Source organism: Cornus florida, unplaced genomic scaffold (genome assembly GCF_030987335.1).
Source record: "Cornus florida cultivar Cherokee Brave unplaced genomic scaffold, ASM3098733v1 CherokeeBrave_3.0.0_Hap2_Chr03, whole genome shotgun sequence".
Classification (NCBI taxonomy): Eukaryota; Viridiplantae; Streptophyta; class Magnoliopsida; order Cornales; family Cornaceae; genus Cornus; species Cornus florida.
The window spans coordinates 13,731,275-13,871,369 of record NW_026775573.1 but is presented as its reverse complement, the minus strand read 5'-3'; the positions used below and the strand labels follow the sequence as shown (position 1 = coordinate 13,871,369).

General features: G+C 34.1%; 19 protein-coding genes, 2 long non-coding RNA genes and 1 other non-coding gene across 32 annotated transcripts; 13 read left to right on the top strand and 9 right to left on the bottom strand.

Moving 5' to 3' along the window:
- Window positions 1-2,687: 2,687 nt before the first annotated feature.
- Window positions 2,688-19,668, top strand: LOC132299572 (intermediate cleaving peptidase 55, mitochondrial). The gene is made up of 14 exons (XM_059796286.1): window positions 2,688-2,887; window positions 3,489-3,563; window positions 3,682-3,945; window positions 4,219-4,311; window positions 5,100-5,306; window positions 5,738-5,841; window positions 6,130-6,196; window positions 6,282-6,389; window positions 14,430-14,522; window positions 15,244-15,334; window positions 15,535-15,605; window positions 16,959-17,014; window positions 18,230-18,290; window positions 19,333-19,668. The coding sequence occupies exons 1-14, from the start codon at window positions 2,840-2,842 to the stop codon at window positions 19,444-19,446; spliced, it is 1,452 nt and encodes a 483-aa protein (XP_059652269.1). The 5' UTR covers window positions 2,688-2,839; the 3' UTR covers window positions 19,447-19,668.
- A 3,112-nt stretch (window positions 19,669-22,780) lies between these two features.
- On the top strand, window positions 22,781-23,562 carry LOC132299570 (uncharacterized). Its single transcript, XM_059796284.1, has one exon. The coding sequence runs from the start codon at window positions 22,893-22,895 to the stop codon at window positions 23,415-23,417; it is 525 nt and encodes a 174-aa protein (XP_059652267.1). The 5' UTR covers window positions 22,781-22,892; the 3' UTR covers window positions 23,418-23,562.
- Window positions 23,563-24,079: 517 nt separating this feature from the next.
- LOC132299571 (uncharacterized) lies at window positions 24,080-24,932 on the top strand. Its single transcript, XM_059796285.1, has 2 exons — window positions 24,080-24,772; window positions 24,835-24,932. Exon 1 carries the CDS (start codon window positions 24,173-24,175, stop codon window positions 24,686-24,688), a length of 516 nt encoding a protein of 171 aa, XP_059652268.1. The 5' UTR covers window positions 24,080-24,172; the 3' UTR covers window positions 24,689-24,772; window positions 24,835-24,932.
- A 7,753-nt stretch (window positions 24,933-32,685) lies between these two features.
- LOC132299568 (pentatricopeptide repeat-containing protein At3g62890-like) lies at window positions 32,686-38,743 on the top strand. Of its 10 annotated transcripts, XM_059796281.1 has the most exons (8): window positions 32,686-33,012; window positions 33,192-33,371; window positions 34,641-37,350; window positions 37,460-37,551; window positions 37,732-37,954; window positions 38,041-38,072; window positions 38,161-38,328; window positions 38,458-38,743. In XM_059796281.1, the coding sequence occupies exon 3, from the start codon at window positions 34,764-34,766 to the stop codon at window positions 37,149-37,151; it is 2,388 nt and encodes a 795-aa protein (XP_059652264.1). In that variant the 5' UTR covers window positions 32,686-33,012; window positions 33,192-33,371; window positions 34,641-34,763; the 3' UTR covers window positions 37,152-37,350; window positions 37,460-37,551; window positions 37,732-37,954; window positions 38,041-38,072; window positions 38,161-38,328; window positions 38,458-38,743. The 10 variants fall into 10 exon arrangements, with proteins under 10 accessions (XP_059652264.1, XP_059652265.1, XP_059652261.1 ...); XM_059796282.1 differs by lacking the exon at window positions 38,041-38,072; XM_059796278.1 differs by having other exon boundaries at window positions 38,041-38,328.
- Window positions 38,744-39,415: 672 nt separating this feature from the next.
- Window positions 39,416-46,106, bottom strand: LOC132299569 (alkaline/neutral invertase A, mitochondrial). The gene is made up of 6 exons (XM_059796283.1): window positions 45,013-46,106; window positions 42,785-42,944; window positions 42,440-42,651; window positions 41,346-41,839; window positions 41,118-41,166; window positions 39,416-40,057 (listed from the first exon to the last, which is right to left on the bottom strand). The coding sequence occupies exons 1-6, from the start codon at window positions 45,802-45,804 to the stop codon at window positions 39,728-39,730; spliced, it is 2,037 nt and encodes a 678-aa protein (XP_059652266.1). The 5' UTR covers window positions 45,805-46,106; the 3' UTR covers window positions 39,416-39,727.
- Window positions 46,107-51,109: 5,003 nt separating this feature from the next.
- LOC132299567 (psbP domain-containing protein 1, chloroplastic) lies at window positions 51,110-53,329 on the top strand. Its single transcript, XM_059796271.1, has 3 exons — window positions 51,110-51,313; window positions 52,096-52,530; window positions 52,952-53,329. The coding sequence occupies exons 1-3, from the start codon at window positions 51,143-51,145 to the stop codon at window positions 53,171-53,173; spliced, it is 828 nt and encodes a 275-aa protein (XP_059652254.1). The 5' UTR covers window positions 51,110-51,142; the 3' UTR covers window positions 53,174-53,329.
- Window positions 53,330-54,214: 885 nt separating this feature from the next.
- LOC132299566 (AP-3 complex subunit mu) lies at window positions 54,215-62,113 on the bottom strand. The gene is made up of 8 exons (XM_059796269.1): window positions 62,005-62,113; window positions 61,461-61,560; window positions 61,094-61,204; window positions 58,263-58,352; window positions 57,889-58,136; window positions 55,569-55,778; window positions 55,101-55,308; window positions 54,215-54,866 (listed from the first exon to the last, which is right to left on the bottom strand). The coding sequence occupies exons 1-8, from the start codon at window positions 62,037-62,039 to the stop codon at window positions 54,621-54,623; spliced, it is 1,248 nt and encodes a 415-aa protein (XP_059652252.1). The 5' UTR covers window positions 62,040-62,113; the 3' UTR covers window positions 54,215-54,620.
- A 145-nt stretch (window positions 62,114-62,258) lies between these two features.
- LOC132299565 (putative F-box/FBD/LRR-repeat protein At5g22670) lies at window positions 62,259-65,412 on the top strand. Its single transcript, XM_059796268.1, has 4 exons — window positions 62,259-62,431; window positions 63,668-64,661; window positions 64,766-64,918; window positions 65,002-65,412. The coding sequence occupies exons 2-4, from the start codon at window positions 63,672-63,674 to the stop codon at window positions 65,263-65,265; spliced, it is 1,407 nt and encodes a 468-aa protein (XP_059652251.1). The 5' UTR covers window positions 62,259-62,431; window positions 63,668-63,671; the 3' UTR covers window positions 65,266-65,412.
- A 728-nt stretch (window positions 65,413-66,140) lies between these two features.
- On the bottom strand, window positions 66,141-66,299 carry LOC132301824 (U12 minor spliceosomal RNA). Its single transcript, XR_009480650.1, has one exon. It is a non-coding gene; the product is annotated as a U12 minor spliceosomal RNA (small nuclear RNA).
- A 3,884-nt stretch (window positions 66,300-70,183) lies between these two features.
- On the top strand, window positions 70,184-71,917 carry LOC132299564 (galactinol synthase 2-like). Its single transcript, XM_059796267.1, has 4 exons — window positions 70,184-70,626; window positions 70,737-71,057; window positions 71,171-71,305; window positions 71,410-71,917. Exons 1-4 carry the CDS (start codon window positions 70,306-70,308, stop codon window positions 71,620-71,622), a joined length of 990 nt encoding a protein of 329 aa, XP_059652250.1. The 5' UTR covers window positions 70,184-70,305; the 3' UTR covers window positions 71,623-71,917.
- An 8,745-nt stretch (window positions 71,918-80,662) lies between these two features.
- On the top strand, window positions 80,663-82,435 carry LOC132299562 (galactinol synthase 2-like). The gene is made up of 4 exons (XM_059796266.1): window positions 80,663-81,099; window positions 81,182-81,502; window positions 81,754-81,888; window positions 81,987-82,435. The coding sequence occupies exons 1-4, from the start codon at window positions 80,770-80,772 to the stop codon at window positions 82,191-82,193; spliced, it is 993 nt and encodes a 330-aa protein (XP_059652249.1). The 5' UTR covers window positions 80,663-80,769; the 3' UTR covers window positions 82,194-82,435.
- A 10,709-nt stretch (window positions 82,436-93,144) lies between these two features.
- Window positions 93,145-95,124, top strand: LOC132299561 (galactinol synthase 2-like). Its single transcript, XM_059796265.1, has 4 exons — window positions 93,145-93,596; window positions 93,861-94,181; window positions 94,411-94,545; window positions 94,642-95,124. Exons 1-4 carry the CDS (start codon window positions 93,264-93,266, stop codon window positions 94,852-94,854), a joined length of 1,002 nt encoding a protein of 333 aa, XP_059652248.1. The 5' UTR covers window positions 93,145-93,263; the 3' UTR covers window positions 94,855-95,124.
- Window positions 95,125-97,937: 2,813 nt separating this feature from the next.
- LOC132299560 (galactinol synthase 2-like) lies at window positions 97,938-99,694 on the top strand. Its single transcript, XM_059796264.1, has 4 exons — window positions 97,938-98,404; window positions 98,504-98,824; window positions 98,941-99,075; window positions 99,170-99,694. Exons 1-4 carry the CDS (start codon window positions 98,093-98,095, stop codon window positions 99,389-99,391), a joined length of 990 nt encoding a protein of 329 aa, XP_059652247.1. The 5' UTR covers window positions 97,938-98,092; the 3' UTR covers window positions 99,392-99,694.
- Window positions 99,695-103,626: 3,932 nt separating this feature from the next.
- LOC132301128 (galactinol synthase 2-like) lies at window positions 103,627-104,944 on the top strand. The gene is made up of 4 exons (XM_059798406.1): window positions 103,627-103,953; window positions 104,064-104,384; window positions 104,520-104,654; window positions 104,744-104,944. Exons 1-4 carry the CDS (start codon window positions 103,627-103,629, stop codon window positions 104,942-104,944), a joined length of 984 nt encoding a protein of 327 aa, XP_059654389.1.
- Window positions 104,945-106,059: 1,115 nt separating this feature from the next.
- LOC132299558 (uncharacterized) lies at window positions 106,060-109,085 on the bottom strand. Its single transcript, XM_059796261.1, has 2 exons — window positions 108,240-109,085; window positions 106,060-108,145 (listed from the first exon to the last, which is right to left on the bottom strand). Exons 1-2 carry the CDS (start codon window positions 108,519-108,521, stop codon window positions 107,975-107,977), a joined length of 453 nt encoding a protein of 150 aa, XP_059652244.1. The 5' UTR covers window positions 108,522-109,085; the 3' UTR covers window positions 106,060-107,974.
- A 125-nt stretch (window positions 109,086-109,210) lies between these two features.
- On the bottom strand, window positions 109,211-112,398 carry LOC132299559 (uncharacterized). 2 transcript variants are annotated; one of them, XM_059796263.1, is made up of 4 exons: window positions 112,182-112,398; window positions 111,859-112,027; window positions 109,455-109,700; window positions 109,211-109,377 (listed from the first exon to the last, which is right to left on the bottom strand). In XM_059796263.1, the coding sequence occupies exons 1-3, from the start codon at window positions 112,239-112,241 to the stop codon at window positions 109,504-109,506; spliced, it is 426 nt and encodes a 141-aa protein (XP_059652246.1). In that variant the 5' UTR covers window positions 112,242-112,398; the 3' UTR covers window positions 109,211-109,377; window positions 109,455-109,503. The 2 variants fall into 2 exon arrangements, with proteins under 2 accessions (XP_059652246.1, XP_059652245.1); XM_059796262.1 differs by having other exon boundaries at window positions 109,211-109,700.
- Window positions 112,399-113,900: 1,502 nt separating this feature from the next.
- Window positions 113,901-115,416, bottom strand: LOC132298660 (uncharacterized). The gene is made up of 2 exons (XR_009479919.1): window positions 114,701-115,416; window positions 113,901-114,574 (listed from the first exon to the last, which is right to left on the bottom strand). It is a non-coding gene; the product is annotated as an uncharacterized LOC132298660 (long non-coding RNA).
- A 2,197-nt stretch (window positions 115,417-117,613) lies between these two features.
- Window positions 117,614-118,522, bottom strand: LOC132298659 (uncharacterized). The gene is made up of 2 exons (XR_009479918.1): window positions 118,424-118,522; window positions 117,614-118,259 (listed from the first exon to the last, which is right to left on the bottom strand). It is a non-coding gene; the product is annotated as an uncharacterized LOC132298659 (long non-coding RNA).
- Window positions 118,523-123,297: 4,775 nt separating this feature from the next.
- On the top strand, window positions 123,298-127,775 carry LOC132299556 (GDSL esterase/lipase At1g09390-like). Its single transcript, XM_059796258.1, has 5 exons — window positions 123,298-123,598; window positions 124,969-125,154; window positions 125,853-126,013; window positions 126,301-126,571; window positions 127,455-127,775. The coding sequence occupies exons 1-5, from the start codon at window positions 123,334-123,336 to the stop codon at window positions 127,685-127,687; spliced, it is 1,116 nt and encodes a 371-aa protein (XP_059652241.1). The 5' UTR covers window positions 123,298-123,333; the 3' UTR covers window positions 127,688-127,775.
- A 1,767-nt stretch (window positions 127,776-129,542) lies between these two features.
- On the bottom strand, window positions 129,543-130,312 carry LOC132299557 (uncharacterized). Its single transcript, XM_059796260.1, has 2 exons — window positions 130,167-130,312; window positions 129,543-130,062 (listed from the first exon to the last, which is right to left on the bottom strand). Exons 1-2 carry the CDS (start codon window positions 130,295-130,297, stop codon window positions 129,675-129,677), a joined length of 519 nt encoding a protein of 172 aa, XP_059652243.1. The 5' UTR covers window positions 130,298-130,312; the 3' UTR covers window positions 129,543-129,674.
- A 1,878-nt stretch (window positions 130,313-132,190) lies between these two features.
- LOC132301127 (inactive glucose-6-phosphate 1-dehydrogenase 4, chloroplastic-like) lies at window positions 132,191-135,782 on the bottom strand. The gene is made up of 7 exons (XM_059798405.1): window positions 135,639-135,782; window positions 134,867-135,249; window positions 133,939-134,033; window positions 133,233-133,347; window positions 132,938-133,099; window positions 132,571-132,779; window positions 132,191-132,480 (listed from the first exon to the last, which is right to left on the bottom strand). The coding sequence occupies exons 1-7, from the start codon at window positions 135,655-135,657 to the stop codon at window positions 132,243-132,245; spliced, it is 1,221 nt and encodes a 406-aa protein (XP_059654388.1). The 5' UTR covers window positions 135,658-135,782; the 3' UTR covers window positions 132,191-132,242.
- Window positions 135,783-135,792: 10 nt separating this feature from the next.
- Window positions 135,793-138,101, top strand: LOC132301125 (GDSL esterase/lipase LIP-4-like). Its single transcript, XM_059798404.1, has 3 exons — window positions 135,793-135,858; window positions 136,619-136,889; window positions 137,781-138,101. The coding sequence occupies exons 1-3, from the start codon at window positions 135,793-135,795 to the stop codon at window positions 138,011-138,013; spliced, it is 570 nt and encodes a 189-aa protein (XP_059654387.1). The 3' UTR covers window positions 138,014-138,101.
- Window positions 138,102-140,095: the final 1,994 nt, after the last annotated feature.

Sequence of the window (140,095 nt, the reverse complement as noted above, 5' to 3'; positions counted from 1 at the left end):
AGCTTCACCCTACTCACTGGTGAGTAGCTAAGCATTATTCTTATTTAATACTAGTAAATATTTCAATTCAATAATTAAATAAAAAGAGTTTATGACTTTTGTTATCTTGATTGCATTACTCAATAAAAAAATTTCAACTAATGAAATTAGATTTTCTCTAATCATATAATAAAAATTATTGTATTCTATATTTTTATTCATCCAAAAGTAGGATAATTCCGAGTGATTTAGGCAAGCGGAGGCAAACATCATCATTAGAGCATCCGGCGTGTCCTTATTTCCATATTGGTTGTGTACTGTGGCGATGCAAATAGTTTGATATGAGGATTCCACACTGTGACTTTCACGAGATAATCTACACTCCATACTCCACATTTATGGATTAAAGTAGCGCCTGTCACATTTGAAAATGGTGAGTCTTGGGTTCAATTATACTTTAAAAATAAAAAAATGATGATGTGTGGTGGTTTGCAAAATAATTATTGTATATATTTGTTTAAGCTTTATTGTATATGCTTTTCTATAGTGTATTGTATCAATTGATTAATTTAAAAGGAGTCATAATTTAATTAATTAAAAAAAGTCATTTAATTTGCATAAGAATTCAATGATTAAAAAAAAAGGAAAAAAGAAGATTAGTACCTTTTGAGTTATCAATTTAATTAATTTATATATTGCATAATAATTTAATTAATTTGCATAATAATTTACAAATTACATTTTATTCGATTAGACAAAATATAAACATTTCATCACCAAATTGATTTCACAAAAATTCCATAGGATATCTCCTAAGATCAACATTATCCGCTCTTTTACGAATTTTTCTAATGCGACAAAAAATATGTGTCACCAATATTGTTGGGTTTCGGATGTATTGCAGGAGGTAGGGGCGGCTCAATCTAATTTGGGTCTTAGGCGAAAAATAAAAAAGTGACTTTTTCAACACTACAAATAAAATTAGACACAACTAAAAAACAAAATATACAAATATATATACACACAAATTTATAATAACAAAAGTTAATAAAATTAAAAAATAATTTAAGAAAAAGAACTATTGAACCTCATTTAGAAAATCCAAATCTAATACTTCTACAAAATTTTTAATAAAATAAAAATGCGTTCATAACAACTGTAAACTTGTAATGAGATGGGTAGGAGAAGACTTGTTGAAAAGAAGAAAATAAAATATATAAAAAAAAAAAGAAAAAGAAAGGAATATGGAAAGTTTTTGCAATTTTCCCAAACAACAACATTAAATAGATATTTAATATTTTAGTGTTGGTGTAACTTACCCAAATTTTTTTTTAGTGTTGGTGTAAAAAATGTGAATAAGAGAGAAAGAAAGAGAGGAAAAAAAAATTATATAATGATATAATATTTGAGGCCTAATATAAAATCGGAATGAATGGGAGAGAGAAAAAAGAAAAAAAGAAAAAGTTATTTTAGGTTATAATATTTGAGGCCAAATATAAAATTGAAACTGAGTGGGATAAAAAAAGAAGAAGCTATTTTAGGATATAAATCTTTGAGGCCTAATATAAATTTTTTATATTTATTAGAGTTTACAATATTAGGATATAAATCTTTGAGGCCTAATATAAATTTTTTATATTTATTAGAGTTTACAATATTAGGAAATAATTATAATATAACTTAATATAAGGAAATTTTAAAATTTTGGGGCTTTCCTATTGGTTGGAGCCTTAGTTGCCTAACGCCCGAGCCGGCCTTGGTAGGAGGGATATTGACTCATCAGGTGGATGTGTCTATTGCAAAACATTTAGCCTTTTGGAAAAGAAAAAAAAATCATTTATTTTTCTAATAAATAATTTTTATAACATAAATAGTGGAGATTAAAAAAAACAAGAAAAAAATAATACACACCAACAACTTGGAGTAAATCCAGACCGTTGTTGATATTTTTTTTTTTGTAATATATTAATACACTATTGTGGGCCTATTTCTTAATCAAAAAGTCTAAATTAAATTGGTTCACCAAGTGTTCATGGATCTAAACCATCTAATAATTTCTCCAAGTATAGAGTCACGCGTATTTCACTTTTTTTAAGATATAAAATATTCATTGGATGTTCTTTATGTCATTAATATTTCTGATTTCATGATAACATCAATCTCTAATTTCATAAAATTTACTTCTAATATTAATAATCAATTGAATTAGTTTTAGTGAGATGTTACCAATAAATTCGGCTATTAACTTTATTTTCTATTGAATAAATCATTCAACTTGCTACGTTTATTGCTTGTCAAGTGTGATGGGTCGAGTTCGAGAGTTGACATTTTATACAAAAATAATTTTTTTTACAAAATATAGAGAGTAAAATTATGAATAATTAGTACAAATTATTCCTAAAGAGAGAGAGTTAGATTATGAATAATTAATAGACAATATATAAAAATTGATATATACTCTCTTATATGATAATTAAAATGATTTTTTTGAAAATAAATTATAAATTATTAAGTATATAGATGTGTTAAGAATTATATGAAACATAATTGTTTGACTAGCTATGAATGGATTTTCACGAAGTTAACCCAAACAATTATTTCTCAAAAAAATATTTTCCACGCCAATATACGCCATTGTGGCGCAAATCAAATTACAATATTGGCTTTGTACCAGTGTGCAATATTTGACTAACAAATAAAAGGGGGCGATTCAGCAAATTCAAAAACCCAGTGGCCTAAACCCTAAACGAAGAATAGTTAGAGACTCCCACAAACAAATTGTAGATTCGAGGTTTATATACATCGTACATACATAACCATCAAAGTATACAACATCGTGCGGAAGAACGCGAAGCAAAGAATGCTGATTTTCCAAAGAAAACTTCTTCAAAGGATTTCTTTTAATCAAGTTCGTACTTCTCTCAACTATAATAACACGTGCTTATATAGATACATACGTATATTTTAATTTTATCGTATTTTTTTTTTAATTATTATTATTATTATTATTATTATTATTATTATTTTTGTGTTTTTTGGATTGAATTAGTAAATGGGTACTCCTCATTTTCGATTTTCCATGTAGCTTCTGGTCTTAATCCTGTATATGTTCACTAAAAGAGTAGAGGACTGCGCAACATGTTTATTGAATTTGATTGAAAAATTTATGATTTTGTATCTTCATTTTATATTATAGATGGAATTTGCTCAAAGTAATTTGTGGGCTTTGATCACTGATTAGTTTTTTCATGCCTCCAAGTTTGATGATTGTGTGTTTATATGCTTTCTTGTAGTAATGGAGTTGTTGTAGTTTAATTTTCAATGAAATGCTTTATGCTATTGTTCTTTTGCATAACTAGCATTTGATTACTCTAAGTGATGGGTCTTCATTTGTATGGTCCAATTTTGGGTTTAAATTTTCAATTATTGATTTGCAATTGTATAAATTACATTTGGCATGCTTATTTGATTCGATTTCATGTCAATGTTTGGTGAATTCGGTAATATAGGTAGCCAAAAGCCGTTCATATTCTAGCAAGAGGGTCGTTGATGTGGGGCAGCCAACTGCTGCTACTCACCCTCAGGTGATGCTTTTCAACATCTATTTCACTATTCTGATTAGTGTGTGTGTGTGTTTTTTTTATAATTTTTTTTTCTTGCCTTCTGTTAAACTATTTATAATTGTCATTTTTATGATTGTAGTTACTAAAAGAAGGGGAGATCACACCTGGCATAACTAGTGAAGAATATATCTCGAGAAGGAAGAAATTGTTGGAGCTTCTTCCGGAGAAGAGTTTAGCAATAATTGCTGCTGCACCAGTAAAGATGATGAATGATGTCGTGCCTTACACATTTCGACAGGATGCTGATTATTCTTACATTACAGGCTGCCAACAACCTGGGGGTATAGCAGTTTTAGGTCAAGAGTGTGGTTTATGCATGTTCATGCCAGAAGCAAGTCCTCATGTATGCCTAAACTCGTTTGATAGGATTTTCTTAATACCCGATTAATGCTGTTGAATTTTACATTTATGTGGTTTGGATAAATTAGACATGCAGTTTGCAGCACCATTTCAAACATAAAAGGATGTTTTTAAGCTGTATTTTTTGATGTACTATCTATTTAATATTATAGTATACATAAATATGCATATTTGCTGATGAAACTACCGATATAGATGCTGTACTGCACATAGAAAAACTTGATACATGACTAATTATCTATTAAATATATTTTAGGATGTTTCTTGGCAAGGACACATTGCCGGAGTTGATGCAGCTTTAGACACATTCAAGGCTGAACAATCATATCCAATGAAAAGATTGCGTGAGGTGAGTTGGTTATTTTGCTTTGATTATTCTGAGAACATGTAAAAAAGTAATTAAATCAAGCTGCAATTGTACTATATTGACAAAATATCTTCCATAGTTACAACCAGTGTGAGATAATGGAGGACTAGCATGAGATGGAAGCCTATTTGCTCCCTGTTAGTTAGTTGCATGATACAATAAAACACTTCCAATTTTAAACTGATGCTGTCTACAATCACTTAAAGAATTTTTAAGAATATAAAAGAAATGAGTACGAATAGCAGAGAAATAAGTATTAGTAGTATATGGAATAGGATTGCAAACCAGAAACAACCTCTCCATGCGAAGGCAAGACTGCATACATCTAACCCTCTCCGGACCTTGCAATGGCATGAGCCTCATGCAGTAGGCTAGCCCTTTATAATGTGTGTAAATGTGGAAATTAGTTGGAATGGGAATGGAAGCCCGAAGTATCCTAGATTATGACCAATTAAACATGGCCTAAGAATATACAAACCCTATAACAAAATGAATATTAATAGAAGTACCAGTTTCAGATAACCTTAATATTTCATATTACAAAATACTCCAATTGGGATTATTACTATTAAACAAAGAATATGCCAAGGAATCCTAGTCTTTGCGCCTTTGTATAACAAGGCTCTACATCATTTCAACTTTATTTCTCTTTCTTTTCCCCCATTAAAACATGCAATCTATTTTTCATGTTATCTTGGTTTGACTTACCCAACTGTAGTTGCTCACATTCCTTTTATTTTTATATTTATTTTTGTAACCGGTGGTTGAAGATCCTCCCAGACATGATAAGAAGTTCCTCCAAATTGTTCCATAATTTGAATACAGCTATACCGAGCTATATGGACTTGGAGGCCTTTCAGAAAGCTGATTCCAGTGGAAAAGTGAAAGATCTTTCTGTATACACCCACGAAGCACGGTGGATAAAATCACCAGCTGAGCTTAAATTAATGAGGGACTCTGCTTCAATAGGTAGCCAGGTACTCACTCATTCATTCAAAATTTTGCCGAATATTTTGATTGGACTTTAGTGGATGAGCCTAATACTTGGATGTTCCTTTTCCTCATGGTCATTAGTGATATTTCACGAGTCTCTGTTAGACCTTGTGATGTGGTGGTAATTAGTATGATAAAGGAGACCAAAATACAAGTGTACGTAAATGTTGGAGTTGTGTAAAGTCATGTTATAAAACTTTAGACCAACTCTTTATTTTATAATCACATCTGTTTAGATTTGAACCAATTTTACGATAACAAGGATGCGCTGGACCAATAAACTGTAATTGAATACTTAGCAATATGCCAATATATGTTAGGTCATTGATGTTTTTGATATGGTAGGTCTTTGTAATGATCAATATATCTGTACTACAACTGAATATTTAGAAATATGTGTTTTTGTCATGTATAGGCTCTTTTGCAGACAATGCTGCATTCAAAGACATTTCCTCATGAGGGTATGCTAGCAGCTAAGGTTGAATATGAATGCAAAATGAGAGGTGCCCAAAGAATGGCGTAAGCCTTTTCTTCCCTGACTGATTTTTTCTACACCCAACTCTTGTGCTTTATTCTTTTACTGGAAGACGTTGGGTTGAATGGAAGATGGTGTATTTAATTTCTGCTTTTCTGTGACACTCTAAGCAAGATTAAATCCAATGCTCTACAAACTTGATTTTCTCCCTCACTAGATTCAACCCCGTGGTTGGTGATGGGCCTTCTGGTAGTATTACAAGGACTTCTTCGCCATAATGCTTCTAGTCAAAGAGTGTGCTGATTATTTACAACTTTTTTCTCCTTTACTAGATTCAACCCTGTGGTTGGTGGTGGGCATAATGGTAGTGTTATACATTATTCTCGAAATGACCAGACGGTAAGTTAATTGAATGTAATGATTATATTCACTTTTCATGTATAGAAATACTCCATTTTGTAATTAAAATGAATTGCATTAACAGATCAAAGATGGGGACCTCGTGTTGATGGATGTTGGATGTGAACTGCACGGTTATGTTAGTGATCTAACTCGTACCTGGCCACCGTGCGGCAGCTTTTCTCCTGTTAATGTATGTATTCCATTTTGCTTCAAATCATCAACAGTCTTAGAATATATAATTTTATATATATATATATATATATATATATATATATATTATGAAATCTGGTTTATTTAAAATTAAGATGGAAAAACCAAAGTACATGACAAGGATGGAGGCCAAATAAGAACAATCGGAAATCACAGATGATAATGACTCTGAAGCAGTCTATTATAGAATAATGATTTCTCAAACAATCCCTGATAACTAAAAAAACAGAAGTTCCTCATTCTCAGAAGTCTTTTTTGTTTCATTCTCTAAACACAACACCAATTGCAAGGGGGGTTAATATGCAGAGAAGCTTGCCATTTTTTCTACATATATTGATTTACCGGTTACTTCCTTCATGTTATACCCAACAAATACCAAAGAGAGAAAAGAAAGCATGTCAAACATCTCAGTTACTGGGAGACATATGAAAAGGTAATCCATTGCATCAGCATCTTTCTTTCAATAATGAACCTGCTGGGAACAGACCGATTGTGCCTAACCGAGTAGTCCATTGTAGATGATTATCTTTGATTTAGTCCAAGAGAAGGTAACAACTTGGGGATGATGCCAAATAAGCTTAGCCCGCAAAAAAGCATAGCCTTGGGGCAAATAGGTGTGAGTAGACTGATCTAATGGAGAACAGGCTGTTATCAAATTACTTTACTTAGCATGTTCAAAATTTCTATTATCAACGTTCTGCAAGTTTCTTTAAGTATCCACAACATCCACAACATCTGAATTTGTAATAATTCCGTTTTAATTTTTTTTTTTGTTGTCTATGACTACTACTAGTAGCTTATTCATTGTTGCTTCTTCTTATTTACTTGGCAGTTTAAAAAATATTATTTCTCAATTTACAGTATTTTACTGGTTTTCTGCAACATGTGAAAATTTAGTGATTGGTGATGAAAATATTGTCCCAGCAACAAATCAAATTCCATGAAGAGGTCTCTTAGGCCTGAGAAATGCATTGGTTCTCACACCAAGATTTCATACTTTCTGTTCTTCTCTTCATTTTCTTTTTCTTCTATATGGACTGTTATCATGTCCAATTTTGGGTCTTGATTATCCTTTATTATTTGCTAGAACTTCTATAGTTTCATTGAAGATTGTGCAAGAGGCTTGAAACTGGTATACAACACCAATTGTGGTCCCTCGCTATTCGTCCCATGTCCTGCACACATGCTACTAACAGACATTTTTCAAAACTAAATGAGAAAAAGAAGAAAATTAGGGTGAACAGCGAATATTGACAATCAGGTAATTAGGAGTAACCATATTTGTTATTTGGATCAATTTATCCATTTGGAGCAGGATTCCAAGAGATCAGAAAAGACATGAAATAGAGGAAAATTTAGGAGATTGAGTTATTTTTATAAAAGAAAAGGGAAAAATTAGGAGACATCTATAAGGTTAAAGGACCTTTCAATTCAAAATGTTGGGTAGTCAAGAAACCGCGTGTCTTTTACTTTTTTTTTTTTTTTTTGATAAGTAAAATATATTAGAAAAGCGTTCAAAAGGGGAACGCGTCCCTGATACACAAGAACGAAAACCCTAAGGACCAATAGAGTCCAAAAGGTCAAAAAAATCAGCAATCAAGGAGCAAGCGCTTCTTCTTAAATAACAAAAAAGAGAACGGAGAATATGAGATTTTAAATTAGCTATAGTCGATTCTTTCCCTTCAAAATTTCTGTTATTTCTCTCTCTCCAAATACACCGCCAAACATAATGTGGATCAATCCTCCAAAAATCACGCGCATGACCTTTAACTGGGCATCTTCTCCATGCGTTGATGAATTGAAAAGAGTGCTCAGACATCACCCACTGAACACCAAAAATACTGAAGATAAGATTCCAACAATCATACGCCACAGGACAATGCATAAGAATGTGATCCACGGACTCACCATCTGTTTTGCATAAGCAACACCAGTTCACAATGGTATTACTCTTTTTCTCAAATTATCCAATGTCAAAATCTTTGCCCAGGTGGCAGTCCAAACAAAAAATGCAACTCTAAGAAAAGCTTTGGAGCGCCAAATAGACTTCCATGGGAAATCTTGGTTAGCGAAGTTGGACAAACACACGAACATGGATCGTACTCCATATTTACCATGAGAGGAAGGGACCCACAAAATATCATCACAACCTCTGCTAACATCCTTCTGTCTATACAACAAATCCAAAAGAGCGCACACTTCTGTCATCTCCCAATCTTTAAAAGAGCGCCTAAAACACACATCTCATGTAACCCCACTGCTATCAAGGTGATAACAATCAACTACGTAAGCATGCTTGTTTTCGACAATACTGAAGGGGCGAGGAAATGAAAGAGACAATAGCTGATCACCACACCACAAGTCTTCCCAAAAACGAATGTGCCTACCATTGCGAACTTTGAATCAAATATGGGTGGAAAACACATCCCAACCCTTCCGAATGAATTTCCACATGCTAACGCCTCTCGTGACAGAAACAGGACGAGAGGACCAACCCCCACTCTCCTCCCTTAATCGACACGAGACAACTCTTCTCCACTGATGATGACGCTCTTTATCGAACCTCCATAACCACTTACCCAAAAAAGCTCTGTTGAAAGGGACCAGCTTCCGAATGCCTAAACCGCTAAATTTCAAAGGTTTGCAAACTTGCTCCCAATTAACAAGATGATACTTGAACTCCTCTCCTCTTCCGCCCCAAAGAAAGTCACGTTAAATTTTTTCAATCCGTTCAGTGACAGAGCATGGAATTTGAAATAAAGATAAAAAATAAGTGGGAAGGGACGAGCGGTTACTCTTAATAAGAGTGACCTTCCCCCCTTTCGAGAGAGACTGTTTTTTTCATCTTGCCAATCTCTTTTCATACCTGTTGATCACCGGATCCCAACTCCCTACTCTCCTAGAGGAAACTCCCAAAGGCAGCCCCAAATAAGGAAGTGGAAAAGCGCCCACTCCACACCCAAGAACTGCAGCTACGGAGGAAATATCTGGAACATCCCCCACTGGGACAAGCACACTCTTTTAAACATTAATTTTAAGTCCGGACACCGCTTGGAAACAAGCAAGTATGCACCTCAAGTATGTGAGTTGGGAGACATCAGCATCACAAAAAACTAAGGTATCGTCCACGAACAACAAATAGGAAATCTCTATCTGATTGGCAGCATCTTTACCTACTTTGAACCCCCTGATAAAAACTCCGATCCTCAGGTCTTTTCATTAATCTGCTCAATCCCTCCATGACAATAAGGAATAAAAAAGACGATAGGGGGTTTCTTGTCTTAAGCCGCGCGAACTCGCAAAAAAATCAGTGGGAGATCCGTTCACAAGCACCAAGAACATAACGGACGAGATACAAGTTTCTATCCATTTAATCCACCTATATCCGAACCCCATCCTCCGAAGCAAGTAAAGAAGAAACTTCCAATTAACGTGATCATAGGCTTTCTCAAAATCAAGTATGCATAAGATGCCAGGAACACCATTCTTCAACCTAGAGTCAACACATTCCCTTGCAATAAGAACGGAATCCAAGATCTGCTGTCCCCCAACAAAAGCATTTTGTGACTCCAAAATAATTCCGTCCAATACATTCCGCATTTTGAGAACGAGAACTTTGGCAATAAGCTTGTACATGCAACCCATTAAGCTGATTGGCCTAAAGTCCTTACTATCAGAGGCGTTGCCCTTTTTAGGAATAAGGGCAATAAAAGATGCATTCAATGATTTCTCAAATGTGCCATGAGAATGAAAAACTTGAAAGGTGCCCATTACCTCATTGCGTACCACCTTCCAGCTCTCCTTAAGAAACCGCATGGTAAATCCATCTGGCTCTGGAGCTTTATCCCGATTACAGCTTGATAATGCCTTAAGAACTTCCTCTTTAGTGAAAGGAGCCTCAAGCCTGTCATTATCTAGCATAGAAATAGAATTGAACTGCAGACCATCAAGTTTAGGTCTCCATCCCAAGGACTCAGTGTAAAGCTATTGATAAAAAGAAACAATTCCCCCACGCACCTCGTCTTCTCTCCACAACTTTGTACCATTCACACGGATACGCCCGATGTGATTACAGCTTCTATGAGCGTTAGCAAGTTTGTGAAAGAATTTTGTATTGCGGTCACCTTCTTTAAGCCACAATGCCCAAGATCTCTGACGCCACGAAATCTCTTCCATAACAACAATATCCGCAAAAATCGCCTGATAAGACATTTTAGAGCGTAAAGACTCCACATCCTGCCCCAGCTCGTCAAGACGATCAACTTCAACAATATCAGCCAGGACTCTGTTCTTCTTCCATTCAAGATTCCCAAACACCTCTTTGTTCCACTTCTTAAGCTCAGATTTGAGAACCTGAAACTTCCTAGCTAAGACATAGCTAGCAGATTCTGTGAAAGATGCCTCCCCCCACTAAGACTGGACTTTCCCTTGAAAATCCTTAGATCTTAACCATATATTTTCAAAGCGGAAAGGTGTGCGTCTAGATCTCATCCCTCCACAATCGAGAACTAAGGGTACATAGTCGGACGTTACCCTAACCAAAGCCACCTGAGTAACATCCGGGAACTTTTCTTCCCAATCCCCAGAAATTAGGAACCGATCCAACCTTGAAAAAGTGACTGGATCTCTGCCATTAGACCAAGTAAAGACTGTCCCTTCCAATGACAGATCAATAAGGAAGTGGCCATCGATAAAATCAGAGAACTGGGTCATCTCCAAAGACCACCTACCCCCGGAGGATCTCTCAAACGGAGACCTAATAGAATTAAAGTCCCTGCCTAAACACTAAGGCAGTGACCGCAATTCCTTAACAAAGCTGAGTTCTTCCTAAAAGACTGGTCTATCACTATCAATAATAGGTCCATAAACTCCAGAAAAGACCCATTTAAAATTATCATCCTTCATCTGAAACGCACATGACAAAGAAAACCATCTTTGATCCCATATTATTAGAATTCTGCTCGATGTGCCGGAAGCGTTTAAAGTTTCTCATTCCACAAAACTTCCTCCCCAAAGACTCCTTACCACCTCATCAGAAATAGCGGCCATCTTGGTTTCTTGTAAGCATATAACATGAGCGTTCCACTGCCTCAGAGCAACCTTGACCACCCTTCTTTTATCCGTATCATTTAGACCACGGACGTTCCATGTAATAATTTGTAGCTTCATTAAGAACCAAAAATGATCATCTCCTTTCCTCCCCCCCCATTTCCCACTTCTGGTCCTTCCCCTTTCTTTAGTCACCCCATCCTTCCCCTCATAGTTGACATAGGAAATAAGGTTCTTCACCTCCTGTTCCCCTTTCCGATGTGAATTTTTTTTTCTATTTTTGCCAACTTTTGTGCTCTGATAGGTCTCTGTAATGTCGTTTCCTGTCACAATAGCATGAAGAATGGACTGAGTTCGATCATCATCACCCTCCGAAGAAACACCCAAAGCTTCACTAACCATGCCAATATTGTCACTCACCCAGTTCATACCCAAATCATCAGTCGTTCCTAAACAATCAGAGTGCACAACTGCCAGGGGTTCCATTATGTCTACATCAAAATGATCCATTTCCATCCAAGGGTGAAAACCATGAGGACAAACCTGTTGAGAAGGAACCTGAACATCATACTCTTCCCCTTCACTCTCTTCACTATTCCCAAACGCATTCAACTGTAAATCTATCTTTGTTCCAGACTCATATGTGACAGTCGTCATTAAGTCAAGAACATTATTCACTTTAGTTTCTGATGGTAAACAATTCAAGCCTTTCAGAGCAACAAAAAGCCTAAGTTCGTTAAGCAAAGACACAACTAAATCGTCTGTCAGCTTGAAATACAGGTCCTTTCCTACACATACAGTCACTCCATTAGAGCAATCTTCACTGCCCCAACAAGTTCTTTGATAGTGACCCTTCCATCCGTGGAACAATGTCTCCGGAACATTCCCTTTGTTGATCCGTACACTCTTCCACACCACTTCCCCCACTTCTTAACATCTCAGACGAAGAAGGAGAAGAGAAAAAACTCTGAGAAAAAGCAACAGAATTCAAACCTGGGAGATTAGAGGCAGGAGAGCGTGCTACCCACTTTTGTTTTTCATTACGGGTCCATCTAGAGCCCTGGCGACCGGCTGTTGCGTTCGTCGATTTCCGCTTTGCTTTATCTATCAACGACTAGCGAGGTGTACCACGCTGTGAAGAAGAAGAAGAGGATTGGGCCTGAACCTGAGCTTGGGCTTGTCCTTTTAAGTCTGCCCCAATGAAGATTTTGGGTTATTAAAAAAAGAAACAGATAAGGAGTTGGGTCCTTTTTTCATAACCCTTCGTTTGGTGTGGCCTGTCCGAGGCCCAAATCTATCCGAAGTCATATTTGGCTTAGGCTTAATAAGTCCGTGACTAACAGGCCCATGATGTCTTAAGGCCTTGCCCTTAGCCTGGCTTACCACCTTACGGCCCATATCAACCTTAGCCCAATCGGAGTTGCGGCCAATCCCAATCTCTTCACCAACCCTTAGAGATAAGGATAAAGAAGAATCTGGATGGGAGCCTGTACGACCGCCACGTGCAGCTTTCTGTTTGTCAGCACCAATGCGCATAACCGGCGCGTGTTTGCCACTTGATCATCCTCCCACAAACTTCATCGCTCTTTGTATTTCTCTGTCCTTCAGCCATTGCCGGATCTGCAACAACCCATCTTCCCCTTTGCTGAGAAGCATGTTCCATTCTTCCTTTGTCATAAGATGTGACCTGTCGCTACCTTCAAGACTCTTCGTCGAAGGAACCAACTCCGGCGAAACTTTTTCCCAAATCGTAACCTTATAACAGAAAGTGTCATCGTTAATAAACACAAACGGCGGAAAAGCTAATCCAATTCTCACTGTGATTCGGACACACTCGGCATCCCTCGTCTCGTCAGCAGCAACGTTCACGAATCCGCCAACACTAAGACAAATAAGGCGTGGCACCATAGATGAAGAGGAAGACCAAACAACCGGATCTGTTTGAGGCCTTTGTCTCTGAGAACCACACAACAACCAACACTTAAAGACCACACATCGATCCGCAAGGTTGCAGAACCCCATTGTTGCCAGCCTTCCTTCAACACCTGTTAAGCCTTTGCCGGAGAAGGGAACCTGAACAGAAGAAGTGAATCGGATAAGGGAGTAACCCCCACCCTACAGGAAGTAGACGTATTCCATGCCCGAGCTGCCCATTCTTCAATCCGATCAGACCCCCCAACTTCCTTTGTTGAAACAGCCAACCAAACAAGATGAGAGAACTGTATTTCTCTCTTCGACGGATCCCCCGTCGATGTACAGTGATGGCCCTCGATGAGGAGTTGCCGACTTCACATCCCCTCTGAGTGTAACTCTTGGAATCCTTGCAATTTCTAAAAAAGATTTCATCTTAGACGAAGAAACCACGATCGCCCTCAAATCGCCCCTAGTAGGGTGAAATCGCCCTCAAATCGCCCCTAGTAGGGTGAAATCGCCCCTAGTGATATCATTGAGAGCTTACCTTTTAGTGAGAAAACCGTGTGTCTTTTACTTATCATGTCAAATGAGGATTTGAGATTTATTAGCGGCAAAACAACATGGAAAAGGACAAGTCCTGGTTGAATCACAACAAAGAAGCACCCATACTCCAAGTTAAACATAATCCGTCTTTGAATGGTTGGAAGAGGTTTAAACACATAATGGGATATATATACATATATGTCTGATATATCCTAGTACTTATCTCGTCATTACTCTTCTATATTCATGTCTAGTTATATCTCTTTTTGCTACCCCCTAATCATAGTCTATCATGTTGTACAATGCAAAAGTGCCCTTTTATTGTCCACTTAATTGTTTGTTTGCGCACAGAACTTCCTAGCATAATTTATGTTGTTTTACAACTATCTGGGTTCCACAAACCACCCCTCCCCCCCTTCTTAAACCTTTATCTTAAATTTTATTTTATTTTATATTTTGCCTATGGCACATAGCATCATGAATGAGGCATACTATTGGGATGTGTATATTTCAGGAAGAACTTTATGATCTAATTTTAGAGACAAACAAGGAATGTGTGAAGCTTTGCAAACCTGGCGCAAGCATCAGTCAAATACACAACTACTCGGTATGTTTTAACTTTTAATGAATCCAAATTGGTTCTTTTTTTTTTTGCATCTCTTTTTGGCCATTATATTGAATTGGCTGTTGAGAAAAGATATCGGTAATGATTTCTTCTTCTTCAAATTTATTTATTTTCCCATTTCCAATTCTTTCTGTTTCATTCTCTTACCTTGCCCTTGAATCACCAACCCGGGATGACTCAGTAGTTGGCTTATTTTATTAAGACCTAAGTTATGTAAATTAAATTTTGCGCATTATTGATGGAAGTGAAATATAGATTGAATTTTGTGTTTTCTTTGGTGGAACACATTAAAAATTGGTCATATCAAGTGGGTGATCTCCACTTGTCAGACACTATACTGAGAAACATTTATAGAATGCCTAGCTATTTGATCTTATGCAAAATCTTTATTTTTTTTCTTATAACTCATAACTGACGTCACATAATTATTATATACAACACACTAATTAACAATTATTTTTTGGTGGATATTGATCTTGTGTTATCATGATTTATCTTTTTATATTTCTGGACAATATAGTCATACTAATTCCTTGGCATGGGAATTACCTGGTTGGGAAATCTTGATTTCCTTTGCTAATGGGAATATGCATTTGGTTAACTCTAAATTTTCATGTTCTAAGAAGCGGCTCGAACCATTTTAAGAAATGTATATCTGCACAGCAATGCAGATGTATTAATGTTGAGATGCTACATGGTATAGGTTGACAAGCTGCGAAAAGGATTGAAGGAGATTGGAGTATTGAAAGATGATCGCCATTTTCATTACCATCAGCTGAACCCCACTAACATAGGTTTCTCTTTACCATCTCTTAATCTTCCAGTTTGTTTCTGAGCCAATATGAGGAATAAAAAATGCAACATTACGGTAGCAATTTACTCTTAGTAAAAAAAAAATATCTCAGCATTAAGTCTTTTGTTTGATAAATAAATGATATTTGGTATTGGCTTGATGTGATTAATAACATTTGTTTTGGTTCTTTATGGCATGCAGGCCATTTTCTGGGAATGGACGTTCATGATTGTTCTACAATCTCCTGTGAACGTCCTTTGAAGCCAGGTGTTGTAAGTAGTTTTTCTGACTTGACTTTACTGTTTAAAACTCTTTTTGCCTCCCCCCTCCTCTGTGTTGGCAATTGAGAGAGAGTTTTGTTTAATTTATCTCTCCCGACTTTCTATTTTTCACTTGGTGTCTGAGTTATTGTTATTGTATAGATGATAAAATTAAGGTTTGTTAATTTTATCATGTATACTGATATTATTAGAATTCGGCAACATTTATAGTGCTATTTCTATCCAATTGATGTCTGAGAGCCAAAAATTGTCCGCACTTTTCTTTTTCTTCAGAAATCTTTCTTTCTGATTGATGCTTTGTTCTGCGTACAAGTATTGGGATCCAAAAATGGGTTTAGGATGTTGAATTTGGAACTCTAAAATATAGATGTCAAGGTGACATAATACACCTATGAATAATGTGGTGTATATTTAACGTATGAATTAAAATTTAAAAGTGCAAGCAAATCAAACTTATAATGGTAAATGTAATGCAAAACTGCGGCATAATTTCAAGAAAATCCACTACCCTGTGAGAAATCTGTTGATTCTACTATAGCAGGGCATTGGGTGTTCCAGGGGCAGTTTGGATCTGAAAGTATTCTTTGGCATGATTTACATAGAGGGACTACTTTCGTACTCGAACATTCACTCTCATGCATGGCAGACCATGCTTTTAGCATTACACCCCAATACTACATAATACTCAGTTGTATAAGTATAAAAATTTAATATTTCTACATTTGAAAAGGTTTCCTTGGGGACAGCATAAGCAACCAACTGCCGTGGGTGTTGGTAGTGTCGAGTGTGTCTGTTCAAATAAATCTGTGTCCACACACATGGACACTAACTTAAGCCACAGATTTTCCATTTGCATTTTGCTATTAATTGATTTAATGAAACTCAAAGGCAAGATTTTTGGTCACAAACCATAGTATTCGAATGCTTTTTTAAAAGTATTGACAGACTAATTTATGCATATGCTTTTGTATTTATATTTATACTAGGAGCCAAAGGAAAGAAGCAAATTAAACATAAAAAGTATACATTTCTTTAGAATACATCCTTTCTAAAACCCTGTTTTCAGTAGCATTAAGAAGGTTTTCTTTGGGGGACACATTAGTAGCCAAATTTGATTTTCTCGATTAAGATGTGCACATAGATCAATCTGTGTACTGTCTGGACATATAGAGACTACTTTTGGCTATGTTGGGCCTTGCATCTATCTAACACAAGTGTTCTTTATTTTCTTTACTATTTTCCTGCTTTTGGTGCATATAGAATTTTTTTTTTTGTTACATTATTATTATTATTATTATTTTACTTTTATTACTGACTCTTTTGCAAAAATAAATTTGTGCACAGGTGATAACAATTGAACCAGGAGTTTACATCCCATCTTCTTTCGATGGTCCAGAGAGGTATTTGTGGTGGTTCCTCATATTTTTATATTATTAACTTGCAAAATTGCAAATCAAACATTGCCACCAGATAGAACCTTGGCACAGCTTATCTCACTGCCCTATCGGACAAAAGTGTTGGTCCTGGCCAAATACAGAGTCCCATCATAGAACCACCTACACAATTGGACGGTATATTTTAACTTGTTGCATTTAATGCTCTAACAAATTAAGGTTAGGTCTCAAATGGGAAAATGCAAAATTTACAATCATTCACAAGCACACAACAAATATGTGGTTCGGCTTAAAGCCCACATAAGAATAGAAAATGGACATTCCTTAAATTTCAAACTCCAATCCTATTTTACAACAATGAGTTTTCTCTCAAAGCTCCCAAAGTTGGCCTTTTGACATTTTTGTCAGTATTTTTTTTTTTTTTGAAAGATCAAGCAAATGCACACACACCCACAATATTACTCCTAGCAGGGCTAAAACACTCAACTTCCCCTATTCGTATTAGGGTGTCAGGTCCAATTACAGGAGGATGCTCATTTGAGAAATTCAAAACCATAGAATTTGGTTGGCCCATAAATATTGGTCAGGTCACCCAATGAAGCAGATTAAAAACTTACTAGAGGACACACAAGAAACTTCTAGCTTGGACCACCAAATTTTGTTTGTTAGCACCAGTCAAATTCTTTTTCCAGGTTCTTGTCTGTGCATAAAACCCTTAAAACCTATTTGGCAGTCCAGCTTTGAACAACAAGCCTGGTAACTGGATCCTGAATTTTAAAAAGTCCCAAGAATAGTTTTCAGTTAGTCACGAGTTTTAGTAAATTTGTTGGGAGTATTAGATCTTCCAAACCAAGACTCATCTTTATGACACTTTTTTATTTCCAAAGAAAATTAGATCATTAAATTAGAGGGAGTTTTCTCCCCCCCATTTTGGTAATTAATTTTCAAGAGGGTTTCCATATGATTCAACAATAGAAAAATATACTTTCTACCGATACTCCGAGGATAAAGGTACATATTTCATCTTCTTTACTATATTTAAATTTTTACACCCCTCAACAATTCCAGACTAACAATAAAAAGATTTTAACTTTATGAAAATTTCTTCGAGTTAATTTCCTCTTTTGAATTATTATTCTCTGTGCCACGATTCTGCTACATCTCCTTGTGTGGGTATGGTGACAGTAAAGCATCTGATTATATTGAGGATACTTATTGCAGGTATCGAGGCATTGGGATAAGGATTGAGGATGAAGTTCTTATAACGGAATCGGGTTATGAGGTATATCTGAAAACTGAATTCATATGTTCCTGTTATAGCGTGACAAATAAAGAAGACAAGATTACCAAAGGGCCTTTGGCCCAATGGTATAACCTCCCTATCCTCAAAGAGGAGGGGAGGGGTTTGAGCTCGGGTGTCCAGTTCCTTTGAGCCTTCCAGGGCTAAACAATATGAGTCTCGGTCATTACTATTGGGTCTTAGATGACAAATCAAGGTATGAGAGTGAGAGTGAAAGTGGTAATGAGACTGAGAACGTTAATTCTATAAAAAACCTCAAGAGGATCCCTATAGAGGGCCTATATTTGAACTTGTATTAGATACATAAATTAAAAATTATCTGAACGAATGCAGAAATATGAAAGCAATTAATGGTGTGTACACATGCAAATCATATAATTAGATATAAGAATGCATTGCTGGAATTATAGACAATCATGAAATAATGAAAGATGAAAATGGGACAAAGTAACTATAATAAAAGAATACAACTCAAACTAGATATTGCCTGGTGGTTAGATTTCAGTATGGACTATATGCAGTTTTGTCGTTCCAACTCTCTTGCACTTCCATTTTACTCTGAAGATGCTTCTGCAAGACTCTGACTGAAGGTATAGCCTCAGTGGATACTCAGAGGGGAATCCCTTCCATTCATGCTCCAACACAGCATGACCAAGTGTGTGTATCAATGTTTAGGCAAATTAGGTTGCCTAGGTTTGGTCTCTTTCTCTTAGGCTTATAACTCTTATAACGGCTTCAAACATTTGCTCTTTCTTTACGTATCTTCATATTACACCATAATGTTTCTTCAAATGTTTACAAATAATATAAAAAAATACAATATCAAGCATTTTTAAAAACATTATAACTGGTTAAATTACAGAAACGTGAGAGTTGAATTGGTTGTTCTTCCTAATAACAGGAATCATGTTTTTAACAGTACAGTTATTTCTCGTCACAACTGTTTGGCTTTATGGTAGGTTTTTTCTTTTTGGCCATGTATATAGGTCTAAATTTCTAATGATCTATCTGCTCCTACAAACAGGTCCTTACTGGGTCGATACCGAAAGAAGTTAAACATATTGAGTCCTTGATAAACAACTACAGCCATGGAATGGGGACTGAGACTCAAAATATCATGAGAGCTGCATCCAGTTAGTGATCCCCTCGGAATTCTCAAGATTCAAGAAATTGATTAATTGAATGAGAAAACTGAGATGATTTTGTGTATCTTCATTCTATTTCAGGAAGCACCTCATTTTTCATCCTGTTTTTGGTGTTTTTCTGCATTGATTGTACGTCATATAAGATCAGTCCGTATCCTAGTTCTTGTATAACAGAAATTTTGAATATCCACCATTATGGCCATTTGTTTTTTTCATTTCCATTGCTTCATTTGTTCTGTGATAGCTTTGATAAACAGTGAATGTGAAGAAAATGGATAAGGGCCTGTTTGCTAAGTGGTGGTGTTTCGTGTTGCGGTTGGTCACATGTAGCGAAGCAAAACCACGCAACACATTTGATAACCGGTTGTTGCCATTTGAATATTATCCAATTCGTTGCCGAAAAGAGGCCCAAATAAAAAAACACCAATACCAAATTGATGTTTCCCAATGTTTTTGCATTGTAGCACAAATACTTAGCAGTGAACAATACCAAAAAAACACTGTATCGGGCCCTTTTAACAAGTCATTTTATTACTCAATCATGCAACACTATTTTACCGAACATGTTTTATATCTTTTTGCATCCGAAAAGCTTGTAGTAAATTTTATATTACCAAACATACTTTCAATCACAAATGAACAAAAATCACAACAAAATCGTTGTTTTTGTTTTGAATGAAAATGGAAACACAAAACATGCGGTTGCCAAACGAGACCTAGGGTTTAGTTATTTGTTGTTGCCATCCATTTCTTGCAGTCTGTAAATGTCTAAGCTGCTTCATTATTAGCTGCCTCATTATCATTTTATTAACGTACTGTATGGTAGCTACCACTACTAATTTTGTTAGTGAGAAACTAGAAACACTCTCTGGATCATTATCCATTGTGGTCCAGATATGTATCTAGGTCAAGTGCACCAACTCTACACAGTCTTATATCCTTCATGTCACAATAAAACAACTTTATCATTGTGCTAAGTTACACAATCATTCTTAGTGGGTGTCGCTTTCATGCTCCGCGCGTACTCTCGCTCAATTTCTCACTACTTATGACTTAATTCTGTCGTTCTCATGTTCCCGCTCTCAAATTCGCTCTCGTTCCGCTTTATATGACTTAGGTCCATCCTTTTTATATACATGTGTGTGTGTTAGACATCATTTTAGTCCTAGGGTTGCTCCTTTGGGTGATGGTCTCACATCAGCCTGAAGCATTGAAGTCACATACGTTCACGTTTCAACCTTTAGCATTTTTGTGGCAAAAAGCATTTAAGACCTAGAATGAATGGATTTGAACTGTCAAGCTACCAAAGTCCAATAACATTGGGAACAGTTGTTAGCCTAACCAGTACCATTTGTCACTACCATTCAACTTTAAAAGCTCTGTGGACAGGTTGGTTTTGTTATAAAGAGGTCGTTGTGTGGTGCATTAATGTTTTTTATCCTATATTTACTAGGTAGATCGCGTACAAGTTACCTGGTATTTAGAGTTTGAAAGTCGGATATATAACTAATCATTTTTTATATATAGAAAAATAATAATAAATTACATTTCGAGTGTGAAATAGTTTGATCCTAGAAGATATTATATGTCTAATTTCTTACATTGATCTAATGATGGAGAAATTATTAGATAGTCTCAGATGGAAGACACTTGAGATATGATTCAATTCAAACTTTTTGATTAAAAAAATCTTAAACATTAATTTTAATTAAATTGAAGATGATTTCACATTATAAGAATTTATATTAATAAAGCTTACACATTTTTTATTTAGATTGTCTGAAATCATCTAAAATTTTCTTTTCGCTTGTCCATTTACTTAAAAACTTAAACTGTTGGATAGTACTGTATACCTACCCATTTATACCCATGTTACTTTCTATAGATCCGATGTGGGATAAGTCTCCCCTTATAACATTCTCCTCCACCCGAATCCAACGCTCTCGTTGCGGTCGAATCACTTTGTGTTGTTCGGGGTGAAAACCCGGACACCCTCCGGCGTGATATTGGATCAATGACTGAATCTGATTCTAATACCAATTGAAACGAATAAGCACTTACCCATTTATTAAAAACTTAAACTATTGAATAATATTACATATCCGTTCATTTATATCCATATTAATTTGTGTCCATATGCAGGTCTCTCTCTTGTAATACTTGTTTGTTATAACCCTTTGTGGTTCCATTTGTTGTTTTTTTGTTAAAGTTTGTTCATTTATATCCATATTAATTCCTATCCATGTGCATTTTTTGTTAAAGTTCGATTTGTTGTTAGTTTCATGAATTCATTGTTTAGGGATTGTAGGTAGGGTTTCAACTACCAGACTAATTTTGCCTTGCATTCACTGCACACGTCACCTCACTAAATAGATTAAACTCCCAACTACACCAGTATTCGTGTCGCGTGCTTATTGGCTAATCTTTCCACCGCTGTTTCAGCTTCAGTGTGGCACCTTGGCTTTAAATGTTCCAACCGTTCTACTATTACTCATGTTCCGGATGCCCCAATATACCCCCAATATTAATCTCAATTACAGTTTTGCCTCTCATTGTCCACTTACCATTATGCCCCCTTACTTTATCCAAAATATATATATATATATATATATATATAATATTTTGTCTCCTTAACCCATATCTATGCGCCACAAGACCTCAACAATTTTACCTTCTGCATAAACTTCACATTATTTAAATAATAAATTACTTTAAGATGCTTAAGCAATAGTTTTACATCTTGTAAGCTATTAATTGTGTTACAGTACATGACACAATTACTGAATTCCAACCCGCAAAAACGATCACAATTACTGAATTCTAACACCACAAAAATGATACATAAAGAAAAATTCCCCATTGCTGACATTAGAAAATAAATAAGAACAGATAAATTACTTATATTGAGGTGGATAAAATTAATGACAAATGTAGCATTATAATTCAACCATATCACAAAACCTAAGTTATAACATACCCATAAAGAGGTAAGTATTATTCTTTATAACTTTTACCATGAGATTGTGATTAGATTAAAAAATATAGAGTTCCGAAATCAACATTGATTTTTATCTTCGGTCTTTGGGGAGTAGACATTGGGTGCGTGGTATACGAGAATATACTCATTTAATGACAATGCACCGTTTAGAAGAAAGTTGGTTCACCAACTTCTAAAATTGTTTGGGTGGAACAAAAGATGTATCCATGGATTTGTTTGTTTGAATTTTCAAAGAAAAAAAAAAATCCAGCTTGTGCCATTTTTGCAGTTTACTACAATTTTAAGGGCAAATGTATAGCTGCACAACTATATAATTAAACACCACCTTTCGCTTTCCATCCTACTACTCCCATTCCCATTCCCATTCCCATTCCCATCCATCAAAACACAGATCAAAATTAAGAGCAAATTCTCAGGAACCAAACAAAGGAAAAAGAAAAAATGTCTCTGGTCACAGAAGAGATCCGAGCCAAAGCAGAGATGTATCGTGGAAATGACATCTGCCAAGAGAAGGCAAAGTTTCTGCTCAATGAAATTTGCCTCCCCGCTGGCCTCCTGCCCCTGCAAGACATAGAAGAGAGTGGTTACGTGGAAGAGACCGGCTTTGTTTGGATCAAACAGAAGAAGAAAGTGGAGCACAAGTTCGAGAAAATAGGCAAGCTTGTGAGCTACGCCCCTGAAATCACTGCCTATGTTGAGAAACACAAGTTCAAGAAGGTCACTGGTGTCAAGACCAAGGAGCTACTGATGTGGATCACACTCAGTGACATCTATGTTGACGACCCGGCCACCGGGAAGATCACCTTCCAGACTCCGGCGGGGCTGTTCCGGACCTTTCCGCTGTCGGCTTTCGAGATCGAGGAAGGGAAGGAAGGAAAGGAGGGGAAGGGAGGGAAGGGAGGGAAGGGGGGGAAGGAAATCAAGGGAGTGAATGGTGGAGTGGTGAGTGAAGTGAAGGAGGTGTAAATGTAACACCAACTATGATCAAAGAGATCGATTAGCCTGAGTACTCAAAAATAGTGGTTAAGTGTCCATGTTTATGTATTTTGATGCTGATGTTTTCTACTGTTGGAGTTTATGATAATAAAAGTTAATATTTATATATTAGAAATTTGCTATGAATTATAGTTTAATTTACATCATTATCGTCATCTTTGTCTTAGTTTAATTTATATCATTAGCGTCATCTTTGCCTTTTGTGGATGTGGTTTATGCCACGTCATCAAGGGTCAAGTCAAGTTGAACCCATATCAGTATTAACTTGCCGATGAAATCCTAACCCAACAAAAGTTGATCGATGGACCTTGAACCTCAATCCAGCCACATCACAAACAGTCGAGCCACAAACAGTTGATTTATAGGCTTTGAACTTTGATATGACCCAACTATGAACTGTCAATCGACGGACCTTGAACCTCGATCCGACTAAGTCACAAACAGTTGATCGATCGACAGGCCTTGAATCTTGATTCGACTCGACCATAAACAGTCTACTGACGAGTCTTGAATCTACCAAGTTACAAAAAAAAAAAAAAGGAAAAAAAAAACCCAACCTGTGGCATTTTTGCAGTTTCCTACAACTTTAAGGGCAAATGTATAGCTTCATAACTATATAATTAAACACTACCTTTGGCTTTCCATCCTACTACTCCCAATCCCATCCATCAAAACACAGATCAAAAGAGCAAATTCTCAGAAACCAAACAAAGGAAAAAGAAAAAATGTCTCTGGTCACAGAAGAGATCCGAGCCAAAGCAGAGGTCTACCGTGGAAATGATATCTGCCAAGAGAGGGCAAAGTTTATGCTCAAAGAAATTTGCCTCCCCAATGGCCTCCTGCCCCTGCAAGACATGGAAGAGAGTGGTTACGTAGAAGAGACCGGCTTTGTTTGGCTCAAACAGAAGAAGAAAGTGGAGCACAAGTTCGAGAAAATAGGCAAGCTTGTGAGCTACGCCCCTGAAATCACTGCCTATGTTGAGAAAAACAAGTTCAAGAAGGTCACTGGTGTCAAGACCAAGGAGCTCCTGATGTGGATCACACTCAGTGACATCTATGTTGATGACCCGCCCACCGGAAAGATCACCTTCCAGACTCCGGCGGGGCTGTTCCGGACCTTTCCGGTGTCGGCTTTCCAGATCGAGGAAGGAAAGGAGGGGAAGGGAGGGAAGGAAGTGAAGGAGGGGAAGGAAATCAATGGAGTGAATGGTGGAGTGGTGAGTGAAGTGAAGGAGGTGTAAATGTAACAACAGCTCTATCAAAGAGTGGTTAGTGTCCCTGTTTATGTATTTTGATGCTCATGTTTTCTACTGTTGGAGTTTATGGTAATAAAAGTTAATTTACATTTTCATAAAGGTGTAAGTTTATATATATATATTCCAGAAAGATGTTATGAATTATGGTTTAATTTACATCATTAGTGTCATATTTGCCTTTCATTTCCATGAAGAATTTATATATGATAAAGTAAGTTCTTAAAAGCAACTTGTGAAGGAAGCAGATGTTGTTTGTCTTTTTAACATTCTCTTTTCTTGACATGATTTTTCATAAGATATTAATTAAAGATTTTTCTTAAAGGTAACTTATGATCGAGTGGAGGTTTGTCTTTATTTGATTCTCACGAATCTTCCTAAGATCTTTCAAAACTTAGCATTGTCGCTTCACATTCGGGATTTAGGGGACAGCTCATCTACTTATCCAGCGACCCATCTAATATAGGTGTAATTAGTGAGTACTTGCTCATGTATTCAAAAAATTAAATTATTAAGTTGTATTATATATTCACACATTTAAATTTATGTCATTTTTTATTTAGATTCGATGTGAGACAAGTCTCTCATTATAATATTCTCCCTCAATCGAACCAACGCAATGTCCTCGTTGCGGTCGAACTGCCTTGTCTACTCGAGGTGAAGACCCGAACACTTTTCGGATCGGGCGTTTGGCGTGACACCGGATCAAGAACTGAGTCTGGCTCTGATATCAACGGTAACGGATGGACGTTTACCTATTTACCCTAAAGCTCAAGTTGTTAGGTAATATTGCATATCCACCCATTTATACTGTCATTTCCTATCAGGATCCGATGTAGGATAAATTTCCCCTCATAACAATAGGAGTACAGGACTAGTGGGGCAAATGCCTACTGAATTTATGACACAACCTAAAAGTTCATTTTCTTATCTAATGTTTAAGATAATGAGTTCCTAATAACTTTTTAAATATTCAAATTTAAGATATTATTGAGTACTTAAACGTAGCATCGTCGCTTCACATTCGAGATTTAGGACAGAACCTAAAAGCTCATCTCCTTATCCAGGACGAATTCAATATAGGACCAATGGGGCAGATGCCCTATTGAATTTTTTATATTTTTATTTTATACCTTATTTTAAAAAAAATTTATGAAAATGCTCTCACTAAAATTATGTCCCCATTGAATTTTTTTTATATTTTCATTTTAAATTTTAGTTTTTTTAGAATTTATGAAGATGCCCCCGCTAAAATTACAATTCGTCCCATTGGATTTTTTTTTTTTTTTTTTTGCATTTTATACTTCAAATTTTTTAGAATTTATGAAGATGATCTCACTAAAATTACAATTCGCAACCACATTTTTTTTTTTTTTTTTTTTTTATGTATTTTATACTTTAATTTTTTAAAAATTTATGGAAAAAACCCCATTGAAATTATAAAAATGGATCCAGTATATAAGTTTGCCCCCACAAATTAAAAAGTTGCCCCCCACCCCTCACAAAATTTTATGAATCCGTCATTATCCTTAGCTAATGGTTAAGATTATGAGTTCCATCCTGATAACTTTTTAAATATTCAAATTTAGGACATTATTGAGTACTCAAAATAGTGGTTTCATGTTGATGTACTTTGATACTCTTATGTTTTTGTTTTTTATACCAATAGAGTTTATGGTAATAACAAAAGGTAATTCAATTTTTCATAAAAGTGTTAGTGTATATATATATTTGAGAAAGATACATAAATTATAGCTAAATTTATATCATTATTATCGCCTTTACCTTCATTCCATATACATAAAGTATATTTAAAGTTATTTCTTAAAAGCGACTTATGAAGGAATGGAGATTTGTCTTCCTTAGACACGAATTTTTCACAATTTTTTTTTTATTAAAGTTATTTTTTAAAATTAACTTATGAAGGAGCATAGGTTTGACTTTCTCCCTTTGATTAAAGTTATTTCTTTTAAATAACTTATCAAGGAATTTGAGGTTTCACTTTATTCTCTTCTCTTGACCTTACTTTTTACCAGATTTTTCAAACTTAACATTGAGACAACCTAAAAGTTTGCTTCGTGAGTTCGTGATAACTTCTAAATATCCAAATTGAAGACATTGAAATGTTTACTAATTAAATAACTTTTCGTCCATTGATTGTTTTATAAAGTAGACTTCTTTGAGTCCATGAACTACTCAACTTGATCGAGGAGATTACTTGAAAACTTTGAGGAGATTACTGGATTGAAATGACTGTTTTAACCAACGACACAAGTTCTTCAATTGCAAGAGTTGGGTATGTTAGGATTTTCCTTCTTCATGCACGGTTATTATATATATATCTATATATATATATATATATATTTCTCATTTGACTACACTTACTCTCACAACCATAATTTTATATGGACCATACCAAGAGTTTCGGACACTATTTAGGGCATGTTTGGCTGGTGAAATTTTTGAAAACGAATTTTTAAAAAGTCTCGTAGGTTTAGAAACTCAATTAATCAAAGCCGATAAACATGCTTTTTGATCGACTTTCCAAGCTGCACACTTTTTAAAGTAATAAATATAAAATTTCTATATTATCTATTATTTAAACTATTTCTATTTTCTGAATTCCATTGCAAACTTTTCCCTTTCTTTGTTCATTCTCTACCCAAAAAGAAAATTTTAAAACAATATTGAGCAAAATTTCACTTATTTTATTGAAAAAAATATTGTTAAAAAACGATTCAACAAAGAAAGAACGAAGAAACATGGTCAACTTCCCAAGCTGCACACTTTTTAAAGTAATAAATATAAAATTTCTATATTATCCATTATTTAACCTATTTCTATTTTCTGAATTCCACTGCAAACTTTTCTCTTTCTTTGTTCGTTCTCTACCCAAAAAGAAAATTTTAAAATAATATTGAGCAAAATTTCACTTATTTTTATTGAAAAAAATATTGTTAAAAAACGATTCAACAAAGAAAGAACGAAGACATTGAGGAGTTGCAGATAAAAAAACTACGATTAACTCACATTTGACTTCAAAGACTAAGGGGCAGAAGAGTTACAAGATTTATGAAACTCTAATCCAAAATTCAACCCTATGTAAAATTCTAAACAACTTTTCTTTATATATATATATATGTGGATAAAGTACAAGGACTTCTCCTATAATTTGCCATAATTACAGGAATCTCCTTAATAATTTGAGTAATTACTCATACCTCCTCTAAAAATGAACTATCTACATGGACCACCCTTCTTACTAATAACCCTGTCAAATGCACTAAGGAACAAAGGAGTCACAAGATTTATTTCTTTCTTTTTTGCCCATTTGACCTCACTTATTATCACAATCATAATTTTAAATGATCATAGGAAGGTGTCCTGACACTTTTTAATATTACTTTGAGAATGCAACATATATAACATTCATTATTTTAAGAATGTGACACACATTACTTCAGAAATATAAAACCTTTTATTTCGAACAATAAAACACTTGTTGCTTAAAGAATACAATTCTGAAATAAAACATGTCACGTTTCCTAAACTAGCAAGTGTATTGTATTCTCCAAGTGATCACTGACTGAGTGAGAAGTACAAATCAAGAGAAGGCGTGCAAGACAGAATTTGCTTTTCACAGGTTTCGTAGCCATTGCAATTTGGCATTATAAGCATCACACTAGACCCACAATAATTGGGTAACGTCTCACACCCATATAAATTGTGACCCATGTGGCTGTCACACCATCATAATTTGAAATCGTAAACCTCACTTGGGACCTTTAATGATTGATGATGATCACATGACAAATTGACAAGTCTCTGGCCTAACCCAAAATGAAATATGACCATTATTTTTCATAAAAAGTCGCCAAAGAGTCGGTGGGCTTTTAGTAAATAGTAAATACTAATAGTAATAGCCTAGGTTAAATACTCTTCAAACCAGCTTATTACTTTCCATCTAGGAAAGTTACACAAGATCCAAGATCCACAACCCAAAACTCCGACGATATGAATGTTAATATATATATTTTTTAAATATCATCCATTGCGAACTCGGTTTGGTTAACATGAAGTAACTAAAATTTAGAAAGGAAAATAAATGAAAAATATTTAAAATCTGAAGGAATTTGGTTAGATAAAAAATGAAAATTTTCGAAAAAGTATGTTCTTGCTTGAATCATTTTTTGAGTTACAAAAAATAAAAAAACTCAATTTGTGTTTACTTGAAAGTGCTTTTGAAAAAGAGTTTACAAGTAAAAAGTGTTCTCTGAGTTTTAGGAAGAGTTTTCAACGTTGAGAAAATAAAGCTACACAATCCACTTAAAAACTTACACTACTTTTACCGAGGTTTAAAACATTTACTAACCTCTTACACAGCCGAGTTAAAAACTTAGGGAACGATTTTCACGATTTCTCATTAAAGTTGTCCCTCTCTATTTAATTTTCCAATCATGTCACTTATTAATTGGTGATTTTATGTATTCGAATTGTTTATAAATTTTTAATCAATTTGTATAGGATAATAATTTAGACGACACGCTAAAGGAAATTGATCTCTTCAACCTAATTTGGTTATGTATATCTTAAATATAAACAATTTAAAAAATAGATATAAACAGATCTGGCTATATTCCGTTTTAAACATTCTAAGTGGAATATATACTGATAATTTTGTTTATTTATTTCATTTCACATCCTTTCATTTTCATTTTTACTTTCTGTCATAAATTTTGATTTAATTTGATACTATATTTTTCTTCTTATATTCCTTTCCAAAACCTCTCTTATCTTCCCTCCTTGAACTCGTCAATCATATTATTGAGGGTTTTATTATTTACTGGCGTTTGTACATACCCTCTTCCTTGTTACACTCACACATTCTGAAACTCTCTCACGCTATCTTCTGAAACAGTCTTTTTTTGGGACTTCTCACACCCTCTTTTTAAAACATCTCATCCTTACTTTCGATAGCCAAACTACCATTGGTGCTCGCCAAATCTAAAATCGACTTGAATTAGACGACTGCTGGAAGGCAAAGATGACCCCTTCCTTCATGTTCTTCAACGCCTCATTAAAGAGTACTTTCAACACTATAAGTAGAATGGATGAAGAGAGTAAAACAGAGGACTTTCAACACTATAAGTAGAATGGATGAAAAGAGTAAAACAAATTACACGAGCATTCATATATTCTAAGAGACTTAGAAAATAAAAGTAAAGGGAACTGAAGCCAAGCGTAGACTTTTATTTCATAAATAAAATTCCCATACATAGTACAAGAATTATAAATTTAACATTAGGCTACTCCTATGAACAGAAGTAAAGTACAAGTAAACGACTGTATGAAAATTGCGGAGAAAGAAAAATCCTAAGCAAGTGTAATACAATGAAATAAAAATACTTAAGTAAATTGTAAGAATGCGTTGTGTGGTCGGGATTTTTTTTAGTTCAAATATTATTTGAATTATAAAACATACTTTTGCCTTAATCTTATCCCATGTCTTAACCTTATCCAAATACCAATGTTTTGAAATAAAACAAACGTGACTTTAGACTCTAATTTTTAAATAAGAGTCCTATTTAATAACACGGTATATATTTTTTCCTCCAATCAAATAACACCATGTGTCTAAATAAAAAAATTAAATTTAGGATGCAAACAACTTGATACCGTGTTATATATAGGTATGATATACTTAATGTACATCTATATGCATTACAATCAACGGTTAATATTTAGTTTTCAAAATTATCTATCTAAATATCTACATATTTACGGTTTTTATTCTTCTACAATCTTCACCCATCTATTAATTTTTACAAATTCTTTAATATTCTAAAATCCTTCATTTCTCAACTACAATCCACATATTTTCAATCTTTTATATTATTCAAAATAAAAATAAAAATATTTATTTTTTAAAATTATCTATCAATAGATCTACTCATTTACAGAGTCTTTACTCTTCTACAATCTTCACCCATCTATTAATTTTTACAAATTCTTTAATATTCTAAAATCCTTCATTTCTTAACTACTATCCACATATTTTCAATCTTTTATATTATTGAAATAAAAACAATTTTTTTTCTCCAATCTATCAATTTCTACAAATTCTTTAATATTCTAAAATTCTTCATTTCTCAACTACTATCCACATATTTTCAATCTTTTATATTGTTGAAATAAAAATAAAATTTTCTACTTTTTAAAATTATCTATCTAATTATCTACATATCTACAAAGTCTTTACATTTCTACAATCTTTTCCCATCTATCAATATTTACATATTCTTTAATATTCTAAAATTCTTCATTTCTCAACTACTATCCACACATTTTTAAATTAGTGGGCTCTCAAACATGAATACAACCAACAGCCAACTAAAAACAATTAAAAGAAAAAATTAAATACAAGAAACAGATAGCAATTAAATGCTCACAAAAGAACCAACAGAGATAGATGAGACCATCATGCTACAACATAACTCCACTGACAAACAGTAAAATAGACCATACCAACTGTTCACTACTAAACAACAGAGAGATCATAAGAACAAAACTGATTATTCAATAGGAACAAAACTGATTATCCTCATAGTTATGCAAGACACATTGATCTTTAACATATCCAGGTTTCAAATAAAGTATTTTTAGCCACTGTAACAGCATTTCCCTTCTCTTCTCTTACCTTCACCCAAATTTGTGTATGGATTGGTGATACTTTGGGCTCCCTATGCCAATCCAAGCTTGACTATGACTTTCTTAGTTGGTTAAACTTTTTTTTTTTTTTTTAGGAAAAAAATATTATATTAGAAGTTAAAGTTAGAGATACGAAGGTTTAAAGTTGAGTTTCCAAGAACAAGGAGCAACTCAACCGTTTGGCTATGAAATAGTTAAACTTCAATAATTCTCTTAATAAGATAAATTTATAGCTGTTTATGGTTTCTTAGCTGGCTTTCGTAAATTTGTTAGTTTATGTATTCTCTCAGATTAGATGTTTGTTAGGTTCTTCCAAGTGTATTCAAGAAGTTTATTCCATATATCAATTTGATTTTGCTTCAAATTAAAAACAATCTTTAAAAAAACTCATAGAAATTCCAGATTGTTGGGTTATAATGACTGCACAACTAGCATATAATTCCAAATTCCCTATTCAAGGTAACATAGATATTCCATTGCCACCACAAGTTAAGACCTATATATAAAAAACTAGGAATTTTTAAAGACCAATCATTCAATGTCAACGACATAAATATTCAATTGCCACAAGTTTAAGACTTAAGCCCTCTATCTAAAATAAAAATAAAAATAAAAGTAGATTTTTTATTTTTATTTTTTAATTTTTGTCCTGATTAGTAATTAGTTGTAGGAGGAGGGAATCGAACCTAAGATCAATAAAGTGGGGGGCATTTTAGGCCTGATCCTTTTACCACTCGGACTTTATACCTAATTAATAAAAGGGTCAGACTTAAAGTGTCCCTCACCCTATTGATCCTAGGTTCGATTTTCACCTCACACAACTAATTACTAACCATTGTCAAGATAAAAAAAAGAAAAAGAAAAAGAATTTTCACATGATCCTAGTTAGTTAAAGTATTTGCGGGCAAAAAAAAAATACAAGAAAATGGAAAATGACCAAAATTAAGCTCACACATTTTTTCAGTGTAATGTGACAAGTTTGTGAACACACTCATTCCCAATTAAAATTAAGCCAATGACAGATACTCGCGAGCATTACTGCCTATGTTGCCTTTCAGCAAAAGTTTATGCTGGGACATTATGTTTTTACATTTTTCATAAACCAATATAGTCAAGGGCGGATCAGGGGTGGGCTTGAGCCCACCCAAACTATACTAATTTAGCCCAGCTCAAAAAAAAAATTAATAGTAGTAGCCCACCCCAAAATTAGCCCACCCATCAAGCCCAAGTCAATTCAGCCACCATACTAAAATAAAGGCCCAAGCCGAATAAGTCTCCATCTCTATTCTCGTTCTCAGCCCTGAACTTGCCTCTCTCTCTCTCTCTCTCTCTGCAACTGCAAACTACAAAATCTACAAGAATCAGGAGTTCAAAACCCATATATTTCAGTTTATCTATATGTCTGCAAGAATCAAAAGTTCAAAACCTATTACCTATATCAAAACCCATATCGGAAGATCATTTCAGATTGTTCAAAAAATCAAAACCCGTATCTTTCAGTTTGCATCGCCCGCTGTTCCAGTTCGGGTTCGCCGTTCGCAAGCTTCAGCCGCTGTCTCTCAACTCTCAAGCTTGCCCCCCTCTCTCTCTGCAACTGCTAACTTGTATGTATGGGTTTTGTTTTAATTTTTTTCTTCTAAATCAACTAATCAAGCTCTGTAATTCTTGTTTTGCAAACTAAATCCTATTTGGTGAAATTTTTTATGTAATTTTTTATTATTTTATGAATTTTAGTTATAAATATTTGTGAAGATAATGACTGAAACAGCACCCCCCTTTGCAGGATTTGAAAGACTAATTGGTAAATTTGGGTTGAACTTGAGTCTTGAACAAGCTGAAGGCCCTTAGCGTGGATTATAATTTTTACAATTACAGCATCCTACGGTCCTACCATCTTTTAGAGTGCTTTCATCACTTCAGACTAAGTATAAAGCACAACAAATTGGATCAATTGATATTCAAGGTAAGTCATTTCTTCAATTATTCAATATATATATATATATTTATTCCAGATTTTTTCATGCTAATAATAAATTGGATGTTAACAACATAAAGCATAAATCTGTCAATTAATATGGGCACCCAATTGTATATGAAACAAAGTACAATATAAAGTAACAAAATTTGTTAATATATAAACAACAAAATTACTTAATATAGGGTAAAGCTCTAAAGTTACTTCTTGAAAATTAAAATATTTATAAAAAGCATGCTTTTGAGTGAATTCGATAGTGTTGGAAGGGGCTTGCCATGAACTACCTCACACTCTTCTTCCACTCGTAGATTCTCAAATAGGATTAGTAAATTGGTTAAAAGAAGAGATAGGATACTGAGTGGTGAATTGGTCAGAAATAAATTGGTAATTTTTTTTTATTAATTACCCAAATAGGATTTTCTATGCCTTAATCAGTCAATTGTCTAAAGAAACATTGTTAATTAACTAAAATTGAATTAAACAACAGTTGGTTTTGGTTGATATATTTTGATTTAGGTATTTTTAATCTAACTCATTCTTTAATTTTATTAAGTTAAGAATAATAATGGCGCAACATCAACCTTCAAACAAGAAAGTGAAAAGTATGTCTATTCTCTCATTCTATCAAAAGAGGAGGCCAAATGAGTGATGATGGTCAATCGAAAAAGGATATACCTAGTGGTAGTGCATCTAGCATTGACGATGATCAATCGAAAAAGGATATAGCTAGTGATCTTGATTTGCAACCTCTTGCCCTACCTCAAGTTGTTGAACCCAATCAACTTCACTCCACTTCTATTGAAAGAGATCCAGGGTTACGTATTTAAATACGTGAATACCCGGTAAATCAAATGGATGAGGTTAGACGAGCTTCTTTTTTTTTTTTTTTTTTTTTTTTTTTTTTTTTTTTTTTTTGCTTAAAAAATTTTGTTATTAAATTTATGTTTAATATTAGCCCACCCCATTGAGAAATCCTGGATCCGCCCTTGGTTATGGTTAAGCTAAAAAAAAAAAATATTATAGTTATTTTATTTAAGTTATTTCAGATAACTCAACAAACATGGTTAAAAACAAAAAAAAAAAAGTTATTGTCAATCATTTAACATGATTATCAATTAAGCATAACTATTAGCATGGTATATCTCAACTAAATTTAGATTATTCAGGTGACAATTTTTTTTTTATTTTTGAAAAATAATATTCATGTGGCATTCATCATATAATATATGGTGAATTTTCATTGTCTTAATTTTGCAGAGATTCAATACTTATAACGGACAATTGAGGCAAGTCTCCTAAGAGAACTTTTTTCGACATCAATGGCTCAATTCCCATAACGACCCATTGCTCATAGCCTACTACTGAAAACACACACACTACATGAATTTGGCAAAGTTGAGTTTTTCTTCAGCAATCAAATCAACATTGAACCAAAAACCCACTTTGAGAACAACCCTAACTCTGTCAATCTTAGACACCCTCTTGCAGAAATGCCCAAATCCCAAGCAATTCAATCAAATTCTCTGTCAGATGATACTCACCGGATTCATCAAAGACACATATGCTTCGAGCAGACTCCTCAAGTTCTCAACTGATTCACCCTTCATTGACATTGATTACTCTCACAAAATTTTCAATCACATTGAAGACTCAAATGGGTTCATTTGGAATACCATGATGAGAGCTTATTTACAGAGGAACAATCCTCAGAAAGCTATATTTCTTTACAAATTGATGCTGGAGAACAATGTGGATCCTGACAATTATACATACCCAATTCTTGTTCAAGTTGCAGCTCTCCGATTCTCGGAATTCGAGGGCAATGAGTTGCATGATCATGTGCTGAAGATGGGTTTTGATTCAGATGTCTATGTTCAGAATACATTGATTAATATGTATGCAGTTTGTGGGAATATAAATGATGCAAGGAAGTTGTTTGATGAAAGTCCTGTGTTGGATTTGGTTTCCTGGAATTCTATGTTAGCTGGGTATGTTCAGATGGGGGATGTAGAAGAGGCAAAGTTGATATTTGATAGGATGCCTAAAAAGAATTTAATTGCTTCGAATTCTATGATTGTGTTATTTGGTCGGTCAGGCCACATGGGCGAGGCTTCTCGATTGTTTAATGCCATGGAGGAGAAAAATATGGTTACATGGACTGCATTGATTTCTTGTTATGAACAAAATGAGATGTATGAAGAGGCTCTGTTTATATTCATGCAAATGAAGGCCAATGGAGTTATGGTAGATGAGGTTGTGGTGGTCAGCCTTCTTTCTGCTTGTGCAAACTTGTCAATCATTAAGACTGGGAAATCTATTCACGGGTTAGTTCTAAGAATTGGAGTTGAATCTTATGTTAACCTTCAGAATGCTTTGATTCACATGTACTCGAATTGTGGAGATATAATGGCTGCTCAAGAATTGTTTAATATGAGTTACCACTTGGACCAGATATCTTGGAACTCTATGATCTCAGGTTACTTAAAATGTGGATCAGTTGAAAAGGCTAGGTCATTATTTGATTCCATGCCCGAGAAGGATATCGTGTCATGGTGTGCAATGATATCTGGTTATGCCCAACTTGATCAGTTCTCGGAGACTTTAGAATTGTTCCAAAAGATGCAGCTCGAAGACATTAAGCCTGATGAGATCACTTTGGTGAGTGTGATCTCAGCATGCACCCACTTGGCTGCCCTTGAGCAAGGGAAATGGATCCATGCTTATATAAGGAAGAATGGCTTAAAGGTTAATGTCATTCTTGGCACTACCCTTATAGACATGTATATGAAATGTGGGTGTGTGGAAAATGCGTTGGAAGTCTTTTATGGGATGGAGGAAAGGGGGGTTTCTTCTTGGAATGCTCTCATTGTTGGATTTGCAATGAACGGGTTGGTAGAAAGATCACTTGAGATGTTCTCAGAGATGAAGAATTCTGGTGTATTGCCTAATGAGATAACCTTTGTGGGAGTTCTCGGGGCTTGTCGGCACATGGGCTTAGTAGATGAGGGGCGTCACCACTTTGAGTCCATGATTTCAACACACATGGTTGAACCCAATGTTAAACATTATGGATGCATGGTTGATCTTCTTGGACGTGCAGGTTTGCTCAAAGAAGCAGAGGAACTAATTGACAGTATGCCTATGGCACCAGATGCTGCTACTTGGGGTGCCTTGCTCGGGGCTTGTAAGAAACACGGTGACAATGAAATGGGGGAAAGGATAGGAAGGAAGCTTGTTGAGCTTCAGCCTGACCATGATGGATTCCACGTGCTATTGTCCAATATATATGCTTCAAAAGGTAATTGGGATGATGTTCTGGAGATAAGAGAGACAATGATGCAACATAGAGTGATTAAAACCCCAGGTTGCAGCATGATTGAAGTCAATGGTGTCGTTCATGAATTCCTGGCAGGAGATAAGACACATCCCCAGATAAATGAGATTGAGGAGGTGCTGGATGAAGTGGCCAAGAGACTAAAGATGCTGGGTTATGCCCCGGACACAAATGAGGTTTTCCTTGACATCGATGAAGAGGAGAAGGAAACTAATCTCTTTAGACACAGTGAGAAGCTTGCGATTGCATTTGGGCTAATCACTACTAGTCCTCCAACACCAATAAGGATAATGAAAAACTTGCGAATATGTAATGATTGTCATGCAGCGGCAAAGCTCATCTCCCAAGCTTTTAATCGTGAGATTGTGTTGAGGGATCGACATCGATTTCACCACTTCAAGCAGGGTTTGTGTTCCTGCAAAGAGTATTGGTAGCGTAGTATGATACAGAGCAAGTTGGCTGTGTTATTGCTCCTTTTGTCAAGCTAGGTTGAGAGGGCAGCTCCATTTGCTCCTTGAGAAACTATTCTACTTGCTAGCCCCTTGTCTCTTTCTTTTGGCTTGGAATCAACAAAGGGAGATGGAAATTTAGGAAAAACAAATATGACCCTTCAAACAGAACCACATTCTAGAAGTAATTCTCTTCAACTGAGAGCTAACATTGAGCATCTTATTTGGGAGATGTTTTCAAACAAACGTTTTTCTGCTTGATGATTTGTCCATCATTACTCATTGTTTCTCAGATTGTTGGACTTGATACTTGTGCTGACACAGTGGTTGGAGATGCTATCGGAAGGGGAAACTTTGGTGGTCAATACAAAAAGATTGTCTTCAGGTAGATTTTATGACAATGTCGCCAGCTTTAGCAGATAATAGAACTCACCAACTTTAAAATATTTATTATTGTTGTTAGTGAATAAATTCATTACAAGTCAGTCATTCTCTCAACTTTGATGAATCAAACTGATTATTACTGATAGTTTCATTAAGAATCAGTTTTATTTGTTTTATGCAGGGTGATTATAGGTCCCAAAAGTTCTGGTTATGGATGGATATATCAAATGGTTCGGACAGTTCCACCGCATATCAGATAACATGCCACTACATATGCCATAAATACTGACGACACATTTCAGCCAGCACCAGAAACCTTTGATATCTTTGATGACGTTATATCTTAACGCAGAGTAGAATATCATCCATCATGGGCCTTCTTTGTTTTAGGATTTTCAGAATGGGTAGGATTCACTGAGTTCCTTCAGGGTGTGTAAGTCATCATGGCTGAAATTAATTTGCTTTTATGTTTTTTCTTCTTTTCTTCAAGGTGATATTACTTCCCTATTGGCTGCTTTGCAGGTAATATATCGATAAAAAAAAAAATCAATCATAGAACAGGCACTGGATTTAACAAACTCACAGTTCATGTTTCTAATGTGTTCTGTAGAAATTCAAGAAATCTCCTTTTGAGAAGAAGCTAGATGAGGAGCTGTCCAAGTCGTCCTAGAAACGCAAAGCCATACATTGTATTTCTAAATGTGCACTTAAAAGCTTGAATGCCCAGGGAATTCTTTAGAGGTGTAATGCTCTTGGTTACTTATTCAAATCAGTTCAGGTTCGGATCAGCACTTTCTCATATTTTCATCTATAGCTTGCTTCAATTTGCGGGGAAAAAAGAAAAAGAAAGATGCTGGGCCTAAAGCTTTGTGAATTTAACAAGTCCTGTAATTGTTTTACTTTGCAGATTGTAATCTTTACATCTATCACAATGGCTGGATTTTGTAAACTCGGATTGGCGTTGATGTTAATCATGCAAATTATTATCTGGGTGATTTTTACTACACTTTCATCGGTCTTCTAGTTATACTTTCAGACATTTGAGCATATGCATCCTAGCTTCATTCTTAAGGTTCCGCTTTTGTTGTTTGAAGCTGTAGTTTGAATTCTAAATCCTGAAGTACATTTGTGGGCTAGGAGATGGATGTAACATCAGGAGGCTTTAATGTTATTGTTGTTACATGTTTGGTTTATTTAATTTTTCTTCATTTATATATCTGATTGGAACAAGTTAAAAACTGTCTTGCCTTCGTAGACTATTCATTGCAGTAGTATGTTTCAATCATTAGTACCCTTGAAGATGGGTTGTCATCTTATACTAAAGCCTATGTACTTCACATGATTGTCCCATTTTAACATTTCAAAATCAAAAAAGCTAAGCAAATTCGTGATTGAACAAGCTGAGCCATTTGTTTTAGTGGGCCTCACCTGATTCAATGCCTGAGCTTGCACAATTACGACTGCGAGCTGAGCCATTTGATCAAGTGGAGTGGACCTCACCTGATCCAATACCTGAGTTTGTACAATCACGACTGTGCTTAGCAAAGCTCTTCAAATTTAGTTATTATTATTATTCTTTTTTTTTGCTGTTTGTACTATTTTGTACCAAACTTTCTGCTAATTGTGCTCTTTTTTCTACATTTTCTCAAAACCTTTCATTTCGATTCGTCTAAGCCCACCTCAAGTATATTCATTCACCTAAAAGACTCGATCGCAAACTACCGAAAAAACAACTAGCCAAAGAATATTTCATTCATCCTTCTAACTTTTACACACACACACACACACAGAAAGTTGGTCAATCCGTTCAGCAAAAAGAAGATAACAGGTTTTAATACAAAAACCGTATCACTTTCCTTCAGCACTTTTAAATGTAAAAACAAGTAAACATTGAATTATTGTTATATTATGCATACACATGATCGAGGATGGAGCCTCAGCTCTAAAATTAAGGCTCAGTGAACAAGTCAGTTATTTAGATTTCCAACTCCGATTAACATGTTCAATTAATCTTAATCGGACGGACGGCAAAGCAATGCAAAACATGTAAAAAAAAAAATAAATTTTTCTTTGAAATTACATTTTCAGGTTGAAAAAAGCCCGTAAAACTACTCTATACTATACTATAGTGCTTGTACTGTACAGAAGATTTTCAGCTGTGAAAGACTGGTTTCTCATTAAACGAGAATCTGAGACTTGGCGGCAACACGGGAGCATTTCTTCCGGTTAGATTTGCCACTAAGAGCACAAACACAGATCTCAAGAAGTTCATAGTCTTCCTCCCAAAATAACACAGATGCCATCTCTGGATTTTCCAAGAGCATTTTCGATGTCAGGAACCCAGCAATTGTCCATGTTTGATAAAGTCGGGCTTGCTTTCCTATAAATTTTCCATTACGGGTGTCATAATATTCAGGCCAATGATCCATCGGAAGCCTCTTTTCAGCCAAATCAACTGCCTTCCTGGCTAGTTCTGGTCTGCCCATTTTGATGCATGCCAGAGTGAACTGAAAATATACAATAAAAGAAAATTGAAAATTAGTTAATTTCAGAAAGCAAGCTAAGGTTTAACAAGGCTAAAGAACTTGCTAGTCATCCATAAAGAATATGCATGTTTCTAACTGAATATTTCATTACTACCTCTCCTAGGTCAAAATAATGCCGAGTATTTTACACTCTAATCATCAATAGTTTCCTTCTCAACCAGTTGGATATAATGGACAGTGATGTCTCATTTTTCTTTATGGACATTGAAAACAATATTCACATGCCCTTGTGGTGTTCCTCCACAATTTATATCTTCTTCCTAAGTGGGTAAAGTCCAAATAAGAGCAGTTGCCAGTATCGACAATCAAAAAGTGAGTAATCACAGCTTAGAAGATGCAGCTTATCTTGTTACTATGTGAAAAGGATAAGGTCCATTGAAAAGTTCACCATTCTAAGGTGCATCTAAGAATTCACCAGTCGTTTCACAGAAGGGAACCCAGCAAACCCTCAGCACCAAGACGTTTGGCCTACAATTGGAGGAAGATTACGGATTTCATTTATGGCAGACAATTCCAAAATCAAGTCCGACAAGCCAATTGAATTGTGGAAAACCCTGCTTCTTACTGGTTGCACCACTGTTTTGGGGGTCAAACGCAGAAAATTTATGACCTCTTTTGAAAACAGGTGGTCGATTCATTATTTCTTTTCTAACATGACCATCTCCTTCCTTCAACATTCTGTTCCTTGTTTTGATTGCATTTTCCACAGAGGAAATGAAAGAGTTAAAATGGATAGTTATACTACCGAACCAGAACATAATTAATTCATTTCAGTTCTGATAACAAAGGATCAAAGAGCAGTCAAACTCCCACATATAAGAACAACAGTGTCTTGAGCATGCATGTGCCATGGTGATTCCTGCTAATGGACCCTACAGGACTGATTCAATGGTTGTCTAGTTTATGCCAAGAAACCAACACTAGACTTGGAAATGTACTCTTTAGTCCCAATCTTAAAAAGGCGTTCAAAAGCATGCCTCATAAGTCATAACATATATAATAAAATCGAATCCAAGGTTACCTGCCAAAGAAGCGTTGGCCAAGATCCACCATTGTGATATGACCAAGGGCTGCGAGAATCAATCAAATACAATTCAGTATTCATAACAAAACCTCACTGAACCATCTATAAAGCTAGCTTTTGATTTAAATTCTACATAGGTGCACGCACGCGCGCGCGCGCGCACGTAATAGGGACAAAAACACAAACATACAGAGAGAGTTTGTTAAACTTGAATAGAAAACTCACGTATTTTTTGGGTCACTACCAGTGATTATATGCCACTCTTGAAACTCCAAGGCAGGATAACATATCTTAAGAGGCATATTCCCCACAAGGTCAGCCCATTTGGCTTCGATGAGGTTCAAAATAGCCTCATTTTGCCTTGGAGTACCCAAGGACGAAACGATGGACCAGAGATTGCCAAGTGTGAAGAACCTAAAATCCATGTGAGCTGGCTGAAGATTGCCAATAAGATAACCACCTTTCTCTGGAAACCAATCCATTAGCCAATGAGGAATTTGTTCAGGGTAGATATTGAACTTGTTTGTTGCATCTGTGGAGTATTCCTCCGTCTTATATCTGTAGATCTCATTGATTTTTTTCATATCGACCCAATAGTACTCTCTAATGTGAAATGACAATGCACTGAGTCTATTATTGATGGCCCTCACTAAATTCTTGGATCCCTCATCTACCGCAAGCATCTCACGGGAGCACCGTAGAGCTGAGTAGAATAAGGCCTGTGATATTAAAATTGTCAGACATAAGATAAACTGAGGATATATGAATTGAAGAAACTATAACATGCATTACAAAAAGTGAATAAGAGACAACATAAAAAACTATAAATGAGGAACACAAGGCATACGTATTGCTATGTCTTATCCGCCGATCTTAAGACCATTTAAATATCCTCAAAAGCAGTAAGATTAGACCAAAATTTTAAGAACTTCAAAACAAAATTCACAAACCCCATTTCTATTCTTCATCCAATCACTAGAAAGATGAAGGGATATTTGTTAGTTCATGTGATACAAGTGTATCACAAGCCAAATGTGGAATTGACCTCTCTCAGGAAAACCTTACGATTTTTTCAACTAACTAAATACATTCTGAATATAATTCAAGTTCGGAGAACAGAAATCTTAAATTCATGAAGAAAAAAGAACTAACCTCTTCTCGTAAGTGACTGTATGTAAGACAACATTAGTTAATAAAAAATACTGCTCCTTGGTTTTTTTATTGGAGAAACAAATGCAACAAGAAAATAAAGCCCTAGAATCCCTTCATATGCTATATATAAAAAGATAATTACAAAACAACTTAGAAAATCAACTCACTTGAATCTCAAGGGGGTGACCATGGATACCCATCCGCCGATCTATCATGCAGGAGCCGTCAGTGACTAACAAAGAAGGAAACATATCAAACCCATCAGACAAACACAAGTTTAGAATCAATTTTATGCCTGTCTGGACATCCACCCTTTCTTGTAATGTATAGTCACCAGTAATCTTCCCATAAGCTCTCAATAAGATAATCCACCACAATCCTATATACAAGTCAAATGCAGACAAACGGTTCAAAATTCACTTGATAAACAACAACAATGCACAATAAAACATCCTACTTAATTGCTAGTTGATTAATGGTGGATATCTATAAAGTGAAAACATACTACTAACCTGAGTCAACAGGTGCAACACGGCCAATGGCTGACTCGCCAAAATCTGGGTCTAATACTTCTTCAAACTTATTGCCATCAAGAGGGACAGTTCTAACTTTAAAACTTGCCGGCATCAACCCCTGCCCAGGGCTGTAGCAGTCCACTGTTTTCTCCCAACTCTGAGAAACAAAAAAGGAAAACATTAGAAATTATAAAAATGCTAATACTTGGCTAGTTGGCTAACTAATTATATGAAGGAGGTGTCTACTTGCCAACTTATAACAGTTAACTAAAATTCTAGAACTATGCAGCTCCTTATTTAAGGTAATATAAAACTCATAGTATACAATTTAAAACATGTTTCCCTCAACGGCATAGGCAATATACAATGACCACTTATTTAGGGGCGGACCTTACTGTAGACCAAGGGGCCATGCTGCCCCAATACAAATGAGAAACCCTAATACACAAAGATTTGACATTTGCCCCCATCCCTTCTTCCTCCTAAAATCCATGAAGAATCTCAATACGGACATGTTTAGGCATTCCTTTGGGACTTCTTCTGGCCATTAGTGCAAGCCGTGTTACCAAGTGCTAGTAATGCTATCCACATCACACTTCTCCCTTTAGCAAACCACTACAAGTTATTTGATCAAACAAGTCCTGTTATTTATTTATTTTATTCTTATTATCATTATTATTTTTTGTGTAAGATTAAGGAACCACTTTTGAACTTAATGCTAATTTAACTCCTTGATGTTGCCATCGATGAAAGCATTTGATGAAGTTTGAAAATTTTGCAATGATCTGACCAAAATGACAGGTCAAAGGGATGGCAACAGATTGGGTTTGGAAATGGACATCCCTTTCCAAACGCCGCCTCAAATAGAAAGATCCTTTTCCATACCCGTCCCAAACCCGTAATGGTTTGAGAAGAGAATCCCATCCTGTGTATCATCGGAATTGGAGAACCTATTTCCGTCCCGTCCTGTCCCGTCCCTCAATAAGAAGAAGAAATATTTTTCTTTCCCCTGCCTATGTTACAATCCACATATGTACACACACAACACATGCATATAATATAAAACATATTAACATGTATAATAAAATGAGATAAGGATTGACCAGTGAAGATTGTGGACATCATGAAAATCCACTAATTTCTGCCATTAGATCTGAACCATCCGGTGGCTTATTGGAGTAAGGGAAAATAAGTGTTTGTATCAGATTATCAATTTTATACTATTTTTTGTTGCATTGATTATCATACATTCCTAATTAAGGTGTTTAATTGATTAAAATTTACTTTAGTCAATAAAACTTTTCATCGGTTATTTGACTGATTTGTTAATGATTGAAAAAGTATATATATAGATATATAGATATATAGATATCTTGGCAAAATTAACTGATTCCGACTTTCCGAGTACACTTTGATGGATATTCTCAATAACATTACATTGCGGCTGTGATTAAAAACTATACTCATATCAACCTCCTCCACCTCATTTTACTCTTTTCACCTTGATTTTTTTAATTATTTTTGCATATCTTTACCATTTATGTGAACTTAATGTATTGTGCAATATTCTTCATTTATGAGTAATCTTAATTTTCTTTTTGGTATAATGAATTTATATTAAGATTTATATTAAACATAAAAATATTATAAATTTATACATTATATTAAAATTTTATTTTTCATATAATTAATTTTCCCCATTAAGACTTCTATTAAAATTAAAAAATATTATAAATTTATACATTTTTTTGAAAAAATATTTTTTATATAATTTATTACCTACACACACATCTAACTTCCTAGGTCCGCCCCTGCACTTACTGAATACAACCACTACAACTATCTAACAGCTCCACCCATTGACAATCCATCTTCATCATTGTATATGAGAGCAACATCTACTTTCACTGGGCACGAGTAAAGGGGGATGACTTATACCATGGATTGGCCCCGAAAGGAAAACAAAAAAAAGTTATTTCCTGGAATCTAAACCTAACATTTACTAGAGTTGAAGGAAAAGAATTAAAAAATCATTTCAATGGCTACAAATGCAAATAGAATGCATTAATTCAAGCTATGCTATAAATACTCATTTCTGAATGCAAACTCCAAACAATTGCAATTGATGAAAATTCACATAAAATTAGGAAAATTGCAACCAAAACTAGAGAGAAATACACATAATGAGATACAAGATTACAACAATCAGAAGAAATTTCAATTACCTGCAATTGCAAAGTATGGAGGAGGAAATTCCTCACCATCTCTCCTTCCCCTTTAAGCAAGAAAGCTAGTGCTGAAGGAACAAAATCACGAATAAAGACCTGATCATAATTCAGCGGTTGCTTGTCACCGGGGTCATTCGCCGCCATGGTTCCCACCGGACTCCCACAATACGACACCACGGCATCTTTCAACAACTTCCATGCCTCCCTCTCCACCTCCGACTCTTCTATACCGGCAGTTGACACCTCCACCGCCTCATTCAAACTCTCCGAATTTCGATCGATCGCATTCTCACCATCACCTTCTACTCTACCTTCTTCTTCACCCCTCCCTATATCCTCGTCTCTATCTATTCTCTCCACTACCAAAGGCTTCACATTTATACCACCCTGAACATATATCCTCTGAAAATTATCCTCATTCACACGAGTCTCGACCGAAGTTGTTGAATAATTCCTAACATGAGCACTAGCAATCACATACAAACTCCTACCCCTACCAACACCATCAACGTCATTGCAAGTGCTGGAAAAAACCCTAGATTGACCCCAACTCGAATTGGGGGGGACACAAATTTGTTTCTGGGTTGTGGTTCTATCGAATCGAAAACCCAAAATTCGTGGCGACCAGGTAGAGAACTTGCGTTGTTGATGGTCATTCAATGGGAAATTCGGCGAATTGTTAGTGAATGGTTGACATTTTGGAGACGATGGGAAACCTAGAAAAGATGAGTTTCGGCGAATTAGGATTCTACAACAGGGTTTCATGGCCATGAACGAGGTTGTACTCATAACAAGATTTGAGAAATTGGGTGTGTATAGTATGTGAATCTATGTGTGATTGCATACAAGTATATTTTGATAGGGAAAATTTTGTGAACAGGGATTGAATAACGTGTGATACAAGATATAGGAGGAGATATTTTGGAAGTTGAAGATAGAGAGAGAATATATTTGTGAAGGAAAAAATGGCGTCGGAAGAAGTTGGGAAAGTGGGGTGGTTGAACTTAGGGAGGGGAAATTGCCCTCTATATAGTCGGAGACCAGAGGGGCTGTCTTGGGAAGGAAGGATACAAATTTCAAATTTCAAATGTGTAATAAAACTTCCAATACCTAAATCTCACATTTATTAGTTTTTTTGGTTTAACCAGTAATTTATTGTTTTTAATGATCGATTTTTGCACTGCTTAATGTTATTATAATCTGAGCAATATTAACAACAACATGATAAATATTAATTCTGCTCACATAAATAACTGAGAGTTATCAGATTCCAAATTATTATTTAAATAAAACTAATAAAATATTATAACATTACTCATTTTATAAATCAAAAACAATTTTTTGGGGAATTAACAAAATTTCTTTTGGCTCCTATTGTTTTGAAAGGGATACTTAAAATGTATATGGTGCTCAAAATTAAGTTAAAATCTATTTAATTTACACCGTATTTCACCCCAAAGTACAGATCACGAGATAATCATGCCAAGAACATATTGTGGCTCATGTTACTCCGGATTAAATGAAATGTATCCCATTCCCTATATTGTTTTCAAGCACAACTAGGCAAAACTCATAAAATGTTAATGAACAAAAATAGATTTTTTTTTTTTTTTTTTGATAAGTAAGAATGAAAGCTCAACAAGAGAAATTTATTTTAAATCATTATTATATATACATATCCTAATGAAAAAGAAATAAAAACATGTGGGATCATTTTTCCTTTCAAGGGGAGGTTTAGTGTTAAAAAACCTATAAAACTACATTTTCTTTATACAAATTATTTCAATATTTATATGTTTAATGATAACTAAATATTTATTGAATGAAAATATGTCTTTAACGAAACATATATAAGATCTCAATTTAAGCAAGTTTATTTAAAAGGGAAAAAAATAAAAAGTATAAAATACCCTCATTGTTATAATTAAGCTGTTCTTTTTTCTTTTTTCCTTTTTTTTTAAAAAAAAAAAATTCAAATCAAGTCTAAATATAAAACTAATTTGTGTAAAAATAAAACCAAAAATTATTTTATTTTGTGGATTCCTCTCAATAATCCCACATAGATGAAACCTACAATAAACAAGTGGTCTATTTTTTTGAGTTAGTGGTCTCTTTCATCCGTTAAATGGTGATTCTAAATTTGTAATTTTACCTTTACGTGGAGAAAATTATGATACAAAAAGTAGATAAAAATGATTTTATGCATGTGAGTTGTAAAATTAGAATTAAAAGATACATGAACCATCCATTATTAACTAATTAAAGGACGAAAATCACGAACTTTTCCATATAATACGGTTATCCATTAATCTAATATGTTTTTAGGATCCACGTGCCTTATTGTTATTGGTTATAGTAAGGTTATTGAGGATTTTAATTGCAAAAATATTACTTAAGAATTTGTTTCGTTGAGGGCAGTGTTTGGTGGCGAGGGCAGTGTTTGGTGGCGCAAGGTTTCGCACGTGACCAAAAAAACGAGTGATCGAAGAAGTTGGATGAGTGTTGGTGACGTGTCGAAAAGATTTATATCTGCAACATGTTTTTTTTTTGGATTAATTACAATGACACCCCCGAAGTTTGTCGTATTGACAATCATATATAAGTTGGCCATTTTTTAAACACTCACACCCCCCTCAGAAATTTAAGCCAAATAAGCCCTTAAAATTTGTCAAAAGACAAGATTGCCCTTCAATAAAATATCAATTATAAATTTAAAATATCAAAAAAATTATATGACAGAATTACCCTTCTACTCCAAAAAACCCCAAAATTTTTTGCTCTTCACCAATCCTCCTCTGCGTAGTCCAAGCAATCTTGTCTATACACACACACCAATCCATCTTCGTCAAGCTCTTCACCAATCCTCCCGAATTGGTACACAATCGAATCCCGATGAATTGATCAGACTGGTTAGTGTTGCATTTGGGGAACTAAAACCCTAATTCGGCTAAGGCTTCCGCAAATTCGTAATCAATGATGGTAGTGGCTATGGTGGTACTATAAAGGTAAAGTTTGAGTCTTTGAAGTGCTGATGGGGTTGGGTGTGGCGGGGTTGTGGAGTGGGGATGGGGGTGGGTGTGGCGAGGCTGTGATGTGGTGATTGTGAGGTTATAAAGTGGTGGTGGCGGGGCTGTGATGTGGTGGTGGTGAGGTTGTAAAGTGGTGGCGGGGCTGTGATGTGGTGGTGGTGAGGTTGTAAAGTGGTGGCGGGGCTGTGATGTGGTAATAGCGGCGGGTGTGGCAAGGTTGTGGAGTGGTGGCGGCGGGTGTGGCAGGGTTGTGGAGTGGTGGCGGGGCTGTGATGTGGTGGTGGTGGTGGGGGGGTCGTGATGTGGTGATGGTGGTGGGGCTGTGATGTGGTGGGTGTGGGTGTAGGTGTGGCGGCACTGTGAAGATGAGAGGGTAGAGAGAGATGAATTGGTGGAGGTGGTGGTATGGTGATGGTGGCTATGGTGGTATGCCGCCAGTGGAGGGGCAACCAGCCAACCACCCTCTTCTTCTCTCATTCTCTCTCTAAATATATATATCTATATATACATCTTTACCAGATTCTATATTTATAGCATTGCTTCAGTGAAGAGGCTTTTCCATCAACAGGTGTCAATACCTTCTTTAGCTAATGTTAAAAGACCTACTTTCTTTCTCCTTAGACTTCAATCGACAACGAATCAGAAGCTTTCTCAAAGTGTTGAGCGAACTCCTTCGCCAGTCTCGCTCCATCAACCGCTCGGAAACGTAATGATAACGCGGAAGTTTCGAGATGATGACACAATTATCAGTCTCGGATTGATCATCTGGAAGTGTTTGGAATGGAACTATGAAAAATATGTCGGATTTATATATATATATATATATATATAAGAGGAGATGATATACACACACACACATGTATTCGGTGTATGTATACGGTTGCAGTGATGTGGCAAGTTAGGTTAATTAAAATTAGTTAGAAGGTTAACTTTGTAATTTCAAAATCTCAATGATTTAATTGACAAGTCAAAGGTTAAATTAGTCATTTTTTTTATATGTCAGGGTACATATGGTGTTTGAGGATGTTTTGTTAATTTTATCAAATTTTAGGGGTCTTGTTGTTCAAAAAAAAGGTTAATTTATATATGTCTGTGAATACGGTAAATTTCAGGAGGTGGTGTTGTTGTAATTAATTCTTTTTTTTTTTTCTTTTTCTTTTTTTTTTCATATGTCAATGTAATCTAAGGACATGTCTCTTGTTCCCCCTTTGAGATGTTGCCACGTGTCAAAAGAGCTGGCCTTCCACAATGAGAGGACAAGGTTTAAAGCTTATAATGTTTGCTAGTGCCATACTGCCATGTGGAAAAGTGCAGTAGACAACTCAGCATACCAATCTTTATTTAAGTCCTTATCCATGTAAAGAGTTGTACACTTGGATATATATATATATATCCAAATAATAGTTCATAAGAATTCTGCAATAACAGATGGAGATCTGTTTGATGTGCCATTCAGTAAATAGTTTTTAAGAATTCGTAAAATAAAAAAGTATTTTCTAGGAGAACTTTAAAAGACTATTATATGAAAATGTCTTTTTATAATTGAATTTTTATAAAATAATTTTGGAAAAATAGAACAAAGCAAAATTTTTGTAAATTTTTTTAATTTTTATTTTAAAATTGTTTTTATGTCTAAATTTTTTCGTAGGTTTTATTTATTATTGGACTAGTGTTACAAGGGGAAATTTGTCCCATATTGGATCCGGATGGAGAAGTGATTGGGTATAAATGGGTTGGTCTACAACATTACCAAATAGCTTAAGAATTTGGGTAAATAGACAAACGCTCACTTATTACAATTGATATCAGAGTCAAACCTAGTCCTTAATACATTATCACGCCAAGCGCCCGACCCAGAAGGCGTTCGGATGAGTCACCCGGTTAGACAGGGTGGCCCGACCCCAACGAGAGCTTTACAAGTTCAGGTGGGGGAGAATGTTACAATTACCACTAGCAAATAGATTGATTAACCACAATGTTTTATTCAAAAACATTTATATAATAGCATATGGATCAAAATCGACTTCAATTTTCTTAAACCCATCATCCCGTGGCCCATGCTAAGTTTAACCCAAAAAAAGATGGCCCAAAAGCCCCAAACCCACCATCTCATACAGGCCTTCCTTCTAAGCACACCCGTCCCTGAAAGGGCTTTCAAGAACAAGCCTCGCCTAGGGTTTTTGAGCAGCCCGTTAGACCTATTTCGCCAATAGAATATTGTTAAATAATATGAACCATTTACACTCTGGTAGAGATAGAAAATGATAATAAATAAATAAAACAACTTTTTCAGCAACATTTAATTAAAACTATCTCAGAAGAAATCCATATTTAAAATATATATGAAATAAAACCCAAATGTCATAATTTCTTGATAAAACTCTATTTGAATGAAGGAGAACGTAGTTTAGAGAATGCTTGCAAAATTCTTTACACAAATTTAAATTCAATTTTAAAAAGAAAAATGATAAACATCATAATATATATATATATACACTTTTTCTGTAAAGTTAAGCAAATATATATACCTATAATTTTTGGTCTGCTTAGTTTGTAACTCTAACAATAGTTCTCTGTTTTCAATCTTCTCAAAACGGAAAACTGTATAAAAATTCTGCTTGGTTCAATTTTTTAAAAATTCATTTATAAAAAGACAAGTTTTTAGAGATTTTCTATTATAGGTATATGAAAACAATTTTATATTTTCAGAGTTCTCGAAAATTGTTTTTAAAATTACAAACCAAGCAGCCTAACTATTTCACAACCATTGAACGTGTCCAATGATCCAATTAAGATAGATATCACAAGGTGTGTATCAATGCTCTTGAAATCTTCTTGTAGCTCAACCCAAAAAAACTCCCAACTCTACCTATACCAAGTTTTCCCCCAAAAAAATTGACCAAATGGGATTCCACTAAGCTCACATGATGCATTTCAATTCAATTGTCCAAGGCTTGATCTAAATCTAAATGGATAGACCGCTTTCTGACCTAAACCAATAGCTGTTGGACACTTGTCCCAGCGCAATACTCCTCCAAATTCAGCCCTATCTATCCTGTTGAGCTCCTCCTACCGAATCCTCTCTCTCTCTCTCTAAAATGTCTCTCTTGCTGGAACTCTTTCCGCTCTCTTCTCTCTCTTCATCATCTCAGCGTCCCACGGCCCCGGTGCTCTCGCCGGATATGGTCACACCGTCGCACCCACTCACTTCATTTGCAAATTCACCTGCTTCCAATCGTCGGCGCTCAATTTCTTGCAAATCACACACTGTAAGTCACGTTTAATTAAACAGTTTTTCTCGATTTATTTCAATGTCACACCAGCAATTTGTAACGTGAAGATCCATAGAGTAGATCAGTCTCTAACTTGGTTTCACACGTGCATATATATATATATATATATTTATATAGATAGATAATATAAAATTATAAGAGTACAAACTACCCATAGCAAGTTAGCAACTCCTTATCCCATCAATTTTTATCTCTAATAGTTGGAGTTAAGTGGCCCGGTAAAATTGCTCCATTGTGATGTCTGCATCCTCTCTAGCGTGCTTAAATCCTATTTTAACACATTATTTCAAGTTGGAAGTAATGATGTTGAAGTTAGATTGTGTTTTCTCAGCAGCGTGCTTAAAAAGTTTTTCTCACACATTATTTCAAGGTGGAAGTAATGGTGTTGAAACTAGATCATATTGAGGGCACCTACATCATGGTGTAGTGCACTACAGAGATCCTGACTCTAGAAATAGAAAACAGGTAGGCTGCGTTGGTGACCAATTCCAATGCTCCAATTTCATGCAGCCGAACATAGCCTATGTTTTTTGAAAACCAAATCCAAAAAGAAGTGACCGATAAATATTTGATGAGATGACAATATTTATAAGTTGACAAGCATTTGGTAGTAGTATTGTGTTTGGTTCTGAGGTCCCATTGTCCTAACATTCTGCCGTAAGCAGATTTGTGTTCTATAAACTAGCATCCTACATGCATCTGCATGAATATCCCATCTGCAATGGCTTCTTACAGTACATTTTCTATCATATAATCAGACTAAAGCTTTTGCAGTTCCGCGGAGGAATGCAATGGCCTTGATCTTTTCGAGTTATATCTTCTCACGAATTAATTTGCACGATGTTGCATCTGCTCAACAATCTGTGGAGTTCAGGGAATATATAGATACTTTTGATGGCTATTCGTTCAAGTACCCACGGAACTGGATTCAAGTTCGAGGTGCTAATGCAGACATATTCTTCAGGGATCCGTTCGTTCTTGATGAAAATATATCAGTTGAGGTATCCTCTCCTTCATCCTCTAGTTACAAAACCGTGGAAGATTTGGGTCTGCCACAAGAAGCAGGAGAGAAAGTACTTAGGCAGTATTTGACAGAGTTCATGTCTACTAGACTTGGTGTGAGGCGTGAATCGCACATTCTGTCTACATCTTCAAGAGTAGCTGATGATGGGAAGATATATTATCAAGTTGAGGTAAGGCATTTCTGATGTAGAAAATGTCAACTGTATCCAGTATAGGGTTTATCAAGGGTCGGGGTAGTCAACTAGTCATGTTGCATTTGGATCCTCTGTTGTAGCGTGCTGTAGAGATTCCAGCACAATTAGCACGTTACAAAAGAGGATCCAGATGCCAGATTTTTTATGCTGGATTCCTGATAGGGTCTTTAACATGGTTCGAAACATTTATTCATTCTGGTTTTGGGGATAGCTATATGGTGGGTGATATTATAAATTTAGCAGCATATATAATGAGATTTTGGGGTGTGTATGGTGAGCCTATCTGTTGACATAGCTTCCCACAATGAATCGAGATCTTTTTTTTGATGAATCGAGTTGAGAACTGTCTTTTGTGTAAAATTTTCTTCTAATTTTTATCGTTTTGTCTTGCAAGTAGGTAAACATAAAGTCATATGCAAGCAACAATGAGCTAGCTGTGATGCCACAAGACCGAGTAGTTCGTTTGGAATGGGACAGGCGATACCTTTCAGTTCTTGGAGTTGAAAACAACCAGTTGTATGAATTGAGACTACAGACACCGGAAAATGTATTTGCAGAGGAGGAGAATGATCTTCGACAAGTTATGGATTCCTTTAGAGTAAACAAGGTGGCCGTTTGATCAATTACGTGCATTGAATTTTTTCCCTAAAATTTTGTCATTCTTTGATTTCAATTTATGTATGTTGCATAACTTTACTACGGATTATTCTTCTAGCTGTTCTGTTTTATTATCTTGTACTGGTGATTAAATGTAATCATCCCTAAGTTACCTTCATCTTGTCTATCTTGAGTGTAAGTGCAGTCACTCCAGGTTAGAGAGCTAAATGATCAGCTTTGTGTCAAAGTTCTACAGGCTCAAGTCATCAGACTTTTCCTGGTGCAGTATAGAAACTTAGCTAATCATTCTGGCAAGTTGGAAATGGTTCAAAAGTCTGATTTGTGACAAATATATGGCTGAATGAAGAGCCTATCTTTATTTGAACGGGAGAACAGAGTTTACCGGAATTCAATTGGAGTCTCAAAATTTTATTAGTTAAATGGGGTGAGTGGAACTATGAGAAAGTATTATGATTGGCATTAAACTAGACATTTTTTTCCCTCTATTTGAAACTCACACACTCACTTTGTATCCGTGGGGACTTGAATTCTTGACCTTGAAGTACAACTAGGCTAATGCTTTTAGTAACTTAATATTATACTCAATTTACATTGCTATGGCACTTGGCAATATAAGAATTCTAGGGGAGCTTTATAGTTACCAGGAAAAAAATTATAGGGGAGCAGAGATCAAGAAGCGTAGGATACAATGGCCGGATGTATCTAATCAAGCAGCTTTGGAGGCGGCTCTATTTTGGAAACAGAATTACAAAGGCTCGAAAATGATATTACTATAAATCTAATGTTTTTTTTATCAAACTGCATATGGCTCATGTATTTCTATTTTTAGGTTAGTTTGGGTTGTGTATTTTCAGGGTAGTAGACTGCATGGCCCAAAATCAAGGACAATATGCAGATTTCGTCATGGGGTTCAATATGGTTGAAAAGAAACAAGATGAGAGCAAACAATATTTTATGGAACAAACCTCTTGATCACACTGAGAATTCAGAGAAAACTGAATAAAAACAAAAAGACAAGAACATAGAGAATACAGACATCTCATGACTTCACAATCATTATTTATTATTTATTTTTTATCTTTTTGATTAGTAAGATTGTAATAATGAGGAGTTCAAAAGGGGAACACATCCCTCACAATTAAATTTTGAGGTTCTCTCTTGACCAAATTTAGCTTACAGAACTTGAGGAAAAAAGACACAGACTGTTGTTCCCTTCCTAGATTTCCAAGATGCATTTGCTTCTATTCAGACTGTTCATCCCTTGTTCTCTTTCTTTGACAGGTAGGGAAATGAATTTGGGAAAGGATTTCTATGAAAAACAGCTAAAGCACTCCAAAGAATCAATGTCATCCAAATCACCTTTATGAATGAAAATATAACAGTAAATTGAACTGTAATAACACATATATTCACTCCTAGCCGAACCTGTCTCGACAAAAAGGTTGAGACTATGACCTTACTTCAAATTCCCCCGCTCGTGTGAGAGCCCGAAAACCTTTGTAATGGCGAGTAGGTAGACTCTTCAGGTCCAGTTTATCTATTTGCAGGCCAGAAAGAGCAACACCCATGATCCTGAAGCCCACTTGAAATGTAGGAAATACATGAAGGCGCTCTAAACCAGTCTCGAGCACTAATGTCCCAGACATTGAAGGGGCTTTATCTTTTGGGATGCATCCAATGGACCAAGAGCAAGTCTGTAAAAACATAACAAAAATCAGAATACCATCCAGAGAAGATACACCACATCCCCTGTTCTCAGTCTACAACTTCACAATCAAACCAGATACAGAAAGCCATCAAAAGCTGACAAAATGATTAAATAAGGCAAGAATGCAATTTTCCAATTTATTCAACCAAATGAGATTCTTATTATAGTTTACAATGGATACATAAAATATATGAACAATTACCAGCACCAAACTTAGTACCTTATTAGCAAGGATGTTTACTGTTCCATGATTTGAAGTTAGATCAGCTGATAAAATACAAGGAGGCAATTGGAATTGTACGGTTATTGAATCAATTTTCTTTCCAGGGTCACTTCGTATTCCAACTAACACGCTGACACGACATGTCCCAGAATCCGAGGTTAGCTGTGGCTTTACATATATTGGAGTATTTGTTAACTTTTTAACCCTGTAAAATGATGAATTCTTTTTTAGCTCATGTATTCAATAAAGCCACAGTCTAAAAACAATGGAAATCAAATTCTACTCTAAAAATTTTCCCCGTCAGTCTGTCACCTATCACATGTCCGACGGCACGTGTGCAAAAATATTTTGGTGCATATTATTGCCCATGATTAAAAACACTTAAATCTAATAAAACTATTGCCCCATTCAACTGAAAGATTGAAGACATAAATACGTAACAAAAGTCTCCTCAACCCCACTCACCTGTAACTCATGAGCTTAAACTGCCCATCGGGAGGCACAAAGGACAGAATTTGGTGTGATTCCCATGGACGAAACCGAACAGAAGGATGAAATCTCACATCGTTCAAAATTGAAGGATTTGCAAATGAAAGAGTCAGATCAGGAACACCTGAGAGATGGGAATTTACTTGAACTTCACCATATATCTCGCATTTCACCAGGGCCCCATCCCTGAGCAGCACAAGCAAAATGCATGTCAGCTAGCCTATAAGAACCAAATCTTGTTGTATAAGCAACCTGAACATATTACTGGAAATACTACACAAACAAGTTTCTAAGAGATGATCATCAAGAGTGACTATGTTATTGGAAGTCGCAAAATCAAATTCAACCATCAGATATAGATTACAGAATATAAATGTGAATACATCATCAAATCATTACTATCTCATTTGGAGTAGTGGAGGCAAAAGGAAGCAATATCATATTTCTCTTTATTTTTGGTCACTACCATTTACTAATATTCAGAGGGATATTGCTGTTAGTTTATTAATAATAAGACCCAAGAAATCTCGTTGAACTCGGTGCAGAAAAGGGGTTCAAGAGTCGTTTCCCTAAGATCTTTCAGATATTTGCCTGAAAATGACAAGGATCCGTGTTGAAGGATTTAAATATTAAAGTTACACCCTCTCTAACAGCTTAAGCTTTTGGAGTAGATGGTTATTAACAATCCGAAAGTTGATTTTTCAATCCCTTCTCCTAGTTAAAACTTCCTCTAATTCCGACATCTTAATCATAAAAATAAAATAATCAATGGGCTCCTTCACTAGGAGTCTCTCCCTGATGTTCTATCCTTGCATGCTCCCTTCATAAGTGACTCCTAATCCATACGCCAAACTTTGTTCCCCTAACTTGAGATGCAAATATGCTTGCTAAAGGTTTAGTTGGATCATTAGCATAGAAAGGTGACTACCAGTGAAATGCTCCAATCTTAAGACCCCCACGTTACCTGGACTAGTGTAAGTGTAATGGGTGTGGGTGCGGGTGCGGGTGTTGGACCCCTCGAATCCCAATTCTTAGGCTACAGGAATACAGGGTCCAAAAAGTTGGATACAGGTATGTGGAGATGGTACTCAATTGTTACTCAAATTAAATAGAATGATGGAAAAAGAAAAGGGTATCCATCTATCTCATAGATAGACAACTCCTCTGTACTTTTAAATTTTAGTTTTTTTTTTTTTTTTTTCATGCCACGTGAATGATCCAGGTGTCCAATTTGGGTTCATGTCTCGGAGACATATCCTGTACCCATATCCATGTGTCATGTCGACATGGGTATGTGAAGTGATAGGAGTCCATGTAACAAAGGATCCTAACAAGCTAAATCTCCTGGTAAACTAGGGAAAAAAAAATTCTCTTGGTGAGATGCACAACAAGAATTTGATCCGTTCTTCCATCTCCAATGCACTATGAATCAATTTGTCTGGAATAGCGAAAACTAGCATTCGAAATCATCTCCATGCTTGAGATTCTTCAAAGGCATACATGGGAGAATACAAAGTCTTCTGAAGGTACTCAATGGTAGTGATTTTGTGGCTCACTATTTCTTCTGAGAAAAGCTTCTCATGTTCTGATGTCAAACTTCACAGTTAAAATGATTCGTCTCCAGGGATTAACTGGATTAGAAAGAAATATGCTCACCTTTAAAAGTAGATTTCCAAAAACTCATCCTCTTTTGGTGCTTCCTTCTCTTGGGTCAACAGATTGCTAATTCATAAGTGAACTCACGTCTATAAGACAAGCAACTTCTGCATAAGATTTTTCTGGGAAACTAAAGCCACTAAGATTTACAGCAGTATTATCCATATTAAGTGTTTTCCCCTTCTAAATCAGGACATGTGAAAAAAATAAATAAATAAAAATGAGCTGTTTGTTATAAATGAATTGTTGATTTCGATATGTGGCTATTTTATGTTTCTTCATGTATCTCAAGTTATATTATTTGTACATTTAATTGCAACTTTGGCAGCTTGAAGGACTTGTTATAATTTATCTGCCTCTTGGTTCGCTCTTACCCTTATAAATTTTTCTTCTTCTTTTTTTCCTAGTTCTCTTAAAGTTTTCTTTCTTATTTTAATATATATTAAAAAAAGAAAGAAAGATAAACATTAAAAAGCTATCATTGGCATGTCATCCAAAATCCAGACCCTAAAAGAACAGCACCACAAACTGGATGATTTCCTATTACCACATCTTTAAACAATAAACACAGACTCACCAATGAGAATTACTGATGAAAAAGATTAAAATATATATATATATATAATATCTGATAACAGACCTGCTTATAATTGCATCCATTTCTTCAACAAGATCAACATAAACTTCATTGTTGGCATGCTTTAGGTCCGTTGTTCTCCATGGAACACAAGATGCTGTCGCACCGGGAAGGATGTTGCTCATGTTGGAACTGTTACCAGTGACAACACTCAGTACTTTGTTAACAATATTTGGAGGAGCTATCATCTCCCTCAGGATGTTAGGCTCTGTTGTGAGAGGGAACCCATTATCTATCATCTCATCCAGAAGCTGCAATTTACAAATACCAACAAAATTATAAGTTGTTCCTAATTCTAGGAAACTGAACATGTCGATATGATTATGATCTAACTGATTGTTATTGTACAGTCAGTGCCAAAGGTCTTGCATTAATACCTCATATACAATAACAAAGTTGTCCTTTATTACATCTTCATTCAATCCCCCTAGATAGTCTGAAAGGACATCAGCTACTCTGCAAAGGAACTAAGGATAAAAAAATTATTAGACATCAGAGAGTTCAACGTTTCTTTTAGCATATATAATGAATGTTGCTAGTATATACACGTCATGGATAGAGAAGCATACAAAATTCAAGCATGTCAAACAAAATAATATGAGCTAATTCTAGCACCTAGTTCTTGCTTGAGACACAAACTTGATGCTCTATCTTTAGCCAATTACAATTGGAGTAGCTTAGCTACTCCACGAAAACAATTTACTACGCCAAATGGAAGGACCATGAGCAGTGTGCCTCCAACTTTTACCAATGAAATATTGGAAGAAAAACATCTCTAATGACTAATAATAGCATAAAGTTGCACACTCATACAGTCCCAAGTTAGGGTTCCTGTTGCTGCCACACTTAAAAAATAAGGTCTAAACAATTTCTCAAGAATTTTGAAGTGAAAGTAAATCTCACATTGGAGTCGTTCCTTATCAACCCTATTGCTACATTCCCTTTTCACAATCAACAAAAAGGATATCGAAACTTGAGTCATTACCATCAAAATCTTATATATTCCAGATTCAAATAAACTTAACTTTTCTAAAAATCAGCAAATGGGTATTTAAACTTGAGTCATTACCATCAAAATCTCATATATTCCAGGTTCAAATAAATTTAATTTTTCTAGACCACTATTATTGTTCTATTTCTTATATCAAAAGGCAACTAGACATATCAGTACATGCTATTATAAAAATTCTATCTTTTACTGCCAATCTCATATTTATTTTACATATCTAACAGATCTCTCAAACATGTAACAAGAACAAAAGTATATTAAATTTCTTTGCACGTCAGCATTCAAAAGGTAAAATTGTTCACATTGGCCAAAGTGCAATGGAAAATCTAACTAGCTCAATTGAACCTTCTCCAACGACGGAAGAGCTTATCGATGCAAGAAAAGATTAAAATGCCATTTGTAGTGACCATTTGATTGAGGTAGCACAACCCAAGTAACTAAACGCTGCATTTCCCAATAACTCTATATAATGATAAATTAGATGGACATATTCTAATAAAATTCTTTCTAGATGCCACTAATTATACCAACTGAGAGCCAAAAGAAAATGGTCTTTTTTTTTTTTTTGATAGAACCAAAAGAAAGTAGTTTACTTGCTACTGTTACTATTATGACACTAAAAGTTCATTATTAAATATATGTCCCGCCTATGTGGGTGCAGGGAGGGGAAGACTGGAGATAGTCCTAATCTTTGGCAAAATTGCACAAAGTTGATGCTATGAGACTTGAACCCACGTGCTAATGCTTAGCAGCCCAAGTTTTTACCAGTACACCAAGTAATGACCCTTTTTAATGTGAAACTACAATGAAATATAAAATAAAATAAAATACTTCAACTAAACCAAAATCCTATTACCGAAAATTCAAAAAAGAAAACAGTCGGGATTGCATGAATCATACCCTTGAATGTGGATAAAATGATACAGTTCATTTCCGTTTTCCCATTTTCAGAAACGTTCATCACATGACTGCACGTGTGTTCGTTACATATTGCTAAAAATGGCACATTTAAAGCTTGCTAAAGCTCATTGTTTGTGTAAGAAACTGAGCTCAAGCCAATGTCTCAATCTCATTTAATAATGAACTGAGCTTCAACAAGACAGGATTTGGTTTGATTAAGCTCAGTTCGGTTATGAAAATTAAGATACACATGCCAAGTTCTTATATTTCACCTTTTCCACAAGGCTCTTTTGAGTACTAATACTGGAAGTATATGGAATAATTTAATTTTTCTTGTGAATGACAAATATAATTTCTTAGATTTATGTGTACAAAGCTTCTTGGAAAATGAAAAAATAAAGTATTTTTTTAAGTAAAAAATAAATAAAAGAAAGAAAGAAAAGATGGTGCACAAGAGAGAGAAAATGGGCCACGGCGGCGAGCCGTTCTTCTTTACCTGATGAGCAGGTTTAGATGCCTCCTGTAGAGATATGTCAATTGCATTCTCATTGACCACGTAATAAAGTTGAGTAAATGAGTTTTGAGCAGAGTTGAGCTTATGTTTTGTGAAACCTTGGGAATCCAAGCCCCGCTTGAGCTTGAGCTTGAGCTTTAGCCGAGCCTGAACAGTCTATCCTTATTTATCTGATACTGTATTTGGCTCAGTTCACCAGTAGTCCTATTTCACCAATTACTGCTTAAATAAATGCAACATGGCCCCAGTAGCATACATTTAAGTAGGATCCACTTATCAAAACAAAGTCTAATGTATATATGAATCCTCATATGCCACTAGAAGCAACTCTTTATGGTGTCGAAAATCTACGCCTTGTGAGAACAAAGATGAAATAAAGAAAAAGCTCGTTAGCTAGTACTGGCCCTGAGTAAGCGGGATGTTGGAAGATGATGATTAGAAGCAGACCTAAAATTTGTCATTCTTTTGCACAAAATAGCTGTTGTATCCTCAGATTTGTTAGTTTAAGCTTGCCAACGATGTTATTAAGTTAATATGGAGGGTTGGTGGGGAATTGGACCCAATTGCACATGAAACCCAGAGCTGAGCCCAGCAATGATATTAGATTAATACCTCTGAATAAGGAACAAATAAGAGAAAGAAAACGGCATCAATCTCAACAAGATGAGACCAAGTTCAAGTTCTTACAATTGAAAGATTTTCAAGTAATGCATCTCTCATTAATTAGATCAAGAAATAATCACTATTTAAAAAAGAATATATTAGGACAGGATGCAACAACTCACCTCAATTCCCATTAAAGGTGGCATTTCAACTTGGGTGCATGCTAAAAAAGTTATACCCTCGCGAACAATTTGGAAAAGGTAATGTGTCGGTGAAGCAATTACAGGTGCAACCTATTAATTAATAGCAGATAAGTTAAACTGACATGAGCTGATAATCAAACATAAATACATACTGCAGTATGATAAACATAATGCACTTTGTACTTACAGGAAAAATAAAATAATAATAATAATGCACTTGGAACTTGAATCCCTCAAAATTGAAATGAAATGAGACCCAAATGCTTAGTAAAATGTTAACTACAAGTTAATTCTATCAATATTCACATCGGCACCAAATTAAGAAAAAAAATATTCATATAGGTACCTTGAAGGGATCACCTTGAGAGATTGCTTGCTCCCAAAACCAATCACAAATGGCCCGATCAACCCGGTGCCCCTTTAACTGTTTTTCTAGCATTACCTCCCTGCAAATACATATTCAAATCACAAAACAAATTTTTTTTTTTTCCTCATTTTAATACCCGTTAATTGGAATCACTGTAAGCATATCCAAACAAAGCACATCTTCTTCTTTTTCCCCAATTCAGAAGACCAAAACTAGTAAATATCAGCTTGATTCCAAGTCTTATCAGAATCTTATATATAGAGGCATAAGTAGGAATGGTAATTGTAAGATTTCAAGTTTTCTTTTGTTTTCCAATTATTTCTCAGCAACCCAATATCTCATTATGCAAAATCCGGCAAACCAATAAACAATTCGATATATACAATATGGATAATATATACAGACAGATCAAGAGACTGAATTCGGGAAACGAAGCTGTTTAGGGTTCATATGATTCTAAGTATGAAGATATTAAGAGAAAACGAGTGCTAAAGACATGATGAATGAAGAATTTGAAACTTACCCAGAATCTGAAAGAAGAAATATACACTGCAACATCTCTCTCTGGGATCGATTAAAACTAGTAACTTTGTTCCTTTCTCTTTCAACTCGAAGAGTGTGTGTGGTGGTGCGTTTAAACCTGAGTGTTTTTTATTCTTTCTGTATGGACTGGGCTTTAATTACAGGGCCGGGCTTCTCTACCTGGGCCGGGCTGTTTAGGGTTAATGAGTATTTTAATACCATATAATTTACATAAAAAGTAAAATTAATAAAAAAATAAAAACAAAGGCACGATTAGGGTTTTGTTCATCTCTTCAACGATACATAGATAGTTTGAGACAGAAATTGGAGGAATGGAGTTCCAGTTCTCGATTTTCATTGCTCTTCAACACAGTCGCACAAAGACAAAAGAAGATTTATGACGATTTATGACGTCAAATTAATTGATGGTAAGAAAGACTAAAACACCTTCTTTGTTATGTTCTTCGGTGCCTACTAGGAGCTTGTTTTGTTAGAAATTAATGTTACTGTGTATCGCTGAATCCCATTTTCTCTATTTAATCAAAATTCAATTTATCTACCAAAACAAAAAATTATGTGTTCACATCTTCATAGTATGCCTTTTAAGTTTGTATAAAGTAATCATTGGTCTAATTTTTCTATAGATTTCGAATATTTTATGTCATTTGGATTATATTTTATGAGATTATCCATTGTATCAGTTTTCCAATTTGCTTTTACATACAAAATTCTCGAACACCAAGTGTTTGTCAAAAGTACTGTGTGGGGGGTCTATTTTCATACAAAGGCCAGTCACATTTAACTTCTATCTTCAGATGACTAGTAAAAAATTCTCAATAATCTCATATACTTTTTTTTTATTTTTATTTTATTTTTCGGTGCTCATGTATAACACATTCCCATTTTCAAAGCAAGACCTTAATTTTATACATAAAAATTAAATTCTCTAGTCACACTACTTTTAACACATTGATATACCATAAATTTTGCATTAAAGTATTCATTTTGATGTAGTAGAGTACCACTTCATTCTGTTGACTATTTGTCATTTGATAAAACTTAAAAATATACGTGGTAGGTTTTAAAAGTTGAATTTTAAATGTTAATGGTAAATCAAGTACTGATTTGATAATTGATTGAATTTTAAGTGTTTGTATTAAGTGATAAGTAAAATATATCTCCTTTCAAATTTTATTTCATTTTAAAGAAAACTTAATCTTGTAAGTGATACTCACATTGTGTTATCAAATACATTTAATTGAATAGCTACCTAATTTATTCGAAATTAAATATTAAATTGAGTTGTCAATGTTTTGAGTTACAGTATTTTTGGAGTGAGTTTGACTAGCACTTTTGGAGAAACAAGACTTTAGTAACATAGCCCAAGGAAATGTTGATTTTGTTTTCTTTTTTAATACGAGGTGGGGTATGGATTTGCTTAGAAGGTTATTGTAATTTCAACAATACGGTTGAGAAAATATCTTTTTGGATCATTATAAAACATCCCTATTTTCCTTGTATGCAAGACAGAGACCTGGCATAACTGAAATTTTCCACAAGAAATAGTTCCAAGAATTTGTGGGTGAATACAAGCTTTGGTGGTTCTCCCCGTCATATGCGTACTCTATAAATTTTTACCTATGCTATCGATTTTTGCATTACAGAACAATGGCTTCAATTTCAAACCACGAGGGATCTTCAAAGCAAGTGAAAAATTATTTCAGCAAGGGAGATAGGATCAGCAACTTGCCAGACTCCCTTATTGTTCACATTCTCTCTTTCCTTCCTACAAAATACGCTGTTCAAACCAGCATACTCTCATCAAGATGGAAGCATATTTGGGCTTCTGTTCCTGCCCTAGACTTTGATGTGAACTTGAGATTTTTTCCTGTTGAAATATCTAATTCAAGTAAGAGTTATTCCAACTTCATGAGCTTTGTTGACCGAGTACTTTTCAATCATGAATTGTCCTGCATTCAGAAGTTCCGTTTATCCTGTGTTGGGTACAAACGCATTGATTTATCAAGAATATATACATGGATAAGTATAGCCATCAAACGTGGTGTTGAAGAACTTGATATACAGATTGAATCACCCCAGGAACATTTAGACTTACCTTTAAGCCTCTTCACTTGCCCAACACTGGTGGTCTTGAAACTAGGAAAAGAAGTTAGATTCAATGTTCCTTGCTCAGCCCATTTCAGAAGTCTCAAAATCCTCCATCTTTCAATTGAATATCTATGCGATGACTTGGCTCAAAATCACTCGGCGCAAAATCTCTTTCGTAACTGCCCTGTTCTTGAAGATCTGTTCATGGAAGGAATTGTTCCGAATAATAATGAAGAACTAGTTTTTGACATCTCCACCCCCACTATGAAGAGATTAGGATTAAAATTTACTGCAGAAGATTTTTTGGAAAATGGTGGCACCAAAATTGTGGTCAATGCACCAACACTCGAGTATCTAACTCTCCAAGATGATTGCTTGCCTTGCTTTGTGCTAAGCAACCTAACCTCGTTGGTTAAAGCAGATTTTATTGATGTTGGGTACTACTGGATGAAAAGTATGCAAACCAGAAAACATGCTGATCGTGTACTTGTGAATCTCAGAGAAATTTTGCGTGTCAAATATCTATCTCTTGGCGCTAGTACCATGCGGGTAAGTTTGCACTTCTTGTCTTGATAGTACTTTCTGAGTGTCAATTTTGTGAATCTCTTATATATAGACACTGATTAGGCTATTATGTTTCATACCTTATGAAGGTTCTTGACCATGCTGATGGTGGCAAACCGCTCTTGTTCCCTAATTTGATTCGTTTGGAGCTGTTTCTTTACGATCGCTATGACTTGGGACGTGTACTAGACTTGCTCAAAGGCATGCCTAAACTAGTACATCTTGTCTTGGATAAATTTAAGGTGACTATTAATGTAAAGAACAATTTGAAGTATGTGTGTAATTTTTGATTCACTATTTCTGAATTTCTTATTTCTGTCAATAGAGGCTTCCACGTAAGGATTTCAAATTTGTTGAACCAGAAGTGGTGCCTTGTTGTCTGTCCATGCATCTTCAAAAAATTGAATTTAGTGGATTTGCTGGGCTGGGAGATGAGCTGGAGCTGATGGCGTATTTTCTGAGAAATGCCAAAGTATTGCGAAAGATGAAAATTCATTCCTGGAATTCACAATATAAGCAAGAGAGGGTGTTTCTGCAGGAACTGGCAAAGTTTCCGAGGGGTTCTACCTGTCAAATTTTATTTTGTTAGAAAGTTTTCTGGTGTGTTGTTTTTGCTACAATTAATCCTAACGAGGAGGTGGTGATTATTATTATTATTATTATTATTAAACCTATTTTCAATTCATTTATATTGAAAGATGGAAATATAAAATTTGGAGTATTTTTGTCTTAACAATTTCAATTTTTCTTGCTTTACTGTTTAAAAATGCGATTTATATTGAAATTGAACGAAATAGAATCCATTGTTTGTTCCAAGTTGATGGTTGTGACATGAGACAAACATTGTGTTTGAATCCTCTATTGATTTGGCCAAAAGAGAAAAAAGCCGTATTCTAACTTATTTCTTTTAAGGATAAATTTGGGTGGATTTCTGATATCAGTGTATAAATCAAATGATATATCAAATTTAGCATTGAGGAAAAGACAAAATAATGAAGTGTTTTTTTTTTCCCCCCCTGATTTCTAAGTAAATTTCAATTTATTAATTTCTATCAAAATTACGTTAAGCCACTGAGGGCTTTCTTTTTAACCATCCATACCAAATAATGCCCCCAAAGAGTTCTTTTTAACCATTCATAACTCTTTTAGTCCCCAAATAATGCCATCAAAAATTGTTTTAAAATTAAAACTTCCTTTCCCATTAATTATTTAGAGAGAGAAATTATTAGAGAGGGGGGGGGGGGGGTTGAATGTAATTTTGGTGCCCTCAATTTCTTCAGAAAAATCAATGATTAACAATTTGATCTCAAGAAGTTATGGTTACAGAAACAAATCAGAATGCCGTGAAATTGCATTTAGGTTAGGTTTTCATTCTGAAATTCCAAACCGAATGATACATACATATACATAACTATGTATACCAAGAGAGAGTATTAAAACTGTTGATTGGGGGGGTGGGGGGTGGAGGTTGGGAGGCCCGCGCGAGAGAGTTCTGCAAAGTAAGCAGCGTCAACACTCGGCCAGCCTATGACCCCTTCAAAAATTCTTGCGCACTACGTGTTTGGGCGCGGCGAGCAGTTCTCACCACTCGTTTTGTTTTCCTTACTCATTAGTTTAAGGCAATTTGAAACCTTCGCACTTCTTCGTTACTTATCCCGCTCAACTTGGAGGAGATGTTTTGCTGGATTTCGATGTGGGACGACTTTGCAATGACTATTTTTTTTTTTTTTCTTTGTTAATTTGTTTGATTGGAAGGAAGGAAATGACAGTTTTTATATATTTCTCACTAATATAGAGGAGATATTTTGCTGGATTTCGATGTGGGACACTTTGCGATGGCTATTTTTTTTTTTTTTCTTTTTTCTTTATTAATTTGTTTGATTGGAAGGAAGGAAAGAAGGAAATGATAGTTTTTATATATTTCTCACTAATATACCTTTGCTATACAAAGTTATAAAATTAATTAGTTTAAAATTATTTAAAATATTGAGCTCTACTAACAAGTTGTCTAAAATGAATGTTTTATACTTACATACGAAACGATTTTTTTTTTTTTTTTAAATGAATGTTTTTTTTTTTGGTACATACCAAACAATTAATTAATTTAAATTTATTTAATAATCACTATAGCTGTAAAACGCAATAGGGTTTTAACAAATTTTTAGGAAGGATAAAAATGAAAATTATAACAAATTTTGATAGTTATCCTTTTTTTTCTCCACTCTTTTTCCCAAATTTAGACGGAAAATGTATAGCAAGAGGGATGAAGCATCCCTCCTTGCTTCCTCCTCTCTTCCATTCCCTCCAACCAAACATAAAAACATTCATTCATCCCTTCTCCAATCCATCCCTCCAACCAAATTATAGCATTAGAGTTTATAGCTTAAAGAATGCATTATTACTAATTTATAGTCACCCAATCTACTCTCTAATACAAATATCATGATATATAGGTCTACATAATTCCCTGTTTTTTCTAATAATTTCTACATTATAAATTATTTACTATCTCTACAATATTCTAAAATCTTTTAACTCACCCTACAATATTAGAATCTTTCAACTCCCATAATAGTACACTATCTGTACAGAAATGTGGATGACCCTAAAAATAAACTCTACTCATGTCTCATGCCATGCAGAGAGAAAGACTTCCCTTGATATTTTGTTATTCTTGTCCTCAACTAATTATATATTATATAACATAAGCAAAACTGCTTTTAATTTAGTGGATGATATTACTATATGTCAATATTTAATTCGTTGATAATACCATATCATGAATACAACGGGAGGAATAAAGTATTTCTCCATACTCAGATGGCCTAATATAGTGTATCTACAAATGAAAAAATATTTTAATACTCCTAGATATATTTGATCCGACCCCAAAAAAAACTGCTTTTAGTTTGCTTCAATGATTTATTGATTATTAGTTCTAACAATTTTATTAGTAGCTTGTTTTTAGATTGAAATAGTTTATTTATTCCTTTTTTTCACTTTTTAGTAGATATATTTGATCCGACCCCAAAAAAAAAAAAAAAAAAATTCAGTGGGGGCGTCACTAAAAAAAATAAGACTAATTTATTTAAGTTGAATAATAATAAGACTATTTTTTTTTTGAACCATGATAATAAATATAAAAAACTTAATGTTGATTAATAGTATTTTCATTCAATAGATTTATAATTATTTTCGATGAGTTTTCACCTTTTAAAAATTTTGCATCACATCTTCGATGCGATTAAATATACTTCTCTTAATATATATATATATATATATATATATATATAAATAATATGCCTCTATGTTTTCTTTGTTTTTTAAAGAATACAAATAAGAAATAAAAGCTATTAGACATGATTCTTTCTCCTTTTTCTCCCATCTTTGTACTGAATTTTAAGACCAAAGATATTTTTATAATTTTGTAGGAGTATTTATACAATTATTAAAAGATAGACATACAAAACTAAAATAACAGAGAGTTGAGTTAACATAGACATGATTACTTATTCTTAATGACCTAAAATAGAATCTTATTCAGAAAATTTGAAAGAGGAGGGAGCATGTTGAAATGAAAGAGAAGGAAAAGGATGTGAGAGAAAGAAATAATGATAATAAAAAATATAACAAGAGGGAAATATGAAACTTTTTATAATTCCCACCTTATATAATGATAGAAAATGAATAAAAAACATGAAATGACAAGAGGAGGGAGAAGAAAAAAAAAATGAGATAAGTAATATATTGAAATAAAAATTTCTATTGGTCCACTTTTAAATTTCATTATTGAAAGGAATAAAAAATTTAGGAATTGTAATATATAGAAATAGAAAATTTTTGGTGCCTTTCTAAAATTGAGATAAGTATAAAATTTTTTGAGCCTATCATTAAATTTCTAAATTGAAAGAAAATAATAATTTTAGAAAAATTATAATATATAATTGAGGAATTACTATCGTTTGGGTAGACCGCTTGTCTAAGGAGGTCCCCCTTCCTATAAAGCCAAGTCTATATCCCTTACTGTTATTAGTCAAAAGGGTACCACACAAATAAACGAAATCGGTTCCAAATATTCTAAATTATCTTCTTAACTAATCTTGAATTACTCCACCAAAAAAGCAACTTAGAGAGACACTCAAAGATTGACCATGGTTAGGTGGTTCCACGAACATACGCTCTTTGCCACTCGTCACGAAAAGGTCCCTACTCCACTCTACTAGATGTTGACACTTGGAGTACCCGTACATGCCGGGATTGACACGCCGACAAAAAAAAGGCCCCACTATATCTTCATAAAACGGTGGACCCCATTCAAAAAGTAATGGGCATGCCACATGGCATCTAATTGCATACGTGGCAATTCCATAGCGATTTCTTAACAAGCAGTATATTTTCACGCTTTTGTTTTTCCTTGGTTGCCCTTGGTCGGTCAGAGTTGGCGACTCGCCTACGCGGTGGTGGTGAGAGAGATAAGTCTCAATCAGGCACTACTAAATGTCCACTTTACCCTTTCATGAATATACTATTTTCTTCTTTTGATTTCCTTCTTTATCTCTGTTCTCTTTTTTTTCTTTTTTTTGTCAATTTATTTTTATTATTATATGAGAAGGGAAGCTTCGTGAGACTGTGAGAGTGATCTATATTATATACATCAAGCATTTAATATTAAAATACCCCTTATGTGAAGCATGACCCACTCAAAAATTGTGTCAAGGCGCGTGATATCATTTCTACTTTCCTTAGTTTATGGATAGGGTGAACCAAAGAATCTTTTGGTATATTCGATGCTTACCATGTTCTAATTCATTTTCCTTGCACTGCCCAATTTTCCACGATTCTCTCCCGGAAACATCAACCACCCTCGTAACGGTCCCATATATTATTTATTACTATTATTATTATTATTATTATTATAATATACCGACTTTCCATAGATCTCTGCCCGTTTAGGAAGTTTCGCGAGAGTGTAGTATTAGCTACAGCCGAGGACACTGTATCTCTAATAATATCACGGATTATGCACCGTTGATCTGTTATTTAGCCCCAACTCAACATGATGGTTGCTGAGTGATTGCATGTATTTTGAATTTTAAGATTATTTTAGAGTTCAAAGTGACTACAAACTAGTTAATTTATTGTTCATTCTAACAAGATCACAGAGTTTGTAAGATAGAAAACTGTGTTGGGTTCACAGGCAATCAAATCCCTTTATTTAAGGATAACGTTTGACTAATACTTGATTTGTTATTAATTAATTTTGTTTCCGTTTTTTCGTGCACCGGCAAATTTTCTAGAATATTGTCTCGAGAAACAAACAACCACCATCGGATTATAATTGAGCCACATGTACGGTTAGATTTCTTTGAAAGACGAAGTAATGAAGAGAGGCGACGTCGTTTAGTAAAGATTTGATTCCATGCAAATATCAAGTTTCTTTATTTGTCCCTAACCAAAATTACATTTTCCTTATATGTCATTTTGCCTATATAAGCATGCCCACCCCAAACCTCAAACATCACCGAATTTCTTCATTCTCATCTTTGCTTCATAACAGTCTCTCAAAACTCTTTCTTTCTCTCTCTCTCTAAAAACATTCATTTTCTCTCACTTCTTTTTGTGAACCCAAATGGCTCATAATCTTGTTAATGGTACCACTACTCTGGCCAAGGCTGCCAGCATATCGAGCCGAGCCTACGTGACGTTCTTGGCCGGTAACGGTGACTACGTGAAGGGTGTGGTTGGTCTGGCCAAGGGACTCAGGAAGGTAAAAACTGCTTACCCATTAGTGGTGGCGGTTTTGCCTGACGTACCGGAGGAGCACCGCCGCATACTGGTGTCTCAGGGCTGCATCGTCCGGGAGATTGAGCCGGTGCACCCGCCGGAGAATCAGACCGAATTCGCCATGCCCTATTACGTCATCAACTACTCCAAGCTTCGCATTTGGGAGGTAATAATATTACCTTACCACAAGTCTTATTTCCTTTTTTGGTGGTTTGCATATATATATATATATATAAAACGGGTTTTTAATTGAGATATGTTGGTTTGAAATTACAGTTTGTGGAGTACAGTAAGATGATATACTTGGACGGAGACATACAAGTGTTTGAGAACATTGACCACCTCTTTGACTTACCAAATGGCTATTTCTATGCTGTGATGGACTGCTTCTGTGAGAAAACATGGAGTCACACCCCACAGTACAAGGTTAGGTACTGCCAACAGTGCCCTAACAAGGTCCAATGGCCTTCCGAGTTGGGCCCAAAGCCTCCTCTCTACTTCAACGCTGGCTTTTTTGTGTATGAGCCCAGCCTCTCCACCTATGATGACCTCTTGAAGGCACTCAAAGTTGCAACTCCTACCCCTTTTGCTGAGCAGGTAACTAGCCTCACCTCCAAGGCTATTTATGTCAATTTTCAACTGTGGATTTCATTTACCAAATATATATATATTATTTGGGGGTGTTTAATGTTCTTTATGTGTACTTGCAGGACTTCTTGAACATGTTCTTTAGGGACAAATATAGACCCATCTCTTCGGAGTACAACCTTGTTTTGGCGATGCTGTGGCGTCACCCAGAGAACATTGACCTCAACAACGTGAAAGTTGTTCACTATTGTGCTGCAGTAAGTTGATATCATTTTTTTATTTTTCATTCCAATTTCATAAATATATTAGTACTTAATTTGTCAAAATTCTGAGAGGGTAAATTTGTCATTTTGATTTGCAGGGTTCAAAGCCATGGAGGTACACTGGGGAAGAAGAGAACATGGAAAGGGAAGACATTAAAATGCTAGTGAAGATGTGGCAGGATATATATGATGATGAGACTTTGGATTACAAGCCTAATGGAACTGAAGCTGGTGGTGCTGTTGATTTGATGGCGGCGTTGTCCAAAGCCCGCGGTGGTTTCCACCACGTTTCCGCCCCATCTGCAGCCTAATTTATTTGTGAAAATATATACTTTTAAGTTGAACTGTCACTCGTCTTGAACCAATAGACGCAGTTGATATTCGACATGAAAAGCAAATACTCTTTATTTTGTTATTCTTTTGATTTTTATTTGTAGAGTTTTTGGATTAAGGTTGTGGTTGTCTAATTAGAAGTATTGTGTCTTTGTATTATTTTTTTTTTGGTTTTCCTAGAGTGGTGTTCTGTTGGGTATGTTAATTTTTTGACACATACCCTATATTATTATTACGAAAATGAATTCCTCCATTTCTTCTTTTTGACTGTAATTCATCTTTTTATATGCTTGTTTGATTGGTTCTTTCTCCATCTTAATCTTGTTTTCTATGAGAACATAAGCCAAAAACTGAATCGTAATTGAGCCATGTTTATGAACATAAGTTTCAATTACCATAATCAATATTGTTTTCCTAAACATTCAAGAACCTAACAACTTTGAATGATAAGTTGTTTAGAATTATTGATTCTAAAACTTCTAAATAATACCCTAGCAAATTGGGATACTTTGGAAAATGTAACTCACAATTTCATTCCTTAAAATCAATGGCAAAAAGTTTGCTCAAAGAATTAGGCTCAACAATAACAAAATTAGCAGAGCTAGGCTATCTTTGTACATGAAAATTAATAACATTAGTTATGAGAAAAATGTGAGAAATATTGAAATTATATTTTGATTAATAAATGAAAAAAAATGAAATGACAATAATGGTAGTGAAAACTATTTTAATGAACAAATAATAATTTGCAGACCTAACTACCATCAGCTGTCTTGAAGTTTATAAGTTGAAAATCATTTACGTTTAATGAATTTCCACCACATCCTTTTTCATATATTTTGACTTTCATAAAGACAAATTTAAAATTAACAAAGTTTATTAAAAATACTAGCATTTACTTCTCTTTCTTCCATTTACTCCCATTTTTAAAAGAACCACAAACTCATCAAAGCTTTAATAAATTCCTGGAACTCCTTCCACTCCCTTTCTTTTCCTATCAAAATTTTATACTACAAAAAAAATAATAAAAAAATAAAAAATACATATCGTTAATTATATCTTCTTTCATTTCTTAGTGGTCCAAATAGAAATCAATGAGTGATAGTTGCTCACTCCAAGTCCCTTCCATGTCTTGCCTTTCCATCCGTTAATTTTTCCTAAAATTTCTTTTGAATTAAGGACAAACTACTTAACTTTATTGATTACTGAATTAAGAATGTGTCCCATATTAATTCATTTTTAATAATTACTACAATTCCATTTTACTATTTTTAAACTCATTCCAATCATTTATTAAAATAGTCTATTCCCTCTCAATCCATGTTTGGATGAGTAATTTTTTTTTTTTCTTTATTAATTGATACTTATACACACGTACCTATACTAAGACACGAACCCCCTAATACTATTTACACGTTGGAGAGGAGTAGATACGAAAAGAACTGATCATCAGACTCTATTAATATGCCTATCAAAACACTTAAGTTTATTGAGGGCAATTTTTATGAATAAGTTAAACTAATTTTATCTTATGATGCATTTTTACTGAACAAACAATAAATTATTATTCTAAATTTGCCATTGGCACCATAATTCAAAGCAAGAAAAGAATATTTTCTAATCAAGAAAAGAATATTCTCTCCCTTCCAGAAAGCAAGTCTAAATCCCACATTATTAGTCAAAATGGTACCACACTCCCACATATTTGTGTTAAACAAAAAGTCGGTTCAAAACATTATCCTATCCTTCAATCACTCCGCCAAGAAAAGCAACTAACATAACGACCACGACTCGATTGAGCATGGGTTAGGTTTCTCTGAGAGATGGTGACACTTGGAAAGCGGTACACGAGCCGGGATTGATACGCCGACATTAAATGGGCCCACTTTATCTTCCCAAATCGGTGGGACCCCATTTCATCCACCGCTCATTTGAATAGTATACAATAAACGTATTGGACCTCCACGTGGCTATTTCTTTTCAAGTAGTAAATTACACCGCTTTTGTTTTTCCTAGGTTGCCCTTGGTCGGGGAGATTAGGCGCGTTGGTGACGTAATTCAATCACAAAAAAATGTTTTTATATATTTTGTATATTATAATATGCCCACTTTACCCTTTCATTAATATAATATATATTTTCCTTTTTTTAAGTCCCAAGGTGCATAAACGACTCATATATAAACTTCAAATAAATGCAAACATTCACAATTTATCTTTTGCAGAACTTAAAAAATAATATCATATGTATTAATGGTATGATAATTCTTTATGAATGAGACCAGACTACACTTCTTGGATAAGATTTGAGGTACGTGTTTTGAATGTGATGTGGCTTTAATTAAAAAATGAATATGTTTTCAATTTGAATAGACATTATATTTCTCTTTATATCGAAGTATTAACAAATTTAAGCTCTATTTACATTAAGAAAGTAAACTTAACAAAAAATTAAATTAAGAAAGCAGACAAATTCAAAGATGAGCAGATGATTCCGATCATATATTCTTTTTGTTTCAAAAAAAAAATTGTGACTTTCGTTTTGAGACAGAAGGAGTATATATATATATTCCACACACTTATATATGTATATGTATGTATTCGTCTGAATTATTCATTGAAGGAGAAGTAAGAACAAACATTAAATTAGGTTTCTCTCTTTAACTTTCTTTTATATGCTTTATAATTTCAAGAAGTTTTAAGTGAATTATGTACTTATATAATAATTCAAACTTAAAATTTGGTTGAGAAAATTATGATTCTTATTGAAGGGAAAAAGTTGACTCCTAAAACATCTCTCAAAGAGTTATGAGTTTCAAATTTTACCATAAATAATTATTCCTATTTTTTTCTCAATCCTGCCATCTATTCTTTGTACAAAATCGCTTCAGAATATACAAAGAAAAGTTGCCAAACTTGCCATATTATCGGCTACAAAATTGCCATATCATGCATATGTCATGTAATTCAAGTTATTTTTATGACACAATATTTTGTGATGTTTAGCATTTTTCAATTTTTTTTTTTTGCTTAGACCAATTACTATAATTTGATTATTTGTCTATTCTAAAAGATTTCTAGATAAAACCCTTATATATATATATATATATACACACACACACACACATAGATTAGGTTAATGTTAACGTGCGTCCCAATTACTAGGAAAGAAATTCATAAACGTAAAAAAATATGTGACAAACCCTCAAATTCATTTTTCTTTCCATTTTCCATGTTTATGGATAATATGGAACAAGAATCTCTTGGTATATTTATTTGTTACAACTTACGTGTGTAATTATATTTAATTATTTTGTTTCTTTTTTCTTGCACCGACCAATTTTTGAGGATTTTCTCCCGAAAAATAAACACCAAACGGTCAAATCAAATCTCAGCAACAGATCAAATGTTTTCTTTAAGGTGTTGGTTGTCTAATTAGAAGTATTGTGTCTTTGTATTAATTTTTTTTTTTGCTTTTCGTAGAGTGGTGTTCTGTTGGGTATGTTAATTTTTTGAGACATACCCTATATTATTATTAAGAAAATGAATACCATTTGAATGGTTAAGAAATGTTTAATCCATTTCTTCTTTTTTACTTTAATTCATTATTGATTTCTTTCTCTAAATCTTGTTTTCTATGAGAACATAAGCCAAAACTGAATCATAATTGAGCCATGTTTATGAACATAAGTTTCAATTAGTCCATAATCAATATTGTGTTCCTAAACATTCAAGAACCTTAACAACTTTGAATGATTAGTTGTTCAGAATTGATTCTGAAATTTCTCATTAGTACCTTAACAATAGTACCTTCTAAATATCTTTTCATCTCATTGAAAGTAGGGACACAATGAAGTTGAAATTCAATCAATTCCAATATTGTTCCTTAAATCAATGGCAAGAAGTTTGCTCAAAGAATTAGGCTCAACAATAATAAAATTGGCAGAGCTAGGCTATCTTTTTTTTTTTTTTTGTTGGCGGGCATCGGAACTCACCTAGGCAGGGCTCCTTCGGAACCCACCTTAGACTACAAACCGGGGATGCTGTCGACGGGCCCACACCTTAGCAACAATTCCAGCTAAGGGTATCTTTGTACAAGAGAATTGATAACATTTTTTATGACAAAAATGTGAGTTGGGATGGTGTGTGATCACTAATCTAAATGGTACTGACTAATAAATGAAAAAGAAATGAAATGATAATAACAATAGTGATGTTTGTTAGACTACTAAATGAAAAAAAAAATGATAATAATCATATTTAAATAAGGGAATGAAAACTATTTTACTGAGAGTAATAATTACCTATTTGTTTATCCGAATAGCTTGATCTATTAATTCATTTAATGAAATTCCACCATATCCTTTTTCATATAGAGTAGTGATACATTTACCGAACTTAACCACCGAAAAAAATCACCGAATCCAACGTGGCTATGCCACGTAATAGGAGAGAGGCTAAAACGATTTCTTCTCTCTCCCCTCTTCGTTTAGGACTCTCTCACTCTCTAGACTCCCATCAATTATTATTTCTCTCTTTTCTCTTTCCAGTTGGCAACTTAATTTCTTGCACCATTTTCTATCTGAATCTAAATTTATAAGCCACCATTCGAAATACAACTGTTTTTGTTGTATTGAATTTGTGCCATGAATTTTTGTCTCTCCAGTGCAATCTCTGTAAATCTAAGGAATAAAAGTTTGCTCCCAAGTGGAGGTAGCAGACATTGGTAAGGCTATAAGTTATCTCAACCACCTAAGCATTCAACTAAGACTTCGATCCGAATTAGAAGAATTATGCACCTCTAACTCTTTACTAATATATTTCTTGGTTCAGAAAAAGGAAGAAAAAAAACAGGGTATAATCACCGGCCAGACTGCCATTGCCTTCAACATCTTTGCTTCACGTTGAATGTCATACATATTTTTGGAGACCTAAAACAACATACATGTTTACATAATTGGAACCAAAAAACAAAAACACTGTGACAAATTCTAAGCGGATGTTAAAATACTTTCATCCATAGAAGTTGTTAAATGACACCCTGTAAACCACTCTTGTTTCCTTGATATTTAGCTTGTAAATTCCTTCATCAATACAAATTCAGACATTATCTTCTTCAACTTGTCTTCTCTTGCTCTATCTACTTGGGCATAGCATCTGCTCCATTTAAAAATAAAAAAAAATTTATTTATTAGTTTCTCATCCAACTCTAAATTAAGCATAGGTTCCAAGGCAAGACATGTTTCCATGAAACATATATCATCTGCAAAACCTTCAAAGATTTGCTCACCAGTCACCGAAATTCTCGCGTAGATGTTTAGGAGACAATTAGCTGCTTGTATCCATTGTTTGATTTTAAGCACCAATTCTGCCTTAAAAAACTTTTTTAACAACTTAATGCCAAGCCGTTAAAAACTGTGTCCATGAAAGACTTCCAAATACGTACAGAAATCAGATAGAGAGGAGGAATAATCGATAAATGAAAGGAAATCTAGACGAGAGAGCGTCCCTAATGAAGAGGAAGAAAGAGAAGATAAACCGTTTTAGCTTCCCAGAAATTTTTAGTCTCCTACTTGAATGAGTTAATGAATTACGTGGTTATGCCATGTAGGATTCGACTATTAATTCGGTTACTTGGTTCGGTAAATGTATCATTATTCTTTCATATATTTTGATTTTCATAAAGTCAAATTTGAAATCAACAAAGTTTATTAAAAATACTAGCATTTACTTCTCTTTCTTCCATTTACTCCCATTTTTAAAAGAATGACAAAATCAACTCATCAAAACTTTAATAGACTCCTCCCTAAATCCTTCCACTCCCTTTCTTTTCCTTTCAAAATTTTACACTACATAAAAAAAACCATATCCTTATATTTTCTTTCATTTCTTAATTAGTGGTCCAAATAGAAATCAATGAGTGATAGTTGCTCATTCCAATTCCCTTCCCTGTCTTGCCTTTCCATCCACTAATTTTTCCTAAAATTTCTTTTGAATTTGGGACAAACTGCATAACTCTCTATTGATTACTGAATTAAGAGAGTGTCCCATATTAATTCATTTTTAATAATTACTACAGTTCCATTTTACTATTTTAAAACTTCTTTCAACCAATTATTACAATAGTCTATTTCCTCTCAATCCATATCTAGAGAAGTGATTTTTTTTTTTCCTTAATTGGTACTCATATACACATTTTCTCCGAGACTCAAATTCTTGATCTCTCTTTGAAAAGTAAGAATCTAATACTACAGTTAGACCACTAACTTGCTAGCTATGAAGTACGGACACGGATATGGGATACGGATACGACACGACACGGATACGGCGACACGGTAAATTTCAAAAAAATAGGACACGGACACGGTGGGGATACGCCTATAAAATTATATATATCTATATATATATATATATGTTCAAAATATAATTACTAGAATTTTGTACAGATAAATAAAACAACAACAAATAACAGAATCAATTTCAATAATTTCATCTCTGTTATAAGAAAAATATAGACAAGACAAAACAGAAAATAAATGAAAAATAAAGTTGATCCAAATTCCAAACGAAGATGTGCAAAAGAGACATAACTATAATGAACTAAATATGTATATGAATAAACATATATATTTTCAGTCTTTCACAAAGTTTTGTTCATGTAACTTATATATATATATCTTGTTCATGAAGAGAGATAATTGAAGAATATGAGAGACTGAGAGGAATGAGAAAATAAATTTTGTCTCACAAAAGTGTCGGACCGTGTGTCCGAGCCTCGGACACACGTATCCAATAAAAAATAATATTTGAACACTTTATAGAAGTGTCGGACACGTGTCCGAGCTTCGGACACGGGTGTCGATGTCCGAAAAGTATCCGACATGGGTACGGAACCCCTGAAAGGAGTGTCCGTGCTTCATAGCTTGCTAATGAGGAGTAAATATTGGAAGAGCCTGATCACTCGACTCTATTAATACACCTATCAAAACACTTAAGTTTATTGAGAGCAATTTTTATGAATAAGTGAAACTAATTTTATCTTATGATGCATTTTTACTGAACAAACAAATAATAAATTATCATTCCAAATTTGCCATTGGCACTATAATTCAAAGCAAAAAAAGAAAATTTTCTAAGCAAGAAAAGAATATTCTCTCCCTTCCAGAGAGAGCAAGTCTATATCCCACACTGTTGGTCAAAATGGTACCACACAACGGAGTATTTATTTAAACAAAAAGTCGGTTCAAAACATTATCCTATCCTTCAATTACCCCACCAAGAAAAGCAACTGACATAACTACCACGACTAGAAGATTGACCATGGTTACGTTTCTCTAGGAGATGGTGACACTTGGAAAGCTTACGCAACGCGGGATTCATACGCCGACATTAAATGGGCCCACTTCATCTTCACAAATCGGTGGGACCCCATTCAATCCACCTCTCATTTGAATAGTATACACTAATAAACGTATTGGACCTCCACGTGGCATCTGATTGTCTGCGTGCCAATTCCCTAGCTATTTCTTTTCAAGCACCAGTAAATTACACCGCTTTTGTTTTTCCTAGGTTGCCCTTGGCCGGTGAGATTTGGCGCGTTGGTGAGGTAATTCAAGCACAGAAAAATATTTTTATATATTTTGTATATTATAATATACCCACTTTACCCTTTCATTAATATAATATATATTTTCCCTCTTTTTTTTTTTTTTCTTTTTTTTTAACCCTTTTTAAGAGAAAGGAAGCTTCACGAGGATATATGAGTCGTGGATGCTGCTCCTTGAGACTGAAACTCAGAATCCTTGTGACATATATATATATATATATAAACTTCAAATAAATGCACACAATCACAATTTATCTTTTGCAGAACTTACAAAATAATATCATATGTATTAATGGTATGATAATTCTTTATGAATGAGACTACACGGATAAAATTCGAGGTATGTGTCTCGAATGTGATGTGATGTTAATTAAAAAATGAATACGTTTCAAATTTTAATAGATATTATATTTCTCTTTATTTTCTTATTGAAGTATGAACATATTTAAGCTCTATTTAAATTAAGAAAATAAACTTAACAAAAAAAAAATTAAATTAAGTAAGTAGACAAATTTAAAGATGAAAGGATTATTCCAATCATATACTCCTATTCGAAAAAGAAAGAATAAATAAAAAATAAGAACAAACATTAAATTAGGTTTCTCTCTCTATCTTTCTTTTATATGTTTTATAATTTCAAGAAATTTTAAGTGAATTATGCACTTATACAATTATTCAAACATAAAATTTGGTTGAGAAAATTATGATTCTTATTAAAGAGAAAGAGTTGACCACTAAAACATCTCTCAAATTTTACCATAAATAATTATTCCTATTTTTCCTCTCAATCCTACCATATTTTCTGTGTACAAAATCTCTTCAAAAATATACAAAGTTAAATTGCCATATCATATATATATGTCATGTACAAATTATTTTCATGACACAATATTTTGTGATGTTTAACATTTTTCAAAAAATAATCGATTATTAAAGTAAAAAAATATGTGACAATCTTTCATTTTTCTTTCCATTTCCCATGTTTTTTTGTTACAACTTACATGTATAATTATATTTAATTATTTTGTTTCTTTTTTCTTGACCGACCAATTTTTGAGGATTTTCTCCCGGAAAAGAAACACCAACGGTCAAATCAAATCTCAACAACATATCAAATGTTTTCTTTATTATATACCTACCATACATACTGTATATATATTTATATGGTTTTTTTTTTTCAAAGGAAGTTTCGTGAGAGTGTAGAATGATCAAATCTGAGCCACATTTGTACGGTTAGATTTCTTTGAAAGACCCAAGTATATATGCATGTAGAGAAGGAAGACGACGTCGTTTGATGAAGATTTGATCCATGCACTTAATCAGTTTCCTTATATACCCCTAACCAAATAGCGGTTTACCTTATATGTCATTTTCTAGTTTGGACTTTTGCCTATAAAAAGCATGCCAACCCCAAACACAAATCACCAAACAACTTCATTTTAATCTCTACTTCATAACAGTCTCTCCAAATCCTTCTCTCTCTAAACCATCTTTTTCTCTCACTTCTTTTTGTGAACCCAAATGGCTCCTAATCTTGTTAATGGTACCACTATGACCACTACTCTGTCCAAGGCTGCCAGCATATCGAGCCGAGCCTACGTTACGTTCTTGGCCGGTAACGGCGACTACGTGAAGGGTGTGGTTGGTCTGGCCAAGGGACTCAGGAAGGTCAACACTGCCTACCCACTAGTGGTGGCAGTTTTGCCTGATGTCCCGGAGGAGCACCGCCGCATACTGGTGTCTCAGGGCTGCATCGTTCGGGAAATTGAGCCGGTGTACCCGCCGGAGAATAGCACCGAATTCGCCATGGCCTATTATGTCATCAACTACTCCAAGCTTCGCATTTGGGAGGTAATTAATTATACTCTTACCTTCTTATTTCCTTTTTTTGGTGGTTTATACTAATTTTTTATATGCTGGTTTGAAATTACAGTTTGTGGAGTACAGTAAGATGATATACTTGGATGGAGACATACAAGTGTTTGAGAACATTGACCACCTCTTTGATCTACCAAATGACTATTTCTACGCTGTGATGGACTGCTTCTGTGAGAAAACTTGGAGTCACACCACACAGTACAAGTATAGGTACTGTCAACAGTGCCCTAACAAGGTCCAATGGGCTTCAGAGTGGGGCCCAAAGCCTCCTCTCTACTTCAACGCAGGCTTTTTTGTGTATGAGCCCAGCCTTTCCACCTACGATGATCTCTTGAAGGCCCTCAAAGTTGCAGTTCCTACCTCTTTTGCGGAGCAGGTACTAGCCACACCTAAGGTTATTTATGTCATTTTAAATTCTTTTTTACAAGAGACTTGGGAAATAAATAAAAAGGTGTTTTTTTGCACTATTTTTTGACAAGTCATAATTGTGGACCACCAAAGTTATGAGACACACCCTACTAGCTCGGTCTTACTCTAGTTATGTGAGACACTAGACTAGTCCTGTATATGTGTTAACCAATGAACTTGATTTTTGATTTTGTGTTATTGTTGTTTACATGTGTGCAGGACTTCTTGAACGTGTTCTTTAGGGACAAGTATAGACCCATCTCTTCGGAGTACAACCTAGTTTTGGCTATGCTGTGGCGTCACCCAGAGAACATTGACCTCAACAATGTGAAAGTTGTTCACTATTGTGCTGCAGTGAGTGATATATATATTCTTCTCTCTTTCTAATATAATTAATGAATACTTAATTTCTCAAAATTCTGAGAGGGTAAATTTGTCATTTTGATTTGCAGGGTTCAAAGCCATGGAGGCACACTGGGAAAGAAGAGAACATGGAAAGGGAAGACATTAACATGCTAGTGAAGAAGTGGCGGGATATATATGATGACGAGACTTTGGATTACAAGCCTAGTCAAACCGCTGGTGGTGCCGGTGAATTGATGGCGGCTCTGTCCAAAGCCGACGTTTTCCACCATGTCACAGCCCCATCTGCAGCTTAATTTATTCGTGGGAAAAAATGCTTTTAAGTCGAATTCGCGCGTCTCGAACCGATAGACACCAATTCCACTCAAAAAGCAAGGAATTTTAGTTACAAGGTCCTTATTGTAATTAGAAGGATTTATAAATTTTTTTTGGTTTTGATAGGGTGGTGTTTTGTTGGGCATGTCAGACATTTCTTATATATTAAGAAATGAATAGATTTGGATTGGTTAGAAATGTTAAATCCATTTTTCTTTATATATGCTTGTTGATTTCTTTCTCTATATTAATCTTCTTTTTTATGAAAATGGGTCAAGTGCAAAAAATATGCTTATAGTGCATATCACACCCTTCTCCTACAAAGTTTCAATTTGGTGCAATCAAGTCCCTCTGATACATTTACAACCAAACTTGACTATAATACCTTAGTCAACAATTTTATAAAAATATAAAATTTTGTAAAAAGACTAAAAAGGACAATAAACAGTGACTTGGGGACTTGCAAGTTCCAATTTGTAATTTGGAACAGGGCACTTGCAAGTCGCAATTTGGAATCGAACTCGTCTGGGTTTTGCAATTTTCCTTAAAAAAATATTCATGGGGTTTTGATTGTGAAGACGGGTTCGACTGTGGAGAGCTCGGCCGGTGGAATAGGCGGCCGACGAGCAAGAGAGGGCTTGGTGATGCAGCGGTGGTGATGGCAGACGGGCTGTGGAGAGCTTAGATTGAGTTTTACAAAGAGTAGAGAGAGAAGGATGGGTATATTCCGAAGGCACCGGCGGGCAAGGAGCATCTCGGCTGTAAATGACGGCAGGCTCGGCTTTGATGATGGAGGCGGCGGCGAGCTGCGACGACAGAGAGACGGACGGTGGTGAGAGTAGAGAGAGAAGGATGTGTATTTTCCAACCTTGTTTAACACATTATTTTATCAAATCATCCGTAATTGGTTCAAGTGTTCGATTTTCTTGATTTTTTATTTGGTACCTTGTTGATTACGATCTGTGAATCTCTCATTATCTCTCTTGATAAGAGTGAGACTCGATTGCTGAACTGATTAAGAATAATTTTCACTATACTCTGGATCTCATTTCAATATTTAATGATTTGCAGGGAGAGCTAGAGTTTGGACTTTCCAATGTAAGAATTTCATTGTTCTTGAATGTTGATAATGTTTTTAAATTGCTACAATAAATTATTATTATTATTATTCTTGTTTTATGGATTTGAATTTAACTTCAATATAAGTTGCTGTCATTTGAATTTCAGTTCAATATGAGCACAAGGCAGAAACTCATTTTTTTTTTTTTCTTTTTGCCTCTTTTTTTTCCTCACTGTGTAACGGATTTTAAGAATATATATATGTGTGTCTCTGTGTGTGTAATACCCCAATATTTTAAAGGATTTATTAATTACAATTAATTACTTTTATTTTATTTTTAAATGATTTGTTTAATTTATTTGGGTTTAATTGCTTTTATTTTTAGTTTTAAATGATTTGTTTTATTTAATTGAGTGCTTAGATTAATTATTTTATTTTAATTATATTATATTTCATGATTATATATGATGATTGTTTGTGGGTGTGCTTGATTATTAATTGAATTGGTGTGTTGGTTTGCTTTATAAGAATGTCATGATTGTGTTATTTTTAAGTTGCTTATTTGACCATGTGTAATTTTATACTAGTGTGATTTTATTGTGAATTAATTGTAATTATTAGATTTAATTAGATTAATTTATTTATTTAAGTTAATAGGTTTGGGCTTAGGGGGAGTGGAACCAATGGATATCGTCTTGGCCTTGGATGGAGCCTTATTGAGTTAATTAATAAAGGTCCATAGTTAAGTGATTATTTTAATAATCATTTTTGTATAATTATAAATATATATTATAATTATATAGTTAATGTTATGGAAGGGCATATATATATTAATTAACCAATGGATTAATTATGGAAGGTATATATATATATATATATATATATATATATTATTTAAAGGTTATTATTTTAATTCATAATCCTAGTTGGAATAGGATTTGGAATTTAATGTGTATAAATATACACATAAGGATTTAGGGTGAAAGGTTTTCACACGTTAGAAAAATAAGATAGAGAGAGAGAAAGAGATAAGGAGAAGGCCAACAAAGAGGAGGCCGAATCTGAGAAGGAGGATGTTGGGATTGGAAGAGACCATCAAAGCTTAAAGCGTCGGTTTCGTTTCGAAACCTTCAGGGAAATTCTTTTCTAACTCTCCTCTTAGAACCCATAAATTTATCACCTTGTGTATCAATATTAAATTTAAATTTATTTGTTTAAAAATCATTGATAGATTGGATTAATTAAAAGTATAAATTATTATAATTGATCTTTTGGAATTTTGGATTTTAAATTGATATATATTAGGTATTGCATATATATTTTAAAATCAATGTATAGGTGAATTTGTGACCTAAGAGGGTTTATTAGGGTTTCTTTATGTTCTGGAATTTTCCTGGAATTTTCTAGAATTTTTATGACATTTTTAGGAATTTATTAGAATTTATTTTCCTATTATTTGGTTGGAAAATTTTATATATATATATATATATATATATATATATATATATATATATGCTGAATTTACATACTGGAGGTTGTATTTCGGTGCATCAGAAGGGGCTTCTGATTCAGTGTAGCGCGGCATAGCATAGTTTGGTGTATGTGTGAATCAGACCCATTAACAATGACTGATTGATTCGATGTAGTGCAGCGTATGAAGCTTCAGTGCGCCATAGGTCAGAGACCATTGGATGAGGTTTGATAAATGGACGGGATAGGGTGTGGCGCGGATCACATGTATATGGTGCGCACAAGAGTTGAATGGCTAAGATGCGCTGATGGGGAGCGGCTGATCTGGTGCAGGTGCACTCATGCAGCAGAGAGGAGAGTAGCCAACCAAAATGCGCCACATCAACAAGAAGAAGAAGTAGGCGCGTGGCAGCGCGTGAAGCCACCTGCCAGTATAGGGAAGCGCGTGCAGATGAATTGGGTGCGCGTGGAGGCGCGTGAAGGGCGTGGGGAAGCATACTGGTCTTGGAAAGTTCCTGTGCAGTCCGGTGATGTCCCATATTTGATTTCAAGCTTGTTAAGGTTTAAACCAACCACAAAAAGAGATATTCTTAGGGTTCCGAGGGCAATAAAGTGTCACTACGGTATCTAATGTGCGAATAATTAATTAATTAATATTACGTGATGGAAGGAGATATATATATATATATATATATATATATATATATATATATATATGATTATTTATATATGTGTATATATAGTTTAATTGGTTAGGATAATTATAGACGGATGTGTATATATTTATATTTATTAATATATGCATATATAATTTGAATAATCAAAAATTTTTATGGATGGTATTATACATATTTATATATTATATGTGTATGTATATATATCATTTAAGATTATTATTCTTATTTGATATATCTGGATAGGCGGATTGTTAAATTAGTGATATGTTTATTTTCTGCATGAGATATCTATGTATGAATTAGTTATCGTTGAGTCTAAAGTTGGTACATGGTTGAGTTGTAGTTATGGATGAGTTGTTATGGGTGTAAATATATTGCCTAAGTATTTGTATGAATAAAATACATACATAGAAAGTATGGATGATTTGCTAGTTTAAAAATATAAAATATATACTTGTGGAGACGTGGTTGAATTGTAAATGTATAAATAAATATACTTGTGGAGGCATGGTTGAATTGTCAAAGTATAAATAAATATATTTAAGAAGGCATGGTTGAGTTGCCAATATATAAATGAAAATATCTATAATGGCATGGTTGATTTGCCAAAGTGTAATTAAATTGCTGTGTGTTAGATGATTAAAATATCATCTATGGTTATTGTATGTATAGGTTGGATTAGGATTAGATATTCTTAATTTAGAATAGTCTAACACTTACAAGTTAGTGTATTATTTTATACATATTAATAAAATAATACTGCGCGGAGTGTCAAAACTTAGGTTTTGGATATATGATTTAAATAATTTAAATCATTATTGGGTTTGGATTAAATACAATATTCTTTTAACTGTCTAGGATGGAATTAAGGTTAAAGGGAGTTTCTTTTTAAAAGGGAAAAAATAAATTGTGAACCAGTCTAGGTATGATTATTAATTTAATCATTGTTTATTGGTTTTGGGAAAATTAATGAATCTAGTAATAGATGAGACTGTTATATTATATATATAATTATAGATATATATGTTTATCATTGTAAATTAAAGATAAAAACTTTATTAAGTTTGGTTTTGATCAGAGATGATCTATTTATTGGTTTTCAGAGGTCTGATAGAGAGAACTTGCTCGTAGAGTTTAACCCACGATTTATTTTTCAGGTTATTAGAGATTCCAGTCTCGAGGTTGAGGATCCGCAGCTGGGAGACTGTCATTCATCTATTCATCTTGTGTACTGTTAAGTAGTATTGGATTATTAGATAATATTTTAAGGGGTCCTTAAGTTACAGGATTCCCGAGTTGTAATTGTTGGAGAATTATTAATTAATATTTATTTATTGGTTTTCTTCAGCGATTTATTTATTCTTTATTTTTTATCTTTGTATTCTGTGCTTGTTAAATATTTTAATTGTTTTGATATTTCCCTGATTTTGTGCGCGGACTTGATCAACCCGTGTTCCGAAATTAGGGGGTATTACAGTGTGTGTGTGTGTGTGAGTATAATGATGATGAAGGAAACAAAGTGAGGAAACCAAGAAAAAAACAAAGTGATGGAAACAATCATAGCTTCTCAAGCTTTAATTGCTCACACTGATTCATAATTGCAAGTTTATTGCAATTTTAAAGTTTTAAATTGAAACGTTGGTGGCTAAGGAGAAGGGTTGTGGATATTGCTTGTTGTTTGAGTTCTGAGTTTGAGATAATTTTGAGTTCACAGACCTATTGTAAAAGGGGAAGAGAATGAATCCTGATTCCCTTTCATAGACCCATTAAATCTGGGTTCGCAATCTTAGCATCGAGATCCGGCCACCGCCACCTCCAATCCACAACCCACAAGGCATCGATCAGGCGGTGGTTGAAGAAGAAGAAGAAGACGGTAGTGGGAGGAGGAACTGGCGGCACATAGTAGAGAGAAAATGATGGGTATTTTTGGAAGACTAAAAGGGCAAAATGGGTATTACAACAATAATTTAGGGGTGATTATTGCACAGAGGGGTAGTTTTGCACAATTTTAAAAGATTAGGGGTGTTTATTGCATACTTTTTCAAATAAGGGGTAAAAGTGCTACTAAAAGTATACTTGAAGAGTGTTTTCTGCACTTACCCCAAAATATAAAGTAAAAATTGAATCGAAAATTCAAAATTGAGCTCATATTTATGAACATAAGTTTCAATCAAGCACCTAACAACTTTGGAATGTGTATTATATTTAGGAAAATGATATAATAAATAATCACCCAATCCACCTCAGACTTTTAAAAGATATAAACCAAGACTCCATGCATCTTTAAGAAAAACTTCTAAGTAATTTGGAGATCTAGTAAGTTTACCACTTTCATTTTCTTTGGACTTTGTAGGCTTAGATTCCATATGATAGACCACAAAGATTTATACAAAACATTATCAAAACTATATAATAAAATAAAAATAAAAATAAAAACTCCAATTTCTTCAATTCTACCATCACCATGTTGGTTTCGTGTTTTGCCCTAATTCTTACTTTTAAAATTGTGAAAGAGAGTACCGATTGCCAGAGGGAATCCTGGATTGATGTTGTTGTGAGAATGTGTTCTTATTTAACTTATATATATATATATATATATATATATATCATATTTGTGCATTTAACCACCATATCTGCACACCATTGCCTTTCTCTATCTACAATCATTGAGCAGGTTTTTATTATTTTATTTTTTCCTTCAGGTTACACGAAAAATTATAGTGGCCACGTCACGGTTCGGTGACTATTTCGAAATAAGATTCGGTTGCTCTATCACTACTCCTCGTTAAACTAAAATAATTTAAACGTTGGCTCAACTGGTAAAACTTTGGGACTTATTAGTGTCTCATAAAACATTAGATGTCAAATTCAAATCCTCTCTAATGCGTTTAGAACAGTTTGGGAAGGCAAAAGTGGATGCAGATATTCAACATCACTTTTTGTTGTTTCATTTTATATATGTGTTAATCATGTTCAAAGTGGAGTTTGTTTATTTGCCCTCTTCAAGGGCGGAGCCAGGATTGTAAAGTAAGGGGGGCTAAAAATAATTAAACACATAATTGTTTAGTCTGTCATTCATGTTCTAAATACATAATTCTTATGCATCAATCATTCAATTAAACCTAACAATTTACAACCTTTTAACAAATTTACACTTCCAAACTCTAATGTGTTTTCACGGCCAAGAATCCACTGAAATATGTTTTATATAAGTATTAAAACAAACGCATGCAAGAATGCAAGATATATATATTCCTTATCAATAAATTCACATTATAAAGTAAGACCAACGTGCTCCGTCCGTGGCTAATTATTAATCCATTATATAGTAAATTACCCAATTTAACATGAACCCATCAAGTTATCAACAAAGCTTTTTAATTTTTTTTTTCAAAAATAAAAAACAATATTTCACTGAATTAATAATAATAAAACAAGATATCCATCCACCTATGCCTTAGTGACTTACACACGAAAAGTCTAGGTCTTTTTCTATAGACTAACACTGTGTTTGGTTTGCTGGGCTGGACCCTGTTATGTTTTATTATGGTTCCTTTTGTGATTGGCCTGTTCATTATTTGTGGACTTGCTCATATTTAAGGCTTAACCTTTGTAAATTTTATAACTTCTTTTATTTATAAAAATATTATGGATTGGGCTGAACTGGGTTGATAGAAAGAAAAAGAATAGCACATAGACTTATAGGAACAATATCACTAATTTTTTTTTCAATTGGACCTCAGCTATAACCCAGATTAGCCCATTACTAGTTCCTTCTGGCTCTCTTCCATTGTTGCAATAACCAATTTAGAAAAGTAGTACTGACTATCGAGAGAAAAAGTGAGGCTATGTTTGGTATGAACCACATGATATTACGTAAGGATGGATACAGGACACATCTCTAATATACACATATATATAAATAACATATACACATGTATAAATAAAAGAAAAAAAATAATTAATTCTGGAAACAAAATAAATAAATAAATTATAAATGGTGCCAAATCTAAAACCTTAATTAATTTTCAGAGAGACCCAATAGATTCCCGGATTGATTTCTTGGTTTATTAATTTTTTTTTGATTTTTTTTTTTTAACTCAACATATATTTATGATTATTGGTGAATTAAGCAAAACCTAAAACCTTAATGGTTGGTTCTGAAGATGATACAAAATCAGGAACAATATCCAAAGAATATTCACTATTTGAGAGAATGAGTAGGTCGATTACATGAAAGTTACTAAAAGAGAAGAGAAAATTTTGGTCTTGTATAAAAGATTTAGAGAGAGAGAGATTAAGAAGAGAGAAAAAGAGGGAGAAAAAAGATGTGGCAAATGACGTGTCTTAATATTAACCTTCAGATTAGTTTTGGAAAGAACAAGAGAGAAATGTCTCAAGGAGAGGATCCGTAATCCCAAACACAAAAAAATCTTCCACATTTTTTTTTTCTTTAGTCTTTCATTTCTTTTCAACCAAATTGCCCATAATAAAGAGAATTTATTGCAATTGTAGGAGATTTAGCCCACGGCGTGGCACACCCCGCATGTCATTTTGTTGGGCTCGAGTCCAACATCACCAATGATACTATGTGCCTCGACAACAAAGTTTGTAAGAAGAAATGACCCCACGAGGGCGGAGCCAAAAATTAAATTCAGAAGGCACAGTGTAAAAAAAATCAAATAATCACTACAATAAATATAGATTTTATAAATCAAGAGACAAATGAAAAAAATTACTCAAAATAATATATCAATCAATGAGTAATTTAAGAAAAATAAATAGTTAACAAAAAGTTTAAAAAGGAAAGAAAAAATAGAGAATTTTGAAAGGGAAAAAAATTGGAGTTTGTTTCAAAAAGAAAAATTTGACTTTTTTTTTAAAGAAAATTTAAAAAGTAAAAAAAAGAAGAAATACAAAATTTAAGAAATAATTTTAGAAAATAAAAATTTTAGGGGGCATTATATGATTTTTTTCATATATACATGTAAAAATTTATAAATTTAGTATATGTATTATAGTAAACGGGCCAAGCCAGGGGCACGTGCCCCGGGCATACACTGGCTCTGCCCTTGCCCACGTCCTATTCTCACCTAACCTATAGGTTTAGTAAAGAGAATGATAAGTCCACGTGCCTTGGCAACACTGATAATCATATTAATAAATTTCAGCTACAGCCACTTTTGAAAATCTGTAAATTTAATGTAATAGTACTCATCCTTGAACTAGAGAACCAGAATGCCCTTATTAAAGCTTATAGGGTCAAGATGGCTCAATGAACTTCGAGAATCACGTGAAGGTTTGAAAGTATAAATATGAGCCATATGAGCCTTTGTGCATGAAAGAAATAAGACTTTTAGTTAATGCTCCATTGTATATTGTATTTAGATACCTCTGTCATTTATAATATTGACATATTGACATATTTTAGAAAGCCCAACAACAATATATGTGCTGAAATTGGTCCATGTTTGCATTATAACTGCATTCTTTAATGGTCCCAACGGAAATTAGTGACTGATGTAGATAGGGCGTTGCTCACTCCAAGTCCCTCTCTAATTTTTTATGAAATGTTTTTTGAGGGGCAAACTACATAACTTAATAGTTTATAAATTACTAAATTAAGAGGGTCTCGTATTAATCCAAATTCAATAATCAATACAGTTTCATTTTACTATTTTTAAACTACTTCCAACCATTTATGAGCAATTTTATATATAAATAAGTAAAATCAATTTTATTGTATTGTACAATTTTTTATTTATCAGCATACTCATAAATTATGAGTCCAAATTCACCGTAATGATTCAAAAAAATAAAAATAAAAATCTCCTACCAATAAAGAATATTCACTAACATTCTAGAAAAACAAAGTCTAATATACCATTTCATAATTAGTCATACACTGATTTATTGTAATGAATTAAATCGAAAGTTTTTGACTGATTATTTATGTACAATAAAAGTAAGTGGAGGGTCCCACTCCCCTTATTTGCTGTATAGATAGACTAATTAAAATAAATAGTTCTGACAAATATTTTTTTGCCATTAGCAAGAAATTCACAAATACCCCACTTTGCTCTTTTATGAAACTTAAATTCTTACTATCTATTTTAAAAAGTAGATAAGATACCAAGATTCTTAATTAGCTCTTATAATTCAGTGGAATAAATATTTTTCTTATCAAATCACATATTTATTGTAAACAAAATGTCGGTCCAAAACATTATCCTAAGTATCCTTCAATTACTCCACCAACAAAGCAACTAATATTACTACTACAATTTAGAAAAAGACTCAATTATTGACCATTGGTTTGGTTCCACGAAACCTCCTACTCTAAAAGGTTCTCTCTAGTAGTAGAGATGCTAACACATGGAATGCCTACTTTATATCCAAAAATTGATGGACCCCATTTTCGTAATAAACCTCCACGTGGCATCTAATTGTTCTACGTGACTATTCGCCAACAATTTCTTTTGAAATTTCAAAATAGTGGAGTACTTTAAAAATTGTAACTCAAAAAATTATAAGTAATAATTCTTAAAGTATTCAACTATTTTAGTCCTAAATTGCCTTTCATCGTAAGAGTTGGCACGGTGGTGAGATAAGCACAAAATGATATTTTTACATACTATATTTTGTGTTATGATACCCACTTTACCCTTTCTTTAACACGGAGTAGTACTTGTTTTTAAGAAAGGGAGCTCCGGGAGAACGAATATTGATAATAACAACTCAAGATATCAGCCGTTCATGCTGCACCTTAGACAAAACTTAATAATATATTCGTAATGTATAAAGTTTAAACACACATCTAAAAGTTGTGTACTGTGAGATTTAAAATATAATACTATATTTCTATATTTTTTATGAATTGATACTTATTATGATTTTGTATAAACTGACACTCATATGGACCAAACTCAATTACTTATAATATGAGTGATAACACATGTCACTTGTGTTTGAATCTGTCGGATAATCCGCAATGTTAAAACACAACTAAATCAAACAAAACAATGAGATTTTGATTTTGATTTTTTTTTTTTTTTGGTAATATGATTCAATCAGATTTTAAACATGATTCCATCATATTAGAGTTGTGTCAAACTAACAAAAATAAAAATAAAATAATGTACAAGATATTATTACCATTTTCCTTGTTATGGATATTGGATAGAGTTGACCAAGGATCTTTTTATTTGGTTTCCTTTTTGTTGCACCGACCAATTTGTGAGGAGTTTTCTCCGAGAAAAAAACATCAACGGGTCAGATCAAATCTCAGCCACACAATTAACGATCCGATATTTTTGGGACTAAATGTTTTATTTATTATATAACTACTTTCTATGTATATAAATATCTATCTTTGCTAGGAAGTTTCGTGAGAGTGTAGTATCACATACAACCGAATACATTTGCACACCACCATCTCTAACAAGATCATGGCATGTCTACCTTTCATCTCTTTGTATACTTATTCTTTATACATTTTTTTGTTTGTCTCTAAAAACAAACTGACCGTCGGATCAAATCTGAGCCACACTTGTACGGTCAGATTTCTTTGAAAGACCAAGTAAATATTGATATCATAGAAGAAAGACGACGTCGTTTGATGAAGATTTGATCCATACACTAATTCAGTTTCCGTATATGCCCCTAACTAAAAAACAGTTTTCCATACATGTCACTGGGTTTTTGCCTACATAAGCATGCCCACCCCGAACCTTAAAAATCACAGAACTTTTTCATTTCCATCTCTTGCTAAATAACAGTCTCTCAAAACCCTTTCTTTCTCTATCTAAACAATCTTTTTCTCTCACTTCATTTTGTGAACCCAAATGACTCCCAATCTTGTTAATGGTACCACTAGGACCACTACTACTCTGGCCAAGGCTGCCAGCATATCGAGCCGAGCCTACGTTACATTCTTGGCGGGTAACGGCGACTACGTGAAGGGTGTGGTTGGTCTGGCCAAGGGACTCAGGAAGGTCAAAACTGCCTACCCATTAGTGGTGGCAGTTTTGCCTGATGTCCCGGAGGAGCACCGCCGCATACTGGTGTCTCAGGGCTGCATCGTTCGGGAGATTGAGCCGGTGTACCCGCCAGAGAATAGTACCGAATTTGCTATGGCATATTATGTCATCAACTACTCCAAACTTCGCATTTGGGAGGTAATCCTACGTTCCTAGTGTCTTGTTTACTTTTTGGTGAAGAGATAGAAATGCAATATTTTTCTTATAAATAGGCTCATTTTTTTAAAAAAATTAAATAACATAAATTCTCCAAATACTTTTTAGGCTTGAAATTTGATTAGGAGATTAGTTACAAAAGTCAAACGATACATTTTTTTTTTTAATTTGCAATTTATTACTTATATATTTATATATACAGATTAATTGGGTTTTTAATTGAGATATGTTGGTTTGAAATTACAGTTTGTGGAGTACAGTAAAATGATATACTTGGATGGAGACATACAAGTGTTTAAAAACATTGACCACCTGTTTGACCTTCCAAATGACTATTTCTATGCTGTGATGGACTGCTTCTGTGAGAAAACATGGAGTCATTCCAAACAGTACGAGGTTGAGTACTGCCAACAGTGCCCTAACAAGGTCCAATGGGCTTCAAAGTGGGGCCCAAAGCCTGCTCTCTACTTCAACGCTGGCTTTTTTGTGTATGAGCCCAGCCTCTCCACTTCTGATGACCTCTTGAACGCCCTCAAAGTTGCAGCTACTACCTCTTTTGCTGAGCAGGTACTAGCCACGCCCTCCAAGGCTATTTATGTCATTATTCAATTGTGATTCCTAATGCTTCAATTGATGGAGAAATTATTAGATAGTCCATGTCCATAAACATTTGGTGGACCAATTCAATTAAGACTCTTTAATATATAAAATGACATATTACAAAAAAAGTCTCAACAATGGTCCCATGAAACTAATTTTTTGATTTCGAGTGTTAATGTTGTTTATATGTTTGCAGGACTTCTTGAACATGTTCTTTAGGGATAAATATAGACCTATCTCTTCCGAATACAACCTTGTGTTGGCCATGTTGTGGCGTCACCCTGAAAACATTGACCTTGACAACGTGAAAGTTGTTCACTACTGTGCTGCTGTAAGCTGATATATATTTTTCTTTCTTTTATTCTAATTTATAAATATTACTTTTATTAAAATTTTGAAAGGGTAAATGTGTCATTTTGGTTTACAGGGTTCAAAGCCATGGAGCTACACTGGGGAAGAAGAGAACATGGAAAGGGAAGACATTAAAATGCTAGTGAAGAAGTGGCGGGATATATATGATGATGATACTTTGGATTACAATCCTAATGGAACTGAAGCTGGTGGTGCTGTTGAATTGATGACGGCATTGTCCAAAGCCCGCGGTGGTTTCCACCACCTTACGGCCCCATCTGCAGCCTAATTCATTTTTGAAAAAAATAATTTTAAGTCGAATTCGGCTTGAACCAATAGGCACAGATTCGACTAAAAAAGCAAACTCTTTATTTGTAGGGTTTGTTTTTTGAATTAAGGTGGTTATTGTAATTAGAAGAATAATGTCTTTTCATAATTTTTTTGGTTTTGATAGGGTGGTGTTTTGTTGGGTATGTCAATTTTTTTTAGACATATCTTATATATTAAGAAATGAAATAGTTATGGATTGTGAATAGAAATGTGAAATTTTATACTTTAATTTATATATGCTTCTTGATTTATTTTATTTTATTTATTTATTTTTTTATTGAATGATGCTTGTTGATTTGTTTCTCTATCTCAACCTTCTTTTGTACGAGTACGGAAGCCAAAACTGAATCAGAAATTCATAATTGAGCCATTTACGTTTATGAACACAAGTTTCAATCAGTCCATTTAAACATTCACAAAACTAACAACTTGGAATGATAAGTGGATAGAATTGATTTTAGGAATGAAGGTGTATTAAACTAACATAATTTATACATTTATAGGTTGCCTTTTCGGGAGTCTACTTTCAGTCCTCCCTTGGGTAGAATGTGCAGTTACTGTTCATGCATTGTACAAAAATTTTACCCGAACTTGCTATAGTCATATCTCCCTCGTTGCAAATCCAAATTAAGTTATTCTTGAAGCTAGACTTTATTCTTGAAGCTAGACTCAAGAATTTTGAGTTATCTTTCTAATGGTATCAGTTCCATTTTCAGATCCCATTCATATCCAGAGATTTTTTTTCGTTTTACATTATATGTTAATCATGTTCTAACAAGCTCTTCCATTGTTCCTTAAATCAATGGCAACAAGTTTAAGAATTAGGATCGGCAATAAGAAAACTAGAAGGAAAGGAGATCGTGGATAGGAGGATAGGGTAGTTTAAATCTCGTGATGTCAGTAAAGAAATGAAAATAATGATGATGAAAAAGAAATAAAAGGAAACTATTTTACTTTTATTTTTATAAATTATCTCTCTCTATAGATATATATATATTTCATTTATTTTCAACCAAATTGGCCTTAAAAGGAGAGTTTATTGCAATATATGTACTAATATTAGGCCATATTTGTATTAGATCGTGGGTAGGGTAGTATAAATCTCGTGACGTCAGTAAAGAAATGATAATAATGATGATGAAAAAGAAATAAAAGGAAACTATTTTACTTTTTTTATATAAATTATCTCCTTTATATATATATATATATATATAAATTTCATTTATTTTCAACCAAATTGGCCTTAAAAGGAGAGTTTATTGCCATATATGTACTAATATTAGGCCATATTTGCATTATAACTGCATTCTTAAATGAAAATCAATGAATGATGTAGATAGGGCGTTGCGCCCTCCAAGTCCCTATCTTGCCTTTCCAGCCACTAATTTTTTATGAAATTTCCTTTGAGAGGCAAGGCAAACTACTTGACTTTATAGTTTATAAATTACAAAATTAAGAGGATGTCTCATATTAATCCAAATTTAATAAACAATACAGTTTCATTTTACTATTTTAAAACTACTTCCAACCATTAATTATCATCAATTATATATATATAAATAAGTAAAATCAATTTTATTGTATGGTATAATTTTTTATTTATCAGACATACTAATAAATTATCAGTCCAAATTCACCGTAATGATTCAAAGCAAAAAAGAAAAATCTGCAATAAAGAATAATTGCTAACATTCTAGAAAAACAAAGTCTATATGTTATTTTATAATTAGTCAAATCACATATTTATTGTAAATAAAATGTCGGTCTAAAACATTATCCTAAATTATCTCCTTGACTAACCTTCAATTACGCCACCAACAAAGCAACTAATATAAATACTACAATTTAGAAAAAAGACTCAAAAGATTGACCATTGATTTGGTTCCACGAAACCTCCGAATTAGATCCTCTCTACTCTCTAGTAGATGCTGACACTTCACGTCGACGTTAAATGGGCCCCACTTTATCTCCCACAAATCGGCGGACCCCATTTTCCTAGTGGACGTCCACGTGGCATCTAATTGTCTGCGTGGCAATTCGCTTGCGATTTCTTTTGAAGTATAGTAAATTGATTACATGGTCTTGTTTTTCCTAGGTTTGGTCGGTGAGGGGTTGGCGAGGTGGTGAGATAACCGCCGCACAAAAAAATATGTTTTTATATTTTATGTTTTAATATACCCACTTTACCCTTTCATCAATACTACCGTTGATGCTGCTTAGGCAAAACTTAATAATATCTTCGTGATATATAAATTTTAAAAAAATGCACCTTTAAAAATTGTGTATTGTGAGATTTTAAAAAAAATTTATCTTTTTATATTGTTTTATGATTTTATATTTATTACTTTCTCTATTTTAAAATAGATACTCATATTGAAAATTGTGATTTACAAGATGAAATCTAATTTAGAATGAAAAGAGTGTTTGATTTTGTGTTAAATGGTACTCATGAACCAAACTAAATTACTCTTAACAAAGTGATAACCCAACTCAATTATGTCACTTATGTTTGAGTGTGTTTGATAATTCAAAAAATAACAACACAACTAAATCAAACAAACAAATGAGAATTTATGTTTTTTTTTTTTTTTTTTTTTTTTAATATGATTCAATCAGATTTTAAACTTGATTTGATCATGTAAAAAAAAAAAAAAAGTGTCTGTGTACAAGATATTATTACCATTTTTCTTGTTTATGGATAGAGTTGACCAAGAATCTTTTGGTACATTCACTGGTTATTTAAACATATTTAATTATTTGATTTCCTTTTTCTTGTACCGACCAATTTTTGAGGTGTTTTCTCCGGGAAAGAAACACCAATGGTCAGATCAAATCTCGGCCACACAATTAACAATCCGATATGTTTGAAACTAAATGTTTTATTTATTACAAAACTACTTTCCATGTATATAAATATCTTTGCTAGGAAGGTTCGTAAGAGTGTAGTATCACCATAAATATCTACTTTCATGAAGATTTGATCCATACACTTATTCAGTTTTCTTATATGCCCCTAATCGAAAAACAGTTTTCCATATATGTCATTGGGTTTTTGCCTATATAAGCATGCCCACCTCAAACCTCAAAAATCACCGAACTTCTTCATTTCTGTCTCTTCATAATCATAACAGTCTCTCGAAACCCTTCCTTTCTCTCTCTAAACAATCATTTCCTCTCACTTCATTTTGTGAACCCAAATGGCTCCTAATCTTGTTAATGGTATGTCCAAGGCTGCCAGCGTATCGAGCCGAGCCTACGTCACATTCTTGGCCGGTAACGGCGACTACGTGAAGGGAGTGGTTGGTCTGGCCAAGGGACTCAGGAAGGTCAAAACTGCCTACCCATTAGTGGTGGCCGTTTTGCCTGATGTCCCGGAGGAGCACCGCCGCATACTGGTGTCTCAGGGCTGCATCGTTCGGGATATTGAGCCGGTGTACCCGCCGGAGAATAGCACCAAATTCGCCATGGCCTATTATGTCATCAACTACTCCAAGCTTCGCATTTGGGAGGTAATTAATTATACTCTTACCTTCTTAATTCCTTTTTTTGGTGGTTTATATAATATTATATATACTCATTAGTTGATATATGCTGGTTTGAATTTACAGTTTGTGGAGTACAGTAGGATGATATACTTGGACGGAGACATACAAGTGTTTGAGAACATTGACCACCTGTTTGACTTACCAAATGACTATTTCTATGCTGTGATGGACTGCTTCTGTGAGAAGACGTGGAGTCACACCACACAGTACAAGTTTAAGTACTGTCAACAGTGCCCTAACAAGGTCCAATGGGCTTCAGAGTGGGGCCCAAAGCCTCCTCTCTACTTCAACGCTGGCTTTTTTGTGTATGAGCCCAGCCTCTCCACTTCTGATGACCTCTTGAACGCCCTCAAAGTTGCAGCTCCCACCTCTTTCGCTGAGCAGGTACTAGCCAGACCTAAGGTTATTTATGTCATTTTAAATTCTCTTTCCAGTATCTGTGCTATAAAACCGATGAAACTAAATTTTGATTTTGTGTTAACGTTGTTTACGGTGTGCAGGACTTCTTGAACATGTTCTTTAGGGAGAAATATAGACCCATCTCTTCGGAGTACAACCTAGTTTTGGCTATGCTGTGGCGTCACCCAGAGAACATTGACCTCAACAATGTGAAAGTTGTTCACTATTGTGCTGCTGTGAGTTGATATATATATTCTTTTCTTTTTCTAATATAATTAATTATTACTTGTCAAAATTCTAAAAGGGTAAACGTGTCATTTTGGTTTGCAGGGTTCAAAGCCATGGAGGTACACTGGGAAAGAAGAGAACATGGAAAGGGAAGACATTAAAATGCTAGTGAAGATGTGGGAGGATATATATGATGATAAGACTTTGGATTACAAGCCTAATCAAACTGAAGGTGCTGGTGCCGGTGCCGGTGCCGGTGAATTGATGGCAGCGCTGGCCAAAGCCGACGTTTTCCACCATGTCACCGCCCCATCTGCAGCCTAATGGAACTGAAGCTGGTGGTGCTGTTAAATTGATGGCGGCGTTGTTCAAAGCCCGCGGTGGTTTGCACCACGTTACCGCCCCATCTGCAGTCTAATTTATTTTTGGAAAATACTTTATTTTTGTGATTCTTTTGAGTTTTACTTTTTAAGGTTTTGAATTAAGGAATGTGCATTTTTTTGGGGTGCTTTGGTAGAGGTGTTTTGTTGGGTATGTGAAAGTATTTTGAGACATGTATATGATATATATGTTAAAAAATTAATACATTAGAAATGCTAAATCCATTTCTTCTTTACTGTAACTCATCCTTCTATATGCTTGTTGATTTCTATATCTATCTTACATCTTCCTTTTACGAAATGATTCTAATCCGAATTGTTAATCCACTTGACACGTTTGAGTGATAAGTTTAAAAAAATTGATTTGTGGGATGTATATTAATTTCATTTTCATTTAACAACTCTTCATTTACAACACTAGTACCTCAAAAATGTCCGAAGGAATGAGAAAATTGGCCACAAAACATTTCATGCTTATAACACTATTACCTTGAACTTCAACGTTGGAAGGAATGAGAAAATTGGCCACAAAACATTTCATATATGAAACAACAATGAACAAAATCCACAACCCTATATCTTAATATGCAAAGAGTAATTCAATCAAAATGTGAATGGAAAATGATATAATCGATGATTTTAGTATTAAATTTATATTTTGAGAGGAGTTACGAACAAATTTTACAACTAACTGTGAAAGGAAAATGATATAATTGATGATTTTAGTACTCTATCTTCAATGCAAAATGTTATATTTTTATGCTAAATTTATATTTTGAGATGAGTTACAGTGTTAAAATGTTATATTATTTTATATTTTGAGAGTTCATTAGAATGCCTTAATATGAAAAGTTTTTTTGAGAGTCTATTTTGATTTTTATGCTAAATTTATATTTTGAGATGAGTTACAGTGTTAAAATGTTATATTATTTCATATTTTGAGAGTTCATTAGAATGCCTTAATATGAGAAGTTTTTTTGAGAGTCTATTTTGAGTTTGAGAGGGGGACGGGAGATTTGAGAGGTTATATTTGATAATACTTTTGACAATTTCAAAATATAGGTGGTCTTTTGAGAAATTATTAGAGTATCTTATTTTTATCTACTTACTATATTTTGAGTTTGAGAGACCATTAGAGATGCTCTATATTTTGAGTTTTAGCTCCTCCTTTCTTTGCTGTCTTTCATTTTGTATATCTATTTAGTTCCTTGGCTCTCTTTTTCATCATATTGCATTAGATTTGCATAATACAAGTGCATTCTTTTGTGCCAAACAACCAATGTCTTAGTTGCTCACTCCAAGTCCCTTTCCTTGCCTTTGCTTTATATCCAATATTTTTTCAACAAACTACATAAAGTATTATTAAGAGGGTTATTAATTTTCACACATTTTATAAATTGTAGAAATTATTTATTGCAAGTATGGAATTAGTCCGACAAATTCGATCAGAAAAATTAATGATATTATTCAGATATAAAAATACACTTTTGATAATAAAAGCTCTTCTAAATAAAGTATTATTAAGAGGGTGTCTTATATATTGATTTTCACACATTTTACAAATTGTAGGAATTATTTATTATTAAGAAATGATACTCATTTGAATAATTTTAATTAATCATTTATGAAACATATAAGGAAGTATAATGTCTCACTTCCTTATATTTTGCATTCATGATTTTACACAATTTTTGGCTTAAAATATTTGTTTTCCATAACAAATTATAATTTTTTTTTTTTGATATATATATATATTAGTCCATCCGTCCAAATCAGGGGAAAATTTCCATCCAGGAAAAGAATATTCCCTCACTTTTTTTTTTTTTTTGGAAAAGTAATATTCTCTCCCTCCCTAGAAAGATCTATATACCCCCATTTTATTAGTGGTACCCATTTATTTATGGTAAAGCAAAAGTGGTTCAAAACATTATCCTAAATTGTCTCCTTAAGTAATCTTTAATTACTTTACTCAAAAATCTGACCAGAGAGACAGACTTCACGTGGTTTAATTTAGGGATGACAAAAATTTTCACTTCAGTGGGAGCAGTCTCCTTTGATTATGTAAATGATAATGAAAATGTCTCCATATTATATATATAAATGAAGACGATAATGAAATTGCTTAAAAAAATTTGATAGGCTTTTCGGTGAAAAATGAGGTTTTCGTCTCAAATCGTCTCAATCTCATCCTTAATTGATTTGATTCCCCCAAGCTACTATGTCATCCTTAGTGTAAGGGGTGAGCTAGTGTAAGGGGTGAGCACTTATCCATTTATCTAAAAGTTCGAACTATTAAGTAGTACCGCATACCCACCTATATTTATATACACTTCAACTCTTCTTTAAATCTGACGTGAAACAAATTTCACTTGTAACACCTAGCTGACTTTATTTTCTTGGTTGCCCTTGCTGGGTGAGAGTCCGCGGTGGTGACATAAGTCAAGCACTAAAATGTTTTTATTTATTATATATTAATATTCCCACTTTACCCTTTCAATATTTGAGAAAGGAAGAAGCTTATGAGAGGGAAGTACATACACGCAAGCACTATATATATTGATGATAACATGGTGGTACATAAATATCCCCTTGATCTTTTTGCTCCACTGAGACTCAATAATATCTCTTTTTTGTCTTTTGCGAAAATTTTTAACTCCATCTTTCCAATCAATAAAAATATCATACGAATGTGGTACGAGAGTTCAGTGGTTGAGTATGTGATGTTTGTGATCAAAAATTCATGTTTGAATCTCTATTTTATTAAATATCAGTTATTTTAATTTTTTTAAAAAATAAAAATAAAAATATCATACCATCTGATTCATCATAAATTTATATTTATTGTTGCTTTATATACTGTCGTCTTAGATTGTTGTTGGAATAAAAAATATATATATATATATACTTTTATTAGGGGAATTGTCAAAAATTTGTGATTAGTAAAAAAATATGTTGGTGACACATTATAATAAATACTTTTTATATTTAAATTTATTTTTTAACAATATTTTTTTAAAACAATTCTATTGCTAATTTTACAATAATATCTTTAATAGAATGTTACCATATTTAATAATAACAATTTTATTAAGAAATGAATGTAATTGATTTGTAAAAGATAAAAACAATATAATTGACTAATAAAAAAAAATTACCGAAAATATTAATTTAAAATTTAAAAAGCTCTAATTCTACCTCCATTCAAAAACTTTACTGAGCTAAATTTGATAATCATTAATAGTTAGCAAACACATCTAAGAGCAAATTTTAAAAATAAAAAGAGCAAATTTTAAAAATAAAATTCCAAACAGACTATTAGACTATTCATGACCTATCTCACTAAGCGTAAATATAATTTTACAAGTATATGGACCAAATAAATTTTTTTTTTAAGATAATACATTGTCATTCGTTAGACATACCAATAACTTAATATATCTAGCACACTTAATATCAGAATGAATAAAATCGATCTAATTATTTTTTTTGTGCACTGAAAATAATTATATTACGATCGGTCTATGGGATTTTTTTTATAATTTTTTTATTTATTTTGTAATATGATTCGGTCAGATTTTTTAACTTTATTTGATCGGATTATAAATCACTCGAAAAGTGTGCAAGATATCGTTTTCCACCTTTGTGGATAGGGGGCATTGCTTACCAAATTTAGTTACATTATTTGGTTCCCTTTTTCTTACACCATCCATTTTTGGCGCGATTTAAACGAACACCAACATTGAGGTCAAATGTGACCCCACTTATTTTTGGCACTAAATTATTTATTTATTACCATATACCACCTACTTTCTATAGATATTAATATCTTTGTTCTCTTAGTAAGTTTTGTGAATTTGTAGAATCCCAATACGAGCGAATATATATCACTTATATACATTATTAAATTTATATATATTAATTATCTAGTTGCATAATTAATAGTAGTGGTCTTATTTTCTTAGACAGTTTTGTCTCTTCAAACAAATAAAATATCCATATGACTATATGAGGCAGGATTTAAGTTTACTAATATATCCTTAACCAAAAATAAAATTTTCCAAATATGTCATTTTTTTCTTCTTTGGATTTTTGCCTATATAAGCATGGTCACCTCTAACCCCAGAAATCACCAAATTTCTCCATCATTTTTTTGTTTCTCCCACTTCTTTGTGAACCCAAATGGCTCCCGGTCTTGTTAATGGTACCACCACCACCACTCTGGCCAAGGCTGCGAGCATATCGAGCCGAGCCTACGTGACGTTCTTGGCCGGTAACGGTGACTACGTGAAGGGTGTGGTTGGTCTGGCCAAGGGACTCAGGAAGGTCAACACTACCTACCCATTAGTGGTGGCGGTTTTGCCTGACGTCCCGGAGGAGCACCGCCGCATACTGGTGTCTCAGGGCTGTATTGTTCGGGAGATTGAGCCGGTGTACCCGCCAGAGAATAGCACCAAATTCGCCATGGACTATTACGTCATCAACTACTCCAAGCTTCGCATTTGGGAGGTAATACTAATATTAACTTACCACGACTCTTATTTCCCTTATTTGATGGTTTATATATATATATATATATATATATCATACATTTATATATAGTTGGTTTGAAATTGCAGTTTGTGGAGTACAGTAAGATGATATACTTGGATGGAGACATACAAGTGTTTAAAAACATTGACCACCTGTTTGACCTTCCAAATGACTATTTCTATGCTGTGATGGACTGCTTCTGTGAGGAAACATGGAGTCACTCCAAACAGTACGAGGTTGAGTACTGCCAACAGTGCCCTAACAAGGTCCAATGGGCTTCAGAGTGGGGCCCAAAGCCTCCTCTCTACTTCAACGCTGGCTTTTTTGTGTATGAGCCCAGCCTCTCCACTTCTGATGACCTCTTGAAGGCCCTCAAAGTTGCACCTCCTACCTCTTTTGCTGAGCAGGTACTAGCCACCCCCTCCAAGGCTATTTATGTCATTTTTCAACTGTGGATTTCATTTACCAAATCTTTTATTTTTTATTTTTTTATTTGGGGTGTTTAATGTTGTTTATGTGGTACTTTGTATATATATTTGCAGGACCTTTTGAACATGTTCTTTAGGGATAAATTTAGGCCTATCTCCTCAGAGTACAACCTTGTTTTGGCCATGCTATGGCGTCACCCAGAGAACATTGACCTCAACAATGTGAAAGTTGTTCACTACTGTGCTGCAGTGAGTTTTTTTTTTTTTAAATCTAATTTTTTAAATAATACTTTTTATCAAAATTTCTGAGAGGGTAAATGTGTCATTTTGGTGTGCAGGGCTCAAAGCCATGGAGGTACACTGGGAAAGAAGAGAACATGGAAAGGGAAGACATTAAAATGTTAGTGAAGATGTGGCAGGATATATATGATGATGAAACTTTGGACTACAAGACTGAAGCTGGTGATGCCGGTGAATTGACGGCTGAGCTGTCGAAGGCCGGTGTTTTCCACCGGATTACCGCCCCATCTGCTGCCTAATTTATTTTAGGAAATAATTTTTAAGTTGGAGCAAATTCGACTTAAAAAGTAGAGGTTTTGACTTAAAAGAGTAGGACTTTATAATTTTTATTTATTTTTTCATAGTTAATACTCACACACAGATGCCCTCGTGGAGGCTTAGACCCAGTAAAGGCCACTGGCCCATTGGTGAGACCGTATAATGTTTTTGGTTTTGCTAGAGTGGTGTTTTGTTGAGTAAGTAGAGATTTTGGGACATAAAGGTTAGTATGTTAAAAATAAAAAAAATGGATAAATGTTGAATCCATTTCTTCTACTTTTTTCATCTTTGTAAGTGCTAGTTGATTTCATTTTCTATCTTAATCTTCTGATTTGAAAGCTCCAGAATTAAAGAGATGACTCGAAAATATCCCCATTCATATGTAAAACATTGTTGTCCATCACCACCAAAGCTGAATAATACTAATGCCAGCTCTATGGACATGAGAAGAAAAAGAGACTAGTATGTTGTAACAGCCAATTCTTTCTATAGGTCACATAAATGAGGTCACATCAGATAACTCATACATATTAACAAAAAGAATATATCTACAAAGAACATAGAAAAATTTATAGTTTCGCACACGTTAGAGTTGCATATGACAATCATTTCACGTGCATGTGAATATTCCACCTGGTTCTAACTTCTGGTTTCTTAAAATATTATAAAAGTTTGTAGAATATAGTAAGATGGTGTACTCAGATGGAGATATTCAAGTGTATGATAACATCGATCACCTATTTAACTTGCCGGATGGTCATTTCTATGCCGTAATGGATTGCGGCAGGTAACAGAACAATATTGAATGTGCCCTTAGATTTATTTGTGACCCTCGAGGAGCCGTACGAGGTGAAAATCTGATGGAAACAGTGATGTTATCACCGACTATGATTATCTACAGTTGATGGGGACGGAATTTGTGACGTCAACCTATAGGGTTTAACCATAGTTTTAAAAACCTAGACCTATCAGTTGATTTGTTTTAATTCATTGATTTAATCCGATATAAAAAAGAAAAGAAAAAAGAAGGGAATCGTCTTCGCAAACATGGTACTTGTCTGCTGAATAAAGTACTAGGTTATTCATTAATTAGGTAAATCATATTAAATCATCAGATTAGATGCCTTCAATGAAATCTTTTAGTAAAACGGATGTGGTATGAGTATTTTTGAGTTTTGAAACTACTGAGAGAGAAAGAAGTGACAAACTACATCATAAAGAAGGGATTTGAATAGCATGTCTTATACTATTTTTCTAATTTATAACAGGACTTCCTAAACATGTTCTTTAAGGATATATACAAACCGATACCCTCAATGTACAACCTTGTAATGGCAATATTGTGGCGCCATCCAGATAAAATCAACCTTGATGAAACAAAAGTTGTTCACTATAGTGCTTTTGCAAGTTATTTGAAGAACTCATAACTGTTACTATCCCATTCAACTTTTAATTTTCTAACTATAAAAAAGAAGATTCTCTAAAGGTATATTTTGTTTTGCATGCTTAATGTTTTCAGGGATCAAAACCATGGAAATTTACAGGAAACAAAGAAAACATGGACAAAGAAGACATAAAGATGCTAGTGAAGAAATGGTGGGACATTTACAATGACGAAACATTGGATCACAAGAGTGATGTGAGATCAGGGGATCAGGAAATGCTAGGGGAGTCCGTGAACCTACAACCATTCCTAGCGGCACTATCAAAGGCAGGCGGTGTTAACTACATTACCACCCCATCAGCTGCTTAGTGTACGCAGATACAATCCTCATGGAGGTGTATCTGCATTTATATAGGCAGACTAGTTTGGGGAAGTTGGTCTTCCTTTTTTGGAAGATTGTATATTATTTTTGTGGAGTCAGAGTCTTATTGTTGGTTGTATATGTGAATTTTTTTTGGTAAGTGGTTGTATATGTGAATATTGGGAGGTATATATCAATGTACTGGCGTGTACTGTGTAGTAATACATGACTTATATATATTTATATATTACATTAGTGTGGTGGAATCAGTCGAGTTTTTTTGAAATTTTACAGAAAATTGGTAGTTTTTCCCAAGGTCAAGCCTTTTCTTATAAGCATTAGGCCGTTCGTTCAAAAGAGCCATAGACACTTCAATGTTCTTCATTCCTGAACAGTTAAAGTTCAATAATTTCTACCACTATTCACCATTTAGCATATAGTCTATAATTTTAAGCCAATTTTCTTATCAGAATTCAATGTTCAACTTCATGGCAAAATTATTCTTCATTAAAATGGTTCAAGTTATACTGGATGTCTAGCAGGTAGCGCCCTATAGTGAAGATTTTTTATGGATGCAGTCAAAATGGCGCAAACTAACCTGAAAGAGCATTATTTCATAAATGCTTTAACATTTACCAGCAATGAGATTGTATCTTCCATAGATAAAACCCATTCCTCTCGGCCCTTAATTCATCATCATCATCATCATCCTTGTTTTTATCCCATACAAAAGGGTCAGCCACATGGATTCTTATTTTCCACTCTTCTCTATTATAGGCGGTATGTTCTACTAGATTTAATTTTTTGAAATCATTTCTTATCACTTCATTCCATGTTAGTTTTGGTCGACCTCTTTGCTCTTACCCTCTATACAAATCAATCTTCCTCTCCTCACATGTGCATCTATTGGTCCACGTTGAATCCTCCCAGATCTTAATTCCAACCCAAAAATAAACAGCTCGAGTGATATACACCCAACCACGACATATAAGGTTTATCACCAAGCAGAGGATTATGAATTTTGCAACACGACCTCCAATCAAATCATGCTTACTAGAGAAGAAATGTCGCTGGTGTGACTAAAACAATAGCTGATGATCAAGCAAAAAAGTGCAACTAATTCAAAGATAATAGAATTTGAGACAAACAAAGTATTTAGAGACCTCAACACAGTTGGTGAAAATGATTATTTATATAGTAATGGATTCATTCAAGCAGAGGCCTTAAGGACATATAAATACATCACCTGTAGGTGTTAAAAGCGCCTCAGCAGCCTCTCCTTTGGTCACTGTAGCCTCCGACTCTGCAATGTTGAACATTATTGACTGTGGAGACAGATGGTGGAGCCATCATGTTATGCCCGAGACCAAGAATGTTCCCTGGCATTGTGTTGTTGACCTGTTTAGTGATCTCATCCTGGGACTGAGTAACCATCTCCTACAATTACAAATGGTGAAAATGTTCATAAATTAGTGTGGCAGACATATGCATATATGGATAAACAATACAAAAATTTCTGCTGTTCGTTTACCTCACCAACATCTTCCTCCTCATCATCAGCATTGTTCATTCTCGGTTCAATACGCTCACCATGGAATTCCCACTGGGTATAACCTCTGTGCATCGCATATACGTATAAATGTTCTTCAACCTTATCCATTGGCCACAATGTCAAGTTTAAGCATTTACGACATGGACATCTACTCCTATTGGCTTTTTCTGTATGACATCGTGCCAACTGAATAAAGTCTCTAAGTCCCTTTACATATTTTCTGCTACACCTAAACGGTTGTTGAATCCAACTCTTATCCATCTGTGTGACACAAACAATCTCTTTTACAAGGAGATGGTAGCATTGAGAGAGAATGATCCTCTCCTTTAATTTTTCTTTCTGATATTCCAAGATGTTTATTCTATGGTTGAAAATGCATAACCTTAGTTGATAGGAACAAGCTAATGAGGATGCTCATTACAATACTCTGTGAGTGACATAGTAAGACCCTGCTTTCGACTTGCAAACTCAAAGAAAACCATATCTATTACCTGAGTAAATTCAGTCTAGGCTGCTTTCACTGAAAGCACAAGCTTGAGCTTAGGTTTTAGATTTGCCTAGCACAGCTGCACAGGACCTCATCTTATTGTTGACTAGCCCGTTACCAAAAGGGGCAAACACAGTGCACGAAGCACCCGCCGTTCCCCGTTACCAAAAAGGGCAATCCTAGTGACTAGCCCGTTACCAATATAGATAAAATTTAAAATAGTCATTTCTTTGAATAATTTTCTAATTGTTCAATAGCAAGAATCATAACTCTTACTATTGAAAATTGTACCCAAAAAATGACCTTTTTGGCATATAATGCACTTCACTGTCTTACCTATCAAAAGCAGTAAAATAATAATAATAAATAAATAAATAAATAAAAAACCACTAAAAGGAACAAGAGAAAATGTTTAATAATCAGAGAAGTCAATTATCAGTGAACTCTTAGTCTGCGAGATTAGTTTTTAAATAAAAGCATTTCTTGACCCCTTATTTTAGGGCTCACTAGTTTATTACATTAGAGTCGATGCAAAATTAGTCGCCTTCATAGGGTACGAGCCTACATCTATAGGGGAAGGCCAAGGAAACACCAAACAGATCTCTTTCAAGCATCCTACAGGTGTCATTACTGAAAAATTTCAGAAACAAATTAGCAACATATAAAATTGAACTTTCTCCTACAAACCAGAGGATGAAATTATTCACCTAGGATGTATAGAACTAATGGATAATGTAACGCGTTGGTCAGATGAATTCATCGCCCTAACAAGGCGACACGATCCTTCTGTAATGCCTGTGACAGATTGATGTCAAAGAGCTCGCATCGGATGGGCATCTCCATTTCATAGAAGGGGTTCTTTAAAACATAATCTGTGTACAGTTCATAGATATGTTTCAGGAGAGCCTCCATATGTTGTGTTCCAGGCTCACAGACAACAAAAAATTTTGTCCCTGCAAGAAAACAATCATTTCCACAATTTAATTAACACAGTGAAAGATATGCACGTAATATTTCATTCTCAAGGAGAAATTACTGTTCTTATACCAAATAGACAATGCACAGACAACCAGTTAAAATGAAACATTAGGCACCATAGAAATCCAACAGCAGAACAACTAAAAGCGGAACAGACGAACAGATAAACTATAGAACCTTGATGCTGCTCATCCTCACTAGGGATGAACATCTGCCTAGCGTGAAACTAAGCTGTTGAGTATTCATACTGTTGGACGGTCACTTAAACTGTGTACCATACATGATCTTTTACTTTCATGATTGTTCACATAAAAAGCTAAGAATGATTAACAGGTATTCCATCATGGCGAATCTTAAATTAGACTCTGGATCTTTTACGGTTTTCACTTTCAACAATGTTTTGGAGTTTGCAATCAGTTACCCTACGTATAGATTAGCTGAAACACTCTACCATTGTTTTTTTGTTTTCATATTTATCGAAAAATCTTTTCTAACAACATTTCCATCTTTAAGTAAATGCTATAATTCTAATTTTCATTATGAACTCATATATATCAGTTTGTATTACATGGATACTTTATGCTGCATGGACACTTTTAAATGAGTAAAGCACATGTAGATCATTTATTTAAATAACAACATTACAGTATCTCCTATAAAAACAATTATTTTCCATGATAATATAAGCTCCACTGCAGAAAATAGACTATATTTTTACCAATTTAAAAAATATCATTACCCAATGATCCCACCTGCGCCGGATGCAAAAGGGGAAAACCAAAGTCAGACTTAACCCTTGGCATTATTTGCACAAAATGATGCCTTGAAACTCGAGTCAATATCCTCACACTCATCAACCTGATCTTTTACCATTGCACTGACCTATGGCAATTCATGTTTCATAAATGAATAAAATAACGTTAATTATTTGAAGATAGTAGGAGGACAAGGAATGCTTTAATGTTTTTACGATCATTAAATCTTCTATCACACAAATAGTGATTCATACAACGTAAAATGACTCAATTTTAGATATTCTACAAATTTAATGGTAAACCACCCTGCACTCAATTTTAACAACTCAATGTGGCCAATAGATCTAATACCATCAGTCCTACCTATTCCAATACAACATAATCATTAAGTATACGACATCAACAAATCAAGTGCAACGAGTAAATCTAATCATATATTAGGTTGCTAAGAAATACTTCTAATATGTACAACATGTTAGTTAAATTTTCTTCACATACTTGTGACCTCGTACATTCAGATTAAGGCTTAGTTGAGTTTAATTGACATGTGTGCTCGTTGCCTCTTAGAAGAAAGAATTAAACCTCAGTCTTTGATATAAAAAAAAGTCTCAATAAGCAAATACAACAACCAACTCAACTATTATACAAATTCCTAAATCTTAAATGAATACAAGCAACCAAACACAGAGAGAAGTCATAAAAATTATCCATGTTGTACCTTTAATCACATAAACATAATTGATAGATTTACTTCCCCAGGTTCTGTTTACTCTCAACATTCTTTTTACAAGTGTCATGTTCTTTGTTTTCATCCAACCTAGCATGAATAATAAGACAGGGTTGCAAATGACAGAGTGCGAAAAATTCATAAGTAACACCCATTAGTGAGAAAATAAGAGAGAGTAGACTTAGATGGTATGAGACGGAAAGGGCAATAAAAATTAACATGGGATGAAATTATTAGAAATGATTTTAATATGGTTAATATAAAAGGTGAAATGCGGTCTTATGGAAAAGAAAGAAAAAGAAAATACACTTGGCCGACCTAATTCGCATGGGTTTAATGCAAAGAAGACGACAATGATAAAAGACCAGAACACAAAAAAATTGGAAATAGACATTAGTAAATCCCAATAAATTTCCAAATGCACAGAGCTTTTATCTGATCAAAGTGATCACAGACTCACAATATCAAACTGACCCATCTAAAATGATAGAGTCAACAGGCACCATAGCAGTGCATTTCTTCTTTTCCTAATAAGTTTTCTTGGCAAACAAACAGAAAGCGTGTGAAAATAACATGTATACAACCTGTAAATAAGAATTCATCATCATTCTTTAGAAATTGTAATCAACTAATAAATGTAAGCAGATGTACCAGTGAGAGATTGGAAGCAATGAAGATCAAATCTGTCGGCTTCAAGGAGTTCGATACCTAAGCAACCCGCGATCGGCGATAGCTGCTGAGAGATGGCGTGCATCGAATGCCATAAACTGGCCAATCTCAAGCTATCATTCGTATCCATTCGCCCAGCAGACCCATAATCCTAAATGTATTTTCACATACACATCATGATTCATAAACTTCAACAAAAAAATTACAATGTGGGTCTGTTCGTTCGGACGGAAACAAGTTCCCGGGAAATCTTTCCCGGGAAAAAAAAAGAAAAAGAAAAAAAGAAGCGAAGTCAAGATATTTACCTTGTAGAAGATGAGACCGCCTGATTTGTTGATAATGTAGAGGCTGTAAATTGCAGCCATTTGATTGTTCCGTGAACAAATAGATGCTGTTCAGTGTGTGTGAAACCCTAGGTTGTTGATCGCCAGATATGGTGTTCTGAGTCTGAGCTAGAACAAAGCTCAGACTGTGACAACGGTGAAATTACCAGAATACCCCCACTGTCATATTGTGGTTGCGAATTGCAGGCAGTAGCCACCAAATTTTATTATTATTATTTTTTGGAACCAATTTTAATGAACCATTAGGTTATGTTTGCAAGCCTATATTGAGTGGATTGATAATATAATTTAGATATACTTAAAAGAATAACTTATAAGCAAACGAGATTCAACATATTAATGAATACTTAAAATTTAAATAAGTATAAATAAATTTTTACAAGAGACTTATAGGACTTAAATTTAATTTTTAAAATTTTTTGTATTAATTTTATTGAACACCACCTTACACTCTCTTAAAATAAATAAGTCAAAGATGGAAAACAAGAATAAGTCAAATTCAAATTAGTTGTACTAGGCTTTAAAACTAAGTAAGTGACCGGTAATCATGCTCTAAGCAAAGTTAAATAGGAAAGGATTATGTCGCACTAAGCATGCTTAACGGGACAACACATCATCGTAAAGAATCTACTATTATTGAAACAAACATATTCAAAATGTATGGACTCCCAAATGACAAAAGTCATGTGTATGTACACACACACACACACATATATATATATATATATATCAGAAAAATAAATAAATAAATAAAATTGAGTCCACAGGAAGCCATATATATAAAATCCCTACCTATATGCTGCTATACCTACGCTTCAAATGAATGACTAATAAAAACCATGCAACTTTTGATTGAAAGGTGAAAGTTTCTTTTTAGTTTTAAAATGTATCACCAAAGAAGGAAATTTTACCTTCGCTAAAACAAGACAAGTTTGTCTCAATTCAAGTGGAGTGAACTTCACTAAGAGGCTAAAAGGCTATGTATGCTCCGAATAATTAGGAAGGTGTTTTTTTATAACTAATTGTAAATTTTAAATCTTCAAAACTCACAATAAATTAGAGAGAAAATAAAGTAAAAGACCATATAGACAAACTTCAAATCCTATGTCTCTATTGTTGTAACAATGGTCATTTGTTCCACATCGAATTCGGATGAGAAAGTGATTAGGTGTAAATGAGTAAGTATGCAGCACTACCCAACAACTTAAGTTTTTGGATAAATAGACAAGCGTTCACCAGTTATAAGTAGTATCAGAATAGTGTGACCCGAGCTGCAACGAGGGCGTTACAAGTTTGGGTGGGGGAGAATGTAATAAGGGTCATTTGTGTTACATCGAATCCGAACGAAAAAGTAATTGAATATAAATAAGTGGGTATGTAACACTACCCAACAGTGTTTGCCTCCTTAAGTTTGGTTTTTACACTCCTAATTCATATGCATTTTCTTTAAGTTAATACCTGTTATTGTTCTTCAAGGCATCTGTGCACTTAGGAAATTTAACTCCCTCAGTTAATAGTAAATACCTCTGTAATTATTTCACAGTCAACCTTGCCTGGAATTGTACAGACAACCAGAAAAAGTTACCTTCAACCAATCAAGCCAAAGCTGGTGATGACAAATTTTGCATTTTAGCTTTCAAAATTCAATGCACAATACTTTGGAATGGGAAACAATGAAAACATTCTTTCCGTATAACAGTGACTCAAAACACATAGTACCACAAAAACAATTTCACAGGCACAATGGTTCACACTCATACACACACTCATATACTATGAATCACAACAAAATTATGCATAAAAAATTAAAAAAAAAAAAAAATTACATGCCTCAAGTCTCAAGAGGCCTTGACTTCCATTTGAAGATCTGAAAATAAATTTATTTGTTTACAATACTAAACTTTTGAATATTGTTCTAGACTAGTAAGCGGACCTTCCTTCCCTCTCAGCTTCTTCTTACAGTCAAAACTCACTAGCCTTGATAATGTCGGTTTGGTTTCTCTAAGCTTTTCAGATCTATCTAAGCTTTTCGCCTGCAACCATTTGTTGGAGAAGGTAATGCATCGCAGCCTAATAGCTGTCATATCTTTAATAATTCTCGGAAACTGGAGTCTTTCCTCCCCGTCGGTGGCTCTTATTATCCCACTTAATTTTTAAAATTTTAACATGCAAGTGGGATAATAAAAGCCATCGAAGTCGAAGAAAGAATACAGTTTAAGAGAATTATTAAAGATATGGCAGCTATTAGCCTGCGACGCATCACTTTCTCCTACCAAGAAGAATGCAGTGGAAGGAAACCGCCGACGATGAAAAGCTTGAAAAACCCTAGATAGATCCTGCTAGAGATCCTGCAACTGATAACATCAAAGAGAAAGAAAAAGGGGTAAGAAGAAAAGGAAGTCACATTTCATATCCACTAATAATAAGCACTAGAAATCAAATTCAAAATAGTCACCACAAAGAGTTGAGGCAAACTATACCTTAAATTTATGTTTTTTTCCTCCTCCTTTTTCTGGGAACAAATTCTAACATTAACATTGTATGAAACAAACACAAATGACAGAAGAGAGAGAGAGCTTGGAATGAATCTTTCTATCTCAGAAGAGGCCTACTTTATAGAAGGTTGGAACTAAGTAAAGACTATGTTGGATCCAACTATGTGAATCTTAAGTGAGACTATGTTCAATGAATCCTTGAACTTCCATTATTGAATATGGGTTTGATGTTAACATCCAAACCAGTGATATTTCTTTGCCGACTTTTCTTAGTGCATGTTGGTGTTATTTTTGCTCTGAGGGTCCCAACATATATGGCTCACAATTCACGTGAGAATTGTTTATATTTTACTGAAAATATCTCTATCGTGCTCTATAGATCACTATACTCTGTGATTAGGAATTTGTGTCTTTTCTATTAAAAGACAGCTTGATTGGCTGCCATCATAAGCTTTTGTTACTCCAAATAAAAAAAAATAAAAAAATGACCTCTCTTTGTATTTTTAAAGTACTATAATTGATTTCCTGCTACAATTGCATCCATTTAGTTCATGATATTGAATCTAACTGACGAAATAAACTTCAAATTAACATGAGATTGGACATTGTATGTGTGGAGAGAATCTGTGCATCATGCGGTCATCTAAAGATACCAAAATAATGTTGTTTAAGTGTGTTGGCGTGGAGCTCAATGCGGCCGTGTTGTGCTTCTTGCCTACGCATTAGACTCCATGCAATGCACTCAAATTGCACCAATTTGGTGCCTTTTGGGTGCATCAGATGGTGCACAAATTCCCTCCACACGTGAGAGAATCCTGAACGGTGGAGATCTGTGCATTATGCGATGCACCCAAAGATGGCAAAATAATGTTGTTTAAGTGTGCTTGCGTGGAGCTCGATCAATGCGGGCATGTTGTGTTTCTTGCCTATGCATTAGACTCTATGTCGATGCACTCAAATTGCACCAATTTGGTGCCTTTTGGGTGTATCAGATGGTGCACAAATCACCTCCACACATGAAAGAATCTTGAACGGTGTAGATCTGTGCATCATGCGGTGCACCCAAGGACACCAAAATAATGTTGTTTAAGTGCGCTAGGGTGGAGCTCAATGTGGCCGTGTTGTGCTTCTTGCCTATGCATTAGACTCCATGTTGATGCACTCAAATTGCCGCACGGATGGTGCACAAATCCCCTCCACACATGAGAGAATCTTGATCGGTGGAGATATGTGTATCATGCAGTGCACCCAAAGAAACCAAAATAATGTTATTGAAGTGTGTTGGCGTGGAGCTCAATGCAGCCCCGTGTTGTGTTTCTTGCCTAAGCATTAGACATGGAGTCGATGCACTCAAACCGCAACAATTTGGTGCCTTTTGGGTGCATCAAATGGTACACAAATTCCCTCCACACATGAGAGAATCTAGGTCTCTCATGAGGTGGGTTTGATATGGCTCCCTGTCATACAAATAAAGGGTTGGAAGTAGTGTAAAAAAATAGTTAAATTGAAACGGATTATTAAATAGGGTATAGGCTGGTACTTGAGGCCTGACCTTTACTAGGTACTCTAACATTAATGTCACACCTAACCATTGCCAGATAAAAAAAAGTAATCCATAAAAAGTCATTTAAGTCTTTCAAAAGAAATTCCATAGAAAAATCAGTGGATAGAAAGGTAAGACATGCAAGGAAGAGACTTGGGAGTGAGCAACTATCAGTCTTGTGGATAACCGCCGCAAATTGTGGTCTCTGGGTTGCATCAATAGCTATACCTGTCGCAGACCTGTTCCTATGTCAAAAACTTCTCCAAGCAAGAATGCATGATATTTTATAGGCATGAAAACATTTGTATGTCTAGGCATTACTCTCACTAACATAATCACTCCCAATAACACAAAATTAACAAATAATCAAGTTTAATTTAACACCTCCTTATTATTATCTTTTTTCTCCTCCAAGTAATTAAACTTCTTAACTTAGAAAATTCTTCAAACTTGAGGGACTTCGTGAAAATATCCGCAATCTGGTCTTGTGGCTTCATGAACTTAATATTCACTTCTTTCTTAGTTAGGTCGAAAGATCTCGATTGACTCGATCTTCTTGTGGAATGTGTAATTCCTTCAACAAATTTCTCAGACTAAATTTGTTGCATTTTAAATTTCAAAATTCTTAAAATTCATTGTACAATAGTTTGGGATGGGGAGCCAGCCAAGAAAACTGGTTCGCTTACAAAAGTGACTCCAAACACGTTGTATCACAAAATAATTGCATAAGCACAATGTTCACATTCATATATATACTATGAATCACAACAAAATATATGATGCATAAATAAAGACATGTTTTCAACTCTCAAGAGGCCTTGACTTCCATTTGAACCTACCAAGATTGCAAATTGAATGTGGCTAGGAGTGCTATGTATGCTCCAAACAAGGAACAAATATACATATGTTGAATTTGGGTAACTAATTTAAAATTTTAAACCAACGCTTTTATAAATTTAAAATCTTCAAAATTCTCAATTAAGAGATAAATAAAGTAAGTAAAAGGGCCATAAAACCAAACCTCAGAAGCCTACATCTGGATATCCGGCCTGCAGTCTTAACCAATCACAAACCACAAACTCAATTCATCACCCATGCATTTGAAAATTCATGAGCAAAAGCTTCAATTTTGCCTTATTAGGGTTTAGTTTTTGCACTCCTAATTCATATTCATTTTCTTTGAATTAATACCTTTTTATTGTTCTTCAAGGCATCTGTGCATTTACGAATTTAACCACCTGAGTTAATACCTCTGTATGTATTTCATATTCACCCTTCGCTGGCCGGAATAAGAATTGCACGGACAGCCATCAAAAGTTAGCTTCATAACCTACCCATCACATCATATATATATATATGCATTCACATTAAAAAAAATAAATAAATAAATAAATAGTTACAGGCACAATGTTCACACTCATACATACATTATGAATCACAACAAAATTATGCATAAAAAAAAATAGACATGCCCACAAGTTCCATCTTAAGATTTGAAAGATCAATTTATTAGTAGTAGTTTACCAATTCTGTACAATTGATCCACATAAAGCTAGCTAAAGTTAAGAAATTTGCTGCAACAGCTTCTACACTTGTAAGCAGACCTTCCTTCCCTCCCTACCTCTCAGCTAGCTTTACAAATGGAGTCGGTTTTGGATTCTCAAACCGGTCCGGTCTACTTTCTTCCACGCACTGCAATTTTTATTTTTTTTTGTAGGAGAAAGTGATGCGCCGTAGGCTATTAGCTGACTTATCTTTAATAATTCTTCGAAACTTGCTGTAGTCTTTCGTCCACGCCGCTGGCTCTTATCATCCCACAATTTTTATATTCCGGCGAGTGGGATTATAAGAGCCATCGATGCAAACGAAAGAATACAGTTTAGGAGAATTATTAAAGATATGGCAGCTAATAGCCTACGGTGCGTGACTTTCTCCTACAAGAAAGAATTCAGTGAAGATGTTGAAAAGCTCGAAAACCCTAGATACATCTTGCTACAGCAACTGATAACATCAAAGAGAAAGAAAGAGGGGTCACATTTCATATATATAAACTATATATATATATATATATATATATATATATATTTTGACAATATAAACTATATATTTAGTGAGCACTTGAAATCAAATTCAATATAATTAAAAATAGTTGAAGCAAACGATACCTTCTTCTTCTTCTTCTTCATTTTTTCTGGGAATGAAGCTCGTCTGTGTCAGGATAGGTTTTTTTATAGGAAGGTTGGATCTGAGGAAAGACACACCTGGTTGGTTAATACGCGTATGGCGGCGTGTATAAATGTGGGTCCTGTACATATAAGACTCGGTCCTGCCGACTAGATTCACGTCAGCTTTGACATGAGCAATGATGTCAGTAATGACATCAGCATAAAGTGTGTGAGAATTAGTGTTTGGTTTTAACAATTTCGGTGTATCCCAAAATATTTGTCCCAAATTGTGACTCAGTAGTCAGTATTTTAGGCCATTAACTTGCTTTAGTGAGGAATTATTTAGTTTCAAAATTTATATGTATGTATGTATGTGTATATATATGTGTGTATAATAATAAATAAGAATAAAGTGTGTGTGTGTTTTGTATGTACAGCGATACATTAATGTATGAATAAAAAGTTTTTGTTTTTTTTAATTTATTTTTTTATTTTGTGTGTTATTTGGCTAACATTTTACTACCTGTTGTCCCTTTTTAAGAATGCATTGTTAGGAATGATTCCAATAAAAGGAATTCAAAATTAGAAAGGTGTTTGGTGAAAATATTTTTTCCAAAGGCATTCGAGAGTTTACAATATTTTTTAATTCAAACTATTGATTTTCCATTTACAAGATTACCCGCCCATAATTGAATTAGGTCAATGCCAAACCCTATATATACATATCACAGGGAAAAAAAAACTTGTTAAAGATATCTTAACTTCACTCGTTACTATATTCTCGGAATATGTTAAATTCTGGACCAAGCTGCGAACTCAAATTCGTTGGACGTAAAGACGTAAAGAAAGTTCAACGGATACAAAAAATCAAAAGATTTGGATAAACTTAAGGAGGCTGAGCTAATTATTACCGCTCTCTCCAATGATTCTTTCAATTCGTAATAGCCTAATAGGCTAGGAGCATAATCGATTTTATAATAGAATACTATCACCATTAATAGTCCTATAAAAGGGTAATCGATCAACCTAAAAAAAGTTTGTCAAAAATTCAATACGTTATCTTGATATAAAATGGTTCAATAGCTAATTTGACTGTAGTATATTACCCACACTGGTGCTTGCCTAGATCACTGCAACACTTATGATTTCTTGTATAACACTTGCTTTATTATTGTAATTTGACTGTTGTATAATTTTTTTTTATTTTTACCATGTGGTTTACTTGTTCGTATTTTTATTTCAGTAGTTAAAAAGTGAAATTATTTGCATTGTTTTTTTTTTTTTTTTTTTTTGGCGCGACTATTTCTTGGATAATGAAAATCATGTTAAATGTCATAGGTATTGCACCATTCTTTCTTCTCTCCCTCTGTCATTTTATGTGTTCTTTCTTATTAATTTATTTATAAATAAAATACTTGGCATACAAGATATTTATTTAAGTTTTGTTTGAATAAACAAGAGAGAAAAGAAAGAGAAATGATAACATTAGTAATAATAGAAAAGAAAAGAAAAGATAACCATAATATATATTCTTGTTTGAATAAATTGTGAGGGAAAAAATAGGAGAGGATATTGGGAAAAAGGTAAAGGAGGAAAATAAAAAGAAATTATTTTAACTAAATTACTATCATATCTTAATGTTAAGGCGGGATCCAAATGACTTTTAAATTTCTTTCGCTAAAATGTTAAGATTATTTTCTGTATTGTGAAAGTACCACTTAAGTTATAATCATACCACTTCTTAAATCTTTCCACTCTTAAAAAGATGACATTTCAATTTTTTTTTTTTTTTTTTCTTTTTCTCGTCAGCAAACCAAATATGAAAATCACTATCCATCCTTTCTTATGTTTTCTTTTCCTTCCAATTACATCAATACAAACAAAGTCTTACTAACTCAAAATTAAGATTTCCCCAATAAATTTTGTACATAGGTAATATAATAAAATTAAGGTTTTAGAATATAATGCAACCAAAAAAAAATTACTAGATTATTAAAAATTACAGATGCAAAGGTTCGAAACTGAGCTATCTCAAAGACAACGATGTGAACTTTTTCTCTGCCGACTTTTCTTTATGCATGTTGGGTACTATGATTACTATTTTTACCATGTGGCCCCACAAATCACGTGAGATTGGGTTATTTTCCACCGAAATGTCTCTATCTTTTGGGGAATTGGGGTTGGGGGTGTCTCTCTATCTGGGCTCTATTAGTTATAGTACTCTATAGGGTCAATTTTGTCAACTTAGCCATGGTAACAATAATTGGAATTTATGTTACGGTTTTGGTAAACGATAGGCTGATTTAAGGAGAAAATTTTGGTTGCGTCTTTATGTTGCAATATATGATCATATATGCTTAGTTGTACGGTACAATGAAATTTTTGTTCCAATTAACAGTCTGTTTGTGTTTTCCAAGTGTTACAATTGAATTCGTGTTACCATTGGGGACACAAAAAGTAGCTCTGTTTTGTGTTTTCAAAGTGATATCAAAAACTTCCAGTTACAATTGCGGCCACCGACAGGCTTAATATTAGGAAATCAATGGCAGAAGATGTGGCGGTTTCTCTCTTAGAAAATAAGAACCAAAGATGCAGTAGCTTAGTCTGGGCACAAATCGCCAGTTGTGAGAATCATATTCGGTCTCTTATAGTGAGTTTTAAGTAGCTTATATTTTGCAGACTAAGTAATGTCACATACAAACGTAACTCAATTTAACATACTGTGTTTGGCAATTACACCATCATTTATAAATAACATTTCACCATCATTTATAAGTATCTTCACCCTCAAATTAAGGTATATACATAAAAATTAAGGTATATACATAAATAGTGATATTACTTTTAGACTCTGGTGATATTACTTTTTAGACTCATATAATGTTATTTATAAATAATGTTGTAATTGTCAAACATAGTCTCAATTGTCAAATGGTGGTGAACGACATGACCAAATATAAATTACATAGAAACTCACTGCAAGGGACCGTATTAAAATCCACAACAGAAGATTTGTGCCTAGTATACCAATTTTGATTTGAACATTTGCCAAATAATCAAAATTTTCATTTAAATCCTTAATATCCATTTAACTATCTGTTGAAAACCCAAATTTATCCTTTATATAATACCATTTTATTCTTCTTTATTTCTTTTCTCTTTTTTATAATATTGAAAATGTAAAACTCATGATGAGAAGTAAGGGAAAAGGTAAAACACCATGTGACCAACTTATATTTTTTATGTATGAAGATAAGTGGACACGTACTCATTTGTCCCACTTACCACTTAAGACTAAAACATTTAACCTACCACTTAGCTGAGAATTGGCTTTTTGTCGCCACCTCTCACTGCCATTCATTTGTACAGATGTTGTTGGCTTTGTATACATTTATATTTACGATTTTTAAAATTCGTATTCCAGTAGAGTTGTTTTTTAGTAGCCAATGATGGATCCTGGATTTTTTTTAACAGGGGCGCTGTTGAAGAAAAAAAAAATTTTGAAGATAAATTTTTACAATAAAATAATAAATATAAGAATTTAATTTTTTGTAACTTGTCTAACTCAAATTTTTTGATTTTTTAACCATATCTGTGATTTCTAAATTATCTTTGATGTGGGACGTGAAAAACAAGAAATTCAATTTACTTTACGTTTTTTTGGATCTAAAACGCAAGAATATATATAGTGGGTATTTTTTAAAAGTAAATGGAAATATCAAAGTGTGTAAAAGATAATTATGAAGAGAGTGAAATAAAAAAAAATTTATTATCTTTTGTATCCAAAAAACCAGTTGGGGCAACAATGTGAAGTGTTGTATTTTTACAAATTGAAGGGGCATTTTTAAAACTTTTACAAATTGAGAGGGGGCATTTTCAAAATTTTAACAAAAAATATAGGTAATGCGCCCCCATTAGTCCTTAACCAGGTCTGTGCCTGCTAGTAGCGCTAGGAATGTGTATTCTCTCCTAGACAAAATCATGTACTTTTATTCTTCTTAGACTCCTCATTAGCCTTTAAATTTTTATTGTTTAAAGGACAATACTTAAGCCGTCCTCGTCGTTGATGTGAACTAATAAAAAATAAACTTGTTTTCGTTCATTACCAAATTAAAAATGGTGTATGTACTCATTATCTCTTATATGGTAAGTGAGAATGTATCACAACATCTCTGATTTGGTAATTGAAGAAACCGTATTCATTTTTTATTACTCCATACAATATTTATTTTTTATTGTGTGTGTGTAAAATATGTGTCTTTTGACTATCTTATAGTTAACAAAAAAATAGAATCCTAAGCTATCACGGGAATCACTAATACAACAATATTGTGGTAAACAGGCGTTGTTATCCATTTTATTTATTAGTTATATATAATTTTAACTAAAAGTGAATTATATTTTTATTTTTACGTAATTTTAATCAAAAGGTGGAGGTTTCGAGTCCTTATAAGAGGAAAATGGATGTGCAAGTGTGTACATACCAAACAGCAACTAGTAACGATACTTAGACTGAAGTGTCAAAGTGATTTACTTGACCTATAACCAATCAAAAATTGTAGATCAAGCAGATCATTTTAACTAATCCACCTACAAATCATCTTCCAACCGCAATGACTGGATTCATGATCCAAGCAGATCTATAACATTATTGGATCCAAGCAGATCTATAACATTACTGGATTCAGACCTACTTGAATTTTCACAGATTTGGTCCACAACGTTAAAGTAACAAAAAAATTAAGCTCCTATATATGGACCCAAAATATCATACCACATTCTGGAGTGGCCCAAAATTGATATTAAAAGATAGGCCCATCTGATTCACACCAGCCCACCAAAATACCAATAAGTACTCGTACTACAACTACTAAAAACACTACCGAAGAGAGTAAACAATAGTTACTACTATGAGGCATTCACTCTCTCCTCTTTGCTTTCACTCCTCCTGTTTCTTCTTCTCAATCGCTGCTGCTTGTCTCTTCCTCTCTCTACCAAATGCAGTTCTTTCTCTCTCTAGAGCTCCCGTCATTTTCAATTTCGGCGATTCCAACTCGGACACCGGCGGACTCGTCGCCGGACTCGGTTTTACCGTCAATTTGCCGAATGGCCGTTCTTTTTTCCGCAGATCAACCGGTCGACTCTCCGATGGACGCCTCGTCATCGATTTCCTCTGTAAGTGTCCCCACTCTCTCTCTCTCTATATATGTATACATATATATATATATATATCAAATTATCATACACGCATTATTTACTCCGTCATGTTTCAAATGGATATGTAGTTTCATTGTTGTATTGTTCGTTAGATACGACGTCGTTTCGCTGGGACCTAGGATTCTGGGCTGGGCTCTGGTAGTCCCAGTTTGCCTGTCGATCTCGTGATCACCTAGAAACTTATGGATCTGAACCCTGTTTTTAAGTCCGGGATTGAATTTAGCGCAGCTGGGGTCCTCTATTTAAACACATTAATATTCGGAAGAAGGCTTGGTACTGCTGGGCCTTACCCTATCTATGATCACCTCCACGTGTATGGTGAAGAATGCTTTACCTCTGTATGTGGGCCCGTTTGACATTCTTGTTGTAAGTGGAATAACGTATCTATCTTCCTGCTTTAAATCTTCAAATACAAAAAAATAATAATAATAATGCTAAATATTTATGATATTTAATATATTTGGGCCCCTTTTAGAACAATGATGCTTTTGTGTAACATGCATTGAACTGAATTTGAAGCAATCATATAATAAAATTGAACTATTTAGATAGGTTTTTTTTTTTAGGTCTATGTCAAAATAAAGGTGGAACACTTGGTCATGGTGCAGTCCTGGACCATTAACACTCTATGGACCAATTCAATTCAGGTCATTCGATTGAGAAAATAGGTTCATAAGAATGTATTAATATATTATAAAGAAACATCAATTAACAATTTGAATTGAATTGGTCCATTTGTGTCAAATGGTCCAGTATCATCTAATAATTTCTCAAAGAATCGAAAATTTAAAGCGGGCTATTTGTGTACGGGGTGAACCAAAATCTAGGATACAGTGCAAAACTATATGTTCTTCCCTCCGTCCCTTATTAGTAGTCCATTTTTCTTTTTTTACATGTTCTAAATTAGCTGTCCTCTTTGAAAAATTAAAACATCTTTTTTTTATATTTTCATCATTATCCTTTATCTTTTTTAAAAATATTAAACTTTGTAACTATATATATTTAACTTAAAAAGGACAATTTGATAATTTTAAAAAAAGACAATGCATTAATTACATGTCAAGTTATAAAACAAAAAATGGACAACCAAAAAGAGTAAATGTGTGAACTCTTACAAAATTGATCGGCATTGTTGACCATGAGCGCGCCTCATCAGACATTTGCTCTTTTTCACTTTATTAACGTGATGGCATGGTCTAGGAGATCCAAAAAGGCCAAAACCGCGGTGCTCCAATAGGACCAATACATATAAAGTTGTATATTATATGTTATTCTTTTGTTTTTTTTGGATAGCAGAGCATATAATATTTTTGACATTATTCGTGCAGGCCGAAGTGTGAACACGAGCTTCCTGAGCCCATACCTGGACTCACTGGGGTCCACGTTCGCGAATGGGGCAAATTTTGCAGTGGTGGGGTCCTCTACCCTTCCAAAGTATCAACCTTTTTCATTGAATATTCAGGTTATGCAGTTTCTTCATTTTAAGGATCGTTCCCTTCAACTTGTTAAAGCAGGTAATTTCTCATCTCATGTTACTCTCTATTTGAATGGTATTGTTCATTTGATTGTAACATCAAATCACATGAACTTGAAATAAGAATAAATAAATTAAATTAAGTTAATTGCTCAGTTCGATTGTTGAAAAAAAAAAAAACTTGAAATAGGAGGCTTAGTTTTATACATTGTATATGTTCTTGGTTTTTTTTTTAGAATACCGTTCGCCGCTATCCTGCTAGGAGAGGGAATAAAAGTCGGTTGCTGACATTATTCTCGACGGTCTGTTCATATCTCAAACAAATAGAATGAGATAAAATAAAATACTAACAACTTACATTGCTTCACTTCTTAAGCAATTTCAAATGCATTCTGCTTTTCTGATAGGCAATGTTGGAACTCAAAGTTCACTAGGCACAAATTGGAGTCTTTAAACACCTCTGGTCTTTGGTTCTAGACAATCACAAGGCATCGGAAACCTTAAAGCCCAATTGAAGGCCCTAGCGACATCAAGAAGATAATTTTTGGTTACTTCTATCAACTTTTAGCAAATGGCTAGGTCAAAAACTCGAAATATAAATTGTTTCTGAACCATGATTAATATCGTTTCAGATTATAAATATCTGCTTAAGTCTCATAAAGAATTGTTATTATTCTGCGCTTGAAAATTGATATAAATATCTAAATGTATTTCTTACACCGTTAAACTTTAATTTAGGTTCAAGACATTTGATTGATGATAAAGGGTTCCGCAATGCACTTTACATGATTGATATTGGGCAAAATGACCTCTCCGATTCATTCGCTAAAAACCTCTCATATGTGCAAGTTATCAAAAGCATCCCGACGATACTTACAGAAATCAAGAATGCTATTAAGGTGAGTATACATTTACACAGAAGATGCTAAATCTACTTGCAGACCGTAACAATTTAGCATCTTACATGATTTACATCTTCCCTACGCCTACTTTCAAAACATTAAGCCCCGGTTACCAAGCATTATACTGAGAACCTGAGAACCTGTTATTTTGCTTTAATTGAATATATATATATATATATATATATATATATCAATTTTGTGAAATCATTAAATTTACATGTTTCTTCGAATTTGTTTTCTTAATGAATATATCACTTTAGTCGAAATTTTTGTATCAAATGTAGGCCATATTTGATGAAGGTGGCCGGAATTTCTGGGTCCACAACACTGGGCCATTGGGTTGTCTCCCTCAAAAGCTTTCTTTAGCTCAAAAGAGTCCCAAAGATCTTGATCCCCATGGATGTCTTTCAAGTTATAATGCAGCTGCCGGAGTTTTTAATGAAGGACTACGCGAATTATGCCAAGAAATGAGATCTGAAATGAAGGATGCTATGATTGTCTATGTAGATATATATGCCATCAAGTACGATCTAATTGCCAACTCTAGCAAATACGGTAAGCTTATTAAATTTATCTTTCTTCCAATTAGTGAGTTAAAAAATTTCCAACCCTTTTTATGCTGCAGTCGTGGTGATTGGGATCAGAGTTAATTTGCGGGTGCTTAGAACATTCATGTGATAGTAAGATGCATCCAGAGAGCTGGAGGATCCTCGTAAACTTTAATTGTCTTGCAAGAGTTCCAGATGAAAAAACAAAAACCAAAAAAACAAAAGGATTTTAAGAACTAGATATATAAAAGTATTCCATCTAGGATGAATTAAGTTCGTTGTGTGGACAATTTTATTTAGATTTTTTCTTTCTTTCTTCTTTTTTTTTTTTGGGGGAATGGTAAAGCAAACACGCACCCTTTTTGCCAACGTCTACGCTCAAACCTCTCCCCTCTTCTTCGAGGTGGGAAGGTTATACCATTGAGCCACAGGTCCTTTGGTTTATTTAAACCTTTTTGTGCTAACAAATTATCAATTGAAGGATTTTGATTACTTCAATTTTGTAGGTTTTGACGTATCAAGATATTAGTACCTTAAAAGTTGTTAGTACTCTCCGATTTAGAATTTTTTTCTTTCTTAGTTGGTACTTACACACACATGCCTCCACTGAGGCTTGAACCCGTGAGCTCTCTTTGGGAAGTAAGGATCTGGTACCGTTAGGCCACTGACTGGCCTATTGGTTCCGATTTAGATATTTTCCTTCCTCATTTTTTTTCTTCTATAACATTGATCCAATGCAAGTTCACTCAACTTGTGCAAATTCTCAAAATGCTACTGGAATCAAAATTGCAGTGTTTGATGGATATTCCAACTTAGTTGAGAAATCTTTTCAAGAAAAAAAAACAAAGCTTGACATGTTTAATAGCTTTTGTTCTTATTTCACCTTCCAGGTTTCTCAAATCCACTAATGGCGTGTTGCGGCTATGGAGGACCACCGTACAACTATAACATTCAGGTAACGTGTGGTCGGACTGGCTACCAAGTCTGCAACTTGGGATCTCGATATATAAGTTGGGATGGAATCCATTACAGCGAAGCAGCGAACACCATTATAGCCTCCAAAATACTTTCCATGGCCTATTCAACACCCAGCGTCGCATTTGATTTCTTTTGCCTTGCATGATTATTCGTCGAGACATTTTGGTATCATTATTTAATTTGTTGCAAAAATGCATGGTGAAGTGTTTATGAAAATGGAACTGTTTAGGGTTTCTCATTGCTTTTGGTAGATTCAGGTTTTGCTTTACCTTTGAAATGTCAGACCTAACAGGAATATATCACAAAATTGTTCTGTTTCAAAGTGACAAAACTTATAGTTGAGGTTTTGATGAAGAGAATATTAGGTCATAAGAAATTACACTGGTAGCGAATTTTGACACGGACCGGGTACACAAACTCTCGAGATGTATATTCTCGATAAATTCAATTGTGTTTCACATCATTCTTAGTTGAGTTTATATGTCATTTCGTTCAATTGAGTCTCATATCACTCTTAATTGAGTGTATGCGAGTCTATGATTCTCTTAAACTCTTAGATTTTTTAAAATCCTATATATATATATATATATATTTATTTATTTATTTACACACCCCACTATCAACATAAACTTTTACATTAGATTCGCTGTCACTCTTTTATAACTTCAGGACCACACACGTGCTTGTTCACACTGAATTCTAAACACATTTAATTTTTTCTCACATTCACAATAGACTAGCAAACAAACTTGTAGAAATTCTAATCACATGTACATGTTCACATTGCACGCATGTTTTACACATTGACACATTTAATTTACTATAAATAAACTTGTAATCCCAACATTAGTTTCTATCAACTCATTGAGGTTGGTTGGAACACTTGAGCTTCATTTTTAGTTGGAAACTTCTGGAATTTACTAAAAATAATACGAAATATATATATATAATATAACAATTATAAAATTCAAAAGACAAAAAAAAAAAAAAAAATATTCAAGTACGCACGATAAAAAGAAGAATGTTAAGAGTAGAAGAAGAAAAAGAAAAATGAGAGCACTGTAAAAGGAAAAAGTTAAGAAGTTAGGAAGGAAATTTTGACTTAGTCTGTGAAGGAAATTTAAGAAATTTGAAGCGTAAAAGAAAAAATAAAGAGATAATTTTTTTTATATATATTAAAAAAATTTACCACATATATTATAGAGTGCATGCCAACTTAGTGGGAGCACGTGTCCTGTTATAATTTTGGATCATGAATAGTTGTCAAAATAAATAAAAATAATAATTTTTTAAGTATTTTGATTTTGAGTCACCATTCACGAACTGTTTTAGCATTGTATAAAATATAACAATTTTGCATCAAATATATTTTATAGTCATAATCGAGATTATAGCTGTCTAAAAATAAAAATATCAAAAAACAAAACACGTGTTGACCTAAAGGCATCTTCCCTTTTCTTTCTCTTTTTCTTTTTCTTTCTTTTTTTCGGGAATCAAACACCTAAGAGGCTAGACAACCAACCCACCTCTTCATAAATATGATACCAGCAGTGGACCAACTCCATAGTAGAGTTCAAGTGTCTCACGGAGAGGATTATTATGTGGGACCTTGTTGGCCACACCATTATTGTATTACTTACAACCTAGTGTATATATTACATATTACTATGGGATGACAAAACAATACGAAGACAGTGTCAGAGGTTCTTGTCCGATATCGTGTAGGAATGGGTATTCGTTCTTGTTTCATATCAGATTCGGATGAAAAAGAAAAAAAAAAATTAACCGTATAAAAATAGATCCATGTAAAAATGAATATGCAACACTATTTACCAATTTCATTATTTATTCTTGAAAAATCGATCTTCTCGATCTATGGTTCTATATATAATATATCAAGCTTATAGATCAAGTGCTTAAATAAATATATATATATATAGGTAGTAATTCAACTAATTTTGCATCCATGATTAAAAAAAAAAGGTTGGTGTGAAATGCAATTTCTGTGAAAATGATCAAGCAATAGATCCCTATTTCAAATTAAATTCAGAAATTTGTCATTTTGAATTTATAAATCTGTGATGGACCAGTACAGCCTTAATGATGGTCAGTAACAAAACTAATTATGAACATTACAGGGAAAGGTTGAGGTCTAAGCCGCCGCCACCACCACCACCACCTTTATCTTCTTCTTTTTCATCTTCGCTCTTCTTAGAAGGACCTGCAGCCATCATTGCTAGGGTTTCTGCCTTACCAGCTTTAGACAGATCACCAAAATCCTCCACGAAATCCTCCGGTATGAACGCCGGCTTCCAAACTGCAACCCTCTTGTCGTCCTCCGCCGCCGCCGCCGCCTTCTTCGTGGTGCCTCCGCCGCCGGTCATCATTCGGTCACGCACCTCTCGGATATTTTTGATCAGAGCAAAAAACTTCTCCATCTTCTCCTCCTCGTCTTCTTCATCCTCCACCTTTCTCTTCCTTCTTTCCCCATTCATACTACACAATATTGTTTTACATAACCTTTCAAAAACAAAAACAAAAACAAAAACAAAAAAATTGTTATATAAAACTTATATGTAATTCCATCAAGAAACGCAGAAGGTTAGAGAGAGAAAGAGGAGTACCATAATGTTTGCTTGTTTACCGGTGAACTACTTGCAGTTGAGACGACTTTATATATAGAGAGTGAGAGAGAGGGGGAGTCACGGTTTCGTGAAGGTGCGCGCACACACCCACGCAAATATGGTGACGTCATAAATTCAATTTTCTCTTCAAACATTTTCAACTTATTTGAGATCTGAAATTCCAATAATTTCAATTGATTTATGTGATTTTCTTATTATTATTCCAATAGATAATCACATAGTAATGTTATAAATAATATTTTTTTGTGTAATTTTAATTAATAATGTGAAGTAAGTGTATTTTTATCACGATAACGAAAATCTATCAAATATTTTTCACAAATTATAAGATCTCAGTGTTTTCATAGAAACAAAACACACTGGGTGTGTGTTTATTTTAAATTCAAAAAAAAATATATATATATATATATATATATATATATGTATATATATCAAAGGAATAAAATTTCAGTCCTGTTGCCGTGTTTTTGTGGAAGATTTCACTCCGGATAACAAAAAAGGTCGTTTATCATTTTCCAAAAATTGATTGGATGGGTGGGTGGCAGAAGAATCTGTGTGGTTAGGGTAATATGGCCCATAACCTCATGTTTCCCCTCCCCCCCCCCCCCCCACCGACTCTATGTGACAGAGCCCATACTCTCAATGTGACAATTGATATATATATATATATATATATATATAGATATATGTATATATATGTGACGTCTCGCTTTTGTTGATGGAAATACCATCACGTCCCCACGCGTTTTTCCACTTCCCATTAAGATCCCATCATCCTTCACTGTTCACTGAGTCATCTGACTCCTCTTTCTTCTTATCCCTTCTTTGGATGGCCTCCCATGGATTTGATCATCAATCCAAGTGGATATTGAATTTAATGCCCAATCCCATTCAAAATTCACTCGCAATTGAATTTGAATTCCGACTTTAAATTTAAAATTGATAGAGGGATACAAGTTCGTCTAAAATAGTAGGCACAAGTGAAAAAAAAAAAAAACTTATCAATTATCGAGTGAAAAATATTCTCTGCAATACAAATAGAACCCTCATCTATGCCAACATTATAAAAAGGACCCTCCCGATCATCGGACCACATTTTCTAACGTTGACACCACCAAAAAAAAAAAAAAAAAATCACTTATTAATTTATATAAAAATTGTAAAATATCACAAATATAAAATACCCATAATACCCTTCAGGTGTTATTTTGCAACTAACCAATAGTTCATAACAAAAATAAATTGCTTAGTTGCAAGATATGTGAATCACTTTTAGCCTTGTGAATTAACAATAATAATAATAATAATAACAACAATACTAATAGTGGTAGGAGTAACTGATGGGAAAAAATAACTCTATTTTGACCGATCATTATTTCTCGTCAACTTGCTTAGGATAAAGATGTTATCATTATATTCACGAGGATAAATAAAATTGGTTATTGATGATAGAGCGAATTTCAACCATGACGCCTGCTCAACGAACTCTGTTAATGATGGAAGAGTTCTTAACCATCGACATCAGTTGATAGTTCAAGGATTTTGATGTACTTTTGTCAAAAAAAAAAAAAAAAAAGTAAATTTTTTGGTGAGAAAGGGCGCAGGAAAGATTAAAAAAAAAAAAAAAAAAGATGAGTAAATTTTCTTCCTTCTTGTCCCACAAATTTTAAAGTTAATTGTTTGGTTAAAAAAGATGGCGGAAAGAAGTATAGAGAAGAAAAGATGAATGGGCGTGGGCCATCCTTTTTGTCCCACAAATTTTAACTGAGAAGGAATAAATTGACAATATTTTCTGTCAAAATTATTGTGTATCAATTTATATAATGAGGGTATACTAATTAAAAATATATAAAAAAATCTCTCATTCCTTTCATTTTAAGTTTTTAACAAAAGAAAAAAATGTATCCCCTAAAAAGTGAAGAATAATACACCTTCCTTTCTGGATGACCGAAAAATCATTACATAATCCGAGACTTATATGGTCTGACACCCAAGTTTTCTTTTTTTGCTTGTATACCATGGTGAAGATTAGAACACAAAAATCTGTGAGTTTTGCTAGTCTTCTACCCATCGAACCCCGTGTTTTGCCCAGAGATAGAAGGCTTCAACTGGACCTCTACCCCCCAGCTCGTACAGTTCCGGTGCTATATTGCTCTTGTCTATCTCATCCAAAACCGGAGACAAAATATTCCATGCAGCAGTAACCTCATCGCTTCTCATAAATAGATGGTTGTCTCCGTCAATGACATCAAGAAGCAGCTGCTCATATGAATCAGGTACTTCCACATTATACCTAAAGTATTAACACAATGGAAATGAGGTCTTGAGATAAATGTGGAAATGTGCACAAGGAGCAAAAGTTTCACAGCAATAAACAGCTTACTTATCCTTGTATAGCAAATTCAGTTCTGAAGCATCCAACACCAAGCCTAATCCTGGAATTTTATTGTTAACCTTGAGTAGGATTGCTTCATTGGGAACGTCACGTAAAATCAGCTCATTAGTGGCAAGATCAATGTTGTGCCCTATGCGATCACGATATATGCTTCCAGGAACATGATGAAACTGTATACGTATCTCCACTCTACGTAATAAAGTTCATATGGGTGAAGAAATTCTATAATGCAAGCCTAATACAAACATAAACCAAATTTATAAAGTTAATATATACAGACAGTAATTATCTAGTAATAAGCATAATGCAAGTGGATCCCCCTCCCAAAAAATAAATAAAGAAAGAATTAAAAGAAAAATAGAATAGAAGACCGTGAATGAAAACGGAAGGGTTTCTTAATTATTACACGATTCCAGCCCTTCTGTGTTTGAGCATTATCACCAAGAGAGGATGCAACATCTAGAAGTGCTTCTTGTGGCACAGAAAGGTAAAAGATTCTGTTTGCTTCAGATTGCCCCTGAGGTAAGCAAGCTGTTAAAGAATCAATTACCAAAAGCCTCCAAACTGTACAATTAGGACTTATTAGAGGCTGATCGAGCATCAGGTGGTTCTCCAAACTATTGACCTGATCTCTTTTACTCTAAGATTACCTCAATCTGCTCCATCCGGGTATGGAGCTTTGACATCCCTTCCATGTTGTCATGACCTCCGTTCAGATAGTATGTTCTACTAAGAAAAGCATCCAGTTTGTCCTCACAATTTTGCCTGCAGCAGAGTAATACTTTCTATTCTTGGTTAATAAAAATTGAACATTTAATATAAAACTACTATATATGCAATTATCCATGTGTGTGTGCGCTCCACTCTGTATACACCAAAAATCCAATAAGGATTTGTGTTAAAAGACAAAAAATTAGATTGAAGACGTAGTTTGCTGTTGCACTTGAATCTCAACTAATTAGCTAATTGGCTTCTGGCTGTATGCACTTCAATGTTATAGTAAAATAAAACACTTCCACCCACAAAATATAAGGACAAGCCAGGAGTTATGCAAGCCATCCACAATGCTACTGATTATTTTTATCTTTTTCAGAAAGTTGAAAGAGGGCAATCTCTTTCTGTTGAAAGTTTTTAATGAAATGATTAAATGCACAAAATTATAGACTCTTGCAAAATCTGTCAGCTACAAGTTTTAATCTGCTCCGCAAGCCAAATGGAAAGTAAGCAACCTACAGAATTTTGATGCATGCCACAATTTTCTTCTGGAAATTAATAAGTTGAAGGGTTTAAATAAGAAATTTGTTTATGAGGAAACATAAAAGAATAATTCAAGATTATCTGAAACGAGGACCGTACTGATGATCAATGCGGCAAGTTAAAGTTGATGCTATCATGGATCTGAGATCTTCATCCTTCAAATTCTTTCTCGAATAACCAAAAATACCAACATTCTGCAGCCATTAAAGCAAAAGTGAGGCTGGAAATTTTACAATATATTGTTGGCAAAACAAATTGTCGATCCAATTCATAAAGTATCTAATTCTATTTCAACATCAAAATCATGTTAATTGCCTCAACCCAAAACTATAAAACCTTGTTTTTCTTAGTATTTTTCATCCCCTTATATTTTTTCTTACATTTTGCATCTCAAAGCCCAAATTTTGATTTACCAGTCATCTCTAGACTAAATTTACTCATGATTCATGCAGATAATCTTTTGAGTTTCTGCAGAGAGGCTTGAAATTCAATATGAGTTTAAAGTAATAAGACGTGGACATAGTGGCCAACTAGAGTAGGGAGCATAGCTGTCCTAGAAGATTAAGTGGAGTTCTATTTTTGGATTTCTGTTCAACCAACCAATACTCTTATTTGTAAATTATCAAACCACCTTCGCAGAATAACCTATGATATTGTTCGCTTACAAGTTATTCATTTTAAGGATCACTCAAACATAATAAAATCAAATTTTCAAGTAAATGACAAACTTTACTGGCTCAAACGCCCTCTTCAGGAGAAAAAAACAAAAACAAACAAACAACAGCAGCAGCAGCAGCAGCGGTAACATATAAGGATATACAGCAAAGGAGTCCAAGATACACTCAATATTCAACATAATGATCATAGAAATGAGACATATATAAAAGAAAATTGAAAATGACAATAGTGAATGACATATTTAGAAATATCAGTTACTATTTCATACAAGCTAAGAAAGTAAGCTCAAACTGGAAGGGAAAAAAAAAAAAAAAAAACTACTGCAATAAAATTATTGAAGTAGTTCTACCTCAGGAAGAAAGCCACTGTAATACAGAGCAAATAGTGCAGGAAAAATCTTACTCCTCGCCAGTTCACCAGTAGCTCCAATGACAGCTATGCAAAGAGAGGGTGGTCGAGCACCCTTGTCATCATTATTGAAGGAGTGAGTTTGAGGCGAAGGTGGAAATTCCATGGCAGCAACTCCTCTCGTGGAAATACCAGGTTTAGAATTAGGTACAGAACTTAGTTCAGTCTGGGAACTTGTCTGCATTACCTCTTCAGTTCTTGGGAAGGATGAAGGAGATTCTATGGATGTGGCTACGCCAGTGGAAACATCAGGTTGAAAATTTAGTAAAGAACTTTCTCCAGGCTGTAAAGCCGTCTTCTTCGGTCCTTCATTGGAGTCTGTATCTTAAGCCACATAAATTATGAGAAGTTTCAGAATTTTATTGTTAAAGTTGAAAGAAAATACAAATCACAAATAAGATGTTTCATAGATTAGAAATACACTAGATCTTAATATGGCTGTTTTATATTTTTTGTAGTTTCCAGAAGAAAGAAGAAAAGATGAAGCAGGATTAAAAACTCAATAAAACCAAGTAATTTCATCAAGTTCTAATGCTTTTAAACTTTTTCCTTGGGTACCCAATTATAAGAAAACCAATTCAATTTTACGTTATATTAATCTATTTTTTTCCTCCCTCTTCTCGGCATCAAAATAAAAATATAATGACACACACACATATATATATGCAAGTATAAATGCGTACAGGGAGAAGAAGAAAGAGAATATTACTAACCATTTGGCAAATGGAACATTTGTGCTCCTTCAGAATCTTGACCTTCAGATTTTTCCACATGCTCTGTCGAATTATCTTTATCTTGAATATGTAGACTTTTAAACTCATTTCCCTGTTCACGCTTTCTATTGGGATAATGTTCAAAAAGTAGAGAATGTGTAAATCATATAATGTGAAAGAAACAGAGCAAAGCTACTTTTTCCAATATGTTTCAAAGTTGGTGCTAAGATAATAATTTACTTAGTTTTAAATAACTCTAAAGTTTATAACTCACATGCAAATTTCGCATGCCATCCACTAGTATCAAAACAAAAAGGAAAACAAAAAATTTTAAAAAAAAAAAAACCTAAAAGATGTAAATATTATAAAGATGAAAGCAAGTCCAGTAAAAAAAAAAAAAATTGTTCATCTTGGTTTGATATGTGTGAAAATATGAACACATCTTTTTTTTTTCATAATTGAAAATATGAACACATCAATAACAGAAAATTTAAACTTTATAGTAAAACTGCTTGAATGTGTATTATAATCCATTTTTCAAACTGTATCTATGAAAGAACGGTCAAACTGAATTTATAAAACAAATGAAAGTCTCACAAAAATATTTTCAATGTGTATAGCAACAGGATCACTAATGCTCAATCAAAAAATGTTAAATACAGTCTTAATTCTATTAAGGCAATCATCAAAAGCCTCAATTCTATCATTTTAAAGTAGAATAAATAAAAATAAAACAACAACAACAATACAACATCAACATCAAAAACCTCCAATTCAAAAATCTGGTGCTTAGATTCACTAGTCTATAACCAACGTTTTGCAATAAAATAGATCAACAAATCACTTATTAAAAAAAAAAACAGAGCAAAGCTACTTTTTCCAATTTTGTGAAATCATTAAATTTACAACATGTTTCTTCGAATTTGTTTTCACAGTTAATGAATATATCACTTTAGTCGAAAATTTTGTATCAAATGTAGGCCATATATGATGAAGGTGGCCGGAATTTCTGGGTCCACAACACTGGGCCATTGGGTTGTCTCCCTCAAAAGCTTTCTTTAGCTCAAAAGAGTCCCAAAGATCTTGATCCCCATGGATGTCTTTCGAGCTATAATGCAGCTGCAGGAGTTTTTAATGAAGGACTACGCCAATTATGCCAAGAAATGAGATTTGAAATGAAGGATGCTATGATTGTCTATGTAGATATATATGCCATCAAGTATGATCTAATTGCCAACTCTAGCAAATACGGTAAGCTTATTAAATTTATCTTTCTTCCAATTAGTGAGTTAAAAATTTTCCGACCCTTTTTATGCTGCAATCATGATGATTGGGATCAGAGTTAATTTGCTAGTGCTTAGAACATTCATGTGATAGTAAGATGCATCGAGAGAGCTGGAGGATCCTCGTAAACTTAAATTGTCTTGCATGAGTTTCAGATGAAAAAACAAAAACCAAAAGACAGAAAAGGATTTTAAGAACTAGATATATAGAAGTATTCCATCTAGGATGAATTAAGTTCATTGTGTGGACAATTTTTTTTAGATTTTTTCTTTCTTTTTTTTTTTTCTTTTTTTTTTTTTGGGAATGGTAAAGCAAAAACACACCCTTTTTGCCCATGTCTGCGCTCAAACCCCTCCCCTCTTCTTTAAGGATGGGGAGGTTATACCATTGGGCCAAAGGTCCTTAGGTTTATTTAGACTTTTTTGTGCTAACAAATTATCAATTGAAGGATTTTGATTACTTCAATTTTGTAGGTTTTGATGTATCATGATATCAGTACCTTAAAAGTTATTAGTACTCTCCGATTTAGATTTTTTTTTCTTTGTTAGTTGGTACTCGTACACACATGCCTCCACTGAGGTCTGAACCCGTGAGCTCCCTTTGGAAAGTAAGAGTATGCTACTGCTAGGCCACTGACTGGCCTATTGGTTCCGATTTAAATAGTTTCCTCCCTCATTTTTTTTCTTTTTTAACATTGATCCAATGCAAGTTCACTCAACTTGTGCAAATTCTTAAAATGCTCGGGGAATCAAATTTTCAGTGTTTGATGGATATTCCAACTCAGTTGAGAAATCTTTTCAAGAAGAAAAATAAAGCTTGACATCTTTAATAGCTTATAGTTCTTATTTCACCTTTCAGGTTTCTCAAATCCACTAATGGCGTGTTGCGGCTATGGAGGACCACCATACAACTATAACATTCAGGTAACGTGTGGTCGGACTGGCTACCAAGTCTGCAACTTGGGATCTCGATATATAAGTTGGGATGGAATCCATTACAGCGAAGCAGCGAACACCTTTATAGCCTCCAAAATACTTTCCATGGCCTATTCAACACCCAGCGTCGCATTTGATTTCTTTTGCCTTGCATGATTGTTCGTCAAGACATTTTGGTATCATTATTTAATTTGTTGCAAAAATGCATGATGAAATGTTTACGAAAATGGAACTGTTTAGGGTTTCTCATTGCTTCTGGTAGATTCAGGTTTAGCATTATCTTTGAAATGCCAGACCTAATAGGAATATATCACAAAATTGTTCTTTTTCAAAGTGACAAAACTTATAGTTGAGGTATTGATGAAGAGAACATTAGGTCATAAGAAATTACATTGGTAGCAAATTTCGACACAGATCATGTACACAAACTCCCGAGAAGACATCTCGATAAATTAAATCGAGTTTCACATCATTCTTAGTTGAGTTTATTTGACAGGTATAGTCTTGAGCTTTTCATTTAGTTCAATTGAGTCTCACATCACTCTTAATTGAGTGTACAAGAGTTTTCAAATCTCAATTTCGGTAAAACTCTTAGATTTTTTTAAATCATTATATATATATATATATATATATATATATATATATATATATATTTATTTATTTATTTACTTTTACACTACTACTCTTTTATAACTTGAGGGCCACACGTGCATGTACACACTGAATTCTAAACCCAATTAATTTGACCACGCGTTTATAATTTTTGACACAAATTCTAATCACATGTACATGTTCCCACTGCACACATGTTTTACACTCATTGACAAATTTAATTTACTGTACATTTTTTTCTTTTGCACTTGTGGGTGGAATGTTTTAGTAAAAATCGAAAATACGATTTTGAAAACAAAAATGTTAGGTTCACGAAGTGTTTTAACACTGTATAAAATATAGGATAAATTACACTCAGACCCCCGAGGTTAGGACATATTCCAGTTAGATGAAGATTTTGGTTTTGGATTTCACATATATTTGAATTAGTAGTTTAGTATTTCATTCACACCCCAAATGTCATTTTTCATGGGTGGCAGAGTACTTTTACATGCAAAATGACTATGTTGCCCTTCTTGACTAACTCTTAACTTACAAGAATGATATTTTAATTTTTGAGGACAAAAATACCCTTCACCCAACTTACCCCTCTCTACTCTCCCTCTACAAAAACACATGCACATCTTCTCCAAAACCAAGAATGTTACAGACCCATGCCCGCCACCTCTACCACCAGTCACCACCACAAGTCACATACATATATATACACACTCGCACATGATAAGTGCTTAAATGTTGCACATTTCAGCACCTAAGGTAGGGTATTTCAGTCTTTGCATCTATCTTAATTTCATGTTTTAGTCCTAATTTATATTTATGTGTATTTCAGGGCAATAAAGTTAAAATGAGCTAAGAACGGTCCATTAAAGCCTTTTTGGAGTTAAGAAAAGATATTCAGAAAAAGTTCAGAAAATGACAAAAAGAGGTCGTAGCCCACTGCTCGTATAGTGTGTTTATTCTTCGAAAGCGGTCAATCTCGGGCCTTTGATAATGTTCACAAAGATGAAGAAGCAAACCAATAAGCCCGAGACCAAAATGGAGCTAAATAAGGCTTAAAGGAAATTTCCAACTCTGGGGGGATCGATCCACCAAGAGTTGGCAACATTACAGATTTTTTTTATTGTTTGGGCTTATTTTGTGAACTATTAGGCTTTAATAGAGTTGTTACTTAAGGCCCAGTGAGCCATTAGATTAAGGTTAATATTTATTTTATTTAGGTGAATATTATTAGAATTTTTTTTTTTTTTTTTCTGCACCGTGATATCACGTTCTCTCTGGGAAAAAAGAAAAGGTAGGGGTTGAAGAACATTTTTATAGAGGCTTTGTCTACAATTGAAGGAAGAAGAAGAATGAGCCAAAAGATGGAGATGGAGCTTGTTGACACCATGATCATCTTCTCCATGAGCTAATTCTTCACTTAGGGCTTGGATGAGCCCTAAGTTCATGCAACCCTAACCTTTGTATTTCTTTTCTTGGGGAATTATTATGTCGTAATTAAATTATATGGCCTTGTGATTTCTTTATATATACATGCTTGATTTGATAAATTAGGGTTTGTAATGATGAATTCTTCCATTGAAATCTCCAATTAATTGTATGTCTATGTATGATTAATTAGGGATTTTA

Bases quoted from the DNA above. Each gene is read 5' to 3' on its own strand.
- LOC132299556 (XM_059796258.1), top strand. From the start codon at position 123,334: ATGAGGCATTCACTCTCTCCTCTTTGCTTTCACTCCTCCTGTTTCTTC. The intron at 125,155-125,852 runs GTAATTTCTCAT...ACTTTAATTTAG, and splicing joins CCTTCAACTTGTTAAAGCAG to GTTCAAGACATTTGATTGAT. The intron at 126,014-126,300 runs GTGAGTATACAT...TATCAAATGTAG, and splicing joins AAATCAAGAATGCTATTAAG to GCCATATTTGATGAAGGTGG.
- LOC132299558 (XM_059796261.1), bottom strand. From the start codon at position 108,521: ATGGATAAGAGTTGGATTCAACAACCGTTTAGGTGTAGCAGAAAATAT. The intron at 108,146-108,239 runs GTAAACGAACAG...TTGTAATTGTAG, and splicing joins AGGAGGAAGATGTTGGTGAG to GAGATGGTTACTCAGTCCCA.
- LOC132299569 (XM_059796283.1), bottom strand. From the start codon at position 45,804: ATGAGTACAACCTCGTTCATGGCCATGAAACCCTGTTGTAGAATCCTA. The intron at 42,945-45,012 runs GTAATTGAAATT...TTTGTTTCTCAG, and splicing joins TCCATACTTTGCAATTGCAG to AGTTGGGAGAAAACAGTGGA. The intron at 41,840-42,439 runs GTGAGTTGATTT...TTAATATCACAG, and splicing joins GTCACCCCCTTGAGATTCAA to GCCTTATTCTACTCAGCTCT.
- LOC132299559 (XM_059796262.1), bottom strand. From the start codon at position 112,241: ATGGCTGCAATTTACAGCCTCTACATTATCAACAAATCAGGCGGTCTC. The intron at 112,028-112,181 runs GTAAATATCTTG...AAATACATTTAG, and splicing joins GCGGTCTCATCTTCTACAAG to GATTATGGGTCTGCTGGGCG. The intron at 109,701-111,858 runs GTACATCTGCTT...GTTTTCTTGCAG, and splicing joins TTGCTTCCAATCTCTCACTG to GGACAAAATTTTTTGTTGTC.
- LOC132299570 (XM_059796284.1), top strand. From the start codon at position 22,893: ATGTCTCTGGTCACAGAAGAGATCCGAGCCAAAGCAGAGATGTATCGT.
- LOC132299562 (XM_059796266.1), top strand. From the start codon at position 80,770: ATGGCTCCTAATCTTGTTAATGGTACCACTATGACCACTACTCTGTCC. The intron at 81,100-81,181 runs GTAATTAATTAT...TTGAAATTACAG, and splicing joins CCAAGCTTCGCATTTGGGAG to TTTGTGGAGTACAGTAAGAT. The intron at 81,889-81,986 runs GTGAGTGATATA...TTTGATTTGCAG, and splicing joins TTGTTCACTATTGTGCTGCA to GGTTCAAAGCCATGGAGGCA.
- LOC132299560 (XM_059796264.1), top strand. From the start codon at position 98,093: ATGGCTCCTAATCTTGTTAATGGTATGTCCAAGGCTGCCAGCGTATCG. The intron at 98,405-98,503 runs GTAATTAATTAT...TTGAATTTACAG, and splicing joins CCAAGCTTCGCATTTGGGAG to TTTGTGGAGTACAGTAGGAT. The intron at 98,825-98,940 runs GTACTAGCCAGA...TACGGTGTGCAG, and splicing joins CCACCTCTTTCGCTGAGCAG to GACTTCTTGAACATGTTCTT.
- LOC132299564 (XM_059796267.1), top strand. From the start codon at position 70,306: ATGGCTCATAATCTTGTTAATGGTACCACTACTCTGGCCAAGGCTGCC. The intron at 71,058-71,170 runs GTAACTAGCCTC...GTGTACTTGCAG, and splicing joins CTACCCCTTTTGCTGAGCAG to GACTTCTTGAACATGTTCTT. The intron at 71,306-71,409 runs GTAAGTTGATAT...TTTGATTTGCAG, and splicing joins TTGTTCACTATTGTGCTGCA to GGTTCAAAGCCATGGAGGTA.
- LOC132299568 (XM_059796279.1), top strand. From the start codon at position 34,764: ATGAATTTGGCAAAGTTGAGTTTTTCTTCAGCAATCAAATCAACATTG.
- LOC132299571 (XM_059796285.1), top strand. From the start codon at position 24,173: ATGTCTCTGGTCACAGAAGAGATCCGAGCCAAAGCAGAGGTCTACCGT.
- LOC132301125 (XM_059798404.1), top strand. From the start codon at position 135,793: ATGTGTAAATCATATAATGTGAAAGAAACAGAGCAAAGCTACTTTTTC. The intron at 135,859-136,618 runs GTGCTAAGATAA...TATCAAATGTAG, and splicing joins TCCAATATGTTTCAAAGTTG to GCCATATATGATGAAGGTGG. The intron at 136,890-137,780 runs GTAAGCTTATTA...TTCACCTTTCAG, and splicing joins TGCCAACTCTAGCAAATACG to GTTTCTCAAATCCACTAATG.
- LOC132301128 (XM_059798406.1), top strand. From the start codon at position 103,627: ATGGCTCCCGGTCTTGTTAATGGTACCACCACCACCACTCTGGCCAAG. The intron at 103,954-104,063 runs GTAATACTAATA...TTGAAATTGCAG, and splicing joins CCAAGCTTCGCATTTGGGAG to TTTGTGGAGTACAGTAAGAT. The intron at 104,655-104,743 runs GTGAGTTTTTTT...TTTGGTGTGCAG, and splicing joins TTGTTCACTACTGTGCTGCA to GGCTCAAAGCCATGGAGGTA.
- LOC132299557 (XM_059796260.1), bottom strand. From the start codon at position 130,297: ATGACGTCACCATATTTGCGTGGGTGTGTGCGCGCACCTTCACGAAAC. The intron at 130,063-130,166 runs GTACTCCTCTTT...TGTTTTTGAAAG, and splicing joins GTAAACAAGCAAACATTATG to GTTATGTAAAACAATATTGT.
- LOC132299565 (XM_059796268.1), top strand. From the start codon at position 63,672: ATGGCTTCAATTTCAAACCACGAGGGATCTTCAAAGCAAGTGAAAAAT. The intron at 64,662-64,765 runs GTAAGTTTGCAC...TACCTTATGAAG, and splicing joins TTGGCGCTAGTACCATGCGG to GTTCTTGACCATGCTGATGG. The intron at 64,919-65,001 runs GTGACTATTAAT...TTCTGTCAATAG, and splicing joins TTGTCTTGGATAAATTTAAG to AGGCTTCCACGTAAGGATTT.
- LOC132299567 (XM_059796271.1), top strand. From the start codon at position 51,143: ATGTCTCTCTTGCTGGAACTCTTTCCGCTCTCTTCTCTCTCTTCATCA. The intron at 51,314-52,095 runs GTAAGTCACGTT...TCATATAATCAG, and splicing joins TTTCTTGCAAATCACACACT to ACTAAAGCTTTTGCAGTTCC. The intron at 52,531-52,951 runs GTAAGGCATTTC...TCTTGCAAGTAG, and splicing joins AGATATATTATCAAGTTGAG to GTAAACATAAAGTCATATGC.
- LOC132299566 (XM_059796269.1), bottom strand. From the start codon at position 62,039: ATGTTGCAGTGTATATTTCTTCTTTCAGATTCTGG. The intron at 58,137-58,262 runs GTATTAATGCAA...TGTAAATTGCAG, and splicing joins ACTTTGTTATTGTATATGAG to CTTCTGGATGAGATGATAGA. The intron at 55,779-57,888 runs GTCTGTTATCAG...TGTGCTGCTCAG, and splicing joins ATGGATGCAATTATAAGCAG to GGATGGGGCCCTGGTGAAAT.
- LOC132299572 (XM_059796286.1), top strand. From the start codon at position 2,840: ATGCTGATTTTCCAAAGAAAACTTCTTCAAAGGATTTCTTTTAATCAA. The intron at 2,888-3,488 runs GTTCGTACTTCT...TCGGTAATATAG, and splicing joins AAAGGATTTCTTTTAATCAA to GTAGCCAAAAGCCGTTCATA. The intron at 18,291-19,332 runs GTATATCTGAAA...TCCTACAAACAG, and splicing joins TAACGGAATCGGGTTATGAG to GTCCTTACTGGGTCGATACC.
- LOC132301127 (XM_059798405.1), bottom strand. The intron at 133,348-133,938 runs GTACGGTCCTCG...ACTCTGCTGCAG, and splicing joins ACTTGCCGCATTGATCATCA to GCAAAATTGTGAGGACAAAC. The intron at 133,100-133,232 runs GTAATCTTAGAG...TGCTTACCTCAG, and splicing joins CCCGGATGGAGCAGATTGAG to GGGCAATCTGAAGCAAACAG.
- LOC132299561 (XM_059796265.1), top strand. From the start codon at position 93,264: ATGACTCCCAATCTTGTTAATGGTACCACTAGGACCACTACTACTCTG. The intron at 94,182-94,410 runs GTACTAGCCACG...ATATGTTTGCAG, and splicing joins CTACCTCTTTTGCTGAGCAG to GACTTCTTGAACATGTTCTT. The intron at 94,546-94,641 runs GTAAGCTGATAT...TTTGGTTTACAG, and splicing joins TTGTTCACTACTGTGCTGCT to GGTTCAAAGCCATGGAGCTA.